This window comes from Amia ocellicauda, chromosome 12 (assembly GCF_036373705.1).
Source record: "Amia ocellicauda isolate fAmiCal2 chromosome 12, fAmiCal2.hap1, whole genome shotgun sequence".
Taxonomy (NCBI): domain Eukaryota; kingdom Metazoa; phylum Chordata; class Actinopteri; order Amiiformes; family Amiidae; genus Amia; species Amia ocellicauda.
Window position 1 is genome coordinate 25,547,370 of NC_089861.1, and position 109,179 is coordinate 25,656,548.

At 46.3% G+C, this 109,179-nt stretch overlaps 6 protein-coding genes and 2 non-coding genes across 13 annotated transcripts; 3 read left to right on the top strand and 5 right to left on the bottom strand.

Annotated features, from left to right (window-relative positions):
• Window positions 1–387: 387 nt before the first annotated feature.
• ppp2r5b (protein phosphatase 2, regulatory subunit B', beta) lies at window positions 388–21,211 on the top strand. 3 transcript variants are annotated; one of them, XM_066718999.1, is made up of 13 exons: window positions 388–2,195; window positions 11,061–11,257; window positions 11,525–11,626; window positions 11,810–11,902; window positions 12,121–12,251; window positions 14,161–14,220; window positions 15,253–15,361; window positions 17,222–17,341; window positions 17,936–17,986; window positions 18,399–18,518; window positions 18,763–18,890; window positions 19,058–19,159; window positions 19,488–21,211. In XM_066718999.1, exons 1-13 carry the CDS (start codon window positions 2,003–2,005, stop codon window positions 19,642–19,644), a joined length of 1,563 nt encoding a protein of 520 aa, XP_066575096.1. In that variant the 5' UTR covers window positions 388–2,002; the 3' UTR covers window positions 19,645–21,211. The 3 variants fall into 3 exon arrangements, with proteins under 3 accessions (XP_066575096.1, XP_066575097.1, XP_066575098.1); XM_066719000.1 differs by having other exon boundaries at window positions 17,222–17,323; XM_066719001.1 differs by having other exon boundaries at window positions 17,222–17,275.
• A 4,953-nt stretch (window positions 21,212–26,164) lies between these two features.
• gpha2 (glycoprotein hormone subunit alpha 2) lies at window positions 26,165–30,891 on the bottom strand. The gene is made up of 4 exons (XM_066717939.1): window positions 30,840–30,891; window positions 27,826–27,965; window positions 27,487–27,671; window positions 26,165–26,854 (listed from the first exon to the last, which is right to left on the bottom strand). Exons 1-4 carry the CDS (start codon window positions 30,845–30,847, stop codon window positions 26,750–26,752), a joined length of 438 nt encoding a protein of 145 aa, XP_066574036.1. The 5' UTR covers window positions 30,848–30,891; the 3' UTR covers window positions 26,165–26,749.
• A 6,543-nt stretch (window positions 30,892–37,434) lies between these two features.
• Window positions 37,435–43,007, bottom strand: majin (membrane anchored junction protein). The gene is made up of 11 exons (XM_066719005.1): window positions 42,963–43,007; window positions 42,138–42,253; window positions 41,592–41,652; window positions 41,328–41,403; window positions 41,072–41,188; window positions 40,912–40,946; window positions 40,300–40,430; window positions 39,399–39,459; window positions 38,190–38,247; window positions 37,908–38,031; window positions 37,435–37,699 (listed from the first exon to the last, which is right to left on the bottom strand). The coding sequence occupies exons 2-11, from the start codon at window positions 42,236–42,238 to the stop codon at window positions 37,654–37,656; spliced, it is 810 nt and encodes a 269-aa protein (XP_066575102.1). The 5' UTR covers window positions 42,239–42,253; window positions 42,963–43,007; the 3' UTR covers window positions 37,435–37,653.
• On the top strand, window positions 42,723–46,708 carry LOC136764720 (glyoxal reductase). Of its 3 annotated transcripts, none has more exons than XM_066719003.1 (4): window positions 42,723–42,854; window positions 44,495–44,725; window positions 44,809–45,197; window positions 45,346–46,708. In XM_066719003.1, exons 2-4 carry the CDS (start codon window positions 44,500–44,502, stop codon window positions 45,610–45,612), a joined length of 882 nt encoding a protein of 293 aa, XP_066575100.1. In that variant the 5' UTR covers window positions 42,723–42,854; window positions 44,495–44,499; the 3' UTR covers window positions 45,613–46,708. The 3 variants fall into 3 exon arrangements, with proteins under 3 accessions (XP_066575100.1, XP_066575099.1, XP_066575101.1); XM_066719002.1 differs by lacking the exon at window positions 42,723–42,854 and adding an exon at window positions 43,469–43,558; XM_066719004.1 differs by lacking the exon at window positions 42,723–42,854 and adding an exon at window positions 43,586–44,174.
• LOC136764722 (bcl2-associated agonist of cell death-like) lies at window positions 46,503–49,718 on the bottom strand. Of its 2 annotated transcripts, none has more exons than XM_066719008.1 (4): window positions 49,562–49,718; window positions 48,274–48,429; window positions 47,908–48,089; window positions 46,503–47,341 (listed from the first exon to the last, which is right to left on the bottom strand). In XM_066719008.1, the coding sequence occupies exons 2-4, from the start codon at window positions 48,419–48,421 to the stop codon at window positions 47,195–47,197; spliced, it is 477 nt and encodes a 158-aa protein (XP_066575105.1). In that variant the 5' UTR covers window positions 48,422–48,429; window positions 49,562–49,718; the 3' UTR covers window positions 46,503–47,194. The 2 variants fall into 2 exon arrangements, with proteins under 2 accessions (XP_066575105.1, XP_066575104.1); XM_066719007.1 differs by lacking the exon at window positions 49,562–49,718 and adding an exon at window positions 49,187–49,305.
• A 7,392-nt stretch (window positions 49,719–57,110) lies between these two features.
• Window positions 57,111–57,301, bottom strand: LOC136765426 (U2 spliceosomal RNA). Its single transcript, XR_010821619.1, has one exon. It is a non-coding gene; the product is annotated as a U2 spliceosomal RNA (small nuclear RNA).
• A 9,518-nt stretch (window positions 57,302–66,819) lies between these two features.
• On the bottom strand, window positions 66,820–67,010 carry LOC136765523 (U2 spliceosomal RNA). Its single transcript, XR_010821710.1, has one exon. It is a non-coding gene; the product is annotated as a U2 spliceosomal RNA (small nuclear RNA).
• An 11,621-nt stretch (window positions 67,011–78,631) lies between these two features.
• On the top strand, window positions 78,632–108,539 carry slc8a4a (solute carrier family 8 member 4a). The gene is made up of 7 exons (XM_066719009.1): window positions 78,632–78,861; window positions 87,790–89,698; window positions 105,292–105,398; window positions 105,606–105,727; window positions 106,219–106,318; window positions 107,287–107,559; window positions 108,095–108,539. Exons 2-7 carry the CDS (start codon window positions 87,822–87,824, stop codon window positions 108,472–108,474), a joined length of 2,859 nt encoding a protein of 952 aa, XP_066575106.1. The 5' UTR covers window positions 78,632–78,861; window positions 87,790–87,821; the 3' UTR covers window positions 108,475–108,539.
• The last annotated feature ends 640 nt before the right edge of the window (window positions 108,540–109,179 follow it).

Sequence of the window (109,179 nt, forward strand, 5' to 3'; positions counted from 1 at the left end):
AATTGATATAAATTGAACCATGGGAGGTGCTGTGGGGACAGTCAGCCAGCAACCAGCCAGCAACGTGTGCGGTTGTCAGTTGTAAAAGTAAAATGTGAAAATCTTAAATAAGCCCTAAACCGAGAGAACATTTCCATTCAACTGAGTATCGGAGCTCCTATTGGGAAAAAAAAAAAAAAAAACTCTCTCACACTCTCCCTCATCTCTCTCTCGCACACAAACTCCCTCCATTATCTCTCGCTTTTAGTCCCTCATCTCTCTCTGTGCTTGTTTACGTCTCCCTGAAAGATTCACGTGTTACCGAGAGAGAGCACCCGTTCTCTCCCTCCCCCCTCTCTCTCTCTCTCTCTCTCTCTCTCTCTCGTCTGCTCACACCCACGGCGCCGCGACCCGCCCCGGAATGCGTCAAATCGAGCCTCCCGAATTCAGATCAGCATTCGATTCGGGCGGCGGAACAGCAGCGAGCCTTTGAAGAAGCACCGGACAATGAGGCGCCGCTACAGCCGACGCGCCCACCGCATCTGAGCCGTCCGGCCCGGGTTCGCCGCAGGATCCGGTTTCGTTTGCATTCAATTGGATTTAAGTGTGGATGCAGGTACAGTCGGCTACGAGAGCACTCGAGAGAGGAGGAGGTGGAGGTGGTGGAGGAGAAGGGGGGGTGGAGGAGGAGCAGGCGAAACAATATTGAGATGGACTCATTTTTGTAATAATAATATAATAACCAAAAAACAAATATTGATTTATTTATTGGCACGTGTGACTAAAGGACATTCGGCGTCAATCTGACAAGAGGGGGGGGCACGCTTGTTAGAGTAGGCTGAGGAAAAAGGGAGCGAGAAAGAGAGGGACGAGGCAGCAACGGAACCAGTTGGGCCATCGGCGGAGGGAAAGGATGTCAGTGATCGGATCTTGAGGGTGTGATCGGCCGCCAGAGGAGCACCAGACCGCCCCCCAGACCCCCTCCCGTCCCAAACCCCCCCCACACCGGCCGGATTCGGAGAGACACTTGTCGGACTGCCGCTCATCGTTCCCCCCGCCCTAGCAAGAGCGAGCCTCCTGAAGAAAGAAGGGAGAGAGAGAGAGAGAGAGAGAGAGAGAGAGAGAGAGGAGGAAAGAAAAGAGATTCCTTCTATGGAATAATAATTGCAATTACAATAACGGAGAGAGAGGGGGGACGATCGTCACGGAGGGACAGAGAGGAGAGAAAAGGGGTGAAAGCGGCTTCCTTTCTTTTCCTCCATTTCTTTCTTTCTTGGAGGGGCGAGAGCACATCCGTGTGTTTTTCTCCCTCCCGTGGCCGTGGACCGAGACGGATATCGCGTGTGACCCCGGACTCGGCTGACTTCAAAATACAATAAAACCGAAACGGGGGAGGAAGGAGGGGGAGAAGAAAAAAGAATGAATGAACGTGTGTGATTGGACCTGTCTACATAAACACGTTGTTGGGAATTGTGTGTGTGCGCGTCTTCCCTTCCTTGAAATAAACACGTCAAAGGACACCGCACGTCCATTGACGACAGCGGCACGGGCGAACGAAAGGATTTTTTTTTTTTTATAGCATCATTTTCAATTAATTTTGATATATATTTTTTAATTTGATCTATAGCGAGAGGCTAGCCTATCTCGGCTGGCCGTCTAAACGCCCAGCTATATATATATATACATACAGAAACGCGTGTCATATAAAGCGCACTGTCAGCCCTGAGCATCACTAGGTAGCGGTCCTCTACCCCGCCAGCTGCGCCAATCCGCATCAACTAACTGTCTGCAGCCTATCTCCAATTCTGTATTTATCCCATCCCTACACCCCCCGCCCCCTCTCTTCTCCCCGCACGTATCCGGACTACTACCTCTCTATAGTCTTTATTTATTCCGTTATTTATATATTGCTCCTTTATGCATTAAATTATTATTACAACGACTACTACTGCCATTACCCCGCCACCTCCACCGCCTCGTCCTCTCCCTCCTCCTCCTCCTTCCCTCATCCATTCCTTCCACAATGGAGACGACTAAACTGCCCGCTTCCAGCCCCTCTTCCCCCACCACCAGCTTCTCCGTCCCCAGCGCCGAGAAAGTCGATGGCTTCCCCCGCCGGTCGATGCGCCGAGCCCGGCAGAGGCGATCGCACAGCTCGTCCCAGTTCCGATACCAGAGTTCCCAGGTGGAACTCACGCCACTGCCCCTTCTTAAAGGTAAGAACTGTACATCTTTAATTATCATTATTACTAATAATATTATTCTTTTTTGTTTGTTTGCTTGTCTTTTTGCCTTGGCTGCTGTCGTTTTTATGTATTTATTCGTGTATTCATGTATTTTCTATCGCCCTGCCGTGTGTGTGTCACTGTATTACTGGACTCCCGGAACGTGGAACGCGTGGAACGGGTATCAGCCGAGCCGTGCCGGTCCATGCCGTATCCTGGCGTGACGTGCCGAGAGGTTCGGGTTATTCCCCGCGTCCCCAGGGCGAGAGACTGTCCGACAGAACCCAGGAGCTCAAATCCCAGCGCAGGTGGCGGAGAGGGAACGCGAACGCGAAGGGCTACCTATGTGGTCAGACAGGAATAACGACTGACGTCATAGAGGATCCGCTTACAGGAATACGGCAATAATAATATCAATAATAATAATAAGTTAACGTATTTTTAAATGAATTGACATAGGGTATAGGTTCAAGTATTTGTATTGATGTACCTAAGCATTTAAACCACCATGGCCCAAAACATAAATGTGCCAATTACTATTAATATTGTTATAATTATTAAATATTAAATATAATCATTAAACTTCAAATAATTCAAATTATTATTATTATTATTATTATTATTATTATTATTATTATTATTATTATTATTCAGAACATCAGAAAGTTTACAAACGAGAGGAGGCCATTCGACTCATCGTGCTCGTTTGGTGTCCATTAATAACTGAGTGATCCAACGATTATTATTATTATTATTATTAGTTATGACAGTTCTAGCCATCGGTGTTGTAAGTCCAAAAGAGCACTGTGGAATCTGACATTTGTACCTACCATGTTAAAATCGGTTACATCTTTATTTATTTTTTACACCAAAAGCCGGGAATAACGCCGGGAAAACGGCGGCACCCAGAGAGCATTGCGCAGCGCGAGGAAGAAAATGGCGCCATTGAGGAGCGCGAGCCCAGGCCGTTTTCTGTTGTATTTTATTTCAGCGTTTTGTTATTAATAGTATTATTTGTGGATTTTCAATAATGAACAATTCAATCAACTGAAACATTTTAAGCAACCTCTTTTCATAAGTTACAACAGGCAAAGGTCGTAAAAGCCAGTTAGAGAGAAAGATAAAACGGGTCCTTGTTCGGGGGGTTTTGCTGAAAGTCGAGTGTCCTTCGAGGTAGTCTTCCATAAATATTAGTGTATTTGAAACACATTTTAAATATTATACACATTTGTTTGTGGTATTTGTATGTAGGCTACTACGACTGTTTTGTTTAAAGCCTGAATCGTGCGGTTTCATCGAGATCTTTAGTAGCCTACAGAGAGTCAAGTTCGCAGGATTGATATCGGGCGCAGGGTTCCTTCTTGTGTAGCCTGGCAAAACGTAGTCCCTTCAAAGCCACTTAAAATGGGGTACAATTGTAGTATTGTTGTCTTATCCTTTAAAATATATAAATACTACTACTACTAATAATAATAATAATGGATGGTTTGTTTGTGTGCTTTCATTTGTGTAAATCATTCCCTGATGTGCTGAAAGTAGACCCGGATAGAGCAAGGTGGCAGTTGACATGTAAGATGTCGACATTAGGGGTCCCTATTATTAACTCGGAAGTCCTCAGAAAATGCATCCTCCCGAACAAAGGCGAGAAACCTTTACCCAAACATGTTTTTATTTATTTATTTATTTATTTATTTATTTTAATGCTGTTGAATCTCTGTGCACACTAAACTAGATTTTCAGTAAGGCCTAGGTGCGTATGGATACATAATAACTGCCCAATGGGCAACCTTGATAAGTCAGCCTCCGCTTTAATTCCATCAGGAAGAATAATACACTGTAAACCAGGTAGGCCACTATCAATCATGAAAGAAAACGCACACACTTTGTACACAGCTGGCTGAATATTAAACCAGACGCAGGTGCCAGCTTTAGGGATGCCCCGGGTCTGGGCGCTTTTGGACGTAGCACCTCTGTTTGGCCAACCGTGACGTAGGCCATTCTGATCTTCCCTCCTAGGTTAATGTCCCTCACAGGCGTGTAATACTAACTCTAAACCGGGTAAATCTCGTTTTATAAATTCATCTGTTAAATAACTCAGTAGATGCTATTATTACAACTATTATTATTATTATTATTATTATTATTATTATTATTATTATTATTATTATAATAATAATACTAATATTATTAGCAGTTATAATCATGGTGACTTTATGGACATTTATAATAATTATATTACAAGTGACTTACACCCAGGACAGCAGGTGTTTGACATAAGGACATACATTTTTTTTTTCTTTAAGGTTTTGTACTTTAAAATGTACATATATGCCCTATATATAGACAGAGGAAAGAGATGAGAAGAGAAGAGGAACGACAGAGAGCAATAAAGGCAATTATTATTCGCTGAATCACACTGGGAGTTGTTCAGTTGGGGAGAGGTGGAAACTGAGATGCCCAGAGGGAGGGGAGGCACAGCGCTGGGGATGGAACTAGGCAGTGAAGGGGAGAGCAGGAGAGGGGGAAGGATCTGTAAACGTGCAGTCACGCCATTTCCAATCCAAACCCCGTGCCTGGGCTTTTCTTCTTCTTCCAATCAATATTATTAATAATACTGATAATAATAATAGGAGTATGGCAAGCCAATCAAGACCAAATGGCTCTGTGTAACACAGCTGTGTAATTCAGCCTCACCCATTAAAACCTGCCAACTTAAGCATAACGCTCTGCCAATGAGAGGAGAGCATTCTCCCAATAAGATGCTTTGAAAAAAATGTACTGTCCTGAGGAGAAAACCTCTCTCTGTCAGGCCTCCTGGCTGCAGTCTGTCAAAACTGGATTCCTGCAGCTGGGTTTATGCTCCTGGGAAAGAGAAATGATACCAACAGCAGCTCCATAGAGCAGCTCCACTGAGCCCATCCTGTCCAGTCAGACCAGAGCCCTGAACAGGCGGCTCTGCTATCAGGCAGGGGGGTCTTATACCTCAGGCTGCTGGGCATTAACGCCTTCAAAATAAAATTTCCCATCACAATAAACACAATTCACCTAAAAGAAGACATAAACTAAGATTAGATTTTTTTAATGAATTAAAGTGTGGTAAATTGACCAATTTAATCTTGCAATTGGCGGGGGGTGGGGTTGGTACAAGTTCAGGCCTACGACCATTCCCAGCATCCAACATGCTACTCTGCCCAGGCCAACTCCTGCTCCCATTTTTACTGGATCTTTTTAAAGTCTGAGACGAGCTCTGGCACCTGCTGGCTGTGTGACCCCAGCTCCTCTGCCCTCCTCTCCTGTGATGCACAGGGTGGCAAGAGTGACCGAACTGGCCCAAAATAACATTCTTGACCATCCATCTCACTCACCGCATGCTCAAGCTGACTGGCCTGGGCTAGCAGTCTTTGACTGACGTGGCATCACTAATCACTTGAACCAAGTTTTTATTATACACCAGGATGTTGCCTCCTGCAGGTATGTCCAGGTTGCATCTGATAAAAGTTATTATTACACATCTTCTTAGCAGATACCCTTATCCAGGAAAACTTACAATATATCACATTCATTTTACATACAAATACCCATTTACATAGCTGGATTCTTACTGGAGCAATCAAGATACAGTAGCTCGATCAATGAAGGATACAGCAGAAGTGTCTCCCACCTGGCATTGAACCCACGACCCTCCACTCAGGAGTCCAGAGTCCTGATTGCTACTCCACACTGCTGCCGGTTGTGTTTGGTTTGCTTTGATAGTATCCATGGGGACTGGGAGTCCGGATGGGAGGGAGTTACATGCTGGGAGCTGTTGTATCCCGTCTCACATTGGCAGACAGCACCAGGAGCCTCAGGGCCTGTTCCTCTGAGAGGGAGGCTGTGCTGAACCTAGACTGCCCCCCCATCACTGATCTTATATCAGTAAGACAAAATCGAAGAAAGAAGGCGAAAAAAACAGAAACTCCACAAGTCAAATTCAAGGTCAATTAATCCGCAGACAGTGGGAGGGCATGCTGTCCCTGACCTCAGGACCGTGCTTGGATTTTGTATTTTTTCAATCGGACATTGCCTGTTTCTGCTGCTCACTGACTGATCTGGGCAGCGTTCAGGGGAATAATCTTGCACCAAGGCATGGACAGACAGACACACTGAGATTCAGACATGCAGGTGTGCAGACAGACCTCAAGACACAGACAGATGGACACTGGGATGCAGACAGATAGACACTGAAACACAGACAGGCAGGCAGGCAGGCAGACAAACACAGATAGGCAGACAGACAGTCATGGAGACACAGACAGGCAGGCAGGCCAACAAACACAGACACAGAAACAAAGACAGGCAGACAGACACTGAGACACAGACAGACAGTCACGGAGAGACACAGACAGGCAGGCAGGCACCCCAACAAACACAGACACAGAAACAAAGACAGGCAGGCAGACAGACACTGAAACACAGACAGGCAGACACAGACAGGCAGCTAGTCAGACAGACAGATACTGAGACACAAACAGGCAGGCAGACATACACTGAGACACAGACAGACACTGAGACGCAGACAGGCCGGCAGGGCACAGTGCACACTCATGACCAGGCTGCTTTTAACTCCAGTCCTGAAGCGAGAGCTCGCTCTGCTGAGCACCACAATGGGCTGATTGGGGAAGAGTGTTTGTTTTGGAGTTTTGATCTTGTGTGGTTTTCTGTGTTGTTGTTTTTTATATATAAAGAGAATCTGCATTTTAGAAAATGAGAGAGAGAGAGAGAGAGTATTATGTAGGAAACCATGTGAATGCAAAATAGTTTCTATATTTTATATTTAATTTGTTCATATTATAATCATTATTACCCTGGGTTTTTGTGAGAATGAATCCTGGTCAGGGCTGGTGCCGCCGCAGAATGATGGGGGGAAGGCAGATCTGAAGGGAATGAGGTATAAGGTTACGGCCATCTCGTCCCATTATCCACATCAGTCCTCTGGATCGGAGGCTCTGGATCGATAATCTCTGAGAGTGGCTGTGCACTTTCCTGAACAGAGTTTACAAAGAGAGAGAAGAGGAGAGAGTGAGAGAGAGAAAAGCAATCTTACTTGACAACATACAGACCAGAGAGAGAGGAATGAGAGAGAGAGAGAGAGAGACAGTCAGAGACTGAGAGAGGAGAGGGGAGAGAGAGGGGAAAGGAGGGAGGGAGACTCAGATGGGGAGAAAAAGAGGGGGGGGTCATGGATAAGTATTAAGAGAGAAGGAGAGGGAGTGGGGGGTATGGGAGAGGGAGAGGGAGAGGGAGAGGGAGGGGGCCATGGCAGTGGAGGCAGATGGTCTGGCCTGCGTGTGTAATGGGACAATCAATAGCGGTGATGTTGTTGCCGTTTCACGGGCGAGACCAGCAGCTGCAGACGCTCATATCGACTGGCCACTGTTGGACTGTGCTGTACTGTACTGTGTCTCTTCAGGACCAGGGCTGCAGACCCTGCTGTGCTGTACTGTAGTTCAGTGGAAGGAGTGAGTTTAGTAGGTGGTGGTATTTGTTTTCATAGGGGAAAGTGAAGCAATTTAATTTGACACCTAAAGATAGATAAAGTGAGAAAGAAAGAGAGATGGAAAGGGAGAGAAAGGGAGAGAGGGAGGGAGACCTTTTCCTGCAATCGATTGTCATAACAACCAGCTGTCTAAAATTAAGATGACCAGGATGCAGAGTAGAGATATCACACACAGGAGGGGCAGAGAACTGTGACACACACACACACACACACACACACACAGACACGCACAGACACAGAGACACACACTCTCACACACACAGACACACACATTCTCACTCACACACCCACACATCGACACACACTCGCACACTCCCACTCATACTCACACTCCCACTTACACACACAGACACACACACAGACACACACACACACAGCAACAACATCAATCATTCTGTGCATTAATCCCAGAGGAGGAGGCTGTGATTCATATAGAAGCCAAATTAGAAATGACACACACACATACATACTGAAACATACACACAAACACAACACCCACTCAGACTCACACTCTCACACACACTCTGGAACACACACACAAACACACACACACCGACATACACACACACTCACACGCGCACACACCCACTCAGACTTACACTGTCACACACACACTGAAACATACATGCAAAAGAAAAAAAAAATTGAACGAGAGAGAGAGGGAGGGAGAGAAAGAAAGAGAGGAGAGAGAGACAGGGAGAGACAGAATCCTGCAGATTTCTGACGCTGTATTGACTGTGGAGTGGGATTATTTTAATGGGCAACAACATCTTTAGATTGCTATGCATTAATTGTGTTTGTTGTTGTATAGAGCTGGGCTGTGGGCGTGGGGGGGGGATCTCGAGGGGGGCCGGGGGGGGGGATTGACTGCCTGTGTGCGTCATAAGCTGAGTGGGAAGAGTCACCAGTGGATTTGGAAACAGCTCTGTGTTATTAATAAATATACATACATAAATAGATCCATAAAAATGCGTGAAAAAAGGGCTTTTTAAATACCTGACAGCGCTGTCGTCACAGAACCGACCCGGTGGCATGTAAATACTCACAGTTGTAGTTCAGCCCCTGCTTGGCGCTGGGAGTCAGTGCGCAGGGGGCGGGTTTTCATTCGAAGGTCTCCTGGGCAGCATGGGGGCCACGCACACGCATGGGACGCTGGGCTCAAGGGTTTCCCCGCTGCGTCACTCGTTTCCCTGGTTTCCCCCACCCCTCGTACTTCTCTGGTTTTTAACTCAACCTGGAAGGGGAGAGGGAGCACTGAGGTAAAGGAAGGTGAGGGGACGCACAAACCCTCCCCTTCCACAATACTAATTGTCTTGCCACAAATTAGGAATTTTGGTTTTGTAGGCCCTACGATGTGTAGAGTTGATGCCAAATAGAGCCACCACTTGCCACTGCCCCAATCAGACACACACACAGGGCCCCCTCCCAATCAAATACTTTGCCCAAAACTTGGGGCCTTGTCTTCCTTGTTGAGCTGTTTGTTCTGCCTCACCCGGCTCGCTGAAACCTGTCAGTTTATCCCTATTGGGCATTTTAGCTTTACCACTTTGAATGGATGTGCCAGGACAGGCCCACCGAATTGACTTGGATTTGGCGAGAGAGACAGAGGGAGAGAGGGAGAGAGAGAGGGAGAGGAAGGGGGAGAGAGAGAGAGAGAGAGAGAGAGAGAGAGAGAGAGAGAGAGAGAGGGAGGGGGTTAGAAAAAAGCAAGCAAGTGAGCGAGTGCTATAACAACAGGAGAGATGGAGGAGGTTCAGAATATGAGAGAGAGAGGGAGGGGATGATGTCATGGTTTAACTCAGCATCTCCCTCCCCTCCCTTCTCTCCCTCTCTGTCTGATCTATATTTAGCCTTGACTGGTAGGTGATGTAATCATCAGCCACGCCCCCCCCTGTTCAGAGATGGATCTTGATTGATCGTTTAAGAGGCTGAATCGCCCATTTACATTAGGAAGATGCCATTTGTTCAGAGAGAGAGAGAGAGAGAGCGAGAGAGACAGTGAATATTAACCTCCACTCTCTTTTTTTGTGTCTATCTCTGTCTCTCTCTCTCCTCTCTTAGGCTTTCTGTCTCTTTCCTCTCCCTCTCTCTCTCCCTCCTCTCACTCCCTTGCTCCCTCTTCCTCTCTCTCTCACTCTCTCTTTCTCTCTCTGCCACAATCCCTCTCTTCCTATCCTATGTTTCGCCATTCCACCCTGCCAGCCCTGTTACTTTTAATATTAATTTTCTGTCCGTCTTTCCGTTAAATATTCATGAGCTGTAAGCTCTCAGGAAGACGCCAGAAAGCTTCGCAAAGACTCAACCGTTTTGTAAAAAAAAAAATCTGTCTTCTGGATGTATTTGATACATGAATATTTTATTTTCCTTTGCATCACTGTTTTCTTTGTTTCTTCTTTCGTATTGTTCCTCCCTTTCTCTTGTGCCTTTCTCTCCTTAATGTGTTTCTTTCTTTTTTCTTGCCTTGTCTCCCGTGCGTTTTTAAGAGAGAGATTAGCATGTCTGTAGTCCGTTTTAGGAAATGTGGCGCCAGAGATCTGGCACAGAAACCCCAAACAGACTCCTGCTATTCACTCATGGCACACAGGGATGGTGCAGGGGGCGAAGTTTTTGGGAACGCAGTCCACTCCTGACATCAGGAAACTGATAGAACATGTCTGGGATGAACTGGCCTGTCTATCAAAAAGGCCTGACACCAGTCAAGACGGGGGCCTGTACTACTCTATAACTTACTGTATTACACCACACTAGGCTGTACTTACTGCACTGCACTGTGCTAAACACTACACTTACTACACTACACTGAACTGAGCTAAAGACACTAAACTACACTACACGGTGCTAAAGACACTACAGTACACTGCGCTAAATACACAACACTACACTGCACTGTGCTACATACACTACATTCCACTACAATGTACTAGCAATGGTATTATACTGATGTCTTTTTCTCTCTCTCACTGCCCTCTCTGTCCCTCCCTGCCACTCCCTGTCTGTCCTTCTGTTTCATTCTATATCACCTTTCCCTCTGTGTCCCCTATGTCCCTTCCTGTCCCACTGTGCCCCTTCCCTGTCACTGGGTCCCTCTCTGTCCCTCCCTCCCTCTGTTCCTCCCCCTCCCCTCCCGTCCCTCAACTTTCCCAATACACTCCCACTGTCCCGCCTTCCCTGTCCCTTGTCCCTCTCCCATCTCTTATCCTTGTCCCATCCATGTATTTTTCCCCGTCCCATCCCTGTTCCTTGTCCCATCCCTGACCTTGTCCTTTCCCCTGTCCTATCCCTGTTCCTTATCCCTGTCCCCCTGTCCCCTGCATGTGCAGATGCCCCGGTGGCAGAGCTCCACGACCTGTTCTGTAAGAAGCTGCAGCAGTGCTGCGTGCTGTTCGATTTCCTGGACTGCGTGGCTGACCTGAAGGGCAAGGAGATCAAGCGTGGTGCGCTGAACGAGCTGGTGGAGTGTGTGGCCACCAGCCGCGGCGTGCTCATCGAGCCCCTGTACCCCGAGGCCATCAAGATGGTGAGTAGGGAGGGGGAGAGGGACAGGGAGAGGTAGAGAGAGGGAGAGGTGGAAAGGGGGACAGGGACAGGGAGGGGGAGAGGGGGAGAGATGGAGAAGAATGGTGCTCATCAATGCCTGTGCCCAGTGTGAGCTACATGTGTTCCTTATTGACTGCGTCCTCCCTCTTTCTCTCCTTTTCTTTCCTGCCCTTTTTTGCCCTGGTCTCCACCCTCTCCCTCTCCCTCTGCCTCTCCTCCTCTCCTCTCCTCCCTCACCCCTCCCCAGATCTCGGTCAATATCTTCCGTACGCTGCCGCCCAGTGAGAACCCCGAGTTCGACCCCGAGGAGGACGAGCCCACGCTGGAGGCGTCCTGGCCGCACCTGCAGGTATCGCAGCCAGGGAGAGAGAGAGAGGGAGGGAGGGAGGGCAGGGGAGGGTAGGGAGAGTGGAGAAGGGAGGGAGATCATTCTCTCAGTTATTCTTTCTTGATCTTCCTCCCTCACTCTCTCTCTCTCCGTCCCTCCCCCACCTCTCTCCCTCTCCCTCCCCTTCTCTCCCTCTCTCCACAGCTGGTGTATGAGTTTTTCCTGCGGTTCCTGGAGAGCCCAGATTTCCAGCCTTCAATGGCCAAGCGATACGTTGACCAAAAGTTTGTCATGCAGGTACTGTCCACTGCACTGTCTGTCTGTCCACTTTCCATCTGTCCACTCCAATCCCCTATTAATTATAATGAATAATATTACATAGTTGAGAAAAATTAAATTGAAGCTGTCTGTTTTGTAATGTCCCTCTGTTCTCATTTCTGTCTCTGTCCCCCTTTCTCTCTCCATCCCTCTCTCTGAATCCCTGTATCCATCTCTCTCCTTCTCTCAATGTGCAGCTGCTGGAGCTGTTTGACAGTGAGGACCCCCGTGAGAGGGAGTACCTGAAGACCATCCTGCACCGGGTCTATGGCAAGCTGCTGGGGCTGCGTGCCTACATCCGCAAGCAGATCAACAACATCTTCCTGAGGTACAGACACACACAGACACACACACACACTGTCACCACTGTTGTTTTGATTGACTAATATTATGACGCAAAAATATTAGCTGATGACTTGTTTTTTTATGACGATGATGGAGATGATAGCGTGACGAAACTGCAGTATAGGGACGATAACGATCACTAATTAATTCGGCATTTTAGTCTGACTAAAATAAGACGAGACTAAAATATGTCAAGACTGAGATTTATTTTGATTGGATAAGGGATGTGCTGGTTGGTGTGTGTTTTGTACGGACTGCTTGACCAGAACCATAATTGTAGACTTTTTTGACATTAAACTCTGAAACTGTCAATGGATGCACTGTCATAACACGACTTAATTGACCACAATCCTCTGCTATCGTCCCGCCCCCTACATTAATCATATAAAAAAAATGCCATACTTGACGCATCCTCATTAACCATATATTCAGTGAGTCCTGTAATCCACAATCTCTGATATATTCCAGGGCTTCCCACCCTGGTGTTTGTCATAAAACAAAGGGACCATATCTGTAGTAAACATTTCTTTTAACGCAGCACTAATTATGTTGTCCTGTGCAGTTAGATAAAAAAAGTGAAGTGCCGCAGTCTTTTAAATATGACAAATCATGTGGGGAGATGAATGCTGCACTTACACAGTGTGAGAAAAACACGATAACTCTGAAGAGGCACACAAGGAATCGCCACCCCATCATTTACTCAAAAGTAACACAGCCTGCAATTAAGCTGTGTGTAGGCCTATAGGCTAACAATTGCTAGCTGCTTTTGTTTTATCCTTTTTTTGTAACATATACTTTAAGGGTTTACGTGTGATCGTTATTAATGATAGTTCACATTGTTAACTAGTCAGCTGTTAACAAGCAGAGCATGTTTCAAGTTACCTTGCAAGCGATTTATCTAATTAAAAGTTTTGAAATAGGAGCCATTAATAAAAACCATTGTCGGTGTTTTGAGCATTCTATCATCCATATTTATGTTGTAAGTCGCCCTGGATAAGGGTGTCTGCCAAGAAATAAAAATAAGAATTATAATAATTTAGGTTACTACCTTCTGAGCCTTATGTAAGTGTTAATGTAGCTTTGTGAAAATATTTTGAAACTTGCCCTCAAAAAAGTAAACGTGTCTTTATGATATTCTACTTGTTGAATCAATTTAATCCAATTAGTGAATGTAAAGTGACTATTTTATTCACACAGGGTCCCCAATTGACACATATCAAAATCTTCACTTTTTACCTCATAACGTATCTGTGGAATGCAGGAGAAACGTGCAGCTTGTGTTTCAGGGCCTGACTTCAATGCATTGCACCCAATGGAACCAGCTAAAACAGGAAGTCTACGTGGTGCCAATGGGGTTAATTCATTGTGAAGTCAGGCTATAGAAAACAATGCAAGAAATAGGTTTTAGATTTTTGCAGATGAAATTGTGCTATAAGTGCCTTACTCAATAGCATAATACCAGTCCCCCACCTGGGAAATATTTTGCTTATTGTTCTAAATGCAGAAACAATACACCACTGCCACCAAATGTACTCTTTTGATCTCCAGATTGATCAAGCACATTTAAAAACGTAACATAAAATAAGTACAGTTATGACTAAAATGTGACTAAACATATGTTCATTTTCGTCATTTGATTTTAGTCATTTTTGTTTTGACTAAAATTAATGGAGACGGCATGACTAAAATGTGACTAAATCGTTTATGTATTTTAGTCTAGAGACTAAATCAAAAACAGGTGGCAAAAACAACACTGACTGTCACACACAAACACGTTGTTATTCTCACACACACACACACACACACACACTGTCACACAAGGGGAAGGGGAGGGGGAGTCTCCAGTACATAGGCTGACCCCCACGCTCAGTCCCCCCGCTCTGTCTCCGCAGGTTCATCTATGAGACAGAGCACTTCAATGGAGTGGCCGAGCTGCTGGAGATCCTGGGCAGGTGAGCAGCCGGAAGCCCCCTGTGGTAGCCACTGCAGTAGAAGTAGTAGTTGTTGTAGTAATACTTACAGTAGTTGTTGTGGCAGTAGTAGTAGTAGTAGTAGTAGTAAGAATTTGTGGTAGTAGTGGTAGTTGCATTAGTAGTGGTAGCTGTAGTAATAGTTAGTAATTGCAGTTGTAGTAGTTGTAGTAGTAGTTACAGTAGTTGTAGTTGTAGTAGTTGTCCTATAATATACCACACTATACTCCACTATACTGTGTTGTAGTGCACTGTGTCTGTGCCTGGTTCGCCGTGTCGTGGGGAGCTGATCAGTGCAGAGGGAGGGGGAGGAGGCAGCCATGTCTGCTCAGTGTCTGTGTCTGTGTGTGTCAGGAGCCTCTGACCGCACGGCTCTGCTATGGTCTGGGTTATTAATAGCACCGCCTGCGTCTGGTGCATAACACGGCACCAGAGATAGGGAGAGGGAGTGGGAGAGAGAGAGGGAGGGGGAGGGAGAGAGAAAGAGTGAAAGGGGGATACAGAGACGGGGAGAGGGAGGGAGAGGGAGATGGGGAGAGTGAAAGAGGGGGATAGAGGGAGAGAGGGAGAGAGAGAGGGGGATTGAGAGAGGGAGAGAGACAGAAGAATAGAAAGAGAGGGAGGGGGAGAGGGAGAGAAGGAGGGAATGGGAGAAAGAGAGGGAGGTAGAGAGACATAGAGAGAGGGGGAGAGGGAGGGAAGGGAAGAAAGGAGAGGGAGGAGAGACATGTTATGTGTTACAAAAAAGCCAGTAGGTACAATTCCAGCCTTATTTAAGAAACAGCTCCTAGTTACATTAAAATTGAGCAACATAACACACTTGCTAAGATGTGTTGTTGACAGTGTGGGTCTGGGCCGGCCCGTGAGCCTCCTGCCCGGTATTGACCAGTCTCATGCTTTCTATACTCTCTGTTTGTGTGTGTGTTTGTGTGGGTCTGATTGTTTGTTTGTGTGTTTGTATGCACGTATGTTTGTACGTCTGTCTGTGTGTTTACTTGTTTTGTCTTCCTGCAGCATCATCAATGGCTTCGCTCTGCCGCTGAAGTCGGAGCACAAGCAGTTCCTGGTGCGCGTCCTAATCCCACTACACACGGCCCGCTCCCTGTCCATATTCCACGCACAGGTACGCTATGTGCAGCCACTCTCACACACACTCACACCCTGGCCCATCACCCAACGCAGTGCTGAGCTCACTCTGCCAATGCGTACCACTGCGCCACTTTTTTAACTGAAAACAACCAACCAGTGACCGGAAGTTGCAGCCCGGGAGGCCATGCACCCTTCAGCATCTCTTCTCCCAGCTCCGTCTCTCTCTCTCTCTCTCTCTCTCTCTCTGTCTTTGATGCCATCTGGCCTACATTTCTTTGCAAATTCCCCTGCTGGCTGGCTATGCATTATTCAGCAATGAGAGGGGTGCAGTGGTGCCGGTGTCGGAGGGGAAGTTGAGAAAGAAGAATAGATAGAGAGAGAGTGGGGGGGGGGTGAATCTGTATTATTTTGCAGCTAATGTTTTTATTTGGTGTATTTCTCTTCTTGTCATCAAGTGTTTATTTGTTTTTTATGTAATTGTTGTGTGTGTGGGTGTGTCAATTTAGGAGGGAAGGGGGCTTAGAGGAATGTGAGAGATGGAAGGGGGAAGCTGGGAGGGAGTATGGGACAGAGCGAGAGAGGGATAGAGGGAGTGTGGGGAAAAAGAGAGAGAGAGGGATGGAAGAAAGCCAGGAAGGAGGAGGAAAGGAAGGGAACAGAACCAGAAAGGGATGCAATCCCCCAGAGTTGGCCCTGGTGGCCCCTCTGTGGCTGCAGTGCGTCCCAGCTGGGCTCTCCCCTCGGCCCCTCCCTGAGGTCCTGTCAGCTGACAACAACAATAACTATGATAATAACTATGACAACAGCTACACCATTTTCTACAGCATCATTTACAGTAACCACAACATTATTATTATTATTATTATTATTTTTATTATTATTATTATTATTATCATTATTATTATTATCATTATTATCATTATTATTATTATGTATTTATTGGCAGACGCCCTTATCCAGGGCGACTTACAAAACATAAGAGCAATACAAAATGCAAAACTACTACAATAACTACTATAGCTACAAACTACAACACTACAACTACAACTGTATACTGAAAACTACAAGTCCAAGTTAAACTGCAGTAACTGGGAGCCAGACAGCTCACAGAGCTAGTCCTCCAGACCCAGGGCAGTGTGGAGAGCTCCTCCTGATTTTGGCCCCAGTTGCTGGCCGTAGCTTCCAGAAGCAGGCGGTGACATCATCACTCCTCTGCGGAATGTTCGCGCGGCATCCTGCTGGCACCCCGGAGTCAGGGGCGATGGTCGCCCGGGCAACCGTTGCCCAGGGCTTCCCTGGAAACCGAAAGGGAGCTCTCTGGAGAGCGGAGGGAGCCGATGCAGGATTCTCTGAGTGTTTGTGTCTTAATCTCTAGGGGAGGTGTTTTGTTTTGTTGTAATAAATTACCTGAATTCTCTATTTGTCTCTGTCTCTTTTAACTCTCCCTCTACATCTCTCTCCCTTGCATGCTTTCTCTCTCACTTGCTTTTCCTCCCTCACTCTCTCCATCCCTCATGCACTCCTCTCTCCTTCTCTGACTCTCTCCCTCCGTCCCTCTCGCCCTCTCTTTCTCTTGCCCTTTGGCTTCTCACCTCTCAGTTCTCAAAAGAAGTTCCTAACTTGTTTTCTGTTTAAAAAATTATCTCTTTTTTTTTTAAAACATGCTAACGCAGTTTCTCCTTTTAACAACTCCTGTGCATCTGTGAGCTTGTTGATTTATTTGTACGTATGTTTTTGTTAATAAATTAGCATGTGGAGGGGGGTGTTACTTAGGTCAGGGTCTTGATGTAATGCGATGTGATTGTGGTTGTCAGGTGTCAAACTTGCCACTGTACTGTGTGACTGACTCTCTGACCTCTGACCCCTGACCTCTGTCCCTCTGTGTTGGTTGCAGCTGGCGTACTGTGTGGTGCAGTTCATGGAGAAAGACGCCACCGTCACGGAATACGTGAGTCCAACTCAAAGTGGGCCAACCCAGAGAGGGTTTTCATTGGCTGTGAGTGGGTGTGAGGGGGTGAGTGGGTGGACCGACCCAGAGAAGGTTTTCATTGGCTGTGATTGAGTGAGTGAGTGTGAGTGATTGGGTGGGTGAGTGAGTGAGTGAGTGTGAATGAATATAAGTGAGTGTGAGTGTGTGAGTGATTGTGATTGACTGAGTGGCCAAGTGGGTGAGTGTGAGTGAGTGAAAAATGGTCAGCTCTACTGGCAGCCTGGGATGTGCCTGCCTGCCCCCCGCCTGCGGGCAAGAGAGAAAACTCGGCACACCGGCGCCACCAACTCAATGTTATTATTACCACAAATATCGCCGCGGTCTTGTTATTTTTACTTCTGGCTATTATTTCTTGATGAATATAAAACCCTTTATTATTAAAATTACCATGGGCGCAGCACTGTTAGCTGTTTGCTTTTTGTTTTTTTGTCCTGGTCTGTACTCGTCCATGTCCCCCTTCATTCAATTATTATTATTATCATTACTATCATTATTTTTCCCATTGCACCTCTAGGCATTGATTCAGAGAGCGCAGGGAAATAGTCTCCACCCCCAAACACACACCAGCGTAGCACACGCAGTGACAATGTCTTCTGTTGTTTGTCCTCTCTTCTGTAGATCATCAGGGGGCTTCTGAAGTACTGGCCAAAGACCTGCACCCAGAAAGAGGTGAGAGAAAGGGAGCTGTGAGGATTTAAACTGTGATTTTACTGTGTGCTGTGCTGTGTGTTTTAACTGTGCTGTGTGGTTTAACTATGTGCTGTGCTGTGTGGTTTAACTGAGATGTGTGGTTTAACTGTGCACTGTGCTATGTGGTTTACATGCGCTGTACTGTGTGCTTTCACTGTACTGTGCTGTCTGGTTTAACTGTGTGTTGTGTAATTTAACTGCAATGTGCTGTATCATTCAGCGGTGTGCTTAAACTGTGCACTGTGCTGTGTGCTTTAACTGTATTGTGCGCTGTGTGGTTTAACTGTGTGCTGTGTGGTTTAACTGTGCACTGTGCTGTGTGCTTTAACTGTATTGTGCGCTGTGTGGTTTAACTGTGTGCTGTGTGGTTTAACTGCGCTGTGCTGTGCAGGTGATGTTCCTGGGCGAGGTTGAAGAGATTTTGGATGTGATCGAGCCATCGCAGTTCATCAAGGTGCAGGAGCCTCTCTTCAGACAGATCGCCACCTGCATCTCCAGCCCTCACTTCCAGGTGTTGCCTCGCTCTCCCTCTCTCTGTCTCTCCTTCCCTCTCTCCCTCTCCCTCTCTCTCCCTCTGCTCCTCTTCACTTTGAGATTATATTCTAATGTATTTTTGTCTGTGTGGAGTTTATGGTAGTCTGACCTTGAGTTTTTGTTTCAATAATGTGATTTGTTAAACTCAAACTCTCCCCCCCGTCTCTCTCTCTCTCCTCCTCCCTTTCCCTGTCTCTCTTTCATCCCCCTCTGTGTGTCAGGTGGCTGAGCGGGCTCTTTACTTCTGGAATAACGAGTACATCCTGAGTCTGATCGAGGAGAACTGCGCCGTCATCCTGCCCCTCGTATTCTGCACCCTGTACCGCGTGTCCAAAGAGCACTGGAACCAGTGAGTGCGGCCACCCTCCCCGCCCCTCCTCCCTTCCTCCTCCTCCCCTCTTCTCCCTCATTCTCCTCCTTTAGCCTCACCCTCTCCTGCTCTCCTCCTCCTACTCTGAGACTCTCTGTCTCATTGTCTGTCTCATTGTCTGTCTCTCTTGTCTGTCTCTGCCTCAGAACCATCGTGTCTCTGATCTACAACGTGCTGAAGACGTTCATGGAGATGAACAGCCCGCTGTTTGATGAGCTGACAGCCTCCTACAAGGTGGAGAAACAGAAGTAAGAGATGTTGGCGTGTCACGATCTGCTGACGGACAGAACATTGTGTCTGTGTGTGCCTTGTGTGTGTCTGTGAGAGTGTGTGTGTTTGTCTGTGTGTGTGTGTGTCTCTCTGTGTGTGTGGCCTGTGCCTGACTGTGTGCCCTGTGTAACTGTGTGCCCTTTGTCTGACATGATACTCTGTATGCCCTTTGATTAAGGGTGTGCCCTGTGTGTGACTGTGTGACTGTGTGCCCAGTGTCTGCCTGTGTGTCACTGTGTGCCCTGTGTACCCTGTGTGCCCTTTGTCTGATTGTGTGCCCTGTGTGCCCTGTGTCTGACTGTGCAGGGAGCTGAAGAAGGAGCAGGAGCGGCTGGAGCTGTGGCGCCGGCTGGAGGAGCAGCAGCAGCGGCGGCAGCAGAGCCTGGGTGAGCAGTCCATGAACCAGCTCAACCTGCAGCACAGCCAGAACCACAGCGATCCGTCCCACAGCTGCAACACCTAGGACCCAGCCCAACTCGCCACACAGCACGCCTGCAGCAGGGAGGGGACGGGGGATGGGGGATGGGGGATGGCGGACGAGGTGGGGTGTGTGGTGGATTCCAGGGGGAGGGGGTTGGGAGGAGGGACCGGCAGCCTGCGTTCTCCCCTTTCATCCCATTCCAGCTCCACTGTAGTTGTGCTGCTGCAGCAGTCTGACCAATTAAGCAATTAAGGGCCAATTAAATCAATTAAGGGACCGCTGAGCAATTAAGGGCCATTGACGCAATATGTGGTCAATTAATCAATTAACGACCAATTACGCAAATCAGGGTCCAATCAGGATGAAGCTTCCGAAGTCTTAGGCCTGGAGCCTCACTGACACAGCATGTGTCTGTACAGTTATATTTATTCCTCTTATTATGGTTGTTGGTGCACAATAAACAGCCGTACCCCCTAGAAAGACCTGGCAGACTCAAGTGTTTTTTTAATACAATTTTAAAGCCATGATTTTAAAAATGTATACACACACCTCTCTCTCTCTCTCACACACACACAGATACACACATTTACACACACACCTTATCGCTCTCTCTTTCCTTTCTCTCTCTCCCACACACATTTCTACACACATACTCACACACACCTTCTCTCTCTTTCTCTCAAACACACAGTCTCACAACACACACACACACAGACACAAACACATATAGGTGCTGGATGCTTGGGTCATTTTTTATGTTTATGCAGCAGGTTTACAGACCTACAATAGACTAGAGCAGAGCAGAAGACAAACAGAACCGCCTGGGGTTTGAATCCGGGGCAGTTCCGTGGGTTCTGTTTATTTCGTCCTGCTCTGGCTCCCGGCTTCCGTTCAGCCGGTTCTCCGTTCCTTCGATTGGTCGTTAGTGACCTAACAGGCCCTTAATTGCTTAACCGAGCATGAAGGTGACGATCACTGACATCAGGGAGCAGCCTGCTGTGCTGTGGCCCTCTGGGACCAGGGCTGGCCACCCCTGGGGTGAGGAGCAGCTGGAGGACGTGAGAGGGCACTGGGATTGAATGTACTGACTCTAGAGAACACTAACTTCAGGATGGACACACACACACCCTCTCACACACACACACCCTCTCACACACACACAAACACACACACACTGTGGTGCTGTGCTCGCTCTCCAGCCTGAGTCAGACCTGGTGTTTGAAGTCGCCGCGGCCGCAGAGGAGGTGGCCACTGCACAGCACACACAGTTTGTTAAATAAATAGATAAAAATAAGCTGATTCAATCAGTTTTAATTGAATTATTATTATTATTATTATTATTATTATTATTATTATTATTATTATTATTATTATTATAACCACAGAGGAGAAAGTTTAGGCAGGTTTGCGGCGACTTCAAAACTAGATCTCAGTCAGGAATATCAGTTTCTGACGGGTACCAGCCCTGGGGCCCCACCCAAAGGACTTTTGTAATATCCCAAAAAAGTTTTAGAAATATATTTAACAATGGTAATAATAATAACGATAATTAAAGTAATGTCACGGATGATGATCATGATACTACTAATAAATGAATAATAGTTACTCAGCAGCTGTTGTTTTTTTTACAAGTCTCTATGTCCGGGAGGCAGTTGTCATCACGCTGCGTTGCCTAGGCAGTGGGCTGGCAGCGGAGTGTTGTTGTTTTTGTGCAGGATGGGGGGAGGGTGTCAGAGTGCGTGGGGGTGAGCGGATAGGGGCGCACTTGTCAAGGGGGCACTCTGGAGCTTTTTACCACTTTTTACTAAGTTTTACTATGCTACACCACACTAAGCTTCACCATATTGAATGCTTTTTTTACCATAGTGCACCATACGTCACTGCATGATTGCCACGCTACACAACACTACACAATTTTTACCACAGTGCCCCCACATTACTGTTTAATCTAATATGGGACAAAATATGGGACACTTTCACTTTGTCTTTCCCTTCTGCTAGGCTACCATACCAAATAATAATATTCAGAAATATACAGTATTGTCACATACAAAGATCTTCATATTTTAATTCTTCATAATTAATATTGCAGTTTTTCTGAATTGCTAAAACACTAAACCCCATTTTCTGAACCAAATGCTCAGTGGCCTAAACCCATTTGTCAAATCAATCACTCTTTTGGCAAAACCTTAAACAACTTCAGGAAGTTAGACATCATTTGCAAATCTCATGCACTCTTTTTGCAAAACTCTAAACACATTCTCACTAAAACCCATTTCTCACTGTGATGTACTTGTGTTGCAAAATGGTACACACGGGCGGCAAAAGTTAAACACAACTACAATACCGTTGTCATCGTTTACACACAACGACTCAAAATTGTTCACACTTGTTTCTAATGATGTTATCAAACCAATTGTACAGAATATAAGCCAGTTCAGAGTGCACAGGTGCGTTGACTGTTTATACCAACAATGGATGGAAATAATCGGAGAGGCAGAGGAGGAACAGTACGTGTAAGAGGTGGTGGACGAGGAGGAAGAGTACGAGGACAAGGAAGAGCAAGACTAACAGTACAGTTTCTCAATTGCTTAGACAATTCCTGGAACAACTCACCATTTTCTCAAATCTTCACACACAATTTAAAAAACTCACACCCAACAATACAAACTTCTTGGTCCCAATTCAAACTTTGCCCTCAGAGAGCACTCACAAGCTGTCAAAAACACAGACTACATGACTGTTTGTTACTCACTGGAGGGATTAACTCAAAACACTGCTACCAAAAAGGTTTTCATAAAAATAATTTTGAACTTTGTAAAATCACAGCACTGACTATCCAGATAACCTTTCAAGAACACCCTGGCGAGAGAAATTCAAAATAGTACTGTAATAAATACCTCTTTCATTAGTGGATAAGGGAATACTACTGTACATACTGTTTTGGTCAAAAACCTGACCTTTGAAAATGTCACACTGACAAAACATGTAAGGAAGAGTCCATGCACAGTAAAATACCCAATTTCCAAAAACTTTATTTCCAAATGCAGCAAATGTACAGGTTACTCAGCATCAGCATTCTCATCATCTGGGTCAGGCCATAATATCTCATCAACATCACACATTGTGTTTGATCTTGGGAGGCAGTGTTGGAAAAATGCCCTTATGTGCCTTAGACTATGTTCTTGTTCATGGAATGACAATGAGGGAAACAGGACAAAGAGTACAACCCAATTTGAACAGATTATCTGTGGCCACAATAATCAGGACCTTCAGAGAAGAGAACAGGTAATTGTTTCTTTTTATTTTGGTCAGTGAAAGTTTACTGTATGCATTTGATTCAGTACATCACTTTGTCAATAGAAAGGGGACTAGGGGAAAAAAGAACCTTTCTTATCATACATTTTACATATAGAAGTAATGTCCATTTACTATTTTTACCGTAAGTATACGTTTGTAAGTGCATTTTCCCATTTTGTAGAATTGCAAGACAACCACATGAGGGTGGAAGGACTGCTATGTTCTCCCAACAGCAAGAGGCTCTCATTATTGATCTGGTCCTTCAAAACAATGCCATCCGACTGTGTGAAATAAAGCAGAGTTGTTGAACACAATGTAAACTTTGAAGGAATCAACAGTGTCCGCCTTTCTACCATTGACCGGCTGATCCAACGCAACAGGGTATGCATGAAGCAAGTGTACAGAGTGCCCTTTGAGCGCAACTCGGAAAGGGTCAAAGATCTACGATTTCAGTATATGCAAGTAAGTGTACACTCAGACACTTTCAGTGCTGATGCTTACAGTAAAAGTCTATGTTACTAGCCTACTGTTACTGTAAACTGTACTATATTGTAGTGTATGTAAATCAGGAGTGCATACAAATACACTATTGCAGAAGTCTGTCTTTCTGTATCACTTACTAAACTACTTATTTAACTATTTTTATATAGAGAGAGTGTTTGAATTGGATTCCATGGAAAGGCCCCATGAATACATTCTTGCATTCTTTGTGCAGCCATAAGTAATCGTGGGGTTCTCCACCATCATGCAACCCTGGGGCCATATAACACGGGCCATTTCTGGGTGGACTTCGGGATGCTTTGTTTGAGTGTGAGCAGCAGGATCATCAGCAGGCAGTACATCCTGTCCATGTCCTGGTTTGAGACAATGTCAGCTTTCACCGTGGTGTCAAGATACATGAGTGGTTCAACATCAACCAGCGATTCATAAATGTTTGCCTTCCACTTTGCAGTAATTGCAGTACTTACAGTATACAATATATTGGCTATACTAAGTTGTGATTACTTTTTTTTAAAATTGCAAAATGTGTTTATTATATACAATTTAAAAAAAAATCTGTAACTACATGCCCTAGACGCTGTGTTCTCCATTTTGTGATGTAGTGTCTAATGAATGCTCTGTAGTGTTTATATATTGACTGGCTGTGTGTATGATCTGAAAGCATTGATTGATTTTGAGCACAGATTAAATATTTTTGAGTTGTTTGTTTGATTTTGCCAGAAGAGTCAAGGGTTTTGTGAATGTAGTTTGAAGATTTGCTTTTGTGTTTAAAGTTATGAGAAAATGGGTGAAGGTTTCAATAAATGTGTCTTAGCAATTGTGAAACACCGTAATATCTGAGGCTCTTGTCCTGTAGCTCCTACTGTCGCCACCAGAGGGCAGAATTTGGTTAGAAACTGCTGCGCTGTAATTATCGCACATATTCGCTTTGGACTTTGGCGGTTTACGAAGAAGGACTACAGATAGACAAAATATATAACCTCACAATACTGCACTACAGTATATTACACTACACAGTATTTTATTAAACTATAGTACTACCCTGCAGTTGCAGTATATTACACTACACTATACACTCACCTAAAGGATTATTAGGAACACCATACTAATACTGTGTTTGACCCCCTTTCGCCTTCAGAACTGCCTTAATTCTACGTGGCATTGATTCAACAAGGTGCTGAAAGCATTCTTTAGAAATGTTGGCCCATATTGATAGGATAGCATCTTGCAGTTGATGGAGATTTGTGGGATGCACATCCAGGGCACGAAGCTCCCGTTCCACCACATCCCAAAGATGCTCTATTGGGTTGAGATCTGGTGACTGTGGGGGCCAGTTTAGTACAGTGAACTCATTGTCATGTTCAAGAAACCAATTTGAAATGATTCGACCTTTGTGACATGGTGCATTATCCTGCTGGAAGTAGCCATCAGAGGATGGGTACATGGTGGTCATAAAGGGATGGACATGGTCAGAAACAATGCTCAGGTAGGCCGTGGCATTTAAACGATGCCCAATTGGCACTAAGGGGCCTAAAGTGTGCCAAGAAAACATCCCCCACACCATTACACCACCACCACCAGCCTGCACAGTGGTAACAAGGCATGATGGATCCATGTTCTCATTCTGTTTACGCCAAATTCTGACTCTACCATCTGAATGTCTCAACAGAAATCGAGACTCATCAGACCAGGCAACATTTTTCCAGTCTTCAACTGTCCAATTTTGGCGAGCTTGTGCAAATTGTAGCCTCTTTTTCCTATTTGTAGTGGAGATGAGTGGTACCCGGTGGGGTCTTCTGCTGTTGTAGCCCATCCGCCTCACGGTTGTACGTGTTGTGGCTTCACAAATGCTTTGCTGCATACCTCGGTTGTAACGAGTGGTTATTTCAGTCAAAGTTGCTCTTCTATCAGCTTGAATCAGTCGGCCCATTCTCCTCTGACCTCTAGCATCAACAAGGCATTTTCGCCCACAGGACTGCCGCATACTGGATGTTTTTCCCTTTTCACACCATTCTTTGTAAACCCTAGAAATGGTTGTGCGTGAAAATCCCAGTAACTGAGCAGATTGTGAAATACTCAGACCGGCCCGTCTGGCACCAACAACCATGCCACGCTCAAAATTGCTTAAATCACCTTTCTTTCCCATTCAGACATTCAGTTTGGAGTTCAGGAGATTGTCTTGACCAGGACCACACCCCTAAATGCATTGAAGCAACTGCCATGTGATTGGTTGGTTAGATCATTGCATTAATGAGAAATTGAACAGGTGTTCCTAATAATCCTTTAGGTGAGTGTATATGACTGTATTAATCAACACTACAGTTCACACAGAGAGTCATCACAATCTGAACAAACTCCCCAGCGATGTGGTTGAAGCTGAAAATTTGGGAACATTTAAAAATAGACTGGATAGGATCCTGGGATCACTCAGTTATTAATGGACACCAAACGAGCACGATGGGTCGAATGGCCTCCTCTCGCTTGTACACTTTCTTATGTTCTAACAGTACTACACTGACCCATACCTCTATGTGCTGCTGTTCTAGGTTATTGTGTTTCACCGTATTGTGCAGAAGACTCTTGTAGTGTGGCTGTCAGCCATATGATATGTGTGTGTGTGTGTGTGTGTAGAACACTATCGAGAGAGAAGTGATATATCACACACACACACAGACACACACACAGAGATATAGACACACACACACACACACACACAAAAACACACCCAGCAGCCAAGGCTTGTCTTTTCCATTTTAATTTATTCAACATTCAACAATTGTAACGGCACGGTGAGAAGCTGTGAGGCACAAACAGGACGAGAAACGTGCGTGAGGGGGCGAATAATTGCCATAGCGACGCCATCACCAGCCACTAAACTGACACCCAGGAGGGCCGCCACCCCGAATTTAAAGTGTGATGAGATGTCTCCCTTCTCCTCAGGGCTGCCGGCCACCCTTTCTGGATCTGTAACTGGTCTGATTTTCTCCAGCTGTGTTTCTTAAATATAAATAAAGCAAAATACATTCTGTGCTTAAAAAGACCAGAGACCGCCTGACCGCAGGGCTGTGAGAGACGTGAGAGTTAGCAGTAGTAGCCGTAATATTAATAGTAGCAGTAGTAGCAGTGTCAGGATTTGTGGCCCTGGTGTGTGATGAATAGCTGGTGAATTGCTGTCTCATGTCCCTCAGCCTCAGTTAGAGCACCTGTAGGAGTCTCTTTATAGCATTGCACTGCATCAACACTTTCAAGCAAAAACGAAACAAAATTAAATAATGTACTTCCTTTGGATCTCTCTCTCTCTCTCTCTCTCTCCCTATCTCTCTCCCTCTCACTCTCGTGCTCTTTCTCAGTATCGTGATTTGCGACACATGTCACAACGGCAGGCACGTGCAGTCAGGATCTCGATGTCGTCGTGGTGACGCCCGTGAGGACAGTCCAGACGCACCTTCACCTGTAAGACAGTCAGACACACAGAGTCAGACACAGAGAGAGATACAGACACACAGAGACACACAGAGAGAGACACAGAGAGACACAGAGAGAGATACAGACACAGAGAGACACAGAGAGACACAGACACACAGAGACACACAGAGACACACAGAGAGAGACACAGAGAGACACAGAGAGAGATACAGACACAGAGAGACACAGAGAGACACAGACACACAGAGACACACAGAGAGACACAGAGAGAGACACAGACACACAGAGACACACAAAGAGACACAGAGAGAGATACAGAGACACAGAGAGACACAGACACACAGAGACACAGAGAGACACAGACCCACAGAGACACTGAGAGACACAGACACACAGAGACACAGAGAGACACAGACACGCAGAGACACAGAGAGACACAAACACACAGAGACACAGAGAGACACAGACACACAGAGACACAGAGAGAGATACAGAGACACTGAGAGACACAGACACACAGAGACACAGAGAGACACAGACACACAGAGACACACAGAGAGACACACAGAGACACAGAGAGAGATACAGAGACACTGAGACACACAGAGACACAGAGAGACACAGACACACAGAGGCAGAGGCCCTCGTCCCTCGTACCCGCATGTCCTTGCTGATGGTGCAGCAGCGGGAGGCCGAGGTGATGTTGCGGGTGAAGTTGCTGGCCAGCAGTACGGAGTAGCGCGAGGGGAAGGCGCTGGACTCGCAGTAGCCCACACAAGCGTGCACCACCTGGGTCCCCCGGCACGTGCCTCGCCGGTCACTGCGGATTGTCACGTTGAAGGCTGAGGGGGAGGAGAAAAAGATATCAACAACCCTGTGTTGTTAGTGTGTGGCAGTATGTAGGTGGCTGTTGTGAGTGTGGCTGGTTAGCGCGCGCGCGCGCGCGCGTGTGTGTGTGTGTGTGTGTGTGTGTGTGTTGCTGGCCTCTGTACTCACGGTACAGGTGGCAGCCCGGCCCCAGGGCCTCGTAGCTCCAGCCGGAGGGGGGCAGCAGCAGCAGCAGGAGGATGGGCACGAGGAGTGGCAGCAGGGGCAGGAGGGAGCAGCCCAGGGTGAGACGAGAAGACATGGTGGCTCTGGGCAGGACATGGGTGGGGGGGCAAACATAAGTGGAATTCAACTCTGGTCACTCAGTTCTAAACTCTTCATTCATGTTCTTAAACACAGCACAGATGTGTCTATAACGACACAAATATATACAGCTCTGGAAAAAAATAAGAGACCACTTAACATTGATTTCTGAACTTGGAGTGGTCTCTTAATTTTTTCCAGGGCTGTATATATGCACAGAGCTGCTTCTAGGCATAAGTGGCTGCTAAGGGCCCCATAGCAAAATAAATAAATACATGAATCGAATATATTTTCAATGATTTCCTTTAATTGATTTTCATAAATGATCACAGTGATCAGTTTTCTAACAATTAACAGATTATGATTTTTTTCATGAGTGAGTCATGCCTAGGGGCGTCATGGAATAAAACAACATAATTTAGGCACTAGAAACCTGCCATCGATCTGTGGCTGCGTAGCGTCTGCATCCTAATGGTTTGGGTGTGGCAGAAAAGAAGAAGAAATATATATTTTAGGATTATGACGTGACCAAATTATAATGTTGGAAAATAGACCAAGAACATACAAATCAGGCACACACAAAAGTGTAAAAATGATCAAACTGAAGATGATAAACAAGCACAAGAGTAAGGTATTGTAATATTTGGTAATGCTTAGTTTTTATTGCTGTACACCAAATAGCGTTTTATTATAACATGGTATATATACAGCTCTGGAAAAAATAAAGAGACCACTCCAAGTTCAGAAATCAGTGTTAAGTCGTCTCTTAATTTTTTCCAGAGCTGTATATATTTGTGTCAGTAAAAATATATGCTATAACACTGCAACTGAGGTTTGCAGTATCAATGATCAAGTTAGCTAATTAGCTAGTAAGCTAAAATCAGCAAACAGGATTTGTCAGTTGTAGCTTGGTCTATGTAGACTTATTTAAACCTGTAGAGTGTGTAATAAATATCAGTCAGGACCTTTGTTGACTGACAGACTTCACATGATGGGGTGCTGCTGACTATGACTAAGCCTGGGTCAAAAATGTGTAAAACATTGAACATATGTCATTGTAAAAAATGGCATCGGGAAATGCAGGTCTACCTGATTATTTCACCAAATAAATCATTTACGCTAACAAACAGGAAGATTCTTACTGTAATGTGAAAACTACAGATATACCTAGTATGCAAGCAAGTGTATATAATACAGCCATCCATCAATCCATTTTCGAAACCACTTATACTGGTGAGGGTCGTGGGGAAACCGGAGCCGATCCCGGCAAGCATAGGGCGCAAGGCAGGAATACACCCAGGACGGGACGCCAGTCCATCGCTTGGCAAGTGTATAATACATCATATGTGAAAAACATTTCCAATTCAGAACATTCTGTGTCCATAAAGTTCTAATGCATGTATAACCTCCTCAGGAGCCCTACTGAAGTATTTTGGTGGAATATCCTCAGCTCAACCAAGATCACCTACCTCTTCTGGTGTTCCACACTTTTATTAATAAAAGATGATGCTGTTAACAGATCCCTCTTTAGTCTTTACATGTATATTTTTATATTGTATGTTTGTTCGTACATATGTGTGCTAATACAAACATTTACAGGACGGCTTAAGTCTATGTTAGTTTGATGTTGTGCCAAGTGGGCTACAGTGAGGGCAAATCAAATCCTGCTTAGGGCCCCCAAGAGGATAGAAACAGCCCTGTATATACGAGCTGCAGCAAAACCCCTCCAGGCCCTGCAGGCTGCACTCAGAAGCCCACTTACTGTTAAGATTAAACTTCAGTATCTACACAAGAGTCTCCTTCTTCAGGATAGCACTCCCGGCGATTTACAAGAAATGTGGGGATTTACACCAGAGCAAGGACTTTACAAACAGCTGCCGTTAACACATCTATATCTATATGTGTATAGAGACGAGCCAAAGTAACCACAAGCCACTGTACTGATCCTGTGGCATGCACTCATTCATTGTATGATATTATAAACACATCATATCCTATTTAACATACAGCACAATAGGAGCGTCTGTTCCTGTCTGAGGTGATGCCACACCCGCTCTGATAGTGCTGAGTGCTGTGTAATTTATTGAATGATATTAATGTTTATTATTTTTATTTTTTTTAGCAGACTCCTTTATCCAGGGCGACTGACAATTGTAACAATATATTACATTATATTTACACACAATTACACATTTATACAACTGGGTTTTTACTGGAGCAATCTAGGTACAGTACATTGCTCAAGGGTATAACAGCAGTGTGTTCCCCACCTGGATTGAACCTAAAACCCTCCCCTCAGGAGTCCAGAGCCCTGACCACTACTCCACACTGCTGCCCAGTTCATGAAGGTTCTCTCTCTCCCTCCGCTGAGGAGAAATCCTCTCTCTGTCGGCCCTCCTGGCCTCAGCCTCTCAACACTGGATTCCTGCAGCCGGGTTTGAGCTCCTGGTCGAGAGAGATGATACCAACAGCAGCCCCACAGAGCGGCTCCACTGAGCCCATCCTGTCCAGTCAGACCAGAGCACTGAGCCGGACCCTCCGTACTGGGCGACTCTGCTATCAGACAGGGGGGTCTTATAGCTCAGTCTGCTGGGTGGAGGACAGACCTCATGAAATCACAATGCTGGGGAGTGGCCCCCAGTCAGACCCACTACACTGGCCCAGATTTGCTTATTTTTCTATAGAGAGAAGAGTCTAAGTGCTGGCCGAGAGCAGGAGCACAGCTGTGAACATCTGTGTGCACATCTGCACATCACTGTGTACAATAAACCTCAAATTGAGCTGTAGGTTCCCTAAAAGGAAACAGTGACTGATGTTTGTGCCTGAAATAAGACCCACACGCTTGCAGGTCCCATGCTCGAGTGACAGCGGAGGTTTACCTGGGCATCAGTGTGGGGGTCCAGGGTCCGGTGGCTCGTGCAGGTGTGTGCAGGTGTGTGCTGTGCAGCGGATCTGCTGCTATATGTAGGGCAGGTAAGACAGACTCCCCCTTCAGCACCTGGACCCACCCCTCCGCCCCTCCCTCCCTCCCTCCCTCCCTCCTGTCCCATCTCCCTCCCTCTCATCTCTGCTTTCACAGACACACACAGACAGACAGACAAACAGACACACACACACACAGTGACAGACAGACAGAAAGATATACACAGATAGACACACACACTAATGCAGACGGACACAGACACACCACACACTCACAGAGACTGACAACTGTGAAAAGGGAAAGAAAGAGAGCAAGAGACGGTGGAAAAAGAGGGGGGAAGAAGACACTTTCCACTGATGGAAGAGAAAAATCAGTCACCGTTTCCTGTGGGAAACCTGCGGCTCAACGCCGTGTCTATTGTACACAGTGACGTGCAGATCTGCACACAGTCAGAGCTCCTCTTGGGTCTGACTGGGGCCCAATCTGGGCCAGTGTAGTGTGAGTGAGCAAGTGTGTGTGAGTGTGAGTGTGCCAGTGTGTGTGTAAGTGAGAGTGTGTCAGTGTGAGTGTGTGTGTCCTTATTCCAGTGATAATTGTGCCTCACCCCTCCCAGCCGTCAGATAGGTGGCTGTCTGCCATGCTGCTGTGTCTCTTGGAGGTGAGAGCCGGGCTTCCAGCAGGCTGCAGGCCGCTCCCCTCCAGGCCCGGGCTGCCTCAGCAATGACCTCATTCCCTGGCACTCCAGCCGCACACTCGACTCAAGTTTAATTAATTAAGATCTGTGTCTTTCTTCCGTTCTTCTTTTTTTTTCTTTGCACGGTTCGTTACAAAGGTGACCGAAATGTTCTGAGAAGGGGAGGAGGGGAGGATGATGTAATTTGTATATATACAGTATATAATTTATTTTATTTTATCTACTTCATTTTTGTTTTTATTTCTTTAATTATCATTCTGTCTTCCCTTTGTTCATTCCTTGCTCTGCCTCTCAGTGTGTTTTTTTTCAGTCTTACTCCTGATTTATTTACAGCTCTTGTTTTAGACACATATTTGAGTTTTGTATTGGCTCATGTACGCAGGAGGTCAAGGGTCAGAGTCACCATGATTAAACGTGTAAAACCACCCCCACATGGGACAGGTAGACAGACAGACATACACTACCGGTCAAAGGTTTTAGAACACCCCCATTTTCCCAGTTTTTATTAAAATGTAACCAGTTCTAGTCCAGTGAATAACCTGAAATGGTACAAAGGAAAGTAGTAAAGTGCCAGAGGATAAAAAAAGTTTAGGTTACAAAATTTTTCACATCAGAGAATGCTTCACATTGTTAGAAAGTGGAGAGTCTCAGCTTTCATGGGATACCAAACAGTTGGCAAACAACACAACAGTGAAGAGCACACATGGGATTAGAGAAGTGCACAGATTTGGAGCCCTTTTAAGGGTACCAGAGAGGTTGTCATCTTAAGGGGTTAAATTTTGTTACACAAAACGATTCCATGATTTCTTTCTCCAATTGTTTATTTGTTCTATGCCTTAATTTCAGAGTACATTGAGACATTGAACTGCGTACATTTCAATTAAAACTGGAAAAACTGAGGCGTTCTAAAACTTTTGACCGGTAGTGTACAGACAGACAGACAGACAGAGAGAGTCATAGACAGGCAGGGACAGACAGACAGACAGACAGAGACAGACAGACAGACAGAGAGAGAGATAGACAGAGACAGACAGACAGACAGAGAGAGAGATAGAGAGAGAGATAGACAGAGACAGACAGACAGACAGACAGAGAGAGAGATAGACAGTGACAGACAGACAGACAGACAGAGAGATAGAGAGAGAGATAGACAGAGACAGACAGACAGACAGACAGAGAGAGAGAGATGGCCGAGACAGACAGACTGAGAGGAAGATTCCATTGCCTACACTAAACCTGCTACCTGGGAGATAGGCAGTGAATAACAATACCAATACAGTTATAATAATAATACTGATCAGTAAGATCATAGGATCACTTGTTGAACTTTCTTTTCCCAGAAGCAATAAAACAACTTCAATCAACAGCAACAAAGGACAAGAAGAGAGATGCACGCAACACAGACACACACACTCACCCAGTCCCAATCTCACACTCTAACACAGACACACAGACACTCTCGCACACTCACACACACACTCACACACACTCTCTCACACACACACAGCAAAATGAGTTGCCATAGAGAAAAAAACAAAACAGTGTCCACTGAGCAGGAAGGCAGTGGCGGTTTCCATGGTGATCCATTCCCCCCCCTCACCTCAAGCCAACAGCAGGTGACAAGAGAGGGGGGGCAGGGAGCCCAAGGCAGAGGGGATTCTCCACCCCCCCACCAAAGGAACTCACAGACAGGAGCTAAAATTCAATTAGCCTAACGATGGAAACAGTGTAGCAGCCAGCTGACACCTCAAAATAGCAAGTGGAAAAGGGCCCGCGTGAGAGAGAGGCTCCGGGTCTCCAGGCGACCGAGTCAAACGCCTGAAAATAAACAGAGTTCCAGAGCACAGAGTCATCCGCGAGATCCAGCAATCCAGCACACAGGGGGGTATTTCTCTCTCTCTCTCTCTCTCTTTGATGTTTTTGATGCAGGTTTACAGTTTTTCTCAATTGCTTGAGCACATTTGTCCAAACAGAATTCACTTTTACAATGTACACGTGCCTCAAACAGAAACACATTTGGCCAAAATTACACAAATACTTTGCAAAATGCACTAAGACTCTCAAAACAGAAAACAACACTTCACAAAATCAAATCAGTCCGTCAAAACAGTATAATTTGTCATCTAATGAAAAGCCACAGCCTCAGCCACTTCACAATGGCACAATAAACACTAATAGTGAGCATCAATTTGACATGGTCAGCCCTGAGTTCATGCTCTCTGTCCATGGCTGCTTGTTGGTAAAATACAGTAAGCATAAATGGCCAGTAAACATTTCACCCCAGCATGAGCTGAACTCATGTTCTCTGAGTGACTCATGTCAAGACCAAAGTAGAAACAATTTCACTCAATGGCAAAACATACTTTGACAAAAGATTTTACTATATTCAGATACAGTAGTGTTGTTGATACATTGAATGATGCTGGAATTACAGTAAACATAAATTAAAATAAATCAAGTCGACTGAAGATACTCAGGACCAAGCTGGTAGTTACGACTATACACTCACCTAAAGGATTATTAGGAACACCTGTTCAATTTCTCATTAATGCAATTATCTAACCAACCAATCACATGGCAGTTGCTTCAATGCATTTAGGGGTGTGGTCCTGGTCAAGACAATCTCCTGAACTCCAAACTGAATGCCTGAATGGGAAAGAAAGGTGATTTAAGCAATTTTGAGCGTGGCATGGTTGTTGGTATTTCACAATCTGCTCAGTTACTGGGATTTTCACGCACAACCATTTCTAGGGTTTACAAAGAATGTTGTGAAAAGGGAAAAACATCCAGTATGCGGCAGTCCTGTGGGCGAAAATGCCATGTTGATGCTAGAGGTCAGAGGAGAATGGGCCGACTGATTCAAGCTGATAGAAGAGCAACTTTGACTGAAATAAGCACTCGTTACAACCCAGGTATGCAGCAAAGCATTTGTGAAGCCACAACACGTACAACCTTGAGGCGGATGGGCTACAACAGCAGAAGACCCCACCGGGTACCACTCATCTCCACTACAAATAGGAAAAAGAGGCTACAATTTGCACAAGCTCGCCAAAATTGGACAGTTGAAGACTGGAAAAATGTTGCCTGGTCTGATGAGTCTCGATTTCTGTTGAGACATTCAGATGGTAGAGTCAGAATTTGGCGTAAACAGAATGAGAACATGGATCCATCATGCCTTGTTACCACTGTGCAGGCTGGTGGTGGTGGTGTAATGGTGTGGGGGATGTTTTCTTGGCACACTTTAGGCCCCTTAGTGCCACTTGGGCATCATTTAAATGCCACGGCCTACCTGAGCATTGTTTCTGACCATGTCCATCCCTTTATGACCACCATGTACCCATCCTCTGATGGCTACTTCCAGCAGGATAATGCACCATGTCACAAAGGTCGAATCATTTCAAATTGGTTTCTTGAACATGACAATGAGTTCACTGTACTAAACTGGCCCCCACAGTCACCAGATCTCAACCCAATAGAGCATCTTTGGGATGTGGTGGAACGGGAGCTTCGTGCCCTGGATGTGCATCCCACAAATCTCCATCAACTGCAAGATGCTATCCTATCAATATGGGCCAACATTTCTAAAGAATGCTTTCAGCACCTTGTTGAATCAATGCCACGTAGAATTAAGGCAGTTCTGAAGGCGAAAGGGGGTCAAACACAGTATTAGTATGGTGTTCCTAATAATCCTTTAGGTGAGTGTATATATGAACCATATATGTTACATACAAAAAAGAAAAACTCAAAGTTTGGCATATCAAGCCTCAGCAGCTCTCTCTCACAGGGGGTACAATTCTATTGTACAAGATGTCGGGGACAGTGACACAATTGTCACCATTTTGGCTCTGTACGCCACCACAATGGATTTGAAAGGAAAAAATCAAGATGTGCTTTAAGTGTAGACTTTCATCTTTAATTCGAGGGTAGTTACATCCAAATTGGGTGAACGGTCCTCCCAGTTTTAGGGGCTCAAAAGTAATTGGACAAACTAACATAATCATGAATTCAATTGTGAGTTTCAATACTTGGTTGCAAATCCTTTGCAGTCAATGACTGAAGTCTGGAGCCCATAGACATCACCAGATGCTGGGTTTCTTCCATGGTGATGCTCTGCCAGGCCTGCACTGCAGCAGTCTTTAGTTCCTGCTTGTTCACCTAAAACTAGTCTTGGGTTGCTTTGGCAGTATGCTTCGGGTCATTGTCCTTCTGCACTGTGAAGAGCCGTCCAATGCGTTTTGAAGCATTTGGCTGAATCTGAGGAGATAATACAGCCATAAACACTTCAGATTTCATTCTGCTGCTTTTGTCAGCAGTCACAACATCAATAAATACAAGGGAACCAGTTCCCTACCTACCTTCTGGAGGGTGCTCTTGATCTGGCCAACTGTTGTGAAGGGGTTTTTCTTCACCAGGGATAGAATTCTTCTGTCATCCACCACAGTTGTTTTCCATGGTCTTCCGGGCCTTTTGGTGTTCCTGAGCTCACCGGTGCGTTCTTTCTTTTTAATAATGTACTAAATAGTTGATTTGGCCACATCTAATGTTTTTGCTATCGATCTGATTGGTTTGTTTTGATTTCTAAGGCAAAACTGAAGGCAAAACGACCCAAGAACAAGCAGGAACTAAAGACGGCTGCAGTTAAATCCATTGTGGTGGTGTACAGAGCCAAAATTATGACAATTGTGTCACTGTCCAAATATATATGTCAATGGAAACGTGTTTGGTGTCTTCCCCTTTGTGCTGCTGGGCGTCTGCTCAGAAATAAATAATATTAATAATAATAATGAGGATTTGCACATGTGCAGTAGATATTCACACTTGTGGGAGTATGTGTTATTGCCTGTGAGCAAATGTTCTAATTTTTTTTGACAAGACTTACCTAATTGAATGGTGTATAGTGTTGTGTTTGTTTTGCACAAATGTTCTTGGCATTTTGTGTGAAAGCAACCTTAACTGATCTGCTGTGGTGCAGAAATATATGTTGTTCTGCTCTTTTAGGTTATGGTGTTGATCATGTGGACCACATTTTCATTCACATTGACTTAGCAAATGAGAAAAACTGTAGGCTAATCAGGGAGGTCTGGCATCACCCCTTTTCTGCTTCCCTGGGTATGCTGGCTGGATCTCTTTGTGTGCCTGTCTCTTTGTGGGTCTGTTTTTTTGTTTGTGTGCGTCTCTCTATGGGTCTGTCTGTCTCTTTATGTGTGTGTCTGTATATCTTTGTGTGTCTCTTTCTGCCTCTTTGTGTGTGTGTGTTGGTCTGTCTGTGTCTTTGTGTCTATCTTTGTGTGTCAATCTTTCTCTTTCTTTGTGTCTGTCTGTTCATCTGTGTATATCTGTCTGTTTTTCATTTTGTGTCTGTCTGTCTGTACATGTTTGTCTATCTGTGTGTGTGCACATTGTTATTAATCTTTGTTTTCAAGAATGACTTCATCAGCCTGTCTGCACACTCTGTCTCCGGATTACACCCCCCACCCCGCCTGCGTCCCACACACTGACAGACAGAGACTGTGCACTGTACTGAACCGGTGTGTTTAAAACAAGACATCTCTGCCAAAGGGATCAGAGTCCTCTCTCAATAAGAGTTTGTGAACATAAAGAAAACATAAACTGTCCTGCATCCCCAGTCAGACCCACTCAACGGGCCAGATTAGGCCCCAGTCGGACCCACTACACTACTGCTGATTAGCTGTGCTGTGCTACCTTCACAGGACAGATTATTTGCCTTAAAAACACAAAAACTTGCCAAGATCGTTCTTCTTACATCGTTAAAATCTGAAAGTCTTCCTCCTTGGCACGGTGAAAGGAGGCGGGGGGCCATGTGTCTTTTAGTTGCAGGGAAGGAGAGGAAGCTGGAGACCAAGACACTTCTGAACTTTATTAATGGACGCCAACACTTTCAACAGGGGGACTGAACAGCAGTTCAGAGTCAAACAGTGAACTGTCTCTGCCTGTCTGTATCTGTATGTCTGTCTGTCTCACTCTATATGTCTCTGTCGGTCTCAGCGCAGGGGTGGATCCTCAGAGCCAGTAGTAATGACAGGGGCAGGGGCGCCAGTCACAGGCGGGCCCGTCTCTAGCTATCCCTGTGGCCGAAGAAGAGGGAGAAGGGAAACAGCTTCCTGAAGGGGGGCGGGAAGAGGGAAGAAAAGAAGAAAATGGTGTCTCTTTAAAGAAGAAAAACAAATGCAGTCCCAGGTACAACAGGTTGGTCTGGCTGGGCCGTGTGAGACTGTGGATTGGCTGAGCTGTGGGAGACATGTATGCTTATTGTATTCTGTACTGATTGTATCATGGGGGAGTGGATATGCCTTGTTGTTTGTTGGCTACCTGGCTAAGTTACCAAGCATGCCCCCGTGGCCTCCTGCCTTGCCCGGAGTCTCGCCAGCCTTGCCCTGCGTTCCCGTGTCCCCTGCGCCGCCCAGCACCCCTGCGCTCCGAACGGGAGAGACATCTGTGAAAGGAGAGACGGGTGTGTGATTCTTCCATTTCCTGTTAAGAGGGTCCCATTTTACCAAGGGTGTCCAATAATGAGAGGTTGAGAAGCTGTGCACACTGTCTCACACAGGGGTCGCCAGCGGGACACAGCTACAGGGGGACACTGGTACTCACCGCTCCTCTCCGCTGGGTGGTCGGGGCTCCTGTGCAGGGGCAAGGACAGGCCAGGGGGCTGCAGAGACAGGGATGAGAAGGACAGCTGGATGGCAGACCTGACCTGACCCGACCACTGACCAAATTTCCCATAATATGGAATGCTACCAACATATGTATATATATATATATATATATATATATATATATATATTTATTTTTTTTTTTTCTTTGAGTGTTTTCTTCAGGTTTCAATCCTTTTTTTTATGGCTGGACAAGGTTGATGAAACACCATCCTTTTCTTACTGCAGGAGGCAGTTTTTTCCATATTCTTTTCACATATATATTTTTCTTCTTCTCCTAACTATAACAAAACAGACTCTCCTCTCTTTCTACACTCACCACTCCCCTGTAATAGGAGTCTGTGGCGTCTGGTGGAAATTATCTGAAGTTAATATTTTCCTCATATTAAAAATATATCTGTATATATAATGAAAATAAAGCCATCTTAATTTAATAACCAGGGCATCATGTCTGTGTTTGTCTGTCTGCCTGTGTGTGTCTGTCTGTGTGTTTGTTATGTTTGTGTGTGTGTGTTTGTCTCTGTCTTTGTGTGTCTGTCTATCCATGTGTGTGTGTGAGTGTGTGTGTGTGTCTGTCTCACACACATCATTCATGATGAGTCACCACCTCCCAGCCAGCATGGCCAATCGCATTACGGCGATGGTGCCAGGGACCCAACACTGGATAACATGGTTCCCGCAGTGTGGGGTGACCTCCTGGCAGCTCGGCCGTCATGTGACCAAGGTGGCTAACTGTAAATCGAGTTTATAAACTGAGGTTTGGGAGGAAGACACCCACCAGTCTCACGCCTGACCTCCGGTCTGAGCAGACGTCTCTCAGGGAGGGGCAGCCGACACCCTGCTCTGTGAGCTGGCAGACAGGGCACTGGTCCTCGGGTCACAGATATCTATTGCCCTACGAATGCGCTTCCTTGTGTTTGTCCAGATTCGACACAAATCAGTGCTGCCTCTCCCTCTCCCTCCCTCCCTGTCAAGTGAGATCCATGCGGTCTTGAAGCGTCGTCGTTGTCTCGCCCTTCACCTCTCGCATCATTGCTCTAATCCCCCCTGCCCCCCCGCTACAGAAAGCGCGCCGGGGCGTCTGCGGCTCTGGCGCTAACAGGACGGCCTGCCTCCGAACAATCCCCGGCATTGTGGCGAGACTCACCTCCTCTGGTCCCTCCGGCACTTCCAGGCCGTTACCGCTGAACCGGGTGTCACTGTCAATCCTGTGGTTCGCGAGAGAGCAAAGGCAAATAAAAGAGTGAACAATGACAAGGAGCAGAATGATCATATTCATAATCAGTTATTTTAAATCCCCCACATACTGTGAATCCATTGTGAGTCAACCGTGCTTTACATAAGTACGAAATTAAAAAGAAACAAAAACAGCACAGAGACAGCATGTCAGGTAGGCCCAGAACGCCATGCGTAGCCCCGGGATAGTTCAGCGCTGGCTCAGCGCACACAGACGCCCGGCTGACCCATTATGGATTTTGATCCTCTGAGGCGATGCTGACGCGGTTCCTTCTGCTTTCGCCCCCCATCTCCTTTGTCTTCTGTTTATATAAACCATTAGTTCTGCTGCGATGGCTGACAGGAGGCCAGGGGAGGCTGGCAAGGCAGGTACATCTTCAATACCTTCAGTTAATGAGTGTTTAATGAGAATGAGAGGGGGCCCAGCTCCTCACAGAATCTGGCCGCACTTCGGAGATTACAGACACACACACACACATACATACACACACAGGCGTAGCCAGAAATTTTAAGCCACTGGAGCAAAGTGACAAATGGGGGGAGGGGGTCACATACACCCAAATACACACTCACACACACACACCCATTCCCTATTACAATACACACACAGACATACAAACACAAACACACACACATTTCCTATACCTATACACACACTCACACATACACACTCACAAACACAGAAATACAAACACACAAACACATTCCCTATAACACACACACACACAAATACACATATTTTCTATAACACACTCTTACAAACAGTACAAATACATATTTGATACATATTAAAAAATCACGATTATACGCACAGTGTATCTGGAGTGTACAGCTCCAAGCCTCCAGTGCCAGGCTGCTCTACAGAGCCCCCAACTGGCTGCTCCACCTTACTGCGCTTGGGAGGCTGTGCTGTGTCCTTCAGGCTGTGCCAGGCTGCTCTGACCTTCAAGACACAGCAGAGGTCATAGTGACAACACAGGGTGCGGGAGACTGCACCAGCACACAAGCAGATATCAATCAATCAATTAATCAACTAATCAATCATTCAACAAAACCAAACACTGAGTGTGTGTGAGTGTGTGTCTCTGTGTGTCTAAGTGTGCCTCCCTCTGTTCGGCCTGCGGCGATAATTCCACCAGACTGGCAGGGATGCGCAGTCACAGACCAAGTGAAACTAAGTCGATTGTGGATAAAATAAATTTAAAAATTGCATAAAATATCCAAGCTGTTTCCTGCCCCACTCAGCTGTCTTCCCTGTGCTGTGCTGTGCTGTTCCTCTCTCTCTCTCTCTCTCTCTCACTCTCGCTCTCTCTCTCTCTCTCTCTCTCTCTCACTCTCTCCGTGTCACAGATGGTGGGGAATGCCGGCTGGTGGCACAAACACCTGCGGGCCAGATGGGGAGAGTGGACAGCAGCCGTACTCACAGGGGTGAGCAGTTCACAGTCCACGGGCTTGTGCGCTGCAAAAGCAAAACAGGATGGAGGTGTGAACATGTACCTATCTGCCCCCTGCCCACTGTAATAGTGCGACCCCAGGACCTAGTTGTGTCCCCTGGCTCACACACCCTGAGGCGCTTCTACTTACCAGGGGAGGTGGGGGTGTGCGGTGCCACGTACAGAGTGCACACAAAGGGGTAGGCCTGCAGCACGGCGCCGCCCTGCTGGAACCGCAGCTCCGACACGCGCTCCCACACGCTCTTGTCTAGCAGCACCGTCGCTAAGGAAACCGGTCAGGTGGCGTATTGGCATTCTTGGCATCTGTGTGTTTATTCTTCCTTCAATTACATTTGTATTTTGCTCTCGCCTCTACTGGCGTCTTTATGTCTCTGTGGGAAGGATACAGGGAAAGATGTTGAAGTGCTCAGTGGCAAAAGGCTGCAGACTGTCCAGATTGGCAAGGACAACTCGAATGGCATCCTGGAAATGAACACAGAGAGAGAGATACACACACACACAGACAGAAACAGTCATACTCACACAGAGACGCACACAGAGACACAAACACAGATACACAGACAAACTGCAGTCTGACATCCTCGCCCATTCCGAGGGTGTGTATTTTTCTCGCAGTCTGAGACTGTGGTGCAGTCCTCCGTGGGACTCACTTCCAGCTCCTGTGCAACGCACTCCTGTGCAACGTGCTCCTGCGTCCGGCCTTCTTCCCCGCTGCGATCAGTGCGAAACCAACAAGACACAGACAAGAGCAACCAAACCCCACTTTCAATATTAAGGGATTGTAGAAATCCAATCTTAGCAAATGTATACAACCTGTTTTGGGCAAATATACAATGTTTTCATCTCATGGAAGCAACAACCTTGAACTATAGATCAATGTTGCCTGATTTCAGAATAACTCTTTTGAGATGATCTTGCTTCTGTAAAAAAATATTTTCTCTCTCTCAACCAGGAGCTCAAACCCGGCTGCAGGAATCCAGTGTTGAGAGGCTGAGGCCAGGAGGGCCGACAGAGAGAGGATTTCTCCTCAGCGGAGGGAGACAGCAGTTATTTCTCCTTTCATAAGGCTGGAATTAACTGATTAGAGTGTTTTTATTATTTATTTTTGTTTAACACAGTTTCATATCCACATGGAGAAGCGAGTGAAGGGGAGGAAGGGGACAGGGATGGGGACAGGGGGTCTGTCACAAGCTTGCCTGCAGTGGATGGCCTTTTGGATCTTGAACTTGTACACGCGCCCGTCAGCGTGGAATAATCTCGTCTCCGGCAGGGGAAAGCTGAAGCTCTGAAGGGGCATTGTGCCGAGAGGGGGCTGTGGCCACAGGAATGAATGGGTCAGAAAATAAAGAAAGGAAATTCAAAATCGTTCTGTATTTCTGTTGAGGCCGAAGCCACTATATTTATGCTGCCTCATGGCCAGGTGAGCATTTAAAATGATAACTTGTTCTCAATGCCCTTACCTGGTTAATTCAAGGTTTGAATTTGAATTGAAATTAAGTTTATTTATGTTGCAAACGTATGGGTCATCCGTATCACAGGCACCTTGGATATTAATGACAGATGCTTTTACAATAATAATAATATTATTATTATTATTAATAGTCGTAGTAGTATTGAGAGATACATTCATGATCTTGTGTTTTTGTCCAAACAAAACTCTACCTGAGCAGAAAATCACATTAAACTAAAAAGTGTTACAGTTCAACACTAGAGGGCGCCGGTAGATCGCGCATATGGGGATACAAGATTGAACCACTTTATTACTGAAAGAACAACCTCAACAACAACTTAAAACCCAGGAACACGACGGATTCAATCACACTGTCACTGAGGCCTGCACATTTCAGACAGCGGCGCAAATGGCGTCTGATATGTCCGTCGCAATTGAAGATGACAGTAATTGTTTCTCTATGGTATGTACCTTATTCTACAAAATAATCGTACCACGATTCATAGTAGGTTGAATATATACATTCCCGACACTGTTTTTATTATTCGTGCGTGTGGCGTCGCTGCAGTACCTTCCCGAGGCCGCGCCGCTCCCGAGCACAACGGTCACCGTGCGCGTGAGGGTGACGTAGTGAAACGTCACTTCCCCCGCTGACGTCACACCGTCGTGCTTTGCATTTAAACGAGTGCATGTTTCACTTTGTGACATACAGACACGGATATAGGCTGTATATATGCGTTTATATGTGTGTGTCTGTATATCACAAAGTTAAACATATAAGTATATAGCATATCATGTGTACGATGGTAAAAAAACAAAAACAAACTCATGTTATAAAATGGCAAAAACTAGTACTTTATACTGAACTGGAGATATCCGGGTCATGACCTGCGCGGCTTCAATGCTGCATCGGCTCTCAAACGGTTAAAAGAGCCTCGCAGTGAGTGAAGGCAGCCATTGTGGCGCCCCGCCTCCTCCCGGCCCGGGTCTGATTGGCTAGCGGCTCGGCCAATCAGCGGCCGCTGTCTCCTGAGTCTCCATGGTGACGGCGGCCTTCTCCTGCCCCGCGTCTCGTGACCGCGGTCAGGTGACCCGTGTTGGGACGCGCCTGCGCAGTAGCTGCACCAACTGAGCCGCGCAGTGTGGCGAGTGAGAAGCTGCAGCAAGGTACGATTTATATATATGTGATATTTTAAGGGGTCACTTTACAGTAGCCAGTACAACTCACAGCATATAACTGTTGTTAATCCTAATTACTCGTCACGATTTATTTAATGTGCTTTGTTGTTTTTCCCCAATCAACATACTGCAACTTGATTTATTTGCAGTTACTTTTTTAAACTAAAACTGAACACACAGCGATCTGTATTTATTTGGGTTTATTTAGCACAGAAATCACTTAAGCGGAATTTTGACTCTTACATCTTATTATTCATATTATTTATTTCCAAGTATGCCAACTCGCAGCTCTCACAAGGAACGCTATGAAAGCATCACACAGGGCAGTAAATACAGCCGGTACAATCAGCACACATCCCAGTACAGATGGGCTAACCAGTGCAAACGAAGGGGTGGGATTACTATATTGTATTCTGCACTATGCACTATATTCTGCAATACACTGTACTGTCCTGAATTATTCATTTCCTTGCAGATGCACTTACCCAGGGCAACTCAGTTCTCACAAGCAATCAAAGCATCACACAGTGCAGTAAATACAATCAGTACAATTAGCACACAGCCCAGTACAGATGAGCTAAGTGTGTCTCCCTCAGTGCAAGAGGTAAGAAAGTCCTGCCCCTGGTATGTGCTCCTGGGTGGGAGCAGGCATCGGAGAATTGGCAGTAAAGTGATCGAGGCAAAAACACAGAAGGGGATCTGAGTTTAATCAGGAAGGGCACAGAGTGCTGAGCTGCCTATATTAGGTGATCTCTGTTAGAAATAATGGAAATGCTCTGATTGGTCAGATTATGACTCTGGGGTGAGGGTTTGATGAGGTCATGGGGAGCTGAGCTGGAGTGAGATCTAACCGGGGGGGAGGCAGGAGCACCTGTGTAATGCAAGGCTGTGCTTTAGGACTGTGGTGTCCCCCACTCTGTGCAGGTGCGATGGCAGAGGGAGCAGAGGGGCGGCCTGGCCGGGCGGTGCGTCTGAACAATGGCGAGTGGATGCCGCTGCTGGGGCTGGGCACCTTCCGGCTGCGCGGGTACGAGGAGGTACACCGCTGTGTGGACGCGGCGCTGGGGGCAGGGTACCGGGCCTTCGACACAGCCGCCGTGTACCGCAACGAGGAGGAGCTGGGCCGGGCGCTGCGGGAGCTACTGCCCAAACATGGTGAGACAGGGAAGGGGTACTAGGGTGTGTGTGATGATGTGAAATTGTGTGTGTGTTGCTCAAGGCCCCACTGTGTCATGCAGGCCTGGACAGGAGTCAAGTGTTCATCACCAGCAAGCTTGGGCCGCGGGACCAGGGCCTGGGGGCGGGGGAGGCGCTGGGCCGGAGCCTGGCGGCACTGGACTGCGGCTACCTGGACCTCTTCCTGGTGCACTGGCCCGGCACGCAGGGCTGGGAGGCCGCTGACCTGCGTAACCCTGAGAACCGGAGGCAGACCTGGGTGGCGCTGGAGGCAGAGCACCGGAAGGGGCAGGTCAGGGCCATCGGTGTGTCTAATTACACGTCTGCCCACCTGAGACAGCTGCTGCAGGAGTGCACGGTGCCCCCTGCTGTGCTGCAGGTGGAGTTGCACCCCCGACTGCCCCAGACTGAGCTGCTGCAGCTGTGCAGGGAGAGTGGCATACATCTGCAGGTACCAATGTGCCTTCTAAGGTCCATACAGATCTGCACTGGGTGGTATGGAGTGTATACAACACACATTTTCAGTTGAGATAAAAACACTGACTACAGCACCTCAGAGTCCCACTGGTCCAAATCTGATTACCCCCTCTTTCCCCCAGGCATACTCCTCTCTTGGTACAGGCGAGCTGCTGGGGCACCCCCTCGTACAGGAAGTGGCACGGTCCTGTCAGAGGAGCCCCGCCCACGTGCTGCTGCGCTGGGCCCTGGAACAGGAAGTGGGCGTCATCCCGAAGTCCTCCCAGCCCACCCGCATCACAGAAAACGCGCAGATCTTCGACTTCCTGCTGTCCCCCGAGGCCATGGAGTGGCTGGGGCAGCTGGCCGACGGCACGCACTACTGCTGGGACCCCAACACTGTGACGTAACGTCAGTCACACCCACCCTACACTGCGGTTACAAGGGAAGCAGATGGGTCAGTGCTTTTGCTGGGTGAACTGTTTTGTATGTTGTATGTATGTATGCATTTTTTTTATGGTTATATGTAAATATGAAGTTATTTTATTGGATTTTTATGAAAAGAATATATATGTCTTACTCAGACTGGAGTACAGTAGGATACAACAATTCTTAGCACACAAAACTTCCCAGATTGACTTGTCCCATTGTTATAGCATTGGTTAAATGAAACGGACTATCTGTTGCTTATTGATGATGTCACTGCTGTGCTCAGGTGGAAAATGAAGTTGGTAATCTGACCGTTGCATTTAAAAAAAAAAAGCTTTTTCTGAGGTGTCCAGCTCTCATCGGGTGAGAGGACACACCAGTCAATAGGCTTATATTTAAAATGGAAATGGAGAGAAGTAAACGGGAGCCAAATCCATGGTGCCGCCCTGTGGGCCAGCGTGGGGAGTGCGTCGCACAGCACTTAAACAACCCGCACAGCCCTGTTCTGCAGTTTAATAAAATGGTCCTTTTATTACCATCCGTATCAATCGTGCATACACAGATCATATCGTTTTCATTATATCTTTACAAAAGTTTGGTAAAAAGATTTTCAAGTCTTCAACCACCGAATTCAAGTAATGTTTCAGAAATATATAGAAGACACAAACAATATGGTATTCATATTTTACAGCTGAAGAGTGCAGTTGCAGGTCTGACCTTGACAAATTCCCAGTTCCCAGGTCTGACAGGGACAAAGAGACTTGCAATGTGTTTGACTGGACTCGAAACATCAAAGACTGGACAGCCTGGCACCAAATAAATCAGTTATTAATTTCATACCACAGTAACATAACACACAACCTATACTTCATAGAAAAAATGTGTGTGTATATATATATATTTGAAGGAGGATTGTCTCAAGCACATTGTTGAGAGAGATGTAGTGACTTGTATATTTAAAATTTCATTATTTTTCAAACAATTTCTTGAACACACTTTGGGAATCCATACAAAAGTAGATATTGCACCCAATTGCTACAATTATTCTTACCAAAAATAAAATTGTATCTATCCTTATCTGTATGTGTTTATTATTTTATTATGATTACGTGTTATTTTGCATAGTGTGCTTTGATGCAGTATAATATAAGGTCAGTCTAGTGGTAATGATCCAGTGATTTTTCCACTCAAAGGTCCCATCTTGGATTTGCCCGATCCCCGGGATTTTGTACATTAAAAAAAAAAAATTAAAAAATGTACATGATAAAACACAAAAGTAGTCCAGGAGTAGTAGTAAAAATAAAAAAAGGAATACAAAAAAATTCACAGTCCTTCTCATTCCCTTGCTTCTCCTCCTGTCTTCCTTCTCTTCTCCTTTCCTCCTGTCTTCCCCTCTCCTCTCCTCAGTACAAAAGGCACTTGCAGCTCTGTCCACATGCGCTGACGAAGTTTAACGTGTGTGTGTGTCTGTATTGGCATGTGTGTGTATGCGAGTCTGTTCTTCTCTCGGTCTCTGCACGTGGCGGATCTGCAGTTGGAGGTCAGGGGTCAGAAGGCCAAGGTTCATTGCACAGGGTCACTGGAGGTGAAGGGGTCAGCCAGCTTGTGCTCAGGCAGTGCCCCTTCCCGGTGGCTCCACAGGAAAGTCCACCAGCTGGGCGACGTTCTCATCTGCCGGGCCGTCCCTGCACTGCTTGCCCTCTTTATCTCCTGAGAATGAGAGAGAGGTTTTACTGACAGGTAAAATCTAGAGGGACTTCTTTCATCCCTCTCCCCGGGCTGGTAGCTTAGATTAACCTCTACATCCCCTTCCCCTCTCCCCCCTTCCACTCCTCCACTCCCTCTCTCCACCTCCATTTCCCCTGCCATTCCTCCAATCCCTCTCTCCCCCCCTGCCATTCCTCCAATCCCTCTCTCCCCCCCTGCCATTCCTCCAATCCCTCTCTCCCCCTCCACTCCCCCCTGCCATTCCTCCAATCCCTCTCTCCCCCTCCACTCCCCCCTGCCATTCCCTCCACTCCCCCACTCTCCCCCCACCATTCCCCCACTCCCCCTCACCATTCCCGCCCTCTCCTCTCCCCTCCCCTCCAACCCCCCCTCACCTCTCCCCTCCAACCCCCCTCACCATTCCCGCCCTCTCCTCTCCCCTCCCCTCCAACCCCCCCTCACCTCTCCCCTCCAACCCCCCCCTCACCATTCCTCATCACCCTGCTCTTACCCCTGTCCCTCCCCCCTCCTCTCTCTCACCCCTGTCACTCCCCCCTCCTCTCTCTCACCCCTCTGTCCAGACAAATGTCGAACTCGTCACTCATGCGGCGCAGCTCCCTGCCATAGCGCCGGGCCGCCCACAGCGCTGGAGGGGCAGAGAGGGAGCGTGCGCGGAAAGGGGTGGTGTCAGGATCTGGCTGCCCTGCCTCCGAGGCCTGAGACTCTGACAGCAGCCTCACCCGGCCCTCACCTGAGTGAAAGAGAGGGAGCAAGAAGAGGGGAGGGCAGAGTGTATGTGTATGTATATGTATATACACATACATACATACAGAGACAGAGAGAGAGAGAACAGTGAGACACAGTATGGGAAGGCATCACCAATCAATCTGCAGAGTAAAATAAATGCGGATTCAGGGGTCACCTGTATAACTCACCAGGCGTTTTGATCACGGGAACAGAGCGGCTGTGGTCCAGCGGAAGTCCCGCCCCCTTGGTCTGCGCCGTCACACCCTCGGATTGGTTATACTCGGTGACGTCATCGGACTTGTCGGAGTCATCGGAAATACTGAACATGTGCGTCATGACAACATCTGAAGGAAACAGATGGACAGACATTCAGAGAGAAGGAACCCACTGCACAAAACGGTAATACACACAAGTATCTCTCAAACCAACCCACCGTAGGCAACTCTGTTACTGGTTAAAAGGTTTTAGGTTTATCGCTAGCAAAAGTGGCGCCAAATACAAATACGTTTTCACTCCTCTTCACCAGAACCAGCTGCCTCTTCGGTTTAAATTACGCCATTTCACAAGCACTGCATACACGACTGACTGACTGACACTAGACTGTGAGAAAAGAGAGAAGACCGCAAAATAAAAATGAAATGCTTCACGAAGTTGCACGAATGAGATGGGACGAATATAACCTAGTGATACAAACAACAACAACAACAACAATAATAATAATAATAATAATAATAACAGAGACAAACAAGCCCATAAAACACCGTCTTCGGTGCCGTGTGGACTGCGTGGACCGCCTGAGCGACCAACAGGGGTCAGGCGAGGACGCAAAGGCAAATCAGACGACACGACACGACACCACGGCTCTGCCTGAAACCCTCCACACTTTCAATCATATAATCTATATATATCCTCCCAACTGTATTGCTGCAAATGCTATTATCAGTATCACTACTACCAGTACTGTACGTCTGCTGTCACTATTAACACGATCGAACTACAACCACCACTTGTACTAGTAATATCCATACACTACGAAAAGCAATCACCAGTAATGACAATAACAACGACAACACAGATAACTGATAGTAAAATACACTTTACTGGACAGCAGAGGCGGACTTCCTGTGGAGATCAAACCCATCTTTCTCCTCCTGCTTTTTCTGCCTCACTCCTTCTCGTCCTCGGTGGCTCTGCCGCGATCCCTTCTTCCTCGTACTCGTACCCCCCCCCTCTCTCTCCTTCCCCAGTTAAATCTGATCTGTAACCGCGGCGGGTGTTTTAATTTCCGCGGTGTGGGTGTCAGCTCGCCGGGATACCGCTGGCCAGCTACCGTCCAGTATGTGCAGTGTGCAGCTGTCTGTCAGTAATAAGCATGCTGATTGTTTTTAATTAGGTTTGTTTTTACCGAGCCGCGATCTTAAATAATCCTGGTGTTGTAACTTCATGTAGGTTGTTTGTTTGGTCGTTTTCTCTTACCCGAACGGTCTCTCTCACTCGGAGCTTACGGCTTCCTCTGCAATATTATGTATTTGTTTATTTTTCTACTATTTTTTAATGTTTCTTTTTTGGGGGTAGGTCGGCAGGTTCCGTTGTCTGCTGCTCCTTGAACACAAGAGTTTCCCCTCCCTCTCGTCCAATCAGCGGGCCCCGTCTTCCGCGCCCGTCAGCCAATCACGCCCGGCCTCCCGCTCCTACTGGCCGCCGACTCACGCCCTTTCCGATGACGTCACTGTTGCGGGCAGGACTCGCCGTGTTTTGTTTACCCGGCCGCGCCGTAAAGTGTGTATATAAGCGCACGCTAAAAGGGAAATCGCCCTCCTGTTATTAAACAAACGCACAGCGCTCTGCTGTTTCAAATATTCAGTCTATACCATATACCCCCCCTCAACAGACACTCACCACTGTCAACTCAGCAATGTCTAATTCGGTTTTGCTGTAGTCCGAAATTGCATCACTTTTCTGTTTCATAACTGATTTTTATTTATTTATTTATTTATGTTGTATTACTATTGTTACTTCCTCTGTAATTAAGATGTTCTGTGTGTGGATGTATTATGGAAACAATAGGAAATACACATACACGAGTTAAACATTAGAAACATTTCATTCACATTTCTCTACCCATGTGGACCAGGGGGGTATTCCAGAAAGGTGGCTTATGAAATCCTAAACCACAGCCTGAACTCCGACTTGCTGATCGAGTGAATGCGGACGCTCTTCAGTCAGATACGTGTCTTTCAAGATAATTAGTGCAATAAGCAATGCGAAAATGTGTGACTTTTGGAGAACGTTTTAAAACAAGTTCATGAATGTTTTGTGAATGTAATTGATCTTGTTACCTACAACAATTATGTTTTCTATTTTCTATAGCATATTGAAATGGATTGATATTTGTGCCTTTCTTTTAGTTCCTTTTAGACCGCAAATAAGAGTAAAGAATAAGAACATTATTCAAAATGGTAAGGTCATAAACACTTTATTTGCCTTCACAGCTGCCTAAGCAACACCAATTCAGATGTATAAGCATTGACATGGTCAAGCTCAATATACTTGTATGTGCTTTTACTCAACAGGAAAAAAGTGGGGCAGAGGAGGACAGGAGGAGGGCCCCCACCACCAGCCTTTACCACTGCAGAGGAGTTGGCTCTGGATCATAATAGAGGCAGGCCAATAATGGATGGCTTGTTGGGGGTAGCTCATCTGAGCCATCTACGCCCCATGACACAAGCACCTATGTAAAGGGTAAGCTGATCACATTTATTAGCAATTGCTCATCCTCGTCTTCTTATTCATCATCATCTTCCTGTAGTGACTGACAGTACCATTAATCTGCTGGAGCCTGGGCCCATTGAAAGTCCTGTAATTTTTGCAGTATATGAAACAGAGTTAAATGTGGAGCTGTGTAAGATGTGGATGGCAGGTATACACTTAAAACCTTGTTTGGGGTCATCATCAAGGGCCAATGGAGCAACAGGTGGGGCCACTCTCTCCTTATTACTGCAATGTTATGGAGGACCACACAGACCGTGAAAATGGGACTTCATCATGCCCAGTGTCATATCCACCCTGGCTCTTGTCTTGGCATGGGCTGTGTTGAAGAGCATCTGGGTTCCAGGAGCAGGGTCAGGATATGGGGTCATTAGAAAGGGTAGGCAGGAGTACCCCCTATCCCCAAGCAGATATGCAATAAAGTGCCCTATATTGTCACAGAACACAATTACCATAGGTTGCACAATTTGTATACATGTTACTGTTCTCTGCCTATATGGTTGATTCTGTTGCAGAATACTTTGCATATATCAGTCCAAGAAGTAGGATTGAAAACCTACTGCTTGGTTTCAAATTAGCAATGTGTCGCTATCAAGATATACCTTGCTGAAATCTCTGGTACAATGTGGGCTGTCAGAAAATGCACAAATCATGCACAGACCCAGGCCACTTGGCTTTCACATTTGTGAGCAGCTGCTGTGCATCATAAATGATCTAACCACAGGAGGAAAAAGCTGTGAGTGAAATGACATTTTGAAATCAAGGTGTAATTTTGACAGGGTTAACATACAAAGGACTCTGCACATTAATACTGTGAAAGGATTTCCTATTCACAAAATCAGCCTCATTGGGTCCAGGGAGAGCTTTGATGGGAATATGGATTCCATCAATGCACCCAATCACGTTTGGAAATTTCTGAAGTCATAACACCATGGCAAAAGTCATACACCATGGCAAGACTGAGCACAGTAACAAGACACAAGGTAGTTGTGCAAGGTCTCTCACAGGCAGACATTTCAAGGCACATTTGGAAACTCCCGTCTGCCTTGAAATTTCTGCCTACGAGAGACCTTGTCTCCTTTGTCTGTTTAGCCAACTCCTCCTCTGTTGTGGAGGCCCTGGCCCCCAACATCTCTGTGATTTTCTCCACTCCTCGGCTATCTTGATCTTGAGCTCTATAAGGGGGGGCCCTGCAGGACACAGAGGAGAGGATCAGGGTGGGGGATCCCATTATCACTCTCACGCCACCAGGGGGGTCACAGGCACAGCCCAACAGCACAGATCACACCACACTGGGAGGAGGAGAGGGAGCAACCTGACAGATAATATAGAAGCACATTTCACTGGTAGAAAATGCAGAGTACTGTTTATTAGTTTTAGTATTTTACATTTTCAAATAAAAACATTCAAAATTGTAATACTCATGATTAAACATTTTAAAAATCACTTTCTTAAACCCATTTAAAAATCCTGATATAAATTATAAATCAGAACTAAAAACAAAACCAAGTGATCGAGTGCATTCAAATCAAACAAATACATAGAAGTGCAAAGAGTGAATCTCAAATCAAAAATAATGCAACTGTTACATTGGAAACGTAACGGTAAATGCATTAGACAAACAAAAAACATAACAAATCAGCAAAACAAAAGTAATGCATTAAAAAAAAATAGTAGAAGGGTCAATGTAACAGACAAATCACAAACCAAAAGAACAAAAACAAACCAGGATGCAAAATTTAAAATACATGAAAAACTATTAATTTTAAAAGCAATCATTGTCAATAAAACAATAAAAGCACTTTGATTCGGGCTCCAGCAGGGGGAATATTTGTCTGCAGAGGTGGGATCCCATCATGGGATTCTAAGCTCCCCCAGATCTTGGATATTCCAGCTCTTGAAGGCTTCCTCCTTGCCCCTCTGATGGATCTCCAGTAGTAGTAGTAGTACAAATACCCATAATGCACTGCAAGAGATCAGATACAAATTACCTTTGACTCAACCACAGCCAACAATCTTTGATCTTTGATATAACAGCACACCAACAAATGGGTGCGGCAAGCCCACCTGGAAAAAAAGACTGTGCAAAAACACAGAGTGCCTGGTTTGACAGAGGCAAAGATACAGGCAGGCAGAGACACCGGCAAGCAGATTAAACGTACTGGAATTAAAATTAATCAATAGCAGTTCAGACTTGAAAAGATGAGGACGACTGGAAACGTGGTATAGGCACAGACCACAAAACTTGTTTGAAAACTCTATAAACCAAGACGAATGATAAAATCTACCTCCTCTATCTCACTTAATTTGAATAATAGCTAATTAGAATGTACATTTGCAACTATATCACTGTCAATCTCACTCGCTATCCAACTTCACGACTCACTACACTAATGCACATGAGCATGAGCCTCCATAGTAATGTATTATAGAAATACAGCTCAGAGGAGAATGGGCATTATCATCCTCTGGCTCTATGGTTCTACCCTAGAGGGCGCTGTTGAGAGAACTGTACACCTACATTTCATTAGATTGACTGTAATCAGGTATTTTGAGATGTGAATATATTCGGTAAAGTTTGATCAAACTTTTAATGTTTCCTTATTATTTTTATGAATTTCACTCTTCCCCCTCTGAGGAGCTTCCCCGGTACCTTTAGCTTCATGATGATACGATACATTTATTATTATTATTATTTTTATTTCTTGGCAGACGCCCTTATCCAGGGCAACTTACAACATAAGTGCAAAAATACAGAGAAGTACAAGGCATCAATCATTACAAATTCAACTTAGCTAAAACATAGCAATTCAAAATAATACATTTTACAAATTCCAATTCCAATTTACACAAGTACAGTAAGAGACTTCCTACATCCTGGACGGTGTAAGTGCTGTCAAGATGTAGGGTCACAGACAAGGGCTACGGGAAAGTGAGCAAGGAGGAAAACAATCAAGAACACGAGAAGCATAATAAAACTGAGAAGTGCTGTCTAGCAGGGATAGAGGACTAATATTACAAGTGCTGTCGGAAGAGATGCGTCTTGAGTAAGCGCCGGAATGAGGTCAAGGACTCTGCTGTTTTGACTTCGGTGGGCAGGTCGTTCCACCATTTAGGGTCCAGGGATGAGAAGGAGCGGCTCTGGAGGAAGGAGAGTGGAGAGGAGGCAGAGTTAGCCTTCTGGCACTGGAGGAGCGCAGTGGTCTGGAGGGGATGTATGGAGAGATGAGGGACTGAAGGCAGCTTGGTGCAGTGTGGTCGAGACAGCGGTAGGTGAGGCTCAGTGTCTTGAACGGAATGCGTGCCGCTATAGGGAGCCAGTGGAGGGAGCGGAGCAGTGGAGTAGCATGTGTGAATCGGGGCAGAGAGACACCAGACGAGCCGCACAGTCCTGATGCGCTGGAGCGGCGGGTAGTGGATGCAGGCAGGCCGGCCAGGAGGGAGTTGCAGTAGTCCAGGCCGGAGAGGACCAGTGACTGGACGAGTAGGACCTCAATACATGGACTGCAATACGATTAGGGGCATGTACCTTTGGCTTGACAACGATACATTGTGTATACCTGATAATATCACGACATGATACATACCTCTGTATAATAGCATCACGATATCTGTACCTCTATACATCAATATCAGGATACCATTCATACCTCTATACCAGTAATTTTCAATTCCTGTCCTGGCATTGCAACTGCTGTCTGTACTGGTTTTCATTCCAATTGAGTTGTCCGTTTCTTAATTGATCCCTTATATGCACTTGTTTAAGAGTTGATTTTAGGACAGATCAAACACATTTATTGAAGAATGAGTAAATAGGCCTAAGTGTATACCAAACAATCTTTCATTTGTTATTAAGGAATCAAAAAGAGGCATCATTTCTTTTTTTTTTGTATACATGAAATGCCAATACTCCTTTTTAAATGATGTAGTTTTGTAATATTGGCCAAGGTGGCAACACCACCTACAGCAACACTTGCTCAACCATGGTCATAAGGGGTACTTGCACAGCCTCTGGACGATTTTAGTCCTTTTAGTTTGAAGATGTATCCAAATAGCTTGCTTAGTGCCTTCATCTTTCTTGGAGGAGGGGCTTCATATATAGTTTTACTTCAAGGTATTGATATAATAGCCCATGCAGAATTTTGACCAAGTTTTTATTGGAAAAAGGCAGTGAAATAATTTAATGGCGCAGCTGAAGGTTCTTCCGTTTTTTTTTTTTTTTTTTGCAGAAGTACACTCCACTCAGTATCTCAACTGAACGGAAAGATTGGACACATTTCCAGTGTAGTTAATTTCTGTTCAGCATAACTTGCAAATCCTGTGCGATTTATCATTTCCATTTTCGTTTAGAAAAAAATTAATGATTCCACACTTTGGACAATTGGAGCATTTTATATCGGTTTGGGAGTTTTATCTTTGGTCTGCTTGTCCTCCATCCAGGGCTGGGAGGAGTTAACAGGTTAACTCGTTATCTAGTTAAAATATTGAAACTGTTAAAAATGCATTTAACACTAACAGGATTAAAATAAGTTAACATTTTGATAGGTGCTCTTTGCCGAAAAAGACTCAGTTCCAAAAGGCAATCCCCTTGTTTGCTGGTGGTGCTTCGGAGTGGAATTCAGAGCTTACGACACCTTTTAGCATTCTGATAAATTAGTCAATGTCAAGGTCAATAAATTGCATCCGCTGAATTTGTTTGTAAGCTTGGACCTTTTTGGCCAAAATGGCTTAGAAATCTTGGATTGGCAGCAGTTTAGCAAGATTGAAGATGGGAAAGTGTAATGCAGGAATTGTGATAAAAACTGAGCTTTACTGGTGGACAGTGACAGTAGTGTCATAGGTAAAGCGGTCACAAGTATTGCTGCTCAAGGGCAAACTGCTGTCACACAGTGGGTGACAGCAACTAGGTCGTGTAATCCAGTGCGAGCTGCAGAATTTATTAATTTGGCTTTCAACTATGTTGTAAAGGATCCGCAACCCCTCTCCTATTGAGAGGACCCTAGCATGAGAACCACAATGCTCTTCATGGAGCCAAATTACCAGCCACCAACACACAACACCATGAAATTACACCTCTTGCACATGACAAGGTGAAAAGACAACTCATGAAAAAATGAGAAGGCACAGAAGTAAGCATAACCACAAACTCACAACTGGTGGACTTCTTTTCTGTTATGGCTCATTACATTACAGAAGAAAAGGAAATAGTGTTATAATTTGTCCAGTCCAGATATTGACTGACCACACACGGGCGAGAAGCTTGCAGAGGTCATTGATCAGACACTGGATGAGTGGAAAGTGAAGTGTTTCTCATGTACGCATGCAAACAAGAAGTTAAAGAAGTCTTCAAGTATGCAGGAAAATCAGAAAAACTTTTGAGTGTTTCAGTAATTGTGTGAGCTCCTACCCAGTGAGAACATAAGTAAATTACATAATTTGGGAACCATTTGCTCTAACCCGAACACCACCACAGCAGTAAATACTACAGGGCCCACTTGAAAATACTGTTTTATTAGGTTAAGTATTTTACATTACAAAATAATAAAAACATTCAAAATTTTAATACTTATGATTAAAAAATGTAAAATCAATTCCTAAAATCACTTAAACATTTTAAAATCTTAAGGTGATTAACTTAAACAAAATACATGAACTCAAATAAACGTGCTTAAATCAGTAAAACAATAAACTTGTGATACAAGGCAAACTGCCAAACCAACAAAAAAGTCAAATACATTGAAAGTAACTGATGCATCAGATAAATCAAAAAATAAATAAAACCATAAAATAAAAAAACAAAACAATCTGATGCATTTAAAATTAAAAACCAAAACGGCCAATGTATGACAAAATAAGAAAACAAAACAACCAACAAAAAAAAGTGCATTTAAAATCAACTAATTCTTTAAAAACAATTAAAATTCTTTTTTCAAATAATTTAATGAAAAGATCTTGGACTCGGGCTCCAGCAGGGGGGGATGACCGTCCCCGGAGGTGGGTCCCATCATGGGATCCTGAGCTCCCCCAGATCCTGAAGGCTTCCTCCTTGCCGCTCTGATGGACCTCCAGATTGACGTAGTCCCTCACGAGCACCATGCCCCTCCGCGCGATGACGACTGGGTTCAGATCCTGCTTGTTAAACAGACAGATGTTCCGCAAAAATGAGCATTTTGAGAAACACAATTAAAAAGCTGAATTGAGGGCAGCCCTCTCCTCTGTCCCGCTGTCAGTCTGTCGTTAAACCAGCTCGTTCCCCGGGGGGTGCACCGTTCCTGGAGACACTGCAATACCAGGCCGATGCGTGGAGTGGGCGGAGCAAGCCCCTATCCCATCTCCCTGCGCCAAAAATCAATTTAATATATGGTCCCCATATAGGGGACGTATCAGATATTAAACTGATAAGAACAGATACTACACTTGATCTTAGCCAAAAGGCCGAGAAGCGATACCGACAGCAGCGCGCTGTGAGGGGGCCCTGCAGGACACAGGGGAGCGCCTCAGGGTGGGTGGCCCTGCTCTCTGCCTCTTTCTCTCTCTCACATACACAGACACATAGCCCTCCCAGCTGAGCTCAAACCAGACTGGGAGGCTGAGTCTGACATATAATATAGAAGCACATTTCAGTGGTAAAAATGCAGTGTTTAGTACAACTACCCAGCGTGCATTTCAATCAGCATAACCACGCCTCCTAACTCAACCACAACCAGCCACCATACAGCAGCACATCATCCACAGAGCATTACGGCCCACCTGGACAAAAAGATTGAGGCCTGGTCAGACAAAGACAGACAGGCATATGGCAAGCAAAATGATCATTTAGAGATATCTAACTCATTTAAAGATATCTTCAAATAATTCCAGATATCTTCAAATATTTCATGATTTCTAAAGTCATTTAAATGTGTGCAAATAAATGAGATAATTGCAAATCATTTAAAATCTCATTTCAAGGTACATTTAGAGATCTCAATGATTTGCAGATATCTTTAAATGATTTAGAGATCTTTAAATTATTGAGATGTCTGCAAATCAATCACTTCCTGTATGTAGCCCAAGATTACCACTTCCTGTTACCTTATGCATTAATTTCTATGTAACTGAATGAGGAAACAGGAAGTGATAATCTCAGCAAAGAAATTATTTAATGATATCTGCAAACCATTTAGAGATATCTAAATAAGGTGCTTTTTAAAGATTTCAAAATTATTTGAAGATATCTTGAAATGCATTTGAGATCTCTCTAAATGATATACAGATTAAACGAACTAGAATGAAATGGATCAATAGCACTTCAGTTTGCGACGCAGTCTCCGATTGAGGCAGCGCAGTGCTGGGAGTTTCACAGAGCAGGTGCTGTGCCCCCCACACTGCGTTCCCCCCCCAGCCGACTACAGCAAGCCCAAAAGGATAAAAAGTGTCAAGCCAGACTTCAGGCGAGTTCAGATTGAACTTTCATAATTTTTTTTTGATTGAAAAATGTAAAGCTGAAAAGCGGAACAGTGGCCGAAGTGTGAAGCTCTGTCTGAGAAATAAAATGCTCAGAAAGGCAGGTCCATAATGGCACGGAGGACGCTTCTGACTGGCAGCTAATGGACTCTAATGGCAGCTAACATGCAACTCTTCTTCTTATTGAAGAAATAATAATAGTCCTTATATTATTGCGAGGAGAATATTTAAATTTCATGCTGTATTGAAATTGTGTGCATGTACAAGCAGACGGTCTGCTACATATTGAGTCACAAGAACGTCTGGTACATCACAGCAGGTGTTCCTCCAATTCTCTGCCATTATTCTGATTAATTCCTCATAATCAGCAGCCATCATTTTAACAAAACAGCTTACACACACGCAACGTTTAACACCAGGACCACTGGAGTGTGAGCCGCTATTTTTACTCCCATAATAACAATTGAAGGAAGTCGTAGATAGATACGGCCAGACGTAATTATAAACAAAATGAAAAACATAATTGAAACAGGGACTTAAAGGAAATTGAGTTCAGTCACAGAAATTGCGAGGCACTGGACTAGGGAGACCTGTGATGTCAGTGTGTGTCTGAGCTGGACTCACAGGAATCTCTTCATTCAGCATTTCAATCTCAACCTTAGTTCCCACTTAAACATAGAAACTTGACAAATCCATGAAGTCCTAAAAGGATGCATGTTTATCGGATTCGCAGCTAAGATGCACATACAGATCCACTCTAATTCGGATTAACGGGAGTACATGTTGTATGCATGCATGTAATATCTGCCACCTGTTTTGTATTGATCTCATTATTGTAACTAAGTTAATAGGTAGTTTGTTAAGAGGGGGGAGATGAAATGCACAGCAGAGAGAAGTGGGAGGGAGATGTTGGGTTGAGCGCCATTTGAGAAGCAAGCAGAAGGAAATGAGGGAAATGTACCTCGTACTGAGACACTGCGGCGGGAGAAAAGTAAAGCTGGACGCTTGCAGTTTGGGAGTGAGGGCTGGACTGAGAGGGACCTTGAACCAAACTAGCAGGTTTCTTCCCAGATTGCAGCTGATGTGCACATTCTGCAGATCAAACAAACCTCTCTTTAGTGGTTGTGATATTTCCCCCTCCAATAGTACTGCATGGAAACTAGGGCTGGATGATAAATTTCACTGTTCTGTGTCAGTTGTCTTGAAACTAAATTATGTCCAAACTACACTCACCTAAAGGATTATTAGGAACACCTGTTCAATTTCTCATTAATGCAATTATCTAACCAACCAATCACATGGCAGTTGCTTCAATGCATTTAGGGGTGTGGTCCTGGTCAAGACAATCTCCTGAACTCCAAACTGAATGTCTGAATGGGAAAGAAAGGTGATTTAAGCAATTTTGAGCGTGGCATGGTTGTTGGTGCCAGATGGGCCGGTCTGAGTATTTCACAATCTGCTCAGTTACTGGGATTTTCACGCACAACCATTTCTAGGGTTTACAAAGAATGGTGTGAAAAGGGAAAAACATCCAGTATGCGGCAGTCCTGTGGGCGAAAATGCCTTGTTGATGCTAGAGGTCAGAGGAGAATGGGCCGACTGATTCAAGCTGATAGAAGAGCAACTTTGACTGAAATAACCACTCGTTACAACCGAGGTATGCAGCAAAGCATTTGTGAAGCCACAACACGTACAACCTTGAGGCGGATGGGCTACAACAGCAGAAGACCCCACCGGGTACCACTCATCTCCACTACAAATAGGAAAAAGAGGCTACAATTTGCACAAGCTCACCAAAATTGGACAGTTGAAGACTGGAAAAATGTTGCCTGGTCTGATGAGTCTCGATTTCTGTTGAGACATTCAGATGGTAGAGTCAGAATTTGGCGTAAACAGAATGAGAACATGGATCCATCATGCCTTGTTACCACTGTGCAGGCTGGTGGTGGTGGTGTAATGGTGTGGGGGATGTTTTCTTGGCACACTTTAGGCCCCTTAGTGCCAATTGGGCATCGTTTAAATGCCACGGCCTACCTGAGCATTGTTTCTGACCATGTCCATCCCTTTATGACCACCATGTACCCATCCTCTGATGGCTACTTCCAGCAGGATAATGCACCATGTCACAAAGGTCGAATCATTTCAAATTGGTTTCTTGAACATGACAATGAGTTCACTGTACTAAATTGGCCCCCACAGTCACCAGATCTCAACCCAATAGAGCATCTTTGGGATGTGGTGGAACGGGAGCTTCATGCCCTGGATGTGCATCCCACGAATCTCCATCAACTGCAAGATGCTATCCTATCAATATGGGCCAACATTTCTAAAGAATGCTTTCAGCACCTTGTTGAATCAATGCCACGTAGAATTAAGGCAGTTCTGAAGGCGAAAGGGGGTAAACACAGTATTAGTATGGTGTTCCTAATAATTCTTTAGGTGAGTGTATAACAGCAAGCAAATAATGGAGGAGACACTGTTCAAACAAACAGGAACTTTATTGAGCACAGTGCGCCGTCAGGCTAGGGCGACCCTCTTTCTCAACACTCACTCTGCGCTTAACTCACCCAAAACTCAAACTGACTCACATGGGAACCAGGCACCCCTATTTATGCCCTCTGACCCTGTGACTGGCTCCTCCAATCACGGCACACACCGTGTTCCCACGCAGGGCTAACCCTTCACACAGAAATAACCCTGCTGTAACGTAAGCATGCGCACCACACGAGCACAACACATAGAACGCACACTATAAATTGCCCCACTCCCAATACACAGAGTACACACACGTAGACACAGCCCCCATCCCCCATTAGCAGTCAATTTGCCGGGTCGCTACAATACTAGCGACGACATAGCACCTTTCTTCAGGACAAATGGAGGCAGTGGGGTCCCTGACATTGTGCGGCTCATTAAGGCGCAGGGGCTGGCATATGTGGTTAAGAACATCCAGCCTGAGCCCATTGGGCCTCTGCACCATGGATAACACTCGTGGGATTCCCCGCTGTTCTACAGGGTGCTCTGAGCCTTCACACTAAGTAGGCCTCGACAAAGCCGCGCTGGTAGAATAGAAGATTTTCCTCCCGAAACCTGCAGAAATATCTGGGCTAACGCTACACACGTTTGCCTCACTAATAAGCAAAAAGATGTCTCCTGGATGGCTGTGAGTTGGTGTCTCCCCACTTGAGTGTTCATGTACAGAAGCAGAAGGCGTTAATCCCAGGTGGACATCTGCTCACATTTTTAAGGAATGTCCCTTTGCGTGGAGGGCCTGGCTCCCGTTTTCTCCATTCCTCCACAGGTTTGCGGTTCCTGCACAGACGACCACACAGCAGATCCTATATGGACCCTCCAGGGGACTGACAACATCAACATCTCTGAGGTGCTGGTGGCATGTCGTCTGCGCAATGAAACTGACCCTGTGGGACGGACAGAATATTTGTCTATTCAATAAGCAGGGCGACGGGGGCCGCTGTCAATAGGGCCAAGAGCGAGGTCTACCTCTCCAGAGCGTGGCTTCTGGGGATCACGATCGACGGGACCAACACGGGCACCCGGAGCTGGGAGGAGGCTTTATCTAAATTCCAAAGAAAGATCCACGGCTGGAGCACAAGGACCTTGACGATGGCCGGTAAGGTGCTGGTCGTAAAGGCCATCCTCTTCCCGATACTCCTCTACGTAGGAATGATCTTCCCCCCAGACAAGGTCGTCGCAAAACTAGTGACCAGAATTATATTTCGGTTTGTCTGGGGGAGCAAAATGGAGAGGCTGAAGAGAGTGCAAATGGTGAAGGGTACCCTGGATGGAGGCAGGGGGGTCCCGGACGTTGTGCGGCTGATAAAGGCGCAGGGGCTGGCCTACGTGGTCAAGAACATCCAGGCTGCTGGCAAGAAAGTGAGTTTTATGAACTGCTTCTACTTTGCCAGCAGCCTGAGACCATTTGGCCTCTGCGCCATGGACAACACCAGGCCGCACTCGTGGGATCCCCCGCCGTTCTACGGGGCGCTCCGAGCCTTTGCGCTCGAAGTAGGCCTCCATAAAGTCGTGCTGGCCTCCTGGGATTATAAGACCATCTGTAGCCAGATGAGATCTACCCAGGAGACCAGCCGGATAGAAGATTTCCCTCCCGAAACCTGCCGGTATATCTGGACTAACGCTACGCACGTTTGCCTCACAAATACGCACAAAGATGTCTCCTGGATGGCTGTGAGTCGGTGTCTCCCCACCCGAGTGTTCATGCACAGAAGGGGCCTAGCCCCTTATGACATCTGCCCCTACAAGCGTTGCCTGGGGAAGGAGACGGAGGCTCATATCTTTAGGGATTGCCCCTCCGCCTGCAGGGTCTGGCTCCTGTTTTTCCCGTTCCTCCACAGGTTTGCCGTTCCTGTGCAGGCGACCACCCAGCAGATCCTATGTGGTCCAGCCAGGGGATTAACATCTTCCACCCTGAGGTGCTGGTGGCATGTCGTCTGCACAGTGAAACAGGCCCTGTGGGAGGGACGGAACATCTGTCTGTTTAATAAGCAGGAGCTGGACCCAATTGTCATCGCGCAGCGGGGCATGGTGCTCGTAAGAGACTATGTCAATCTGGAGGTCCATCAGAGGGGCAAGGAGGAAGCCTTTAAGAACTGGCAGATACAAGATCTGGGGGAGCTCAGGATCCCATGATGGGACCCACCTCCGGGGACGGTCAGTTCCCCCTGCTGGAGCCCGAGTCCAAGATCTTTTAACCATTTTATGAATGATTGTCTTTTAAAATGAATTTTAACAATGAATTTTAACTGTTTTAAAGATTTAGTTGTTTTTAAAGCACTAGTTATTTTGTTTTTTTTTTGGTTAGTTTTGTTCTATTTTTTTGTCAAATACATTGACCGTTTGGATTTAATTTTAAATGCATCGGACCGTTTTGGTTTGTTTTTTATTTTTCTTGTTTTATTTTATTTTTTTGATTTGTCCGATTCATTTTCAGTTATTTTCAATGTATTTGACTTTTTTGTTGGTAGCAGTTTGCTTTAATCACGTTTGTTTTGTTGTTTTGTGCACTTGTTTATTTGAAGTTTAGTATTTTGTTTACGTTAAATCACTAAGATTTTAAAAATTTTAAGTGATTTTAAGAATTGATTTAAAAAAAATTTAATCACAAGTATTAAAATTTGTTTGAATGTTTTTATCTTTGAAATGTAAAATACTTTTACCAATAAAACAGTATTCAATAAGCAGGAGCTGGACCCAAAGACCATCGCACAGAGGGGCATGATCCTAGTAAGAGATCACGTCAATCTGGAGATCCATCAGAGGGGCAAGGAGAAAGCCTTGGAACAACTGGAATATCCAAGATCTGGGGGAACTCAGGATCCCATGAAGGGATGTCACCTCCAGGGATGGATACTTCTCCTGCTGGAGCCCGAGTGCAAGTGCTTTTAATTATTTTATGAATGACAAAGATTGATTTAAAAAAATATTTTGATCTGATTTTAATGTATTGATTTTTTAATTGTGTATCCTGATTTGTTTTTTTGATGGTTTTGTTTAGTTTATGATTTGTCTGGTGCAGTCTGTTCTTTAAAATGCGTTAGATTGTTTTGTCTAATGCATTTGGCGTTCGGTTTTTCAATGCACCAGATTGTTTTTGATTTGAGTTCAATTGGATGTTCACTTTTGGCACTTGATTTAGTTCTATGTATTTATTGTTTATACACTTTATTAAATTGGTTTTGTTTTCAATTTGGATGATTTATATCAGGATTTTAAATGAATTTTAGAATTGATTAAAAAAAAAAAGTTTAAAAATAATAATGATTTGTATGTATAAATGTTGTATGTTTTTAATCTTGAAGATGTAAAATACTTTACCTAATAAAACTATTTTCTTCCGGACAAATTTTGCTGGGGTCACTTTGTTGCGAAGTTTCACCCACACTACTCTCCTCCATCTGGTATTTTATTATTATTCAGGTCTTCATGCATTGTACATTTCTCACATTTGTTTGTTTACATCAACATGCAATACACGTATTTATTCCAAAACAGGGATCGCATTTGAGAAGCGCAGTTCTGCACACAGATTCTGAGTCCCCCACATAGAAATATGTGCAGAATCATCGCAGCCCCACACAGTTCTGAAAAGTTGCTGCAGAAGGTGATATGTGAGACGATGCAGAAATCAAGAGTGACGTGTTAAGCTTAATGAAAATGACTGCTGCCCTCTTGGGCCTTGTTAGCAGAGGCAAAGGTCAACACCATAGATATACACTGATCAGCCATAACATTATGACCACCTGCCTAATATTGTGTAGGTCCCCCTTTTGCCAACAAAACAGCCCTGACCCATCGAGGCATGGACTCCACTAGACCTCTGAAGGTGTGCTGTGGTATCTGGCACCAAGACGTCAGCAGCAGATCCTTTAAGTCCTGTAAGTTGCGAGGTGGGGCCTCCATGGATCGGACTTGTTTGTCCAGCACATCCCACAGATGCTCGATTGGATTGAGATCTGGGGAATTTGGAGGCCAAGTCAACACCTTGAACTCGTGATTCATCAGACCAGGCCACCTTCTTCCATTGCTCCGTGGTCCAGTTCTGATGCTCACATCAGTGGACAGGGGTCAGCATGTGCACCCTGACTGGTCTGCGGCTACGCAGCCCCATATGCAACAAACTGCGATGCACTGTGTGTTCTGACACCTTTCTATCAGAACCAGCATTAACTTTTTCAGCAATTTGAGCAACAGTAGCTCGTCTGTTGGATCGGACAACACGGGCCAGCCTTCGCTCCCCACGGGCATCAATGAGCCTTGGCTTCCCACGACCCTGTGAATACCGGGATATTGTTTTTTTTACGGTATACCACCCAGCCCTAATGGAAACTAGTTCAATTCGATCTACCTTATCTTAATGGTGAGGGACAATAGAAATAAGGGGTTATTTTAATTGTCAGAACCAGGGGGCTGTGAATTGCCCATGGGGGTTTATAGGTGTGTGAGATTTTTTTCAATTGAAGGTTATTTTACTTGTTGAGGGTTTTTTGCACATTGATTTCTATTTTGTATTGTTTTAGTACACTCTTTCATTTGTATTTTTTTTAAATGTTATCCAAAAGTCTCATTGGATGACTAACAAGTACTAAATACAATTACTGAGATTTAAACCTCTGTGGTGGATGGCGGTTTGCGAATTGGAGGATTGCGGAGTTGTTTTATAATGGGAATACATTTGTTATTGCCGATGTTTGGCAGCACTGTGAATTTGGAGGATTAACGAGTGTGGACCGGTAGTTATAAAATGCATTTAAACAGCAGCAGCTGCTTCAAACTTTTCTGTACCTTTTCCTTGTCTAGTTGCGAAAGTGTATTGTTGTGGTTTGTGTGTACGCAGCTGGATATTCAAAGTGTACAGAATGTATGGCTGTAATGTAGCCGATTAAAAAACGTATGTTTAAATTGTCAGACAGGCAGAGCTTCACGCTGAAACCACTGTTGCATGTGTCATTATTTCAGTAGAAGTGACAAAATGGAACAATTGAAATTGCACACCACACTTTTTTTAACAAAGTTTAAAAATTACGTATGTACATTTATCTACAATTAAAATAACATGCAGTGAAATACTGTTTTATTGGTAAAAGTATTTTACATTACAATAAAAACATTCATACAAATTTTAATACTTATGATTAAAAATTTTAATCGATGACGACTGGGTTCAGATCCTGCTTGTTAAACAGACAGATGTTCCGCAAAATACTGTTTTATTGTGTGTAGTATTTTACATTACATATAAAAACAATTCAATTTTTAATACTTATGATTAAAAACTTTTAAAATCAATTCTTAAAATCACTTAATTTTAAAATCTTTGTGATTTAACGAAAACAAAAAAACTTAACTTTAAATAAACGTGCACAAAACAACAAAACAAACGTGATTAAGGCAAAACTGCTACCAACATAAAAGTCAAATACATTGAAAATAACTGAAAATGCACTGGACAAAATAAAGAAACAAATTAAAAAGGAAAAAATAAAAAACAAACAAAAAAGCTCCAATGCATTTTAAATTAAACCCAAAACGGTCAATGTATTTGACAACAAAATATAACAAAACCATACCAGAAAAACCCTGAATAATGTGATTTAAAAACAACTAAATCTTTAAAAACGATTAAGATTCCTTTTTTAAAATCTTTTTAAAAACAATCAGCCATAAAATCTTTAAAAGATCTTGGACTCGGGCTCCAGCAGGGGGAACTGACCGTCCCCGGAGGTGGGTCCCATCACGGGATCCTGAGCTCCCCCAGATCCTGAAGGCTTCCTCCTTGCCGCTCTGATGGACCTCCAGATTGACGTAGTCCCTCACGAGCACCATGCCCCTCCGCGCGATGACGACTGGGTTCAGATCCTGCTTGTTAAACAGACAGATTCCGCAAAAATGAGCATTTTGAGAAACAGAATAAAAAAGCTGAATCGAGGGCAGCCCTCTCCTCTGTCCCGCTGTCAGTCTGTCGTTAAACCAGCTCGTTCCCCGGGGGGTGCACCGTTCCTGGAGACACTGCAATACCAGGCCGATGCGTGGAGTGGGCGGAGCAAGCCCCTATCCCATCTCCCTGCGCCAAAAATCAATTTAATATATGGTCCCCATATAGGGGACGTATCAGATATTAAACTGATAAGAACAGATACTACACTTGATCTTAGCCAAAAGGCCGAGAAGCGATACCGAGCCCTCCGCGCTCACAGAGTCCCGTCTCCGGACAGAGCGAGTGGGTCCAGGGCGGGGGGTCCCATTCTCACTGTCACACGGCCAGGGGGGTCACAGACACACAGCCCAACAGCACAGCTCACTCCACCCTGACAGATAATATAAAAGCACATTTCACAGGTAACACGGCACAGTTTAGTACATGTATCCCAGCACGCACTGCACATCTACATAAACACGCCTTGGTGTGGCTCGGGTGACGTCACAGCCCTCCTCCACTCAGAGTGTCTTCTCTGATCAGCCGCTGAGAAAGTGTTGCAGCTCAGTGCGTCTCTGACCGGAGACCCTCGGCGCGCAGCCTCAGTGCAGTTCAGGGCTGCTGTATGGCGGGACTAACAGCTGGGGTGTGTTGCCCACAATGCTGCTCACACACACAGGGTCGCAACTGCACATTTGCTGAGGGGTATGCAAGATTTATGTTGGTGCCCCAAAATCCCCCCCTCTGCCCAAGAACAGTGAAGGTGAAGTAAATACGAGAGAAATATGCTAAATGTAACGAAAGTATATAATCCTATAATTTTAGCATACTCTTTCCCCCCCCCCACACACAATTGTATTAGTGCCTGTAAATGAAAAGTACTAAATATAATATTTAAGTAATATTACCAGGTCCTTAACACACACACGTTGATATTTGTGGTTTATGAGGACTCTCCATAGTATATTCTGTACTGTACAAACTATACAGTGGCAAGAAAAAGTATGTGAACACTTTGGATTAATTTGTCATAACATATAACCTGATCATCAAAGTCACAAGTATAGACAAACACAATGCGCTTCAGCGAACAACACACAATTATAATCGTTCATGTCTTTATTGAACACATCCCATTAAACATTCACAGTGCTGTGGAAACAGTAAGTGAGCTTAGTAAGTGACTACCTTGTTGTTGTTACCTGGATGATCCACAGCTGTTTTTCAGTTTTGTGATAGTTGTTCATGAGTCCTTGTTTATCCTGAGCAGTTAAACTGCCCACTGTTCTTCAGAAAAATCCTCCAGGTCCTGCGCATTCTTTAGTTTTCCAGCATCTTCTGCATATTTGACCCCTTTCCAACAGTGACTGTACGATTTTCAGATCCATCTTTTCACACTGGGGACAACTCATAGACAACGATTACAAAGGGTGAAAACATTCACTGATGCTCAAGAAGGCAACATGATGCATCAAGGGCTGGGGGGTGTAAACTTTTCACTTACTTTTTCCACAGCACTGTGGAATGTTTAACGGGATGTGTTCAATAAAGACATGAAAGATTGTTGTTTGCGTGTCGTTATCTAAAGCACATTGTGTTCGTCTATACTTGTGATGAAATTAAATTAAAACTCATGCAGAAAACCACTTAATTCCAAATGGCTCACATACTTTTTCTACAAATAAAAAAAAATGCTTAATTGTTCCTAATGATTGGTTCTACGCCACCTCTGCATCACAAGCAAGCCAATGATGAATTGCATCTGGATGAGGTCATTACTCGCAGCACATCCAGCGGTTTCTGATACCGTCTGCAATAACAGAGGATGAGGCGCAAGCGCAGTAACGCCCCAGAGCGCTTCCCTCCTCGATCCATGGTGGCCATGTGACTGTGACTGACCGAGTAATGTCGGAGGGTGAGCGGTTGATATGCAATCACTTGATATAATAAAATGCATGTTTGAACTCACTTAAAATGCTAAACCATTTAAATAAAAATGTTTCGTTTCATGATTTAACAAGCTTTTGATTATGTATACCGTTTTATGAAAGAAGATTTTGGCACAATGGCGCCCCTATTCACGGCATATACTGCAGCCCCCCTGCACAACGTGTCGCCGGGCGTGTGTGAACTGGGGAGCCGCTGTGCTGGACGTCAATGGGGGGGGAATCAGGAAAGCGGTCAGTACAGATGCAGCGGGGTGCGAACCGCGCATGCTCCCTGGAGAAGAGACGCACTCGACACGGCAGTCCCCGAATAAAATAATGTCAAATATCACAGGTCTGGCTGCTGAAATACACGGTGGTTCTTTCGGGAAAATAGTGTGATGGAGCCACCGAACGTGCGTAACTTTTTTTGTTTTTAAATGATTTTCCTGACTTTTCTACTTTCTACAATGACTAGAGAGTGAGCTGCCCTTTAACACGCCGCTCACAATCGGGTTCAGCTTCAGTATATTAACACTGTCGCCTTTCCCCAAGATCTTTTAACCATTTTATGAATGATTGTTTTTAAAATGACTTTTAAAAATTAATCTTAACTGTTTTTAAAGATTTAGTTGTTTTTAAATCACTAATTGTTTAGGTTTTTTTTGGTTTAGTTTTGTTCTATTTTTTTGTCAAATACATTGTCCGTTTTGGATTTAATTTTAAATGCATTGGACCTTTTTTGTTTGTTTTTTATTTTTACCTTTTTAATTGTTTCTTTATTTTGTCCAGTGCATTTTCAGTTATTTTCAATGTATTTGACTTTTATTGGTAGCAGTTTTGCTTTAATCACGTTTGTTTTGTTGTTTTGTGCACTAGTTTATTTGAAATTAAGTATTTTAATTTTCGTTAAATCACAAAGATTTTTAAAAATTTAATTGATCTTAAGAATTGTATTTAAAAAAAGTTTTTAATCATAAGTATTAAAAATCTGAATTGTTTTTATTTGTTAAATGTAAAATACTCCAAACAATAAAAGTGTTTCCACTTCACCCCCCGGTCGATACTGGTCCGCAGCTGTCCTCGTCGAGCCCCGTTCTCCGGCGCCTTTCTGGCTCGTTTCATATCCAATAATATTGTTCATTTTGTTGCAAACTCTGCTCCTCTTTCTCTCTCTCATCCGAGCACCTGTGCTTATTCCCGCCCCTCTTCGAAAAAAGACCAAGGCGTCATCCAGCCAATGGCGGATCAGTCCGGCCCCACAGTCGGCTGCTCATTGGCTGCCGCTGATCCAATCGCCGAAGCCTTTTGATTGACAGGGCCGTGGGCGAATGGAAAGTGTGCTTGAGGCGAGTCGGCCCGGTGCACAGGTGTGTTCCGCAGGCGGCGGGCGGATGGATCGATATTGGCCGGACCGACAAACCGGGTCTGAGGGAGAAATCGCCATCTTGAGTAATAATAAGAGCTCTACGGAAAGCACAAAACACATTTCACGAAATGTATCAATAAAACTAGATATAGGCTATATACAGGTTGAAAACAGACAAACAAAGAATAAACAAATACATTAACAATGAAATAAACTATTAGGCACGGAGGAGAGAACAACAAAAACTCCTATGCATGACAGATTATTATAGGAGAAAATAAATCTCTGGCAGTCAACGGCGGACAAGGCCTAATGGTTGCATTAGTAATAACACATTCTCCTTTTGTCCACCAGATGGCGCAATCAGACTAGGAAATAGCTATTTGAATGCGTCTTTAGTCTGTAGTCTTATTAAGATTATAATGAATTTGTTGGCAGACGCCCTTTTTCCTTTTCCCTTACTTACATGTTACACAAGCATTACAATAGCGCAGCAATACAATTAAAATTAAGCAGTAATACAAAGTACAATTTAAGAACCACAAAAGTGCAGAAGTACAGTTCATATAAAATCCAAACATACATCCTAGTTCAGAGGTTGACAAGAGCCGGACATGATGCATTAAAGTCCTAGAGAAGAGCTAAGTGAGGGGGGCATGGGGGAAAATCACAGTAAACCACAGGAGACCTAGTATATAATGATACTCCTAAAATGAAGCACAGCAGGTGTGCATTGGTGCGCCATGGCAAAATTGTTAGTCACCTCAGGACAATATGACATCATGGCGTCAGAACGATGCAGGCTCCACGGGGATCCCTCTCACGTCCCCCTGCCTGAGCACCATCAAATTACTTTTCTAAAACTGTATTCCACCGAGAGAAGAGAAGCACCAATAACAAAACACGGGAGCATATAAAGCTGAATAAATTCAACAGAGAATAATAGAATTGTGCTCAAAGTGGAGCCAAAGAGAGAAATAGCGAGAGATAAACAGGTAGACAGAGAGAGAGAGAGAGAGAGAGAGAGAGAGAGAGAGAGAGAGAGAAAGAGAGAGTGTGAGTTACTCAGCCACCATCTCCCGCTCATTACTCTACACTCACGCCATATAGGGTATGTCTCCAGGGATGGGGTGTATAATTTATAGGCCTCTGACGATGACGTAACAGCCAAAATTAAAACTGGCGTGATACCTGTAAAATAAATGATGACGATGACGATGCTGGTGATGAAGATGGACTATAGGAAGCTGAATTCTAGGTTGTCGTCATCCTGTCCCCCTCTGTGTGAGTGTGAGCGCGTATCTCCAGAGGCAGGGCACTGCCGCAGCACTCCAGATAACACTGGTGTGTGTCAGAGCTGGAGCCCGAGGAGCCGTGCATTGAGCTTGACCCAGGAAGTGTGAGGTAGGTTCCTACATAGGTTTGGGAGGGTTTGTGGGGGTGTGTGGAACGGTGTGGCGGGGCAGGAATTAAACATTGATGGGGACAGGGAGGAGGAGGAGGAACGGAGACACTTGGGGACACACAGCCACGCATGCACGCAGGCTCAGAATCATGCACATGCACACAGAACCACACACGCACACACACGCACACACACACACACACACACAAGCTCACACTCATAAAAAATGCACAGTGAGGTCCTTGTGAGGGAATATAGGTGGCACGATTAGGATCTCGCTAGAATGAAGGTCAGGGTTTATTTAGTCAACGCTGACTTCTAATAACGTTTCCAGTCCGTAAACAGAGAGCTGCTATGACTGGATTCCGTGCCTGAATCGAATAACATCATGGTTTCTGTCCCTCCCTCCCTCCATCACTCCCTCCCTCCCTCCATCCCTCCCTGCCTACACTCCTTCTCCCTCCCACCCTCCCTTCTCCTCCACCAGCCCAGCTCGCTGCTCCCTCTCTCTCTCTCTCTCTCTCTCCCTCGCGCCCTCCCTCTCTCTCCCCTCTCTTTCTCTCTCTCTCTCGCGCCGTTTAAGACTCAATTGCTTGTAAAGTTTTCCTGTTGAATTATTGAGCTCAGTCGGCAGAGCAGCTCCCGCTCAGACCCGCGGAAATCTTTCATTTTAGCTTTTTCCTGCCTTCCCAGAGCTCAGAGACCAAACAGTTCCTTCATCACACCAACACAGCACATATACATATATATATATATATATATTTATGTATTGCGCACACCATGGTTGTGTGAAAAAATGGACATACGTGACATCACTGCAAGAGTGACAATGTGACCGTGGCGGCGAGCCGGACACACAGCAAGAACAGACCAGAGACGGATGAAGGAAGCGATCAAATGGTCCTCAAGAGATGGAAAAGCCAAGAGGAAAAGCACATAGAGGTGGATGGATGAAATGAGAAGCTCTGGAGGGGTGATCTGGAGAAGAGAAGCTGCAGATTGAAGCCAGTGGAAACATCTTGGGGAGGCCTTGAAACAGCAGGGGATTGATATGGGATGACACTGACGATGATGTTTGTATAGCGAACTTTTGACTTAATTGTTCAAAACCTCCTTATTGTCATATCAGGCAAGACAATTCAATACAGCCCTGGTGCTGGAGCTACACAGTCCAGTACAGCAAGGCCTGCACTGTGTACCGATTTCTACATTCCCCAAAGCAGAAGATGAAAGAGAAGGATGAGGAAGAGAGAGAGAGAGAGAGAGGAAAGGGATGGAGGAGAAGCAGCAGAGAGAAACGGAAGTAGAAGGAGCGGGAGGCAGAGACTGGGCCGAGCGCCACGCTGCCTGCTGTTTATTAGGTAGTAGTATTTTACATTTACAAATATAAAAACATTCAAATTTTTAATACTTATGATTATTATTTTTTTTCTTAAATCAATTACTAAATTAAATCAATTTTAAAATCTCAAAGTGATTAAATTCAAAATAACTGAACATGTGCATAAAAGGAAAAACAAATGTGATAAAAGCAAACCTGCTAACCAACATAAAATATCAAATACATTGAAAATAACTGAAAATGAATCGGACAAATCAAAAAAATAAAATAAAACAAGAAAAATAAAAAACAAACCAAAACAGTCCAATTCATTTAAAATTAAAACCAAACGGCCAATGCATTTGACAAAGAAATATAACAAAAACAACCCAAAAAACCAATCAAACTAGTGTTTTTAAAAACAACTAAATCTTTAAAAACAATTAAAATTAATATTTAAAATTCATTTTAAAATATAATCTTTCATAAAAAAATTAAAAGATCTTGGCTCGGACACCAGCAGGGGGAGATGGTCGTCCCCGGAGGTGGGTCCCATCAAGGGATCCTAAGCTCCCCCAGATCTTTTATGTGCCAGATCTTGTAGGCTTCCTCCTTGCCCCTCTGATGGACCTCCAGATTGACATACTCACGAATGAGTACCATGCCCCTCCGCGCGGTGACAATCGGGTCCAGCTCCTGCTTATTAAAAAGGCAGATGTTCCGTCCCTCCCACAGGGCCTGCTTCACTGCGCAGACGACACGCCACCAGCCACGCTGCCTGCTGGGTAAAAGTGAAAAACCGCGTTCCAGGGCAGGAGCAGAAGCGGCAGCCACATCTGCTGCCCTCCTGCCACCACAGGCCCACACAGGCGGGAACCAGGCGCCCACATCTGAGAGGCATCGTGGGATATTTTGGGATGGGGTGGAGTGAGGTGGGACTGGGGGACAAAACTGAGCCAAGGAGGAGGATGGGAAGTGGGGGAGAGAGTACATTTAGTTTGAAACTCCAAAATCACTACCATATGCTTTTTGTTTGGGAGGGGGCAGTTCTCCATGTCTGTCTGGACTCTCTGACCACAGCCCTGCCCTGTCCACTGCCTTGTACTTAGACACACAGTAATTAGGACGCTGTGATTAAAGAGTACAGTAGTACAAGAACACCTAAAAATAAAGAGCAGGTCTGGGTGTGTGTGGGTATATGTGTATGTATTTAAATAGATTTCAGATTGAACTTTGGAAATTACAGTATCATATGTTATTTTGTTATTTAAATGTGGATATATATAATTTAAATAACCACTCAGCTCTGCTTTGTGGATGTATAACACAGCTATAATACAGTACAGCACAGCAGCATCTCCAGCCCTGGTCCTGGAGAGACAAAGTCCAGCACAGCAGGGTCTGCAGCCCTGGTTTGCTGTTTTTTGCTTCACCCCACCAGTCTGTTTAAGTGAATGAACAGGATTAGACAGACACACACACACACACACACACACTCCAATAATTCCACACACCCACAAAGTCACACATAGGCAAGACACGCGCCAAGGCACAGCCGCACAGAGAGGCGCAATCGTAGCAGCCCGGCGGGAGCTTGTGTGATTGTAGCCGATTGCGTGACTCTTTGGCGTGGGTGGGGAGGGGGCACTCTTGAGGTTTTCTGCAAGAAAGACTCCCAAGACACACAGAGAGGAAGAGAGGGGGACAGAGAGAGAGAGAGAGAGAGGGCGGAAGGGGGCGAGGGAGAGGAAAAGAGAGAAGGAGGAGGTGGAAGTCTTTGGGGAGGGGGCTCCCTCTCTTGTACTATACTAATCTATACTGTAATACATTGCACTGCCTTATACTACACTGTCATGTACTCTACTGCAATATACTACTGTGCTATACTGTGCTGTACCACAGTCTTTTAAACCGACTGTATAGCTCTCCGACGTGTAGAAGACCCTCTGCTGAGAGAATGGGGGGGAGAGAGAGAGAGAGAGAGAGAGAGAGAGAGAGAGAGAGAGAGAGAGAGAGAGAGAGAGAGAGGAAAGATGCAGGGACAAGAAAAAGTGAGGGAAGATAGGGAGACAGGGGTAGAGGGAAAGGGGAGGGATACATTACATAATTATCTTCGACGCAATCTCCCGAATGGCGACCCCCCTCCCCTCCTCCTGCTCCTCGCACGGCAGCAGAGATCGCTCTTAAACGCGGGCGGATTAGGGCGGCCGGCGCGGGGATTTTGCAGCAGGTTAATAATGATATTAACGGTGCCCTCCCCGCCGCGATCCCATCCAATCTAATGGGATAACACGGGTCAAAGGGGGACAAGGAACTCGTTTTGATGGATTGATTTTTCTTTGTCTGCTGTCGTCGTGTTCTATGCATTTTATTTATTCCATTTGCTACTGTGGTATGCATTGTTGGTTGCATTGCCCCGTTTGGTGCAGCTTAATTGCCCACAGCCTCGGCCTTGCTTATTTGCAGATGCAAGAGACACGCGCTTAAACGATTAAATGAAATTAAAATAAATTACATGAAATAAACAGATACAAGATTATATTTGAAAATAATTAGTACGCTGGTCATCTGTCATTTGATAATGATAATGATAATTTGATCATGATTCACTTGGACACACAGCTGCTTACGCAAATCCCCTCTGTAGGTTGGGCCTGGCTCCGGCGGCGGTTGTACTGTCCTGGGGGTCCAGCAGGTGCTCCAGCAGGGCAGTCAGCCCCCCACAGGAAGCCCAGCTGGAGCCCTGGGATACAGCCACCGACTACAATAATGGAGTTCAAAGTGCCGGAATCCTGTGGTACATTTACTGAGGTGAACTTGTGTTAGATTAGTGGTGGCACACTGTTAGAGATGAGAGAGAGGCACACATATAATCAGACACACATTAATAAGCCCTGCACCACACTGTTTGAAACAGACCCATTTCACATATTCAATTTTACACTTTGAAAACGATTTCTCTCGCCTGTTCTCATCTCAAGTCATTGCACGGTTGACTGCACAAAAACGTCAATACTTAGTCCTATTAATACGCATTGGAAGAAGTGGTTATTGAAAATGCACGTTTGGGTAGATGATGATGATGATGATATTATTATTATTATTATTATTATTATTATTATTATTATTATTATTAATAATAATAATAATAATAAAACAACCTACAAAAACAAGAAAGTAATCTATTAAATAAATAGATAAAGTTTTGAACCCCCCTCCCCACACATTAAATTAATAATTTAGTAATACGGGCACGCGGTTGCATTAACATGGTAAAAACAAAACAACCCATAACAATAGCAATAAGGCCAGTAATGACAGCTTGAAGACAAAACGCAGAAAATTAATGAAAAATACATTCGCTTTATGCTGTCTGTTTATTTATTTATAGGCTATGCAGTCTCTGTCGTTTCAGCGTGTAATGTTTAATTAACGAGGCACGGTGTCGGTTCATTCATCCCTGATACATCCACTCTCTCTCTGCATCCCTCTCCTCCTCCCTCTCTCTCTGTGTGTGCGCTGTGTGCGGCTATGTCAAATCGCCCCCCTCAGCCCCTCTCTCTGCACCCCATTATGTACACACAATCAGTATGATCTGTACCCCTACAGTTGACAATGTTAGCTGCCAACCAGTGGGGAGAGAGAGAGAGAGAGAGAGAGAGAGAGGATATGCTATTACCATACGCCTCCCCCCCTCCACCACCTCTCTCTCTTTTTCTCACTGGATTCTCCGCTATGATGGTGATCTGAATACATGGCAAGCGTCTTTTCGTAGTCCGTCACATTCTCTCTCTCTCTCTCTCTCTCTCTCTCTCTCTCTCTCTCTCTCCACCTCCCTTGCCTCGGTGCGTGCTTGTATATTGCTCTTTTTTCCTCCGTTGTTTCCCTCTCTCTCTCTCTCTCTCTCTCTCTCTCTCTCTTTCTAGCATTCACCCTGGAAACCGTTTTGCGCGAGCGTCCTTCCTTGGGGGGGTGGGGGGGGAGAGTTTGTTTTGTGGCTATTCTTGAATTTTTATTTTGGGAGGTGGAGGAGGAGGAGGACCACTGACATTTCCATTCACAGCGGCACCTTGCGAGAGATTTGAACGTGTCCGGCCAGCGTTACCCGCTAACAGCCTGCCGACGGCACACCAACGAGAGAGACGGCTGGAAATGGAGGTGGCACCCGCCATCCAGGGGGATTCAACCGGGGTCCGGGAAGCCTGACTAGGATGACCGACCGCTAAAACCGGTCCCTATGTATGTGTTTGCACGCAAGATGGCACGAACAGCCGCATTTTAACCTTTTTCACGGCGGCAAGGGCGCTGCGAAATGGAATGAACAGATTAAACAGACGAATCGATAAATGAATAAAAGAAGCATTTTCGCTGTGAAGTTGTTTAAGTCGGGAGCTGGGATGCGCTGTGAGTCCGCAGCGCCGTGAAGCTGTCCATCCGCACTGGAATCAGCGGAGAGAGAGAGAGAGAGACTGCGGCTCTCCGTCCACACCGCCTCCCTGCCTACACTGTGAAGTGCGCCAGCGACGCTCCCTCTACCCAGCCGGTGTTGTAGTCCCTCCGCTGTCCTGCGCTGGTCTGTGTTGTGCCCTGCCTGGCCTCGCCCGGACTGGACTTCAAGTCACAGGGCGAAAGGTGACCTGGAGTGGAGCTGCGGTCATATAGTGAGTATATGGTCAACACCCCGACAAAGACAGACAGACAGACAGACACACACACACACACACAGATAGACAGAAAGACAGACACACACACACACAGATAGACAGAAAGACAGACACACAGACAAACTGACACGCAAATACAGACACACACGCAGACACACGCACAGACGCACATACAGACACATCTGGATCCTGAATCGGAAGACAGTGACTGTACGGTCAACACACGCACACACATCTGGATCAGAGATGCTATAAGATAGTGTCTGTGGTCAGCACGCACACACACATCTGGACTGGCGATACTCGTGACTGTATGGTCAACACACGCACATCTGGACTGGATCCTTTGAACGCAGTGGGTACATGGTCAACACAGACGCGCCACAACTGCGACAAGTTGTATTAATCTTATTATAGGCTAAAGTGGTGAGTCGGTTTCCTGAGGGGGTTCACATCACAACACAAGTGGAGTTTTATGTATCGATTGATCTTTTTGCACTTGTGCATCTCCAATCAGCACTTGAATGGGCTTTGCATTCTGGGTGAAGTTTTAGCACTTCAATTGGACTGTCTCTGACGAAACCGGGCTTAGTGTTGCTTTCTACCACGCGTTTCCTCTGAGTTCAGAGCTTGTGGAGCAACGATGATGACGATTATTATTGTTGTTAATAATAATAATAATAATAATAATAATAATAATAATAATAATAATAATATATGCGATTCCGAATTGAGGAAAGCTTGCCCGTACCCACACCCACCACATATCCAATTTAAGGCTCATGTTTAATTGCAATTAACACTAAACAAATAGATGCACTAAAATACTCTCTCTGATCTCTCCATCGCCCGCTATAGACCTGTCTCTTCACCTAACCGTCTTACCTAACTGCATTAGACTCTAGCTTCTCGTTTCTTTCTATTCACGGCTCTAATCTGTTTTATTTATAGGCACCCGGCACTCGCCCCCTCCTTCCTCTTCCTCTGCCTCTTCCTCCTCCTCCTCTTCTCCCACCTCGATTGGTGGGGAAATCAGCGGATAGCTCGGAGCTCCGGTGCGCCGGCGAGAACCCCCCCTCACTCGGCGGCAATTTCGAGGATACCCCGCCCCCCTCCCCTCCCCTCCCCTCCCCTCCCCGGCCCCACTCCTTTCCCTGACACACACACACACTCTCTCCATCCCTCCATCCACAACCCCACCCCCTCCCCCCCATGTGTGTCCGCCTGCGGTTAACCCCAGTCGAGTCTCCGTAGGACCGATTCGCCCCTCTACCCCCCCATCTCCTGCCCTCATTCCGCACAGCGTGCCCGGCGTACGGCAAGCGACAGCCCCGCTGACACCGACGTGGGTATACCACCTGTTCTCACACACGACCCCCATCCCAGCGCCCACCCCCCGCGGACTCTGCTACGGCGAAGCTGCTGGTGAGTGCATATCTGGTTTTAATGCACGTTTTTTTTCTTTCCCTTCTTCTTTTTACTACTCATCGGCCACGGTGCTAGGTCTCTCGTTCCGCCTTGCGTGCAGACGGTGCGTGTGTGTGTGTATTATTTCCTCCTCCAAATATGTGCATTTCTTTCTCTCTCTCTCTCTCTCTCTCTCTCTATCTATCTCTCTATCTATCTATCTATCTATCTGTGTTCGTGTCTCTTTGTATTTTTGTTTGGTTTTGTTGTGTGTCATTGTTGCACATCCGTGCGTTCTCCCTCGCGTTTGCAGAGCCGGTGTGTTTATACGGGCGATCTTGTGTCTGTGACGCTATAGGTGACAGGTGCAATAAGGTGCATTGTGTGTTTGTTTATTGGTATTTGGTGCAAGGAGGAGGGAGGAGGGAAGCGGGGCATACAGATGTAAATGTGAAATACATCCACATGAATCTTAATGTGTTGCGTTGTGTCACTGGGAGCTGTATTCTTAAGCCGTCCCGACCTCCCTCCATCCTTAACGGAATCCATTTAGATGATAAATACCCCATTTCTGCCTCGTTCTCCCTCAATCTCCCTCTCCGTTTCTCTCACCCCTTTTCTTCCCCCCCCCCTCTCTCTTTCTCTGCCCCCCGGCTCTCTCTCTCTCCCAGTATCAATCACAGACTGCTTTAATTCATCTCCCGCTAAACGCATCCCTCCCTACAGGCGCGTATCATCCTGTCAGCAGATACATAGAGCGAGCATGCATTATTTATCCACCCTATAGTTCTGTAATCTGCATTTAGCCTCCATTGTGAAGAGAGAGAGAGAGAGAGAGAGAGAGAGAGAGGAGAGGAGAGGAGAGGAGAGGAGGGAGTTCCTTGCTCAAGTTTACCTGCTGTGACGGTGGATTCCCCGCTCTCTGTGACTCTGTCTGCCTCTCTCTCTCTGTGTCTCTGTCTCTGGACCCCCCAGGAAAGAGTCTAATGGGGGGGGGAGAGGCAGCCACACCGAGTCAGGCCCAGTGTACCGAGGGGATTTGCAGAAGCAGCTCTGTTCCCAAGTGAATCATTATCAAAAATGATCTTGTGTTTAATTATATTCATTCATTCATTTAAGTAATACTGATGTGGGTTTTCTTTCTATCTCAAATTAACCACATGATAATGTAATAAATACATTTCATTTTCATTTTATGTGGTCTCATATATATATATATATACAGTGTATTGCAAAAGTATCCAGACCCTTCCTACCATGGCCCATTTGGTGAATTTCCAAAATGATGCCAACACATTTTTTGGAATGTAATATTTTATTCATAACGTGAATGCTCAAACTGAAGACTTTTCAGGGTAAGATAAGTGACAGTACGTGTCAGCAAAAACTAAAGTGGAAAAACTGCAATGAATGGATTGCATCTTCACTCAAAATGTGATGGAAGCGCCTTTCACACCAATAACAGATGCATTTATTTTTGGGTAAGTCTCTACCAACTTTGCACCAGCTTGGTGCAAATCTTTGCCCAGTCTTCTTGGCTTGCTTGGGGATTACTTATGGACAATAGTTTTCAAGTCTTTCTACTGATGCTTCATAGGAGTCAAATCAGGACTTTGACTTATACTTATTCTTCAGCCACTCCAGTGTCGCTTTGGCCTTGTGCTTTGGATAATTTTCCTGCTGAAAGGTGACTTTTTGCCCGGTTTTTAGCACAGAGCTTGCCAACCCTGGTCCCTGAGGACCCCCTACACTGCTGGTTTTGATTTCAACGGAGCTCTCAATTACTTAATTGAACCTTAATTTAACTAATAATTTCCTTTACATTTTAAACTGTAGGGCATTTGAATTAAACATATTACTACTAACATTGTATAAAGAACCTGTATTTTAAGGAGCCAACTTTTTATCAGTTACACAATTTAGAAAGTCAAATGTAAGCACATTTTTAGTTAAATTAAGAGTTCAATTAAGCAATTGAGAGCTTGGTTGGAACCAAAACCAGCAGGGTAGGGGGTCCTCCAGGACCAGTGTTGGGAACCCCTGCTTTAGAACACTGAAACAGGTTTTCCTTTAGTATTTGTCTGTATGTTGCTCAGTCCATTTTTCCTTCAATCCTAACAAGCTTTCCTGTCCCTGCTGAAGAGAAGCACCCCCATAGCATGATGCTGCACCACCAGGAGTGACTTTGTGGAAGGTGCTGACTGGGAGATGGGCTGTGTTGGGTCTGCACCAAATGTGACGCTCTGCATTTATACCAGAAAATTCCAATTTGTCCTTATCATTGTTGCAGGATCACTCGGGTGCTTTGTTGCAAACTCCATGCAGTCTTTGAGATGGCTTATTTGTAGTAATGGTTTCCTTCTTGCCACCCTGCCATACAGGCCAGTTTTGTGAAGTGTTCTGGACATTGTTGACTGATGCACGTTCTTCCATCTGTGGCATTCTTTCAAAGCTGTCGTTGGCCTCACAGTGGCATCTCTCACCAGTTTCCTTCTTGCCCTGACTGCTCAATTTAGAGCAGGGCTATCAGACTCCAGTCCTGGAGGAGCGCCGTGTCTGCTGGGTTTTGTTCCAGTCCAGCTCTTAAACAATTAACTGGATGCATTTAGCACTTCTCTTCAGACTATGAAATGTTTTGTGGGTTCAATGTTCTGAGTCATCAACAAATTGTAAAGGTATCGACTATAATAAATAAAGTAAGCCTACCTAAATAAATCATGACATTAATTAAGTAATTGAGTAATCTCCTGTTGGGACGAAAACCAGCAGACACTGCGGCCTCCCAGGACTGGAGTCTGACACTCCTGGTTTAGAGGGAGGGCCAGATCCAGGTCTGGGTGTCTGGTGGTACAATGCACCTTCCATTCTTTGATTATTGAGTAGTCTGTGCTCAGAGGGATATTCAGAGACTTTGATGTTTTTTGTACCCTTCTCCTGACCTGTGCTTTTCAATGACTTTATCCCTGACTGGCTCTGAAAGCTCCTTGTTCTTCATGGTTGAGCCTTTGCTTGAAATTCATTACCTGACCAAGGAACCTCACAGAGACAGGTGTTTTTATGCTGAAATCATGAGAACCACTATTGAGCACAGACAGAGGCAATTCAGCTAATTGTGTGCCTCGTTAAGGTCATTTTGTGCAGCTGAATTAATGTAGGTTTGCCACACCAAAGGGTTTGAATACTTGTGCAATGAGGACTTTTCCATTTTTATTTCATATTAATTCTCGATTTATTCTTGTTTTTGCTCTGAACGTGTGGAGTAGGTTGTATTTAATTATAACACACATGAATTCCTACTTCAAAGTGTCATGACGGCATGATTTCAAGCAACAAAATGTGAGGGGGTCTGAATACTTTTGCAAGGCACTGTGTACTTATTTAAAATAATAATAATAATGATAATTATGAATAATATTATTATTGTTATCATCATTATTATTACAGTGTACAGACTGCACTGTAATCATTATGTTAAAACAGAGAACTCCCTGCTCTCTCCCTCCACTGAGCCTATCCTGTCCAGTCAGACCAGAGCCCTGAGCCGGACCCTCTGCACTGGGTGGCTCTGCTATCAGGCAGGGGTGTTTTGTTGTGTGTGTGTGTGTGTGTGTGTGTGTGTGTGCGTGCGTGCGTGCGTGCGTGGGTCACTGTGCATGTGTGCATGTGTCTGTTTGCGAGTGTCTGTTTGCGTGTGTGTGTGTGTGTGTGTGTGTGTGTGTGTGTGTGTATTTTCTGTACCTCCTCTTTCCTGGATTGTAAAAGGCCAGTTTAAGGAGCTTGTGAAATCTGGTAATCAGCTGCAATTTGGAGTGACACGGGAAAGTAAGAGTGAACTGTACTGTACTATACCATAGGGTACTGTACTATAATGTGTAGTGTACTATAGTATAGTGTACTGTAGTGTACTGTAGGATCATTTTACTGTAGTGTACTGCAGTGTACTATAGTGTAGAGTAAAGTAGTGTACTTGACCTGTAGTGTAGTGTAGTGTACTATAGGGAAATCTACTGTAGTGTAGTGTACTGTACTGTACTGTACTATAAAGTAGTGTAGCGTACTGTACTGTAGGGTACTACACTGTAGTGTACTGTATGTAATGTACTGTACTGTAGGGTACTACACTGTAGTGTACTCCAGTGAACTGTATGGCACTCTACTGTACAGCAGTGTACTGTAACATACTGTACTGTGTGGGACTGTAGTGCAGTTTACTGAGCTGTTCAGCATTAAAGAAGTCTATTGTAGTGTTGTGTATTTCTGTGATCTGAACTAGGGTAGTATAGTGTCGTGTGTATGTGTGTGTGACAGACCCACACAGGGAAATGTCACTGGATACTGAGACAATGATGACTGGATTGGCCTTTCAGAATAATACATAATTACACAGACATATTGGCTAAGTGTGTGCATGTGTTTTAGTATGTGTGTGTATAAAGACTTGAAATAACTGCCTTTAACAAAGAAAAAAGTATGATGTACTATTTTTTTATTATTATTATGGTCCAGTCCAGTCCAGTCCAGTCAGTGACTCTGCAGCAGTCCAGTCCAGTCCAGTCAGTGACTCTACAGCAGTCCAGTCCAGTCCAGTCAGTGACTCTGCAGCAGTCCAGTCCAGTCCAGTCAGTGACTCTGCAGCAGTCCAGTCCAGTCCAGTCAGTGACTCTGCAGCTGTAACTCAGCCCCTCCTGGCCCTGTGCTGTCAGTCTATATAACAGCGTTTGCTCAGTGACTTATTACCACTAATGGAGAATTGCAGGCTGGAGTAATTAATTAATTAATTAAGTGTCAGGAGTCAAGTCATGGAGAGAAATGATGACAAACCCATTCGGCCTTTACACTCTCTCTCGCTCCCTCTCTCTGTCTCTCTCCCCCCCTTGCCTCTCTCTCTCTCCCTCCCTTTCTTATACATCTCTATCCTGTCTTTCTCTCCTTTTCTATCTATCTACCATCTATCACTTTTCTGTCGTTTCCTCTTTAGCCTCCGTCTTGACTTCTAACAGTCTGTCATTCTGCCCCCCCCCCACTCTCCGGTCCCTCTCTCTCTCTACCTCTGTCCTGTCCCTCTCTGCCTCTCTCGTTTCCACTGGAGTATCTGCCAGCGGTCTGTATCAGTGAGCTGTGGCTGCTCTCAGGGACGGCGGGTGTCAGGGAGCTGTGAATGAGCCAGAATGAATCTAATGAGCTGCGCTGTCAGAGTTTATAATGATCCAATTATCCAGACAAACTGCATTAAAACATATTCCATTATTATACTGACCCTCTCTCAGTGTATCAGTGTTTCTTACTTGGGTCAGTACAGCAAGATACATTCACTATTTTAATGTGAGCTGTTCGTGATTCCTAGAAGTCTGGGTTGGACCATAGGGGCTCTGTCAGTCTGTCAGTGTGTCAGTGTATCAGTCAGTCAGTGTATCAGTCAGTCAGTCAGTCAGTGTCTCAGGACTGACTTATGTTTTGCATCAGCAGCACTTGGAACTGAAGCCAAAAGTTTGTCAGATTCGCCTACTAAATGGTATGCTGGCAAATTGACACACACGCACACACACGCATATACACATACACATATACATATACACACACACACACACACACACACACACACACACACACACATGCAACACGCGGTTTCCTCTACATATCCTTGGTAACGGAGCCCGGTCTGTGAGATTAGATTAAGTGCGTGTGTACAGAGCTGAGCGACAGCCATAAACACAGAAGCACATGATTAGATTAAAACGCTCTAAATCCACCCGACACCGACTCACATTGTGCGAGAGGAAGAGATTTTTACATAAATAAATAAATAAACAAACAAAGTAGAAACGTATATCCTACAGTGTATCCTATTCTTCTGTGCTGCAACGTGCGTCATGTGAGGCCCACCGTGTCAGAAGATAAACCGAATCAATCTGCTTGACAAGAATAACGTGGAACGTGTCAATTCCCAGCAGTATCTTAGGAGACGTCTCTGCCATTGAGAGGAGAGCGTTCTCCCCATAATATGGTTTGAAAATGAGAGAAAAAAAAAAAAAAAAAAAAACTGTTCTATTTTGTTCCAAATCATCCCCAGCCCCCTCCTGCTCTCAACCTCCGCTGAGGAGAAATCCTCTCTCTGTTGGCCCTCCTGGCCTCAGCCTCTCAACACTGGATTCCTGCAGCTGGGTTTGAGCTCCTGGTCGAGAGAGACGATACCAACAGCAGCCCCACAGAGCGGCTCCACTGAGCCCATCTTGTCCAGTCAGACCAGAGCCGTGAGCCGGACCCCTCCACACTGGGCAGCTCTGGTATCAGGCAGGGGTGTTTCATTGTGTGTGTGTTTGTGTGTGTCCCTGTGTTTGTGTGTGACTGAGCAGGCCGGACTGTGTCAGCGAGTGTGTCCCTGTGTGTGTGTGTTGGTTTAATTAACACTTTCCTTAGCCCTGCTTGTTCACTGTCAGCATGCTCACATTCACTAACACTACCAGTCCAGCTTTCGCCCCTAATTAGCAACATCTCACTGAGTGTTGTATCGTTCTCAGGGGAAGAGTCTTTAGCTGGAACTACTGTATACAAACTCTCCCCTTGATCTCTGCTCACATGCCTGTCTGCCCCAGATATGAAAGAACTCCCTGTTGGGCCAGTCTCTGCACTACAATTAAGTAATTACCACAGTAGAATCTGGAGAATACTATAGGGGCCCAGACTGGGGCCCAGACTGGAGCCGGCACTGTGGAGACTGTACTAGAGGGGCCCAGACTGGAGCCAGCGCTGTGGGGACTATAGTATAGTATAGGGGCCAGACTGGAGCCAGCGCTGTGGGGACTATAGTATAGTATAGGGCCCAGACTGGAGCCAGCATTGTGGGGACTATAGTATAGTGTAGGGGCCAGACTGGAGCCAGCATTGTGGGGACTATAGTATAGTATAGGGGCCAGACTGGAGCCAGCGCTGTGGGGACTATAGTATAGTATAGGGCCCAGACTGGAGCCAGCGCTGTGGGGACTATAGTATAGTATAGGGGCCCACACTGGAGCCAGCGCTGTGGGGACTATAGTATAGTATAGGGGCCCAGACTGGAGCCAGCGCTGTGGGGACTATAGTATAGTATAGGGGCCAGACTGGAGCCAGCGCTGTGGGGACTATAGTATAGTATAGGGGCCAGACTGGAGCCAGTGCTGTGGGGACTATAGTATAGTATAGGGGCCCAGACTGGAGCCGGCACTGTGGGGACTATAGTATAGTATAGGGGCCAGACTGGAGCCAGCGCCGTGGGGACTATAGTATAGTATAGGGGCCCAGACTGGAGCCGGCACTGTGGGGACTGTAAGTCTTTAATTAACCCAAACACAGATCAATGTCAGCTTAAAGATTTACTTTTAGTTGAGTGTAATCTCTATTTTGCCAGGAAGATCCAGTGAGATTAAAGACTATTCAGGGATTAGGTTCCCGGGTGTGTTGCGGGGGAGCGGGGAGGGATTGGGGGGGTTTGGGTTACTCAGGGTTTTTGAGCTTTGTGTCAGAGTCAGGGGACTGACTCAGGGGTTAATGCTGCTGCTCTTCCTATGATGACCCCTGCCACAGGATTTTGGCGTTGTCTTCTCTTTCTCTCCCTACTCTCTCTCTACTCCATCTCCTCTCATCTCTGCCCTGTCGCCCTGCAAACGATGAGTACAGGGAAATAAAAATAAAATTGCCATCATAAAAAAAAATAACAAATATGAGTGCAGTTTGAACCCCCCCAGCGCCACCTTAGTGCCCCCCCAGCACCCCCCCCAGGCCCCAATGTTACTCACACACACATCAGAGCTCTCAGACAGAGAAGCAGATCTGTAATAATTGCTGCTATTTTTCACAGAGAAGGGAGGGAGAGAGTCTCTCCCTCCTCCTTTCCCTTCACCTCTCCCCTCTCCCCTCTCCCTCCTCCGTCTCTCTTCTCCCCTGTCTCTTCCTTCTCCCTCTCTACTTTCTCTCCTCCCTCTCTCCCTCTCCCTTCTCTCCCTTGACTTGGTGCAGAGGCAGCCCCTCCCCTGGCCTCAATGAATGTGCTGCAGTCCTTTCCATCAGGCAGGCCACAGCAAAGCAGTACAGTACAGCACAGCCTAGTATGGCACAGAGCAGCACAGTACAGCACAGAGTAGTACAGCAGTCTCGTACAGCCCAGTGCAGCCCAGAGTGCAGTACAATATTGTAACCCCCGTCTCTCAGTCTCAATGTCCTTGTGTCCCCTTGTTTCTCCTTGTCTCTGTGTGTCTGTGCCATTGTCTGTATCTGCGTCTCTCAGTGTCTCCCTCTTGCATTCCCTCAGTGTGTGCGATTGTGAATAAGTGTGTGTGTAAGTGTGTTGCCCTCCCTGGGTGATAGGGCCCGGTCACGGTGAAGGTCGGCAGGCCTGCGTTACTGTCCACATCAGTCCCATCAGCCCCCCTACCTGCCGCACGGCTGGTAGCCTGATGTGATCTGGCAGTGCTGATATCTGGACACAGTCCCACAGAAATCAGCCTGCGCTGCCACCCCCTACAACTCGAGCCCCAGATTAGTCGCGATTCAGAGAGTCCGTCAACACTGCCCTGTCAGAGCTCATTGTCCTCGGGTTGGATTGGATTTTATTCCCTGTCTTTTTTTATTTAATTTTGGTATTGTTAGTTTATTTATATTATGTTTGTTTTTCCTCAGTTGTAGCGGGGCGGAGGGGAGGAGGGAGAGTGTGTGGGCACCCCTTCATTCGCTCCTTTGTTCATTCACAAAAGAATAACAACAACTATAATAAATCAAAACCAGAGCCCAATCTGATGAGCTCTGTGTCGGCTTTGGCCCACAGTCGCTCAGGCCAGGGGTGGAAGTGTTTGTACTGTGAAGCTTTCTCTGTACATACGTGTCTCTGGTGTTGTGTGTGTGATATTGAAGTCACCAATTAACCAATTAAGCAATTAACCCTTCACCCCATTTTGTTGTGTGTGTGTTTTCCAGGAAAAGCTAATCTCCTGCCCCCTGCTGCCACCATGTCACGTCCCTCTTCCAAGACGCACTGCCCCCGGCTGCTCCTATTGGCCCCTGCCATGCTGGTCCTGGCCCTGACTCCGGTGTGCGGCGCCGGCGAGATCCAGGCACCGGTCGGCGGGGGGAGGGGCAACTGCTCGAGGGCGGCGTCGGGCTGCTCGGACGGGGTGGTGCTGCCCGTGTGGAACCCCCAGGACCCATCAGTAGGGGACAAGGTGGCGCGGGCCATTGTGTACTTCGTGGCACTCATCTACATGTTCCTGGGGATGTCCATCATCGCTGACCGGTTCATGTCCTCCATCGAGGTCATCACCTCGCAGGAGAAGGAGATCACGGTCAAGAAGCCCAATGGCGAGACCACCACCACCACCGTGCGCATCTGGAACGAGACGGTCTCCAACCTCACCCTCATGGCGCTGGGCTCCTCTGCCCCCGAGATCCTGCTGTCTGTGATCGAGGTGTGCGGGCACCAGTTTGAGGCCGGCGACCTGGGGCCCTCCACCATCGTGGGCAGCGCCGCCTTCAACATGTTCGTCATCATCGCCATCTGCGTCTACGTGGTGCCTGACGGCGAGACACGCAAGATCAAACACCTGCGTGTGTTCTTTGTCACAGCCGCCTGGAGCATCTTCGCCTACGTGTGGCTCTACATCATCCTATCCGTGTCCTCCCCAGGCGTGGTGGAGGTGTGGGAGGCGGTGCTCACCTTCTTCTTCTTCCCCCTATGCGTGCTGCAGGCCTGGGTGGCCGACCGGCGCCTGCTCTTCTACAAGTACGTGCGCAAGCGTTACCGGGTGGACAAGCATCGTGGCATCATCGTGGAGACAGAAGGCGGGGACGGGCCCTTCGCCAAGTTGGATATCGAGATGGACGGCCAGCCAGCGCTCAACTCACACAAGGAGGCGCTGGACGGGATGCTGTGTGGCGGGGGTGAGGACGGGGTGGGAGGAGGCGGCGGCGGGAGGGACCAGGAAGACGAGGCGCGGCGGGACATGGCACGCACGCTGAAGGAGTTGAAGCAGAAGCACCCGGACAAGGATATGGAGCAGCTGATCGAGATGGCCAACTACCAGGTGCTGATCCAGCAACAGAAGAGCCGGGCCTTCTACCGCATCCAGGCCACCCGCATGATGATCGGTGCTGGCAACATCTTAAAGAAGCACGCGGCCGACCAGGCACGCAAGGTGGTGAGCTGCCACGAGCCACGGGCAGAGGAGGAGGACCCGAGCACCATCCGCGTGGCCTTTGAGCCCTCCCACTACCAATGCTTTGAGAACTGCGGTTCACTCACCCTGGCCGTGGGCCGGCGGGGGGGTGAACTGGAATGCACGGTCAAGGTGGACTACCGCACGGAGGATGGCACAGCCAACGCGGGCTCCGACTACGAGTTCGCTGAGGGCACACTGGTCTTCAAGCCGGGCGAGACGCTGAAGGAGATCACCGTGGGCATCATTGATGACGACATCTTCGAGGAGGACGAGCACTTCTATGTCCACCTCAGCAATGTCCGTGTGGTCTGGCCAGAGCCGGGAGGGGGAGATTCGGGGGCCCCCCCCCTCACCTCTGCCACTTCTAACGTCGCGTCCACCCCCTCCCTGCTCCTGGCCACCACCCCGCCCCCGCCCAAGGCTGTGCTGGGTGCTGCCCACACCGCCACCGTCACCATCTTCGATGACGACCATGCTGGCATTTTCACCTTCGAGAGCGAGAGCACGCGGGTGAGCGAGAGCGTGGGCGTTATGCGAGTCAAGGTGCAGCGCACCTCGGGTGCCCGGGGCACCGTGGCGCTGCCCTATCGCACAGTGGAGGGCACAGCCAAGGGCGGAGAGGACTACGAGGAGGTGGCGGGCAAGCTGGAGTTCCTCAACGACGAAACCATGTGAGTGAGGAGGGAAAGGGGGAGAGGGGGATGTGGGGGGGAAGGGGAGGGAGAGGGGAGAGAGAGGGGAGAAGGGGTCAGGAGGGTACTGAGAGACTGAGACTGACTGAGAGACTGAACTACACCATCAAGGTGAATATCAGTTACAAGGTTATTTCCTGGACAAAATCTGTGTTCAGAATATTATTTGTTTTGCCAAAAACACCCATTCCCCTGCTTTCTCCCCTCCTCCCCACTCTCTATCTGCCCCTGACTCCGTCTTTCTATCTTTGCTAACCAAAGATAATGTGTTTTCGAAATTGAAAACTCATCTCCCCGCTCCTCTCACTCCTCCCTCTCCCTCTCTCCCTCTCCCTCTCCCTCCCTTTCTCTCCTCTCTCCCCCTTCTCTCTCTTGTCCTGGAGTGTTCCTTAATTTCTTTTTAATAATGTTTTTCTCTCACCAAAGCGTGCACACAATCACACACACACCCTGCAGTCGTTACAGAGCCCACCGGCCGTCCCCGCCAAGTTGCTGCGACGACTGCCATTTCCTAATGAGCGTAACGTCCGGGGCAATGCTGCTGTCTGGGGTGGGGGGGGGTTGGCGATGTCACTCTGCATTCAGGACCTAATGGGGAAACGGCCACCACTGACGCCACAAGATCACACGCAGCCCCGGCCCCTCATACAGCGGTTAATGAAGATACAGCAGAGCCTGTGCTCCTGGTAGAATTGGCAGAGAGAGGGAGAGAGGGAGAAGGAGAGGAGAGGGAGGTCAAAGAGGTCTTTTCTTTGGTCTATTTTCTTGGAGATATTTCCAAGGTTGATGAGCAGCAACCCAAAGGAGTCCCTCCCTTCCTCTGTCTCTCTCTTTCTTTCTCTTCTGCTCTCTCACACTTTCTCTCTCTCTGTCCATCCCTCACTCTTTATGTATTATCTTCCTTTTTCTGTCTAACACACACACACAGAACAACACAGAACAACACAGAGCAACATGGGGCAACACAGAACAGCACACGTGAGGCTGAATTTAATTATTGGCTTAAATGCCAGCGTGTCAGTGGATTTACATTATATTATATACATGTGGGAGAGAGAGGGAGTATAGGAGAGGGAGAGAGAAGGAGAGGGAGTGGGGGAGAGAGGGAGGAAGGGAGATGGGGATCTAGGGAGAGAGAGAGAGTGAGGCAGCAAGGGAGAGTTGGAGAGAGGTCTTATCCAGAGATGCACTGTAATATTTCAAAGTGAGACTTGCCTAGGTCTGTGGAGACGCACAGCGTGGGAGTATGTTGTGGGGAGGGGGTGTTGCGTTCCTGTGTGGGAGTGCATGTTGGGGGGGTGTTGTGTTGGGAGTTGTGTGTTAGAGGCACTCAGCTGACCTGACCGGAGAGAGGCAAGAAACTGTCATCCCTCTTTAGCTCTCTATGTTATTATTTATATATTTACACATTTTATTTATACATTTTTATTTGTTTATTTATCACACCTGCTCTCCATGGTGATAAAATTATTTTTTAGTTGTCAGTGTGTGTGTATGAGTCTGTGTATGTGTGAGCATGAGAGCGTGTGTGAGTGAGTGAGTGTGCGTGAGTGTGTGTGTGAGTGGTTGTGCGTGAGCATGTGTGTGAGTGTGAGTGAGTGTGAGTGAGTGTGAGTGAGTGTGAGTGTGTGTGAGTGTGTGTGAGCGAGTGTGAGCATGTGTGTATGTGTGTGTTTGTGCGTGTGTGTGTGTGTGTGTGTACCAGTCAGTGTCAGTGGAGCTATGCCAGTACAGATGGTGGGTCTGTCACCACGGTGACTGGTGGCATTTGGATGGGGCTGCGGTGGCAGACTTTTCTAATTTCACCCTTGGCTGAACAACTGGAGCAGAGGAAGGAGAGAAAAGAGAGAGAGAGAGAGAGAGAGAGAGAGAGAGAGAGAGAATTACTCCACCTCACAATAAAATCCCCCGTTTTGAAATTCATCAGCTGCACCATATAGTAGGTCAGGATTGCGCTATACTGTACTGTACTGAGCTGGAGACTGCGCTATACTGTACTGCACTAGAGACTGCGCTATACTGTACTGTACTGAGCTGGAGACTGCGCTATACTGCACTGCACTAGGGACTGCACTAACTGCACTGTACTGCACTAGAGACTGCGCAATACTGTACTGTACTGCACTAGAGACTGCGCTATACTGTACTGTACTGAGCTGGAGACTGCGCTATACTGTACTGTACTGAGCTGGAGACTGCGCTATACTGCACTGCACTAGGGCCTGTGCTATGCTGCACTGTACTGCACTAGAGACTGCGCTATACTGTACTGTACTGAGCTGGAGACTGCGCTATACTGCACTGCACTAGGGACTGTGCTATACTGTACTGTACTGCACTAGAGACTGCACTATACTGTACTGTACTGCTCTAGAGACTGCACTAACTGCACTGTACTGCACTAGAGACTGCCCTATACTGTACTGTACTGCTCTAGAGACTGCGCTATACTGTACTGTACTGCTCTGGAGACTGCGCTATACTGTACTGTACTGCACTGGAGACTGCGCTATACTGTACTGTACTGCACTGGAGACTGCGCTATACTGTACTGTACTGCTCTGGAGACTGCGCTATACTGTACTGTACTGCACTGGAGACTGCGCTATATTGTACTGCTCTAGAGACTGCGCTATACTGTACTGCTCTGGAGACTGCGCTATACTGTACTGTACTGAGCTGGAGACTGCGCTATACTGTACTGTACTGAGCTGGAGACTGCGCTATACTGCACTGCACTAGGGCCTGTGCTATGCTGCACTGTACTGCACTAGAGACTGCGCTATACTGTACTGTACTGAGCTGGAGACTGCGCTATACTGTACTGTACTCCACTAGAGACTGCCCTATACTGTACTGTACTGCTCTGGAGACTGCGCTATACTGTACTGCACTGTACTGCACTGGAGACTGCGCTATACTGTACTGTACTGCTCTGGAGACTGCGCTATACTGTACTGCTCTGGAGACTGCGCTATACTGTACTGTACTGCACTGGAGACTGCGCTATACTGTAATGTACTGCTCTGGAGACTGCGCTATACTGTACTGTACTGAGCTGGAGACTGCGCTATACTGCACTGCACTAGGGCCTGTGCTATGCTGCACTGTACTGCACTAGAGACTGCGCTATACTGTACTGTACTGAGCTGGAGACTGTGCTATACTGCACTGCACTAGGGACTGTACTATACTGTACTGTACTGCACTAGAGACTGCACTATACTGTACTGTACTGCTCTAGAGACTGCACTAACTGCACTGTACTGCACTAGAGACTGCGCTATACTGTACTGTACTCCACTAGAGACTGCCCTATACTGTACTGTACTGCACTAGAGACTGCGCTATACTGTACTGTACTGAGCTGGAGACTGCGCTATACTGTACTGTACTGCACTGGAGACTGCGCTATACTGTACTGTACTGCTCTGGAGACTGCGCTATACTGTACTGCACTGTACTGCACTGGAGACTGCGCTATACTGTACTGTACTGCTCTGGAGACTGCGCTATACTGTACTGCACTGGAGACTGCGCTATACTGTACTGTACTGCTCTAGAGACTGCGCTATACTGTACTGTACTGCACTGGAGACTGTGCTATACTGTACTGTACTGCACTGGAGACTGCGCTATACTGTACTGCACTGGAGACTGCCCTATACTGTACTGCACTGTACTGCACTGGAGACTGCGCTATACTGTACTGTACTGCTCTGGAGACTGCGCTATACTGTACTGCACTGTACTGCACTGGAGACTGCGCTATACTGTAATGTACTGCTCTGGAGACTGCGCTATACTGTACTGTACTGAGCTGGAGACTGCGCTATACTGCACTGCACTAGGGCCTGTGCTATGCTGCACTGTACTGCACTAGAGACTGCGCTATACTGTACTGTACTGAGCTGGAGACTGTGCTATACTGCACTGCACTAGGGACTGTGCTATACTGTACTGTACTGCTCTAGAGACTGCACTAACTGCACTGTACTGCACTAGAGACTGCGCTATACTGTACTGTACTCCACTAGAGACTGCCCTATACTGTACTGTACTGCACTAGAGACTGCGCTATACTGTACTGTACTGAGCTGGAGACTGCGCTATACTGTACTGTACTCCACTAGAGACTGCCCTATACTGTACTGTACTGCACTGGAGACTGCGCTATACTGTACTGTACTGCTCTGGAGACTGCGCTATACTGTACTGCACTGGAGACTGCGCTATACTGTACTGTACTGCACTGGAGACTGCGCTATACTGTACTGTACTGCACTGGAGACTGCGCTATACTGTACTGCACTGGAGACTGCGCTATACTGTACTGCACTGGAGACTGCCCTATACTGTACTGCACTGTACTGCACTGGAGACTGCGCTATACTGTACTGTACTGCACTGGAGACTGTGCTATACTGTACTGCTCTGGAGACTGCGCTATACTGTACTGCACTGTACTGCACTGGAGACTGCGCTATACTGTACTGTACTGCTCTGGAGACTGCGCTATACTGTACTGTACTGCACTAGAGACACACAACAACACACACACACACATGGACACTCACACACGCACACTCAATTAAAGCTTCAGAGGCTGTGGGGATGCCTTAGGGGTGGGACTGGAGCCTCTGCCTTCTGTCTGCCTGGGTTAGAGGAGGGAGAGACGGAGAGAAGGAGAGAAGAGGAGAGGAGTAGGGAAGAGGATGGAGAGGAACAGAGAGGGAAGAGAAGAAAGATTAGAGGAGAGGAGAGGAGAGAAGAAAACAAAGGAGGAGAGGAAGAGGAGGAGGAAGGGAGGGGAGCCATCACAATTATCTTTGCCTGATCATTGCTATCAATCTGGTAGCCTGGAGAGACTGCAGTTCACAGAATAATGGGTTTAATGTACAACTGTAGCACAGGCCCCCTCACACACATTTTCTTTGATCTTTACTCCAAGCCCCGGGTATCTCTCTCTCTCTTTCTCTCTCTCTCTCTCTGTAATTAAGACAAGTACAGTACAGTCTTTTTTTTAATTGTTCTTTTCTTTTATCCCCCCCACCACCTCCTCCTCTCCTCCACCCCCCCAGGGTCTGATGTGTCATTCTGCTTTACTCCCAGAAAGAAAGAATGAAAATAACAACACAAATGAAAATAATATTTTTCTCCTTCTCCTACTCCTCTCCGACTGGTGTCTGCAGTCTGGGCCCCTATAGTACGGTCCCCACAGCACTGGCCCCAGTCTGGGCCCCTATACTATACTATAGTCCCCACAGCGCTGGCTCCAGTCTGGCCCCTATACTATACTATAGTCCCCACAGCGCTGGCTCCAGTCTGGGCTCCTATACTATACTATAGTCCCCACAGCGCTGGCTCCAGTCTGGCCCCTATACTATACTATAGTCCCCACAGCGCTGGCTCCAGTCTGGCCCCTATACTATACTATAGTCCCCACAGCGCTGGCTCCAGTCTGGCCCCTATACTATACTATAGTCCCCACAGCGCTGGCTCCAGTCTGGGCCCCTATACTATACTATAGTCCCCGCAGCGCTGGCTCCAGTCTGGACCCCTATGGTACAGTCCCCCCAGCACCAGCCCCAGCTGCCCCTATGAGAACACACTTTGCTACAGGAGCTCTTCAGACTGGCACTGTGGCTCAGGGCTCCAAGCATGCTGTCATCTGGCCCCGCTCTGTGGGCCTCGCTGTAACTCCCATTAAACAAACATCTGTAACATTCTGCTCGTTAACGAGTTGTGGCGGATGAGGTGCTAATTAGTTCACGGCAGCTTGTTTACGAGTACCCCCCACCCCCCCTCTCCATGCACAGCCCAGGGGTCTGGCGGCTATTGACAGAGTGTGCGGCCTGCTACGGTACGATAGGTTGCTGCACCGACGCTGCTATTGCGGTTTGGCTGCAGTTAGGATCTTGCCTTGTAATCAGTCGCTCCACTAGCCTCTCTCCCTTTCTGTGTCTCCCTCTCTCTCTCTCTCTCTCACTCTTTTGGACTGCCACTTTGCGGACCCTTCTGTAATTATATGGCTGCTGTTGGGCGTGGGGGGTGGGGGGTGCGGGGGGCACCTATAAATATAACAGGATGTAAATTTAACAAGACTGACATTGCCCCCCCCCACACTCCCCTCACCCAGGCACAGTGCAGGTCTGGGAGATGGATTTCCATTTGTACTTGCCTGTTTAAAAATAAGTTTGTGGGGAGAGCAGGGAGGCTGTGCCGTACTGCCATACCATATTGCAGCCCTGTCGAGGTGTTACTGGTGATGTTATCAGTGACTATGAGCAGAGGCCATGCGTCAGTGTGTGTGTGTGAGTCATTGTGTTTGTGTGAGTGTGTGTGCAACAGTATACGTGTGTGTGTATTAGCATGTGTGTGTGTGAGAGTGAGTGAGTGTGAGCATGTGTGTTAGCACATGTGCATGTGTGTAACAATGAGAGTGTCAATGTGTGTGTATATGTGTGTGCACGTGTGTGTGTGTGTGGGTGCGTGTGTGTATGTTAGTGTATGTGTGCATGTGCATAAGTGTACATGTATGTGTTATCATGTGTGCATGTGTGTAACAGTGAGTGTGTCAGTGTGTGTGTGCGTATGTGTGTTAGAGTGTGCTTATTTGTGTGCATGCATGTGTGTATGTTAGCGTGTGTATGCTCCTGTGCGAAAGTGTACTCGTGTGTATATTAGCATGTGTGTGTCTAAGAGTGAGTGAGTGTGTAAGAGTGTGTGCCTTTGTATGTGTATGTTAGTGTGTGTTGGCACGTGTGTGTGTATGTTAGTGTGTGTGTAAGAGTGTGTGTGTGTGTATGTATGTTAGCGTGCATGCATTTGCCTTAGTATGTGTGCATGCGTGTGTGTATGTAAGCGTGTGTGTGTTAGCATGTGTGCACATGTGTGTCTCATGCAGGGCAGGCATGTGAGCATCCGTGTCATGCAGATACAGTGTATATAAGTATATATAGATACACAGCAACTCTCTCTCTATATATATACACACTAAAACTGTGTGTATTCTCATTAATCTGAGTTCTTCCTTATTTCTGTATGTGGGTTACCTGCAACTCTCGTGCGACTCTGTCCCACTCACTCACTTTTCATAAGTCGCCTAGCAACAAGCACCAGGGCTGCACTGTGCGCGGTACATACGCTTCCTACAAAATAGAAAAAAATATATATGTATATATATGTTAAAAAAAAAAAAACTCCAGAGTCATCTCAGTAGAGAGAGAGAAAGAAGACGAAAAGAGAGAGAGAGAGAGGGAGAGAGAGAGAGACAGGTAGGGAGACGAGGAGGGAGACAGGGTTCTGCTGATGGTGAATTATTGAGCAGCCCTGGGAAACCATGGATGAGAGGAAGGCAGAGAGAGGCAGATCGTTGGAAGTCATTATCTCTGGGTGCGAATGGGACGAGTGATTTCTCAATTTTTCTAAAGGGGAGAAAGTCAACTCCAATATACAGTATAGTATAGGCTCCAGTCTGGCCCCTATACTATACTATAGTCCCCACAGCGCTGGCTCCAGTCTGGCCCCTATACTATACTATAGTCCCCACAGCGCTGGCTCCAGTCTGGCCCCTATACTATACTATAGTCCCCGCAGCGCTGGCTCCAGTCGGGCCCCTACACTATACTATAGTCCCCACAGCGCTGGCTCCAGTCTGGCCCCTATACTATACTATAGTCCCCACAGCGCTGGCTCCAGTCGGGCCCCTATACTATACCATAGTCCCCACAGTGCTGGCTCCAGCTTCTATTAAACTTTTGGATAGAAACTGTGCACAGATAGATATTTTTATATATATATATATATATATATATATATATATATACATGTACGTTTGTGCTAATCTGAGACACGCCAAGAGGTATATTATTACCAGGCAGCACAGTGGTGTCAAAAACACGCAGTTTGGAAATTAATTACACTGTTCATCTGTGCTCAGTCTGTTCTCAATAATTAAGACAGGGAGTGAGAGAGAGAGAGAGGGAAAGGGAGAGGGAGAGACAGAGAGACAGAGAGACAGAGAGAGAGAGAGCGAGAGAGAGAGAGAGAGTGTGCTCTGGACTCACTGCACTGTACTCTGTGGATGACTCAACTGTACTCAGCTCAACTTTTTTTTTTTAATTAATGCCTTTTTAAACAAGCTCTGTTAATTGCAGAGGTGCTGGAGGTGTGCTGGGAGATCTGGGGCTGCAGGCCAATCAGAGGAGATTCCTGAACTGAACCCCCAGCACAGAGGGGGAGCAAGAGAGAGATGGGGGGAGAGGAAGAGAGAGATGGGGAGGGGGGTGTTAACACTGTCACTGTGCTTGAGAAAACTTACTGCTCCTTCTGTTCCTGCTGTCTATCTCTCTCTCTCTTCCTTCCCCCCACCTCTCATCTGTATGTGTTGTGTGCGTATATGTTAGTGTGTCTCTATACCTTTGAAGGTGTGTGTGTGTGTGTGTGTGTGTGTGTGTGTGTGTGTGTGTTATTAAGTATGTCTGTATAATCAGGCTGAGTGGTGCTACAGTGCCGCCCCTGTGACGGATTACACTGCTGCCACAGGTTTAATGACACCCATTATGCCTGACCTTTGCAGCAGACCCTGTCAATAGCCTTCCATTACCTGACACGTCTTAGCTGTGCAAGCTTTCTTTCTCTCTATTTCTCTCTCTCTCTCTCAATTCAATTCAATTCAATTCAAGGGTGCTTTATTGGCATGACAAACAGTTTTGTAGTGTTGCCAAAGCAGTTGATATTATATACATACATTGAAAAATAATAAAAGGTAAGAAAAAGGAGAAAAAATAAATAATACAATACAATATACAATATAATATAATATAATTATACAATATAATTTATAAATAAAATCTTAATAGACATGTACATTTACTTTATTTATAGTTTACAAGTTTACAGCTGGTGCTCATGTATGTTTTCACAGTGAGCCCCTCAGGTTGTGGCAGGCGGCTACATATTGGGCAGCCAGGGGGGCTGTGTGTCCCTCCCTCAGGAGGATAGCTATTTTTTTTTTCATTTATCAATTCAGAAAATGATTTTATAATATTTATGAATTTATTAAAGAATGTGTCCCTTAATTTGGCATATTTATTGCAGTGGAGGAGGAAGTGCATCTCTGTCCACCTCTCCTGTCTGGCAGTGACACAGCGCCGCTCCTCTCTGGGCAGCCAGCTCTGCCTGTGTCGGCCCGTCTCTCTGGCCAGGCTGTGGACACTGAGCTGTACTTGGTCAGGATCCGTCTCTGCTTCGTATCTCTGACAGTGAAGAGATACTCTGTCAGGGTGTATTCTCTGTTTAGGGCCCGATAGCAGTCCAGTTTACTTTGGGATTTGGTTTCATTGTTCCAATGTTCCAGATAGGAGGTTTTGGTTATCTTTATGATTTGGTTGACTCTAATTGGGGGCAGGTAAGCAGTGCTGACCTGAAGCTGGTCTCTGTTCGCAGTATTAGCGGGGGTCAGTGCCGTGAGCTTCAGGGCCAGCTGACTCAGGGGACTCTTTTCAGGGCTGAGCTCTTGGGTTTGGAGGGCCTTGCACTGGAGTGAGTCTGACTCACTTTTCTTCAGGTGCATCCAGAATTTCAGTGCTCTTTTCTTTATATTAATGAGAGTTGGGAAACGGCCTAATTCTGCCCTGTATGCGTGGTTTGGTGTGTTCCTGTGCACCTGCAGTATGTTTTTATAGAATTCAGCATGCAGGGTCTCTGTTGGATGTTTGTCCCACCTAGTGTAGTCCTGTTGACTGAGTGGACCCTATACTTCACTACCGTACAGCGCAATGGGCTGGATCACACTGTCAATTAGTTTGAGCCAGATTTTGACTGGGATATTAATGTTATAGAATCTTCTTCTGATTGCGTAGAAAGCTCTTCTTGCTTTGTCTTTGAGTGCCTTCACTGCCAGGTTAAAACCCCCTGACGCACTAATAGTCAGGCCCAGGTAAGTGTAGTGTGAGGTGTGTTCTAGGGTAGTGTTGCCTAGCGTGAAGTGGTATTTGTTTCCCTGAGGTCTGGCCTTTTTTTGATCATGATCTTTGTCATCTTCAGGTTTACTGCCAGGGCCCAGGACTGACAGTACTGCTCTAGCAGTGCCAGGTTTTGCAGAAGCCCCTGCTCTGTGGGCGACAGCAGGACTAGGTCATCTGCATAGAGCAGGAATTTGACTTCTGTGTCATTTAGGGTGAGGCCAAGGGCATCAGACTGCTCCAACACCGTTGCCAACTCATTGATGTAGATGTTGAGCAGTGTTGGGCTCAGACTGCAGCCTTGCCTCACTCCCCGCCCCTGAGTGAAGAACTCTGTTCTTTTGTTGCCAATTTTTACTGCACATTTGTTTTCGGTGTACATTGATTTTATAATATCATAGACTTTACCCCCTACACCGCTTTGAAGAATTCTGTAATAAAGTCCCTCGTGCCAAATGGAATCGAATGCCTTTTTGAAATCAATGAAACAGGCAAAGATTTTGCCTTTACTTTTTTGGTGGACGTGTTTCTCTCTCTCTCTGCATCTTCCTCACGCACAGACACACACACACAGATTAATTCAATTAATTTCTAACTGAATGACTGAGCGACTGACTGACACACTGACTGACTGACAGACTGACTGATACACTGGCTGCCTGATACGCTGACTCTTTCATTTGACCCCAAGGCCTGATGGGATTGTGAGACTGTGCACCATTTTAGCCCCTCCTGTCTCTCTGTCTCTCATCATCCACACTTTACTTTAATTTCTTTAATTGTTTTTGTTTTGTTCGCACACCAGATGGCAGGAGGTCGGACACACGCACACTGCTCTATCTGCGGTCCAGACCGGAGGCAGCGTGCGACACACATGCACACATACGCACACACACAACCATCTGCAAAGACATAAATAATAATGATCATAACGCTGATAGCACTCACTCACAACTACTCACACACACTCTCTCACACACACACACACACACACACACACGGGGGTAGGGCAGGCAGGGAGCTGGCCTGAGGAAAGTGAGACAGTCTGTCCCTCCCGCAATTAATTATGTATTTATAGAGCCAGAAGCATCAGAGAAGATTGTGATTATATGACCCTCTGTAGCACCGGTCCATAGACTCCTGCTAGTGCTGCAATAATCATCATCATCATCATCATCATCATCATAATTTAACTGGAATTAAAACTGAAATTAAAATACTTCTTGCACAATATAGTAGTGAATATGTATTATTGTGAATTATTGTGTATGGTAGTGTGCAGGTTACTATCCGTGAGAGTGTGTAGGTTAGTTTAAATAGTAGCAGTAGTAGCAGTAGTAGTTGTAGGTGACAGGAAGTAGGTTAATAGCAGTAGTATAAAAGCAGGTGTGTGACCATGATGGTATGAATGTAATTACTCCCAATAAGGAGAAGACAGACAAACGTACCAGACGCACGGGAGCAAAGAGTGTGAAATGCGTAGTTTGCTCGATATACAGTCCTACAAAGTTTTTTTTTTTTAAATATAACCCTCACGTGTTTCAGCAGCGCATGACGACATGAGAAGCAGAATGTGTCACACGCACACACGGGCCGCCCTGGTGAGTGGCAGGGCCACGGAGGGGGTCAGACAGCTGTGTCCAGTGGAGCTGCTTTCATTAAATAAATTGGCTCGTTTTGAGGAGTGCAGGGAGGGGAGGGCTGAACTTTTCATGCTAATCATGGTGATGATAATTCATGTGAAATAAATTAAGTGTCTGTGGGGCTTTAGGGCCGATGTGGGACATCCCTGTGCAGGACAAGAAAGCAACAATGTGCGTCACTTGCAGGGAATGGACAGGGGGACTGTATATGGCCATTACCTAATTGCATTTAAAAAAACTGGCATTTCTTCTTCACTTCCTCACTGCTGATTGGCTGTCGAATGTCTGGTCAGCTGCCAATTGGCTGTTGACCATATGATGTCACAGTTTGTGCTGCGAGCGTTCCACCATTGTTTTCAGTGGCATTTTTGGGGATATTCAATTAATTATAAATCAGTAATTATTAGTTATACTATTAATTAATAAATAATAATAATAATGAACACCCTGCAAAAGAACAAGATGAGTAATAATAACTGTAGTGGTCACTCAGCTTCCGTGTGGCTGTGTTGATTCCTGCTCTCTTTCCTGCTTGGTGTTGTGCCGTGGTTGTGTAGACTCAGCTGGTGAAACGTTGGGAGTTTGATATCGCAGACAGGGTACCCAGGTTAAGGAGAGGAGTCTCTCCCTCTCTCCCCCTCTCTCTCTCTCTCTCTCTCTGTCTCTATCATTCGTCCCACTCCTGCTCACTCTGTGAATCCTCTCCCTCTCTTTTCCTCACTCTCCATCTTTTTCTCCCTTATATTACTGGGGCTTTTCCTCTCTCTCCCACTTCCTCCCCATCCCTCTCTACCCCCCTCCTTGTCTTCTTCTCTCTGTCTGTCTTTCCCTCCTTCTCTGCCCCCCGCCCCCCCCCCCTCGCCTCTTGCTGGAGGCCTTGGCCATAGTTCTAGAATGTACAGTAACTCTACCTGTTGCCATGCCAACCCCGTATTTCTCTTCCCCATCATTCCGCATTCCCCACACACCGACAGAATCCAGTGAGTAAACACTGACTGACACACACAATGACAGACACACACACACTCACACTCTGAAAGATACATACACACACACACTGACTGAGACACACACACTCTGACTGACACACACACTGACTGACATACCTACACACACACTGACAGGATCCTGTGATTAAACACTGACTGATTTATACACACACACACACACACACACTCTTATACAGACACACACACAGTGAGGTTGCCTCTTTGTTGAGCTCTATGTGTGTACAATAGCAGACTCCTGTGCCAAATTAAATTAATTCACTTGTGTATTATTAATAACATATACTCCCAACAGATTAAAATAATCTCTTGTTCGCTCTCGCTCTTTCTCTCTCTCTCTCTTCTTCTCAGAATGTGTGTGTGTGAAAGGGAGTATGTGTCAAAGGTCTTATGTACATATGAGTGTCAGTGTGTGTGCGTGCCAGTGTAAGTCAGTGTGTGTGTCAGTACCAGTTGTGTGTCAGTGTGTGAATGTGCTACTGTAAGTCATTGTCTGTGTGTGTCATTGTTAGTCAGTGTGTGTCACTGTGTGTGTGCATGCCAGTATAAGTCAGTGTGTATGTCTATGTGTGTCAGCGTGTGAGTGCATCAGAATATGTTTGTGTGTGTCTGTGTTTGTTAGTATTAGTCTGTGAGTGAGTGTGAGTATGTATTTGTGTTTGTGTGAGTGAAAGAGTGTGTATGTGAGTGAGTGAGTCTGTGTGTGTGTGTGTGCATCAGTGTGTATCAGTGATTTACTGGTGCAGAGAGTACAGGTTGGACTGTAGTTATGATATAAATCTGACACAGAGACAGAGTTGCAATCCTTCACGAGTGAGTGATGGGGCGAAGCACACCAGGAGAGGAGGGGGAGGGGGATGGATGGAGAGAGAGAGAGAGAGAGAGAAGGAGAAAAAACAGAGAATGAACAGAGATGTTGGGATGGGGGGTGGGGGTAATAATAAACAGTTCCTGGTTCTAAGACTGAAGCCCAGTAATTCTAGTGACGGGCCTTTAATGGTGCTTTTGGACCCTCGTCAATGAAAACAAATAGGCGGCTATTAAAGCTAATGCAATAAAAGTAGGCATACAAAAATTAAATGGCTCAACCAATCCAACAAACAACAAACAAACGACTAAATGAATAAATCAAACCTGTATGCAAATAACTTCAAGGCAATATCGCAGAGTGCAAAAGTGGAGGCATGGCCAAACGTTGGATTGATTGCTTTATTGATTAATTGATTGACACATTTGCAGAGAACGGCAAGGCCAGAGAGCCTCTGATCAGCTGTATTGACCCTGACGTACTCAGGATTACCCTGTCTCAGTTCAAATACGTTAAAGATGCTGAGGTGAAATACCAGCAGCAGAGTGGCCCTGACTGCCCCTCTCTCTCTATCTGTCTGTCTCACTGTCTTTTCCTATCTCTCTCTGTAACTCACTGTCTCTCTGCATCTTTCCATGCCTCTTTCTGTCTCCCTCCTATCTCTGTCTGTCTGTCTCACTGTCTTTTCCTGTCTCTCTCTGTATCTCACTGTCTCTCTGCATCTTTCCATGCCTCTCTCTGTCTCCCTCCCCCTCTCTCTCTGTCTCTCCCCTCTTCCACCTGATTAGTAGACTGTGCACTTTGTTCTTACTCTGCCCGGCTGTAAAGGGCACACTCTGCTGTATATTAATCACGGACGGAGTGATTGAGAGAGGAAGGGAGGGAGCAACGGATCGATGTTGCAGTGATGAATGAGTGGCCGCAGCCTCTCTCTGATTGGAGCTCTCCGCGGCCGATTGATAATTAATTATGCATAACGTATGACATCACCTCCGATACCTGTCAATCTAATGCTTTGCTGTCCTCCTCGCCCTCTCTCCTCTAGCCCCTTCTCCCTCAGCCTCCCTCTCTCCCTCTTCCACTTTCCCCTGTCCCCCTCTACTCTCTCTCTCTCTCCCCCTTCTTCCCCTCTCTCACTGCCCTCTCCCCCTCCCCCTCTCTCTGGTTCCCTGATGCCTCTCCCATCGCTGACAGGTGGCAATTACTGTTCCTCTCATTAGCAGAGTTAATGAGTCAGTAGCTTCCCAGCATTGCCCCACCCAGTGGACAAGATAAACTCTGCCCCCCCTCCCCCTGATTGCTCTCTCTCTCCTCTTCTCCCTCTCTCTCTTACTTTCTCTCTCCCCCCCCCCACTCTCTCTCTAATACCCACTCTGCCCAATACCAGTTTTGTAGTCCAGTTACAAACCGCAAAACTCTGCATTAATGACCGCACAGTCTTACAAGTACAAGATTGCATCTGATATGATGGAGGAATATGTATCCTGGGCCTTGCACTCATTTAATTTCTGTCATTAATTTATGCATTCACTGCCTGACTGATGCCTTTACTGATTTGACTGGCTGGCTGACAGGCTGTTTTACTGCCTCAATAACAAATTGACTGACTCACTGACTGACTGGTTCGTACACTGACTGGTTGACTGACTAAAACGTTGACTTGCTAATTTAGAGACAGACTTAAAGACTTACCAACTGACTGACTGACTAACTAATTACTAACTGACTACATGAATGACTAACTGACTGACTACATTACTGACTGACTAACTGACTTAACTGCTGACTAACTGACTAATTACTAACTGACTACATTACTTCCTGACTAAATTACTGACTGTTTAACTGACTAAACTACTAACCAATTAATTACTGACTACAGTATTCCTGACTAAATTACTGACTAACTGTCCAAACTACTGACTAACTAACTAATTACCAACTAGCTACATTACTAGCTGACTACATTACTGACTGACTAACACTAAATTACTGCTTTACCAACTGACTGACCCCTGATCCCTGACCTCTTTTTTAAAAACTGCAGGTGGAGCTCCCACTGTTTGTGACCTGTCTGATCCAGTATCGCTAAATCAGTCTCTCTCTCTCCCTCGTTCTCTCTCTCCCTCTCCCTGTCTTTCTGCAGGAAGGTGATCGAGGTAAAGATCATCGATGACGAAGAGTATGAGAAGAACAAGACCTTCACCATCGAGCTGGGCGAGCCGGTGCTTCTGGAGATCGGGCAGAAGCATGGTGAGGGTGAGAGAGAGAGAGAGAGAGAGAGAGAGAGAGATGGAAGGTTCGGGACAGGGTGAAAGTGAGAGTGAGAGGGAAGGGGAGATATTTTGTATGTGTTTAGTGTGTTACAAACTTAAATTTACTGAGTGTGTCTTTTCTATGTGTTTCCCTTGCTCCCTCTTTCCCTTGCTCCCTCACTCCCTCACTCGCTCGCTCCATCAGGTGACACCAATGAGAACCGTGTAGGGGGCACTGAGGAGGAGGAGGTGTCCAGGATGGGCTGCCCCAGCCTGGGGGAGAACACGCGCCTTGAGGTCATCATCGAGGAGTCCTACGAGTTCAAGGTATGGCCTGGACTGCACTGCACTGGTCCCAGTCTCTTACACTGCACTGGTCCCAGTCTCTTACACTGCACTGCACTGGTCCCGGTCCCAGTCCCTTACACTGCACTGCACTGGTCCCAGTCTCTTACACTGCACTACATTGGTCCCAGTCTCTCACACTGCACTGGTCCTAGTATCTCACACTGCACTGCACTGGTCCCAGTCCCTCACACTGCACTGCACTGGTCCCAGTCCCTCACAATGCACTGCACTGGTCCCAGTCCCTCACACTGCACTGGTCCCAGTCCCTCACACTGCACTGGTCCCAGGCCCTCACACTGCACTGGTCCCAGTCCCTCTCACTGTCAGTGTATGGAGCTGTTTGAGCAGGGCACATACTCTGTACCTCTCTCCCGCCAGGGTGTGTATACATGCTGTTTATGATCAGTGTGTACATACAGTGAGTTTGTGTGAGAGTGTGTTTGCGTGACTGTGTGTGTGTTTTCACTCAGAGCACGGTGGACAAGCTGATAAAGAAGACGAACCTGGCCCTGGTGGTGGGCAGCAGCAGCTGGAGGGAGCAGTTTGTCAGTGCAGTGACCGTCAGCGCCGGTCAGTATCACACTCACACACACTCAGTCAGTCAGTGTGTCAGCAAGTCAGTCAGTCAGTGTGTCTGTCAGTCAGTCATTGTGTCAGTCAGTGTGTCTGTCAGTCAGTCATTGTGTCAGTCAGTGTGTCCGTCAGTCAGTCAGGCAGTGTGTCAGTCAGTCCTTCTAAGACAAACAAAAACACAGAAAGAGTTTTAGCAAATGAATGAAAGAGAGAAGGACAGATGCCCCTTAACTGCCTCGGCTTAGTGAGGGGGGGCAGGTGGCAGGGCCAGGGGCCAGGCAGGCAGGAGCCAGGGGGACAGGAGCCAGGCGGGCATCAGCCAGGGGGGCAGCAGCTGCGACACAATCACCATCACCCAGAGCCAGCTTCCTGCTCCTCTCTCTCTCTGTGTCTCTCCCTCTCTATCTCTCTCGCTCCCTCTAGCTACCTCTCTCTCTCCCTCCCTCCCTCCCTCTCTCTGTCAGTGAGTGGTGTGTGTCAGTGGCAGGTGTCAGCTGGCTGTAATCTCCATGCTGACGTCTGCCCCATACCCCCCCACCCCCAAAAACCCCTCAGGCACTGAGCAGCTGTGAGCCAGACGCCATCACCCCCCCAACCCTCCCCGCCCCCGTCTCTACAGATCACAACATTGACACAGACCCCCACAAACACACACAGCTCTTCTGTACAATATACCCCACTGCACTCCACTACGACACTCCACTGCACTGTACTATATTAGACTATACTACATTGCACCGTACTCTACTAAACCATACTACGTTGTACTAAAATATACTACACTATACTACACTCTCTCACCCTGTGTCCATCTGTCCGTCTTTTTCTCTAACTTTCAGGTCTGTCTGTCTGTCTCTCTCTCACTTCGTCTCTGTCTCTTTCACCTTCAGTATCTATCTGTCTCTCTCTCTCTCCTCTCTCACCTGTCTCATCTTTTTTCTCCTCCCTCTCTCCCCCCACCCCAGGCGATGACGATGAGGAGGAGAGCGGCGAGGAGCGCCTGCCCTCTTGCTTTGATTACATCATGCACTTCCTGACGGTGTTCTGGAAGGTCCTTTTTGCCTTTGTGCCACCCACTGAGTACTGGAACGGCTGGGCCTGCTTCCTGGTGTCCATCTCGCTGATCGGCCTGCTGACCGCGGTGACCGGCGACCTGGCCTCACACTTTGGCTGCACCGTGGGGCTGAAGGACTCGGTCACGGCCGTGGTGTTTGTGGCGCTGGGCACCTCCGTACCCGGTGGGTGGGGGTGGAGGCAGGGTTGTGTATGTGTTTGTGCGCGTCTCTGTGTGTGTCTCTCTCTGTCTCTGTGTCTCTGGGTGTGTGTCTCTCTCAGTGTCTGTGTGTGTGTGTCTCTGTGTTTGTCTCTCTCTGTGTCTCTGTGTGTGTCTCTCTCAGTGTCCGTGTGTGTGTGTGTCTCTCTCTGTCTCTGTGTCTCTGGGTGTGTGTCTCTCTGTGTCTCTGTGTGTCTCTGTGTGTCTCTCTCTGTGGCTCTGTGTGTCTCTCTGTGTGTCTCTCTGTGTGTCTCTCTCTGTCTCTGGCTGTGTGTGTCTCTGTGTCTCTGTGTGTCTCTCTCTGTATCTCTGTGTGTCTCTGTGTGTCTCTCTCTGTGGCTCTGTGTGTCTCTCTGTCCCTGTGGCTCTGTGTGTCTGTGTCTCTGTCTCTGTGTGTGTGTCTCTCTTCAATTATTTATTTCTCTATAAACGGTATACTAACCCATTCCTCTCTCTCTCTCCCTCCCTCTCCCTCTCCCTCTCTCCCTCTCTCCACTCAGACACCTTCGCCAGCAAGGTGGCGGCGATCCAGGACCAGTATGCGGATGCCTCCATCGGCAACGTGACGGGCAGCAATGCGGTCAACGTGTTCCTGGGTATTGGGGTGGCCTGGACCATCGCCGCCGTGTACTGGCGCTCCCAGGGCAAGGACTTCCGGGTCGACCCGGGGTCGCTGGCCTTCTCCGTCACCCTCTTCACCATCTTCGCCTTCGTCAGCATCTCCGTGCTCATGTACCGGAGGCGGCCGGGCGTGGCGGGTGCGGAGCTGGGGGGCCCGCGGACTGTCAAGCTGGTCACTACCATGCTCTTCCTCTTCCTGTGGCTGCTCTACGTGCTGCTGGCATCCCTTGAGGCTTACTGCCATGTCCCGGGCTTCTGAGGGGACAATTGAGGGGATGGGGGGAAGAGAGAGGGGAGAGGAGAGAAGACAGGAGAGAGAAGAGAAGGGATAGGGGAGTGAGGAGAGAGAGGAGAGGAGAGGGGAGAGTGGAGAGGTAAGAGTGGAGAGTGGAGGGGAGGGGAGAGAGGAGAGAGGGGATAAAGGGGAGAGGAGAGGAGAGAGGGAAGAAGAGGAGAGAGAGGGGAGAAGAGAGAAGATAATAACCACACACACACACACACACACACACACACACACAAGCATGTATAGGCACCCATATGCACACAAACACAAACACACGCTGATGATTGCATGCCCTGATGCATTAACACACACACACACACACACACACACACACACACACACACACACAGACACACACACCGACATAGGCACACTCTAACTCTGATATACCTCTGACACACACACACTAACAGACAAACACTCGCACATTGACAGAAGGACGCACACACACGCCCCCCCACCCCCATCTCTCTCTCTCGATTCTGGGTCACTTTGGGTGATTCATTTACTCACTTTATTTTAATATTATTATTATCATTCTTTTTCAATTGTGTTTGTGCTTTTGTCCTTTTTACTGTGTTCCCCAAACAAGGGATGGGAGAATGAGAAATGCAAAAAAAAGAAAACACGAGAGGAGGAAGAAGCAGATGAAAAGAAAGACTTGAATTTTGAAATGGACAA

Bases quoted from the DNA above. Each gene is read 5' to 3' on its own strand.
- ppp2r5b (XM_066718999.1), top strand. From the start codon at position 2,003: ATGGAGACGACTAAACTGCCCGCTTCCAGCCCCTCTTCCCCCACCACC. The intron at 17,987-18,398 runs GTGAGAGAAAGG...TGTGCTGTGCAG, and splicing joins AGACCTGCACCCAGAAAGAG to GTGATGTTCCTGGGCGAGGT. The intron at 19,160-19,487 runs GTAAGAGATGTT...CTGACTGTGCAG, and splicing joins TACAAGGTGGAGAAACAGAA to GGAGCTGAAGAAGGAGCAGG.
- gpha2 (XM_066717939.1), bottom strand. The intron at 27,672-27,825 runs GTGAGTACAGAG...CCTCCCCCTCAG, and splicing joins GCCGGGCTGCCACCTGTACC to CCTTCAACGTGACAATCCGC. The intron at 26,855-27,486 runs GTACGAGGGACG...ACTGTCTTACAG, and splicing joins CCATCAGCAAGGACATGCGG to GTGAAGGTGCGTCTGGACTG.
- majin (XM_066719005.1), bottom strand. From the start codon at position 42,238: ATGCCCCTTCAGAGCTTCAGCTTTCCCCTGCCGGAGACGAGATTATTC. The intron at 41,189-41,327 runs GTATCCTTCCCA...CGGTGCTGCTAG, and splicing joins GCACTTCAACATCTTTCCCT to ACAAGAGCGTGTGGGAGCGC. The intron at 38,032-38,189 runs GTGAGTACCAGT...CTCCTTTCACAG, and splicing joins CCACCCAGCGGAGAGGAGCG to ATGTCTCTCCCGTTCGGAGC.
- LOC136764720 (XM_066719003.1), top strand. From the start codon at position 44,500: ATGGCAGAGGGAGCAGAGGGGCGGCCTGGCCGGGCGGTGCGTCTGAAC. The intron at 44,726-44,808 runs GTGAGACAGGGA...TGTGTCATGCAG, and splicing joins GGAGCTACTGCCCAAACATG to GCCTGGACAGGAGTCAAGTG. The intron at 45,198-45,345 runs GTACCAATGTGC...TCTTTCCCCCAG, and splicing joins AGAGTGGCATACATCTGCAG to GCATACTCCTCTCTTGGTAC.
- LOC136764722 (XM_066719007.1), bottom strand. From the start codon at position 49,226: ATGGGTTTGATCTCCACAGGAAGTCCGCCTCTGCTGTCCA. The intron at 48,430-49,186 runs GTAAAGTGTATT...TGTTTCCTTCAG, and splicing joins AAGTCCGCCTCTGCTGTCCA to ATGTTGTCATGACGCACATG. The intron at 48,090-48,273 runs GTGAGTTATACA...TCTTTCACTCAG, and splicing joins TCCCGTGATCAAAACGCCTG to GTGAGGGCCGGGTGAGGCTG.
- slc8a4a (XM_066719009.1), top strand. From the start codon at position 87,822: ATGTCACGTCCCTCTTCCAAGACGCACTGCCCCCGGCTGCTCCTATTG. The intron at 89,699-105,291 runs GTGAGTGAGGAG...GTCTTTCTGCAG, and splicing joins TTCCTCAACGACGAAACCAT to GAAGGTGATCGAGGTAAAGA. The intron at 105,728-106,218 runs GTATGGCCTGGA...GTTTTCACTCAG, and splicing joins AGGAGTCCTACGAGTTCAAG to AGCACGGTGGACAAGCTGAT.